The following is a 144,179-nucleotide window of genomic DNA, read 5'->3' on the forward strand; positions in this document are numbered from 1 at the left end:
ACAAGAAATGGTGATTCATTGCATCTAGATTTGTTTTACATTCATTTTAATTCTTCTAATTATCAACATTGCAATAAAGTCTCATATACAGAAGACTATTTGTCTTGATTCTTATGGAGAATTAAGGGATGGGCGCATAAAGGAAGGTGTGTCTGTCCCTATATCATTTTCCATTGCAGCTGCAGAAGATTAGAGCATCCTGAAGTATCAGGTGGTATCCAGCCATAGAGTTAATGATGACTAGAGCTGAGAGCAGAGGGGGTCATATCTCATACAACAGCAACACCAAAGGGATAACTCAGGATCAGATATAAGACATACTCACTTTCCCCCAAATATACCAGAGAAAGGGAGGCTAACATTCTGTGTTTACAATGTGAAAGTGCCTGTCATATTTGGGTAAAACTTAATATTTCATTGTAGCTATAGCACAGGATCTATGGGATGGTAGACCAAAAACACATACATAAACCAGGAAAGGGACCTAAATCATAAGGCAGTTCATATTGAGAAGAGATAGTGGGTTCAGTGTTAGTCCCACAGGATAGCAGAAAATTATTGAGAGCTTTAGTCAAGGAAAACTGTAATAAGATTTGTGTTTTGTAAAAAAAATTCTTCAGGAAATCTATGCAAGACGGATGAAAATAAAAGGCACATGCTAAGTTGCTTTGGTCTTGTACAATTCTTTGCGACCCTATGGACTGTAGCCCCCTATACTCCTCTGTCCATGGGATTTTCTGGGCAAGAATACTTTATGCTCTTTATGCTGTCCTTTAAAAAAATCACTAAGTGTACATCTGCATTTTGATCCTGATTTTCTTTCTATCTACTATTGGTTAACTTTGAATCTCCTACCTGCTCTTAAGATAGTAACAATCCTACTTGGCTTGGAATTATCTGAAAATGCAGTGGTTTTACTCACAAATATATTCTTGAACTCATTTATAGAGATAAATGCTTATCAATTCCATAATAACAGTAAACAGTCAGAGAATAAAATACTAATAATTTAAAATTCCATTCACAGTAACAAATAATATAAAACATGTAGAAATAGCTTTAATAAGAAATGAATGAAAGCATGCTTGAATAAACGAGTATACCATATTTCTGGATGATAAGTCTGAATGCTGTTAAGATATTAGCTTGTCTAAACTTATATTGTAAGTTTAATATAATTAAAATAAAGCTCAAATTAGAATCTTTTTACCTTGATAAAAATATTTTAAAATTCTTGGAAAACAGTGCTCAGAAATAAATAACACAAAAGAAAAAGTGGAACTTATAATGCTTTTATAGATTATATTACATTTAAATTTATTATAAAATAATGAGTGTATTTCCATGTGCTGTACACTGTATGTGCTTATGTATTTTATGCATAATAGTTTATGTCTGGGAGGATACTCTGGAGAAGGGAATCCACTCCAGTATTCTTGCCTGGAAAATTCCATGGACAGAGGAGCCTGGCAGGCTACAGTCTTTGGGGTCACAAAGAGTTGGACATGACTGAATGACTAAACCACCGCCATTTTGCCCCTTGCCATCCCCTCTCCCTCTGGTAACCACTAGTTTGTCCTCTACGTTTGCAGGTCTGTTTCTATCTTGTTATATAGACTCATTTGTTTTATTTTTAGTTTACACATATAAATGAAAACATAGAGCATTTTTTTAGTCTGACTTATTTCATTAAATATAATACCCTCTATCTAAGCTTATTGCAAATGGTAGAATTTCATTATTTTTATGGCTGAATAATATTCCATTATATATGTCTATCACGTCTTCTTTATTCATTTGTTGGTGGATACTTGGGTTGCTTCCACATCTTGGGTATTGTAAAAACTACCACTATGAATATTGGGGGGATGGTACATGTATCCTTTCAAATGAGTGTTTTCATTTTCTTCAGGTATATGCCCAGCAGGGGAATTTATGGATCGTATGGAAGTTCTATTTTCAGGTGTTTGAGAAACCTCCATACTGTTTTCCACAGTGGCTGAACCAATTTACATCCCCACCAATAGTGTTCACTTTTCTCCACATCCACATCAACATTTGTTATTTGTAGACTTTTTGATGTTAGCCATTCTGACAGGTGTGAGATTATATCTCGTGGTTTTGATTTTCATTTATCTGATAATTAGTGATATTGAGCATTTTTTCATGTACTTGTTGGTCATCAGTATATCTTCTTTGGAAAAATGTCTATTTGGGTCTTTTACCCATTTTTAAATTGGGTTGGCTTTTTAAAATATTAAATATTTTAATGGTAAATTGTATGAGCTGTTTATTTATTTTGGGTATTAATTTCTTCTTAGTCATATCGCTTGCAAATATGTCTTCCCCTTTATTAAGCTGCCCTTCTGTTTTGTTGATGGCTTCTTTTGCCATGCAGAAGCCTTTAAATTTAACTAGGTCCCATTTCTTTATTTTTGCTGTTATTTATTTTGCCTTAGGTGACAGAGCACCAAAAATATTATTTATATCAAAGAGTGCTGTGCCTATATTTTCCTCCAGGAGTTTTATATTTTCAGGTCTTACATTTAGGTATTTAATTCATTTCTAGTTTATTTTTGTATATAGTGTGAGGAAATGTTCTAATCTTATTCTTTTATATGTAGTTGTCCATTGAGTTCTGCCTTTTTCCTATTCAAGTGTCAGTGTATCGTATCTTGCCATCAAAATAACCTTTAAACCTAAGAAAAAAATATAAGAAACTAGAGGAAAGGGGATCCTTTTTTATACATGGCAGAAAGATGACTTGAATTGTGTTCTCTATTTATAAGTGATGAACTTGGATATTTAACTGAGATTTCCAAGCAAAGTATTGAAGATGAGGCTTGGTTTCTTCTTCTTGCTTCTAGTAATAAGTGAGAGGAAGCAGTAAATTGAGGAAACAACTATTAATCAAAAAAGAATCAGATTTTGATGGTTTTGAAAAGTTTCAGCCTATCTAATTGTAAAAAATTAGGAGGTTCACAGACAGAAAAGTGTACTCTGAAGAAAAGCCAAGGATCTGATTGGACAAGCTTTTGTTAGTACCCCAGAAAGAACAAAAAGTTAGTATACAGTCACACATAGGACTCTTTAAGGAGACTAGATTCGTGACTCATGAATTCCCTTTGCCAACTTGTTATTGCTGTTCAGTTGCTAAGTTATGTCCAACTCTTTGTGACCCCATGGATTGCAGCACATCAAGTTTCCCTGTTCTTCACTGTCTCTCAGAGTTTGATCAAATTCATGTCCATTGAGTCAGTGATGCTATCTAACCAACTCATCCTCTGCCAGCCTCTTCTCCTTTTGCCTTCAATCTTCCCAGCATCAGGGTTTTTTCCAATGAGTCAACTCTTTGCATCAGGTAGCCAAATTGCATCAATTGGAATTTCAGCTTTAGCATCAGTTCTTCCAATGAATATTCTGAGTTGACTTCCTTCAGGATTGACTGGTTTGATCTCCTTTGGACTCTCAAGAGTCTTCTCCAGCACCACAATTCGAAAGCATCAATTTTTCGGTGCTCAGCCATCTTTATGATGGTCCAGTTCTCACATCCATACAGGACTACTGGAAAAACCATAGCTTTGACAATATGGACCTTTGTCAATAAAGTGATGTCTCTTCTTTTTAATATGCTGTCTAAGTTTGTCATAACTTTCCTTCCAAGGAGCAAGTGTCTTTTAATTTCTTGGCTGAAGTCACCACCACAAGGCTGTGATCCAAGAAGGGGTTTGTCAACTTAGGAAGAGTCAAAAATATAGATGGAATTATCTAGGAAAACCTGTGAAAAAGCTTCTTGTTTAATGGAATGAAACCCATAAAGTTTTGAGACTATTGCAGCAGCAAAATATTACCAGCTTTATCCTAAATGGATAGAGGATGAAAGAAGGCTGTTGGGCTTTCCAAAGTCTAAAAGAAAACAGGAAATAGGCTGACTGAACTACTCAGCTACAAACACATTCTAACCATCATGAAAAAGAAAGAATGACTCAGAGTGGCACTACTGGCCCAGAGTGGTGAGACTCAAGTCGCAGAGGATTATTCCTAGTCCCTAAAATGCAATGAAATTGGATTTTGAAATTACTTAAGAGCAGTGACTTTTTCTCTTTCATTTTCTTTCCTTTTGAGTGGGGTTGTCTAAAACCTGTATGCTATGACTCTCTTAGCATTTTATTTGGGATGCAGTTAATCTGTTTTCTAGGACTATGTAAGAAGTCAGCTTGGATATTTAGCTGAAAATTTTTACAGGAAAAGTATTGAAGATGTGGCCTGGTTTCTTCTTGCTGCTTGTAGTAAAATGCAAGAAGAGAGGAGATGATAGAAAATAGATTTGAAGATGCCACACTTCGATGATTGAGGAAGTAGCCACAAACCAAGGAATAAGGAATAGAAGCTGAAAAAGGCAAGGAAATAGACTTTCTCCCTAAGACTCAGCAGAAGGAAAATTAATTGACCATAACTGCCTGGGTTTATTTCTGGGCTCTGTGTTCTGTTCCACTGATCCATGTGTCTGTTTTTGTGCCAGTGCCATGATCTTTTGATTACTGTAGATTTGTAGTACTCAAGTTAGGCAGCATGATACCTCCAGCTGTTTCCATTTTTCTTAAAATTGCTTTGCAATTTGGGGTCTTTTGTGGTTTTATATAAATTTTGAGTATTATTTGTTCTAGTTCTGTGAAAAATGTGGATGGACCCAGAGAGTATTATGCTCAGTGAAATAAATCAGACAAATACACTATATTATCACTTATATGTAAATCTAAAACATCAAATGAATATGTATAATAAAACAGAAACAGAGTCAGATAGAACAAACTAGTGGTTGCAAGTAGGAGAGAGGGGAGGAGAGGGGCAATATAGGTGCAAGGGATTAAGAGACGCAAACTACTTTGTATAAAATAAATAAGAAAAACAGTTATATTGTTTATCTCAGGGAAATATAGCCACTATTTTATCATAGATTTAAATTGAATATAATCTGTAAAAATAGTGAATCACTTATATTGTATCTGAAATTAATATTCAAAATACAAATCAACTATACTTCAATTAAAAAACAAAAAGGAAAAAGTTCACTTTTTATGTGAATGAAGGAACTGGTTAGTAATGTCTTTTTAGAATCACAGAAGATTAGAAGCTGATATCTGAGATTTTTCTAATCAGATTACAAAGGATGATACACCAGCAGGATATGTCAACACCTGGGTCCACAGAGATTTTGATGAAGGAAAAATATTTTTTCTTCCTGACTCAGAATCTTACTGTATTGATTTGAAACAAGTTATGGAGTATGGTATGCAGAATTCTGTGATGGCCCCCAAGGGTTCCACCAACTGGCATAAGATCTTCCTGTAATCCTCTCCTCTTGAGTGTGATCAGGACCTGAGGACATGGGGCAGTTATTCTCCTGGTTAGATTTTGTGATGCACGAGTGCTTACTTTGAGGAATTGAGGATCAAGGTTGTGGCAGCTTAGCTAGGACCTGGCAGGGGCCTCCAGTAGCTGAGAATGATCCACAGCCACTAGACATCAAGAAATGGAAGTCTCAGTCCTAAAACAATTCTTCCAACAATTTGGAAGAGGACCACAAGCTGCAGAAGAGAATACAGCTTTATCTGACCCCTTTCTTATAGCCTGATAAGACCTGGAGCTGAGTACCCAGTCAAGCCACACTCTGACATATGACACAGGGAGAAAATAAATTTGTGTTGTTTTAAACCACTAAATTTGCCTTTATTTGTTATACAATATAAGAAAACTAATACATGGGGTAAACTTTAGTATAATATCCTCCTTTAAGAAAGAGTACTATTACCCTAAGTAGCTTGGCCTGGTGCACTGTTCTGCTATTTACTAGTAAAGGCTGGGAATACACTTGTACCCAGGGGATATTCCACTTTCTAAATCTTGTCCTTTTCAGAGTGTCCCCTACAGAAACTGGAGGAAGTAAGAGAAAACCATTGTAGGGTGCCAGCTAGGTTTCAAGGACTATACTTTCTACCTTTTCCTCATTTTACCCTCAAAAATTCATGAAGAGGCAGGTACTAGAAGCCCCATGTCTTAGAAGAAATGGACTCAGAATTATTTGGTCGCTTGCAAAATGTGATGTGGTTAGCGAAAGTCCTATCCCCCAGATCCTGCTGACTTTTACTGTCTCCTCTTTGTTCATTAATATTATTTATTCCTTTTCTAGACATTCTACTTTAACTCCTCAGCCAGCCCTAGAACAAATAACAAATATCTATCTGTGGCTGATAAACTGGCAACCCAGTCTATCCATAATTATTTCATGTTTCTTGAGAATAGAATAAAAAAAAAACTAGCACCTTTATTAATGTATAGAAATAACTTGCATAATTATACAATTAATATAATTTTTACAAGGTAGGGATTATACTGTTAGTCATATCATTAGTTGATTCAAAAGTATTTTCAAATGTCGAGGTGAAACCTAATATGAACCTATTCAGCAAGATATAAGGCAATTTCCAAGCCAACATCTGCACTTACAGTTACTTTGGGATTTTGTACTCTTTAAATTGTCTTAGATTGCACTCTTTCCAGTTACATGTTTTATGAGGTTTTATCTTTTTTTAATACAAATAATGCCTAAAAATCATCAGTAACATTTCAGGGAAGCTCAGAGCTGTAGAAGCAATTAGAGTCAAGAGGGAAGTTATCAGCCAGAATGAAAAGAGCTAAAAGATCACAGACATTGGCTGCATTCTCTCCTTAGAGAGGGCTTCATCAGTACAATACTCACACTGATGTCAAGATTAATGAAAATGCTAAATCTGGGGCATGACAAAGACTTTGAATGCCAGTTAATGAAGAATATGTAGAAAAATAGAGTTATTGGCTATACAAAAGTGCTATCTATTGCTTGATTGATCTTTGTTAATAAATTTATTTTATGAATACTTATTTTTAGATACTCAATTTTTAAAATTAATTATTTACTCACTCTTCACATTGATGTTGTATGTAATATTGACATGCCTGATATATTCTTTTATTTATTAGAAAATAACTTTTGCTTTTTCTTTATTATGATACATTTTATTTTGTGCTAGAATTATTCACCACTTTTAAGGAATTTGAGAATCCACCTTCTATTGCAGGAGATGCAAGAGACATGGGTTTGATCCTTGAGTTGGGAAGATCCTCTAGAATAGGAAATGGTACCCTATTCCAGTGTTCTTGCCTGGAAAATTCCGTATGCAGAGAAGGCTGGCAGGCTACAGACCATGGGGCCACAAAGAGCTATATACAACTGTGACTAACACACACAAATAATAAAACTTATCTTTTACTCCCACACTTTTTATCTAAAGAGACTTGAGGTATTACACAAGCCAACCTCACCCAACTGAGTCCCTCACCCTTATTACTCCTAATTCAAACCAAGCCTTTTTAGACTCCAACTAGGCCTGCCATCTCTCCTGTCAGAGATGCTTACAGAACTTTTGGAGAACACAAGAGGAGGATACTGGAGGAGAGAACAGAAGATGTTAGACCTACCAAGTGGGAAAGAACTTAAAGTAATCAGTTCCATGTGTAGTGGTGGTGTTCAGAACTAAACACATATGTGAATAAGGAGAGAAAAGATGACAACAAAAAGACCTGGACTGGGAATCAAGCAGTCTGGATCTTAATCTTGATTCTAAAACACATTTGCTATGACCAGTGTGTTCTCTTGGCAAAACTCTATTAGCCTCTGACCTACTTCATTTTGCACTCCAAAGCCAAATTTGCCTGTTATTCCAGGTATCTCTTGACTTCCTACTTTTGCATTACAGTACCCTATAATGAAAAGGACATATTTTTTAGGTGTTAGCACTAGAAGGTTTTGTAGGTATTCATAGAACCGTTCAACATCAGCTTCCTCAGCATTACTAGTCGGGGCATAGACTTGGATTACTGTGACATTGAATGGTTTGCCTTGGAAACAATTAGAGATCATTGTGTCATCTTTGAGACTGCATCCAAGTACTGTATTTTGGACTCTTTTGTTGACTAAGGTGGCTACTCCATTTCTTCTAAGGGATTCTTGCCCACAGTAGTATATATAATGATCATCTAAGTCAAATTCACCCATTCCAGTCCACGTTAGTTCACTGATTCCTAAAATGTTGATGTTCACTCTTGCCATCTCCTGTTTGACCACTTCCAGTTTGCCTTGATTCATGGACCTAACATTCCAGGTTCCTATGGAATACTGCTCTTCACAGCATTGGACTTTACTTCCATCATCAGTCACATCAACAACTGGGTATTGTTTTTGCTTTGGCTTTGTCTCTTCATTTTTTTCTGGAGCTATTTCTCCACTAGTCTCCAGTAGTATATTGGGCACCTACCAACCTGTTGAGTTCATCTTTTAGTGTCCTATCTTTTTGCCTTTTCATACTGTACAGGGAGTTCTCAAAGCAAGAATAATGAAGTGGTTTGCCATTCCCTTCTTCAGTGGGCCACATTTTGTCAGAACTCTCCACCATGACCCGTCCAGCTTGGGTGGTCCTATAGGACATGGCTCAAGAGAATGCACTGGTCATAGCAAACACCCTCTTCCAACAACACAAGAGAAGACTCTACACATGGACATCACCAGATGGTCAATACTGAAATCATATTGATTATATTCTTTGCAGCCAAAGATGGAGAAGCTCTATACAGTCAGCAAAAACAAGACTGGGAGCTGACTGTGGCTCAGATCATGAATTCCTTATTGCCAAACTTAGACTTAAATTGAAGAAAGTAGGGAAAACCACTAGACCATTCAGGTATGGGCTAAATCAAATCCCTTACAATAATACAGTGGAAGTGACAAATAGATTCAAGGGAATAGACCTGATAGACAGAGTGCCTGAAGAACTAGGGATGAAGGTTCCTGACATTGTACAGGAGGCAGTGATCAAGACCATCTCCAAGAAAAATAAAGGCAAAAGACAAAATGTTTACCTGAGCAGGCCTTAAAACAGCCAAGAAAAGAAAAGACATGAAAAGAAAAGGAGAAAAGGAAAGATACACCCATTTGAATGCAGAGTTCCAAAGAATAGCAAGGAGAGAGAAGAAAGCATTTCTAAGTGATCAATGCAAAAAAAAAAAAAAAAAAAATAGAGGAAAACAATAGAATGAGAAAGACTAGAGATCTTTTCAAGAAAATTAGAGGTTCCAAGGGAACATTTCATGCAAAGATGGGCACAATAAAGGACAGAAATGGTATGGACCTAACAGAAGCAGAAGATATTAAAAGAGGTGGCAAGAATACACAGAAGAACTATGCAAAAAGATCTTCATGACTCAGATAACCATGATGGTGTGATCACTCACCTAGAGCCAGACATCCTGGAATGTGAAGTCAAGTGGGCCTTAGGAAGTATCACTATGAACAAAGTTAGTGGAGGTATGAAATTCCAGTTGAGCTATTTCAAATCCTAAAAGATATGCTGTGAAAGTGCTGCATTCAATATGCCAGCAAATTTGGAAAACTCAGCAGTGGTCACAGGACTGGAAAAGGTCAGTTTTCATTCCAATCCCAAAGAAAGGCAATGCCAAAGAATGTTCAAACTTCTGCACAATTGCACTCATCTCACATGCTAGTAAATGAATGCTCAAAATTCTCCAAGCCAGGCTTCAACAGTATGTGAACATGAACTTCCATATTTTCAAGCTGTATTTAGAAAAGACAGAAGAAACAGAGATCAAATTGTCAACACCAACGCCTTTGACTGTGTGGATCACAACAAAGTGTGGAAAATTCTGAAAGAGATGGGAATACCAGACCACCTGACCTGCCTCTTGAGAAACCTGTATGCAGGTCAGGAAGCAACAGTTAGAACTGGACATGGAACAACAGGCTGGTTCCAAATAGGAAAAGGAGTACGTCAAGGCTGTATATTGTCACCCTGCTTATTTAACTTATATGTAGAGTACATCATGAGAAATGCTGGGCTGGAGGAAGCACAAGCTGGAATCAAGCTTGCTAGGGGAAATATCAATAGCTTCAAATATGCAGATGACACTACCCTTATGGCAGAAAGTGAAGAAGAACTAAAGTGTCTCTTGATGAAAGTAAGAGGAGAGTTAAAAAGTTGGCTTAAAACTTAGCATTCCAAAACGAAGATCATGGCATCTGATCCCATCACTTCATGACAAATAGATGGGGAAACAATGGAAACAGTTTCAGAATTTATTTTTTTTCGGCTCCAAAATCAGTGCAGATGTTAACTGCAGCCATGAAATTAAAATACATTTGCTCTTTGGGAGAAAAGTTAGGCTCAAACTAGACAGCATATTGAAAAGCATATTACTTTGCCACCAAAGATCCATGTAGTCAAAGCTATGGTTTTTCCAGTAGACATGTATGGATGTTAGAGTTGGGATTTAAAGAAAGATGAGTGCCAAAAAATGGTTGCTTTTGAACTGTGGTGTTGGAGAAGACTCTTGTGAGTCCCTTGGACTGCAAGGAGATCCAACCAGTCCATCCTAAAGGAAATCAGTCCTGAATATTCATTGGAAGGACTATGCTTAAGCTGAAACTCCAATACTTTGGCCACCTGATGTGAAGAACTGACTCAATGGAAAAGACTCTGATTCTGGGAAAGATTGAGGGAAGAAGGAGAAGGAGTCGACAGAGGATGAGATGGTGGGATGTCACTACTGATGCGATGGGCATGAGTTTGAGTAAGATCCAGAAGTTGGTGATTGACAGGGAAGCCTGACCTGCTGCATTCCTTTGGGTTGTGAAGAGTCAGACACCACAGAGCAACTGAACTGAACTGAACTGAACAACACAGTGAGCAAGATAAACCTCCATAATAAAGAAACCATAACATACAAGACAATTTTTTCCTTTTTTTTTCTTTCTTAATAAAATGGCTTATGTTACTGTCATTTTCAGGTTAGCAGAAAAAGCAAAGAAAAACTGGGCAAGACACTTTATGTTAAAATAGTGTAAAGTCATGCACATTATTTCCATTTCCATCCCATTGGCTAAACCGAATTATATGGTATGCTTTTCCCACGTTGTATACATCCAAGGGCATCATTGGCACTGGATTTTGTGATCATGAGGCCCCCTTGGTTGTGTGCAGAGAGGCAGCTCTGGCTTGGTGGCTTCTACTGTAAGAGAGCTGTCGTAGGCAGAATTGTGTTATCCATAACCTTTGCCCGCTAATGTTTCTCTAAAGATTATATTTAATTTTATGTCAAAAGGGGTGTAATTATGATTACTAATCAGCTGAATTTAAGGTAAATAGATTATCCTAAAATATACAGTTGGGTCTAATATAAGCAATGGAACTATTAAAAGCAGAGATATTTCTGTGGTTGAAACAGAAGGGAAATCAGAGATTCAGAGCAAGAGAATTCAGTATGCCATTGTTGATTTGAAGATGAAGGACTATGTATTAAGAAAACAGAGACCTCTCAGTTTTAGAAATGGTAAGGGACTCAATTCTGCCTACAATCTAACTGAAATTAGGAGCAGATTCTTCCTCAGAGTCTTCTGGTAAGAGCTTAGCCCAGCCACCATCCTGATTTTGGCTTTGAGAGGCCCTGGGTCAATAATGTAGCTGAATCTACATGGACTTCTTGCCTACAGAACTGTGACAGATAATAAATGGGAGCTGTTTTAAGCTGATAAATTTTGATAGTTTGTTATGACAGCAATAGAAATCTGATCCAGGAAGTTATAAATACATTCTCTAGCTATGAAGTCAAATGTGAAGCCAAAATTTATTACTAAAAGGCAAGAGGAGAGAACATGTATTGCGGTGAATCAGTGGACTCTACAACAGCCATTTTTTGCAAGATTGTGGCCTCAGGTTATTCATCTGTGAAGATTTGACCTAACCAGAGGATCTCTGTGGTTCCTTTGCTATGATACAATATGATGGCAACATTAGGGGTAGAGTAAGTTCTGTCTTTCTATGTAGGCTGCCCTGCATAGATTAAGAACTTGATGCTTTCATTGACTGCAAGGAGCATGGGTTTGATCCCCACCTGGGAACTAAGATCCCTCAGGCTGTACAGGATGGGCAAAAAAAAAAAAAAAAAGGAGTGGCAGAATATAGTAAATTTTCTGTTAGAACTGAACCAGTTAATATTTGATTCCAAGACATATAAGTCATTGCTTATTTTCAGACTCAGGTGAGTCTGCTCTCAAAAACTGCACTGTGAAGTCTAATGAATTCCCTGCATATGGTAACAAATGATTAAACGATTGTATCTGAGGTTATGACCTTCCTCACCACTAGCTTTTGATTTTGCTTTTGTTCCATTTAAGGTCTTGTAAGATCTTAATTTCTTCCAATAAAGGTTTACTTAAGAACTGAAACTCATTAAACTCTGAAAGGACTTATAAAAATTCAGGTCTACTTTCCCTGTGAAATGCTAACTAAATTTCAAGTAATGCAGTAAAATAAAATGAAGCTTTTTTTTTTTTTTTTTTTGGTCCCTACCACATGTCTTGTTAGTTGACAAGTTTGGAGTTTAGTTTGTATAATGTTTCTTCCCAAGAATATGATGAGTCAGACATTTCTGTAAGAAAACATGCTCCTCTATAGTCTCAAGCTGAACTCATCATTAATGATTGTGAAGAGTCTCAGGCTTAAAAAAGTTTTTTAAAAATTATTTTTAACATCTTTCCATAAAAAAAATCACTTGTCACTTAGTTATAAGGTAGTAGAGTTAAAAAAATAATTAAAAAAAATAACTCTCCATATTTTTACTGGAGTTGGAACCAGATATCTGTTTAAAAACCACTGCAGAGGCCTTTTGTATACACTCAAAATGATGTTGTACCCTTGATACCTGTGAATGTGACCATATTGAAGAACAGATGATCAAGTTAAAATGAGGTCTAAAGTGGGTTCTATCCTATATGGCCATGTCCTTACAAGGGGAAATTTGGACTCAGAGATAGATGGACATACAGGGAAGACGATATAAAGACAGGCAAAACATCATCTATAAACCAAAGCCTGAGGCCACTAGAAGCTAGGAGAGAAGCATGGAACAGATGTATCCTCACGGCCCTGAGAAGAAACCAACCCTGCTGACACAATGACTTTGGACTTTTAGCTTCCAGAATTATGAAACGATAAATATCCACTGCTTAAGCCACCTAGTATGTGGTACTTTGTTATAGGCAGCCCTGAGAAATAACCATGAGTCCCAAGTTTAATTGTTTGCTAGAAAGAAATCTGGGCTTCCCCAATGGCTCAGCAGGTAAAGAATATACCTGCAATGCAGGAGACAAAGGAGACATGGGTTTGAGCCCTGGGTTGGGACGATCCCCCTGGAGGAGGAAATGGCAAACCACTCCAATATTCTTGCCTGAAAAATCCCATGGACAGAGGAGCCTGGTGAGCTACTGTCCAAAGGGTGGCAAAGAGTTGGACATGACTAAGCACAAGCCCAGAAAGAAATCTATGCTAAACAGAGGAGAGGGCAAGTTATCTTCATGGATACTTTCCTCTGGATATTTCCTGAATGGATACTCTTTTTAAATCAATAAAAGTAGACATAAAGATGGAATTAATTAACATGCTCTTAAAATAGAGATGCTTAAAACATGCTTAAAATATCAATTGTCCCTAAGTCAATTTAAAAATACCATAGTTTTAGTTTTCTAGAACTATAAAAACTTTAAAAAGTTTATATATATAAAAAAATTAACCAAGCAAGATCAGCCTGAGGAACTCTAATAAAGTGGAGTCATATAACAAATTATCACAGACTTAAAAGACTTAAAACAACAAAATGTACCATTTCATAGTTTCTGTAGGTCAGAAGTCAAGCTGTGATATAACTAGCTTCTCTGTTCAGGGTGTTACAGAGTTAAGTCAAGATGCTGGCTGGGCTATTTTATCATTTGGAGCTCAGAACCCTCTTCCAATTTCCTTTGGGTCCTTGGCAGGATTCAATTTCTTGGTGCTGTACCAGTGAGGTCTCCATTTTCTTGCTGGCTGGGGGTGGTAGTTTGCTATCATTTTAAGAAGTTGCTTATGATCTTTGACATGCGTCCCCCTGCTTTTTCAAAACTAGCTGTGGAATATTGTTTACTTTGCTTTGAACTTCTTCCTTCAGAGCCTACCTAGATTAGGCCTGTTGTTGTTCAGTCGCTAAGTTGTGTCTGACTCTTGTGTGACCCTATGGACTGTAGCCCACCAGGTTCCTCTGTTCATGGGATTTCCCAGGCAAGAATACCAAAGTGAGTTGCATTTCCTTCTCCAGGGGATCTTCTGGACCCAGGGATTGAACCTGGGTCTCCTGCACTGGCAGACAGATTCTTTATCACTGAGCTACCAAGGAAGCACCAGATCAGGCCTATCTGGGATAATTTCTTTCTCCAGTCAGCTGCGCCATAGAACATGTTAATCAAGAGAGTGATAGTCCATCATATATATACACAAGTGTCTTCCTCACTCAAGGGCTGGAGAATTATGTAAGGGTGTGGATCATTGGGTGGTCATCTTAGAATTCTGCCTACTGCAAAACAAAGGTTACTCATTACAATACAGTTTAGGATGGTAGAAATGTAGCTTCACAACATAGTATTACACAATAAAAAGCGTAAAGACATTTGGTTACAGAAAGACACATTATTAAATTAGAAAAATGTCAAAAGCAGAGCAGTATAGAGCTATGTTTATCTTTGTGTAAGAGTTGGAGAAAATAAGGGTTTAAAGTTATTTATTTATATTTGTGTACATTCACATAAACACTGAAAAATTAAAGGGAGTTGTTATATTTTGCGTATAGTGGGGGAATGGTCAAAGGTGGATAGAGATGTGAGTAAAAGCTCTCAATGAATAATTTTTTATACTATTTTGATTGTTGAACAATTAAAATATATTATCTATTAAAACTAGAATTTAAAATTATAGGAAGCAAACAATTATTCTACCTACTACGTGCAAATCCTCGCTGGGTAAGGAGTAAAATAATGATTAAAGTACAGTTCTTGTTGTAAAGTAGCAGACCATGTGCTAGTGGTCAAAAGTCAAATCCAGAATTGACTATAATTCAGATAAAGGAAATGTCATAACAGAAAGATTAGCAAACTATTCACTGGTTTTAAAGGAGAAAGTGATTGCACCAAGTGCCTGCATAATCTAGTTTTTTAGTTGGATATACCCTTTTGTCTGCAAGAAAGGGCAATTTAGATCATTGTCTATTGATCCACATAATTCAAACTTTCACATTTAAAGAACAAGAGGAAGCATTGCATCCCTCAAATCTCATTAGGTATCATTACTTCATTGATTTCCACATATTGATTAGAAGGCAATATACAGTTTGCATGATTTAAAAAGTAGGTTCTTTTAAAGTATTAGTGTGTGTGAAAGATAGAAAAATTGGATATATTTCCTTTATTTTTGTTAAGATTGCTACACAAAGAAATGTTGCTGGTAAATTGTAAACAAGACATGCTTATTAGATAATTAGACTACCCAAACTCTCCTTGTCTACTTTAGAACATCATTGTTTAAACCTGAATTTCTTCTTTAGTTATTTTAAAGTTCCCGTATTCATTCATATTTTAAGGAATAGCAAAATAAGTTCACTGGATTTTCATGTGTCTTGCTTCCTCACTTCCCTCACATCTCTGCTCAAATGTCAACTTTACAATGAGAACTTCTCTAGAATAACCTCACCTCCCTACCCAAGTGCCTGTACTCTTACCCTGCTTTTTCATAGCACTTTCCTTTGAAACTATTACATACATTGTTACATATATGTGCTTACTCTTACTCCATTACAACATGTGGCCTATGGACAGAGCAGGGGCTTTGTTCTGCTTACAGTTGTGTTCAACACAACTAGAACAGTATTTGGCTCCGTGCTTGAAAAAAAAAAATCCATATTGAATGAATAAATAATCAATTTAAAAAAGAATCAACTCTGCTTTATATGCTCAAATGATCTAGGTTAATTCTTGCCTTTCCTTTTTTTTTTTTTTTAAAGGAAGTTTCCAGCAAATATTGAAAGAACTAAAGCTCAGTGCATCCTCTCTGCTTTGCTAGAAGCTGTCTCTTTGTGGAAGCAGCCTGAGGACAGTTATCAGGTCACTGCAAATATCCAAGGGGGATAACCTGCTAGGTTGCCTTTCTTGCAGTGCAATACAATGAAAAATAAATATCTGGTTTTGTCCCCAGTTCCCAGCATAGAGCTTTTTGCAGTTTAATGTTGCATATGCTAAAAAAAAGGGGGGGGGCTTTCCAGGTGGCTCAGTGGTAAAGAATCCACCTGCAGTACAAGAGCCAAAGGAGAAACGAGTTCAATCCCTGAGTCAGGAATATCCCCTGGAGGTGGGCATGGCAACTTACTCCAGTATTCTTGCCCAGAGATCCCATGGACAGAGGAACCTGGCAGACTACAGTCTATAGGGTTGCAAAGAGTCAGATATGACTGAGCAACTTGCCATGCACACAGGCCTGCTAATAAACTTACTCTTAGTGGGCTTCTAGATAGCTTTAGGATAGGGTCTTGTTACCCCAAAAGTTGAATTGCATAATTAGAGTGTTAGAACTTTCAGCCTCTCCCCACCCCGGTTTTGGGGATGAGAAAGGGGTTAGAAAATGAGTTGAGTAATTAATTGCCAATGACTTAGATGCCCACTAACTAATAAATGGAGAAAACTCCATTTATTAGTTACAACAGGAGTCAGGGAGCTTTCCAGGTTGGTGAGTCCATCACTGTGCTGGCAGGCTGGTGTGCCCAAAGAGGGCATGAGCTCTGTACCCCCTCCCCCTATACTCTATCCTGTGCATCTCTACCATTTGGCTGTTTCTGAGTTATCTTTTATAATGAACTGGTTTTTGTAAGTAAAGTACTTTTCTGAAATCTGTGAATCATTCTACTGAATTATCAAACCTGAAGATGAAGTTGTAATGACCCTTGAATTTGTAGTTATCTGGGCAAAAGTGTGGGTAGCCTGGACACCCCATTTTCAGCTGGCATCTGAAATGAGGGCAGTTTTGTGGGGTGGGGTCTGTGTCAACTGGGTAGTTGGTGTAAGATTTGAATTGCTGAGCACCCAGTTGGTGTCAGATAATTAGAGAACTGGTTGATGTTAAAAAAGACATATGTGGTTTTTTTAGAAAACGCCAGCAACTGCAGTCTCTCGGAGTGGTTTCTCTTAAGCATCTCTTCAATTGTCTGTGGAAACACCCTCTTTCAGTTGCATTCTTTCTCTTAGTGCATAACTGCTACTTGGAGAAATTCCTTAAACTCCTTAGACTTTTACTTGAATAGGTAGACAGAGGGTTGCATAGGGATGATGGTTCGGTAAGTCCTGGAGGCATGTTTTTGGTGAGTTTCTTTTGAGGTTTTAGATGCAATTCCAAAGAAACACAAAAAGTCTTGATCTCCACCCTTAAATGAACAAATTAATAGTTAAATTTCTTATTATACATATTTGCTTGACTTTAATTTTGTGAGGAATTTGTAAAGGACTTTTACTTAAGAGAATACCAAAATTAATTCTAGGGCTAACTAGACTTATGGCTGATGTTTGAAAGATAGATCTTAGATTCTCTAATTATTATCTTTGGAATTCTTAAAACTGGCCATAAATTATAATTAATTCAATTAAGGACAGATATACTTTGACACACATATATATGTGTCATATATGTATATATGCTTAAATAATTACAAAAATAAAATCTATTAACAAGGTAGAGATACAACCAAAATTTGAGATTATGTAGTAATTCTAACTGAATGTTAAATTGACCACTTATCATTTTAGAAGCAAATATAAAGTGGGTATCATACTGTTACTTAAGTCTTCTTTGTCTTAATAATGAGAGACATGCTCTCTTTCACCAGAATTGATAGATACGTTAATGGAATTTTAAGTTTGATGGCTTTTGTAAGAGATGCTAAAGACAGAGAGGAAAATATGCTTTAACAGCAGTTTCACAGAAGAAAAAGAGGAAAATAATAAAAGCAACATTACCATAAGAGTTCTTGACACAATCCTTAAATTACACAAAGAACTTTATACATATATATATATATATATAAAATCAAAATTGAATTTATAGAAACTCTATGAGGTACAGATAAGAGATCTCATTTTGTAGAGATTTATAAAAATTATGCAGTTTTCCCAAGGTCACACCAGTTGATAGTAGTAAGAACTAAATTGAGGAACAGATCTTTTATATTCTATTTATTTTGATGTCATGTCCCACTTCAACTATATCCTCATTTTGTTTTCATTTTTAATAGCAAAATTTATTGAATTATCCATTTGTATACTCTGTATTCCTCCACTTTCATCATTCCTTCAACTCTTGTTAATCTGACTTCCACAACTACCATTCTACTAAAATTGTTCATCATATTTTGTATCTGATAATAATTCACTATTTTCCTAAAGTCAGTGTCTGATTTTCTCTCTTCACTTTACTAGATTTCAACAGCATTTGACAAAGTAGATAACACCTTCCTCCTTGGAACTTTTTTTTCTTCTGGATTCTATGGTAGTAAATTTTGTTGGCTTTTGTTTTCCCTTGTGACTCTGCTTCTCTTTTATCAATGACTTATGCTTCTCTTCAATGTCTTTGAACAACTTTTAAACAATGATATGCCATACATCTTGTTTGTGGGTACCATTTTTCTTGTTTACTGTATGTTCTGCTGTTAGGCAATTTCCTCCAATTTTATGGCTTTAAATTCAATCTCTTTCCTGGTGAATCCTAAGGCTTATTTTTACCTCAATCTCTTCTCTAAGCCTCAACTTTCTATGAGTTATCTATTTGGATACTTAATAAATATCTCAGTTATTAAGCACTCAAAGCAGAGGTCTTGGTCCTCCATCCCAACTTAATTGTTTCCCAGTCTTCCTGTCCAAGTGAATGCCATTAATATTTAGTATCTCAACCCCGAAACAGAGGAGTCAATCTTTGTTCCTCTCTTTCCCTCATTTCTGACAAACATCTCAAAGTTCTATAGACTCTTCCTTTAAAATGTCCCCAAATTGTCTGCTCTTTTATTTCTCCAGTGCTACCATTTAGTGTCATGTTGATAAATGAAATAGCCTCTTAACTGATTTCACTGTTTCCATTTGTTTCCATTTCCATTCCTCCCTAAACTGTGCCTTTGCTAAACCAGTCTTTACAGAGTATGTGTAGGCCATTTGGAATTATATTCTCTCATCTCCTCAAAATCTCCAATTACACACAATTGCACTTACAATTGATTGGAGTCAAAAGGAGAAGAGGGTGGCAGAGGATGAGATTAATGGGCACGAATTTGAGTAAACTCCCAGAGATAGCAGACAGGAAAACCTGGTGTGTTGCAGTCCATGGGGTCGTGAAGAGTCAGATACAACTTAGCAACTGAACAACAACAACACATTTATAACAAAACTCAAATTCTTAGCTTACATAGCTCTCTGTGATCCTCTCCCGGCTTATTTCTCTGCCCTTATTCTATGTTCCTTTGCCTGGAATGCTTTCACCAGATTTTTGAATGGTTGGCTCCTTGTGACTACATAGTCTTGGTTTAAATATCTCTTCCTCAGAAAAATGTTTTCTGATTATTCAATTTGAAATAACTCTATATCACATCACACATTTATTTTCATCATAGGGCACTTGTCACTTCTTCATCTTGCTGTTTATTTTCCCTGCGTCTCCAGTGGAATATAAGACAGGTCATATCTGTTTATTCTTTGCTATATTCACAGTGCCTAGCAAAGGATTTGGAAAAATAGTAGGCTTTTAAGAAATGCTCATTGAATATATGAGTACATATTTGGAAAACAGTAGGCTCTTAATAAATGCTCGTTGAGTATATGAATGATGAGATAAATGATTATCCTTCTTGTGTATTGCAGAAAAAAGATTGGGATTGAAATATACACACTGTTGTATATAAAATAGATAACTGATAAGAACCTACTGTATAACACACAGAACTCGACTTAATACTTTGTAATGGCCTATATGGGAAAAGAATCTTAAGAGAGAGTGGATATAAGTATATGTATAGTTGATTTCCTTGCTATACACCTGAAAATAACACAGTATTGTAAATTAATTACATCCCAACAAAAATTAAAAAGAGAAAAGATTGAGAACTGCCTGGAATAGATAGAAGGACATTTTTAATTGATTAAAACTTAAAATTATACTTTTAAAATGAATTTTATTACTTTTAGGTAACCTAATCTAGATTAAGAAAGAACTGCATGGAAACCTGCTAAGGAACCAGCTTTAAAGAACAGAAGACAATGAATTTCATTTATACTATTGATTACTTTTATGCAGATAGATGCTTCGAATGAGCTTTAAGGAATTATTTTAAATCAGATAAATATTTTCCCTATAATTCTTTTTCATATTATTCTTTGGCTTTGAAAGTTGCCTTTTTTTAATCCTTGAATTTACAAGTATACAATTCACTAGTCTATGCCTGAATAATTACACATTTTAAATAGCAGAGTCTGAAATAATGTGATTCCTGTAATGACAATGAAATTTTAAAATACTCAGTATATAAAAGTTATTTTCTGAATATCTTACGTCATTTTTCAGCATGTATTTTTAAAAATTTTAAATGTATTGAACAAAAAATGATAAAAATAGATTTTAAAAAGGTAAATATCAACTGATCCTGAAAGATCAAAATTAGTTAAGATCAGGTTGGCTATCTACCACTACATTTTGTGACCAGCATGTTATTTGTTCTTGTAGTTCATAATCTTTTGGTGACATTTTAATTTTCTTATAAAAGATTAATTAAAATTCTCTCAGTGAATCTCCCTTCCTGATTTCCATCCACAAATATATATTGATCACCAATTATATGTCAGGCACTGGGTTTGGTACTATATAAACAGTATATACATTATGTAACCCCATAAAGTTATACAAAGGGCTATATAAAGTTCATAAGCTTAAATACATTTGCTTGTGCTCTGTTTGGGACAGAAGGACAAGCAACAGGCGATAACTAATATCTTGACCGTGGTTTTTTTCACAACTCGCATAACAAGCTGACTCATTTACATCATGCCTAATGTTAATAATATGGTAGAAACTCTCTTAAAAAGGTAAAGTGAGCAATCACAAAAAGTGATGTATGCAAACTGAAGGTTTTGATTATAACTTAAACACATACTCATTTGCCAATAGCTGAATGATTTCTTTTAGTACAGGTCTGTTGATTGGGCTTCCATGAGGTCTTACATAAACCATTCCCATTATGTTTCATCTATGATTTTCAGCCTTAGTTTCTTTCAAAGGAGCAAGAACTTAGACACTTGGGAAGCAGTCTGTCTGAAATCTTTCTTTATTTTTATTTATTTTTGATGCTAAAGTGGTTGCACAAGCAAATAATTCAAGAGAATTTCTTTCTATTGTGCCATCTTTATTCAACTCCCAAAAGTGGATTTTATAGAAAATAAAATCCACTTAATTTATAGAAAACAACTATTTTTCTTAAGTTTTTTTTTTTTTTTGGTTTACAAGTTATTAAAATAGCATAATTTCAAAATAATGACAACTGACCTTAAAAGTTTCAGGCTCCAACTCAACTGATTCTTGGTAGCAAAAAACCCAAACTCTAGATGAAGAATACTTTTCAGTACTCTTTAGTATTAAAGAATGGCCTGGTGGTTACAAATATTCAGTGTGTGATAAACATTGTTCAGTATGTTTTCCTGAGGGGATGGAGAATGTCACTATATGGAAGATGTTTAAGAAGGTATTTTGTAATGGCATCTACCTTATAAAGTTTATGGAAAAGTTTAATAGATTACAAGAAAGCAACTAACAGAATGCCAGGTGCATGGTAAATGCTTAAGACATTATAATATTTCTACTTTGTATTTAGTATTATTTATCCCTTAATAGGGCTTCCCCAGTGGCTCATTGGTAAAGAATCCACCTGTGATGTCAGAGTCACAAGAGATGCAGGTTGGATCCCTAGGTCGGGGAAATCCCCTGGAGGAGGGCATGACAACCCACTCCACTACTCTTGCCTGGAGAATCCCATGGACAGAGGAGCCTGGCAGGCTCATAGTGTCACAAAGAGTTGGACATGACTGAAGCGACTTAGCATGCATGCACACATCCCTTAATAAGAGACTAAAGGCTTTACTTTGGTATTTGTCTCTAGGACAATACTTGCCCATACATACCATGCCTCTGTGGGAATTAGAAGCACTCCATCGGAGAAAGCCAAGTCCTTCAGGTCCATGGTTTCTGAGAGGAGAATACTTCTGTGTGAATTAGAAAAACATGTTACTTCTTCTGGAAGCATGTCTTGGCCTGTGAACTGGCCTGTTACCCTCTTAGCTAGATGTCTTTGTGTGGTTAAAAATGACAGAATCCTCCATTGCAGGTCACAATTACAGCCCTAGTCTTACTGAAATTTCAGCAAGTATTCATTTTCCAAGGCAGTTCAGGGTTTGTAAACTGGTCTGCTGAGGTCAGTTGACCCAGCCTCTCCTCGTGCCAGAAAGAGAAATCCTTGTTCCCTTTAGGTGATCACATCCATTCTTCTCTTTTCATATCTGTGCAACTAGTCTGTGTGTTTCCATCAGTGTTTTCATTGGAAGTTCACGTTGGTGAGGGAGTCTCTTTTAGATATCTGCCTTGGATGGAAAGGATGCAGTTTGAGTGTTGATGAGGGATGACTCTCCAGCTAACAAAAAAGTGCATCCATAATGCATGATGTTTCACCTCTAAACAGGATGACAGAAGAGAATAAAAATGTGGATTAAATACCAGCTTCCCATGTTTTTCTTCCTTGAATGGAGAACTGAATAACTTCCTCCTACCTAGTCTAAAGAATAAGTTTACGCATAAACCAACCAGAATTTGCTTCTGCTTGGAAAGAACTACCCATCCTTTTGGTCCCTGAAGTGCTGCAGATTTCAGGAGGCAAAGACATTTAATTTCACGTAACTTAAACGTGGGAATACAGTCATCCTCTTAGATTTCTTGCTAGTACTCAAGTCAGACTTATAAAATATCAAGTGGGATTTTTTTTTTATCACTTGGAAACAACAGGCACATGAAATGACAGTTTAGTCAAATTCTTTCTTGAGCTGAAATGATTTTCTCCCCAGTACTCTGGGTATAAACAATGTCTTTCAATGGGAAACATACTTTTCTACATTGAGATCTTCTTTTGCTGAATACTGATTCATAGTGGGATTCTACTCATTGGGGCTTATTCATGAGTAGGACAGACATTGAAAGACATGGCAGACATGAAGGATGGACAGTTATTTGCTCTGAAAATTTCCAGGGAATTGGAAGGCTTAGCAACAGGTTCTACAAACTGTGGTAAAGGGATGAAATGGTAGCTCAGTGGTAAAGAGTCTGCCTGCCAAAGCAGAAACTGCAGGAGACTCAGTTCGATCCCTGCATTAGGAAGATCCCCTGGAGGAGGAAATGGCAACTCATGCAAATATTCTTGCCTGGGAAATCCCATGAACAGAGTAGCTTGGCAGGCTATAGTCCATGGGATAGTGCAGAGGTGAACATGACTAAGCATGCATGCACAGGGAAAACTAAAACATACATGTTGACTCTGAAGGGCTGGCTGGCCTTTTGACTATGGGAAGACTTATGATTACCTTCTTGTTGTTTAGTCGCTCAGTCATGTCTGACTCTTTGAGACCTCATGGACTATAGCCTGCCAGGCTCCTTTGTCCATGGGATTTCTCAGGCAGGAATACTGGAGTGGGTTGCAATTTCCTTCACTGGGGAATCTTCCAGACCCAGGAATTGAACCCATGTCTCCTGCTTGGCAAGCAGATTCTTTACCACTGAACCACCTGGGAAGCCCTATGATTATCTTAGGGAAGGTCAAAAGCAAAGGTGAAAATAACATGGGGTTTGCTGATAAATGCAGGACTGCTAAAAGAACAAGCCATCAGTAAAAACAAGAGGGACATATATTTTAGCTGTATTTAAAAGAAAATATGCCTTTTTAATTTTAAAAATGCCAAGAAAATGAATAGTTTGTGCAACATTTTTCTGTTTTTACCTTTCCTGTGTTTTCAATGTTATCTTTTCTAAATTTCTCATATTTCCAATTTTATTCTTTTACAAAATATTTCCTAATTTATTCATCCAGAATTAATGCTATCTTGGTCTCTTAATGCTCTCTCTTAAGATACGTATGGTTTTCTAACTAAATTAGATTAATATGTGTATGTATTTTAGCTTTCCTACTATTAGATTCTTGAAGGCAGGAACAGTGCCTCACAAAAACATACCTTTGGTGAATGTTCCCCAAAATTTGGAATATAAATGAAAGAATGAATACCTCTGTTGTAGAACACATCACAGCATTTTAGATGTGAGCCCCTGAGGGCTGTAAAGATAAAAATGTTCCAGGGTAAGTATATCATATCTGACATAAAATATTAGGAAACCTTAAAAACATTATTAAAAAGGAAGGTAATGATAAAAAGAACATAAGGTTTGTGTTTTGAGAAAACATGATGTCAGCTGAAACTCATTAAGTTTAAAGTCAACGTGAAATGACAACTTGGGTGAAACTGTTAAACCTTTGTTTAGTGGAACTTAAACAATGTTAAATGGGACTTAATGTAAAAAGGTTTTTAAGGTATTCTAGCCTTAAAGTGTAGAGAAGGCAATGGCACCCCACTCCAGTACTCTTGCCTGGAAAATCCCATGGACGGAGGAACCTGGTAGGCTGCAGTCCATTGGGTCGCAAAGAGTCGGACACAACTTCACTTTCACTTTTCACTTTCATGCATTGGAGAAGGAAATGGCAACCCACTCCAGTGTTCTTGCCTGGAGAATCCCAGGGACGGGGGAGCCTGGTGGGCTTCAGTCTATGGGGTCGCACAGAGTCGGACATGATTGAAGCGACTTAGCAGCAGCAGCAGCAGCCTTAAAGTGGAACTTCCCTGGTGGCTCAGATGGTAAAGCATCTGCCTACAACATGGGAGAAAGTTGGCTTAAAGCTCAACATTCAGAAAACTAAGATCATGGCATCCGGTCCCATCACTTCATGGCAAATAGATGGAGAAATAGTGGAAACAGTGGCAGACTTTATTTTTCTGGGCTCCAAAATCACTGCAGATGGTGATTGCAGCAATGAAATTAAAAGATGCTTACTCCTTGGAAGGAAAGTTATGACCAATTTAGACAGCATATTAAAAAGCAGAGACATTACTTTGCCAACAAAGGTCTGTCTAGTCAAGGCTATGGTTTTTCCAGTAGTCATGTATGGATGTGAGAGTTGGACTATAAAGAAAGCTGAGCACCAAAGAATTGATGCTTTGGAACTGTGATGTTGGAGAAGTCCTTTGGACTGCAAGGAGATCCAACCAGTCTATCCTAAAGGAGATCAGTCCTGAGTGTTCATTGGTAGGACTGATGTTGAAGCTGAAACTCCAATATTTTGGCCACCTCATGCAAAGAACTGACTCATTGGAAAAGACCCTGATATTGGGAAAGATTGAAGGCAGGAGGAGAAGGGGACAACAGAGGATGAGATGGTCAGATGGCATCACTGACTCAATGGACGTGAGTCTGAGTGAACTCTGGGAGTTGGTGATGGACAGGGAGACCTGGTGTGCTGCAGCCCATGGGGTCACAAAGAGTCGGACACGACTGAGTGACTGAACTGAAATGAGCCTCTGCCAGAGATAGGAACAAGTTGGTAGCCTGTAGGAAAAATAAAAAAGCAGTATAGAAATAGGTTGTAGGTACATAGAAATCAGTTTTACCTGCAGTGTACTAAACTGAAGTGAAAGTCGCTCAGTCGTTTCCAACTCTTTGTAACCCCATGGACTATAGAGTCCATGGAATTCTCCAGGCCAGAATACTGGAGTGGGTAGCCTTTCCCTTTTCCAGGCGATCTTCCCAACCCAGGGATTGAAACCAGGTCTCCCACACTGCAGGTGAATTCTTTACCCACTGAGCCACAACTGAAGGGTTGACCATAAATTTTTTAATGTTATTTTATAAGAAGTGCATATTTCATTAAAAGTGGGTAGGAGACAAAGTACCCATGTCAGTTTGATCATGTGGGTCGGGAATCATTGTCTCATATGATTAAAATATTGCAGTTGAATCATTTACATATCACCATTGCTGGGAAGATAAGTTTTATGGGAGATTAAAGAAATTCTCTCCTTTTAGAACCATGTTAGTAGCTCAACTGTCTTATCCAGGAGACTGACAAATGATGGAAAGGTCTAACTGAGTTTCATTTTAATGAAGACTACTTATTTGCAAAAACAGAAATAAATCAAACTAGTGTAAAGGAGGAGGAAATGCTTGTGCACAGGTGTTGACACAGGTGTGTCCCATGGAGCATTGTGGCAAAAAGTATACTTGAGACTCCAATAGGATTGAAATAAAATTGTCAGGCTCTGAGGTAAAAACTGTCTTTGATCTTTCTTTTTATGGAACTCTTTGTTTCTCATTGTGGCTTCTCCTTTCAAGTCCATTTGATTTTTCTCTTTCTGCTTCTCTGGGCATATAATGGAGGATCATTTTCTTACAGCTGCCAAGTTTAGCTGTTGTCAATTCAACTAGCAGGAACCAGCATCTCTCTTTCATTAAATAAACTTCTGGCAGAGGTAATGTTAGTGATCTAGCTTAGTGTATACCTTGTCCAATCAAATCAAGGAGTGTCAGATACTGCAAATTTAGCTGCCACGGCTTGACCCTTTGGAGAGAAGTGAGTTCTTAGTGAAGGGGGTTGATCATTGTGTTTGAGAGAGAATTTAACAAATATTTCCCACTCTTTTCTTTCTTCCTTTCTTTTTTACCATTCAAACTTTTTATTTTGTATTGGAGTGTAGCTGATTAACATGCTTTGCAACCCCATGACCTGTAACCCATCACAACCCTCTGTCTGTGGGTTTTTCCAGACAAGAACACTGTAGTGGGTTGCCATTTCCTCCTTCAGGGGATCTTCGTGACCCAGGGATAGAACCTGAGTCTCCTGCGTTGCAAGCAGATTCTTTACAGCTGAGCCATTGGGGAAGCCACCTTCAGATGAGGGCACCGATAAGTGGTGAAATAATCCTTAAATGGGGCAACAGAGCGGAAAGTTAGCTGTCGTTGTAAACTGTTCCCAAGTGCGTAACTCTTTAGTGCATGGAAATGTATAATGCCTCCTGACTGCCTATACTCACACATGTCAGAAATTTGATAGAATATTCCCCAGGTTGCAAGATCTACCAGTCTCATTGGCCTCCCTTCACCCAGATGAAGAAAACTTGTCAGAGATGCAGGGACACATGTGGGGAGAAAGCCAGTTGATGATGGAGGAAGAGGTTAAAGTGCTGAAGCTGCAAGCCAGGGAGTCACAAGGCTGGCTGGAAAACCGCCAGAAGCTAGGAAGATGCAAGGACAGATCTTCTCCAGCAGGTTTCAGAGGGAACACAGCCCTGCCATCACCTTGATTATGGACTTTCAGCCTCCAGAATTGTAAGACAAAAAATTTATGCTGGTCTAAGCCACCCCATGTGTGTTATTGTGCTATGGCAACGTTAGAAAACTAAGGCAGTATGTAACAGGAAAGGCTGTAATCTTAGAGTTATGGCTGATTTTGTGTAATCATTTGTTAGATACACCTCTTGAAGGATTGCCTTGGATATACCACTTCTCATAGCAGAATGACAAGAATTTATACCAGAGGTGTAGTCTAGGAGAATTGGATGAGAAAATAAGATGGGAAATTGAAGGGAGTTGAAATAAACCAGCAAGATGGTAAGAGGGTGAGGCAATGAGGAGTGGAGAAAAAGCCTGCAAGAGAGAGCTGGTGGCAGTTTTAGTAAGGGAGTGTCTAATATAGTTGATGTTCAGTATCTGTGGATTCTCTGTTTTCAAATTTGCCTATGTGCTAAAATTAATTTGTAATCTCTCAAATAACTCCCAGTGCTTTTGTAACTAATGGCAGATTAGCAAAAAATTCGAATCTTTGGACAAACTCATTCCCAACTGAGGTCAGTGAACAAGGAGCTATGCTGCTGCAAATGTATATATTTTTTTTTTTGCAATATATTTAGTGCCACTTTTGGGGTATTTTTGGGGTAATTTCTCTATTCAAAATGGCCCCCAAGAATAGTGCCAAAGTGTTGTCTGGTGTTCCTAAGTGCAAAAAGGCTGATATGCTTTGCAGAGAAAATAACATGTGTTAGCTAAGCTTCAATAAGGTAGGCATCCTGTCAGTCATATACAAGGAAGGATAAGAAGAGAGACTGCAACATCAACTCTACTAGAATGTCATGGTTAGTTTAGGATTCCTGTGGTTGCAAGATTTGGCTGAATTGAGCTACAGTCCAAGCATCATTTTTTTCATTCATCTGTTTAAGAAACTTTTTTTTTTAAACAGTGCCTGCTTTGTATCAACCAGTGTTTATGCCCTGAAAATACATCAGTAAATAAGTTGACCAGGTTTCTGCAATCATGGAGCTTACATGTCAATTGAATATTCTCACAATAAACATATAAAAATGTTTAAGGTAAGAGCAATGGCAGAAATAGGTGTAGTGATGATCAGAGAAGCCAAACCTAAGGAAATGAGTTTTAAACTTGAACTTGAAAGATGAATAGAAGGCAGTCATAAGGATCCCTGCAGATAAAAATAATCCAAGCAGAGAGATGAACAAGGGCTAATGCCTTGGAGGAGAATAAACTTAACTCTAGGGACAAAGTAAATACCAATGAGGCTAGAAGATAGCAAGTAATGGCTTCCCTGGTGGCTCAGACAGTAAAGAATCTGCCTGAGATGCGGGAAAACTAGGTTCAATCCCTGGATCAGGAAGATCCACCTGGAGAAGGGAGTGGCTACTCATTCCAGTATTCTTGCCTAGAGAATTCCAAGGACAGAGGAACCTGGTGGGCTACATCCCATGGGGTTGCAAAGAGTCGGACACAACTGAGCAACTAACATGAACATGGAGTGGGGACACTGCAGGGGTTTAACTAAGTGAAATGGGCAGAACCTGGGATACCCTAGGCTTTGAAAATGCTTTTTATTTTACTCTAATTGCAATAGGAAGTCATAGGAGGAAAGGGAAGAGATAGGGGTTGACATAAAACTCTGATTTGTTTAGAGAATGACCTTGGAAGTTAATGGGAGACCTGGGCAATTAGGATCCTTATTCCCTCTCTTCTGTTGGAAGTACACTCAGCCCACCATTTCCACAGCTGCAACCGCTTTTGAGGATACAACCTTAAGAGAGTAATTTGTTATTAAGATCACCTGGATGGTATAGTGATTAAATCCAGTTAAGTCCTTGCTATAAACTTGTCAGGTGATTCAGAGGGTAAAGTGTCTGCCTGCAATGTGGGAGACCTGGGTTCGATCCCTGGGTCAGGAAGATCCCCTGGAGAAGGAAATGGCAACCCACTCCAGTACTCTTGCCTGGAAATTCCATGGACGGACAAGCCTGGTAGGTTCCAGTCCATGGGGTCACAAAGAGTTGGACATGACTGAGTGATTTCACTTTCACTAGTGCTGAGATCTACTCATCTTGCCAACCACCCAGGAAAAGACTGTAAGTAAATACTCTTTTGCTCATGAAACCTGCCACCTACCAATCTGGAGGAAATGCTTCTTTCTTCAGTCTCTCCTCACTCTCTATGTATGGAGGCCATCAACAAATTAACCTTGGGAATAAGAGTGGTGAGAAAACAGGGAATGAGAGAAATCATGGAGCTCATTGCAGATGTCCAAGAGACAGATGGTGGTGACTCAGACTAGAATTATAGCAATGGGGATGGTAGGTTTCCCAGTGAATTTGAGGTTCTTCTAGAAAGAATTTGGAGACAAAGCAGAAGGGTGAAGAAGTAAAGTAAAAACTTATTTAAGCAAAGGTATGCTCTCAGAGGGAGAACGGGCAGAGAAGTGAGAAGCTGCTGCCCCGTGTTTCTTTGGCAAGCTGGTTACGAGAGGCATAAGGGGAAGGGGCACAATGTTCACACACAGTTTGGGGGTTGTTTTCTCTGATTTTCATCCCAGCTTCACTTTCCTGAGTGGACTTGGGATTTTTGTTCTCATAGGTAAAGAATCCACCTGCAATGCGAGAGACCTGGGTTGGATTCCTGGGTTGGGAAGATGCCTGGAGAAGGGAAAGGCTACCCATTCCAGTATTCTGGCCTGGAGAATTCCATGGACTACAGTTGGGGAGGGGGGAGGGTGACAAAGAGTCGGATACAACTGAGAGACTTTCACTTACTTACTTATAGAAGTGTCATGGCGTCCGTGCACGAGGGTACTTCTTACCTGCAAGGCTAGTTTTATTGTGATAAGAGTATAATGAGCAACAGATTACATTTGGAGCAGGAGATTCTTGCCTTTCTCCACCCTTCTTTGTCTGCTAAGAAGATGCTTGTCATCTAAAATGTGTGATTTCCTGTCAGTCCGGTGGTTCCTGTTTCCTGTGTCTGCCCATGGACCCTGCTGTTTACAAGATACATGATTTCCTGCCACCTGGCCCCTGCCCCATTTCTCTGCTCATACCTAGCTACCTGCCTGCTGTAACAGTAGGAAGCAGTTGAGTAAACAATATATTTTAAAGATAAAGCCAATAGAAATGGCTGACGGATCAGAAATTGAGAGGAATCATGGGCATAAAAGGGCATTTAGGAAAAAGATGGCCTTGTAGATACTGTCATAGTGAGCGTGTATTGATCTCAGCCCTGAAGGCCTTGTGTCTGGGGACCTCCCACAGAATCAGCCCCACTGCCTAGAGTCAAGATCCAGAGCCCTGAATGAAAGGAGTACAAGGTAAGTCAATACTTAAATCACTTCTCAGATTGTATGCTCCAAAAATACCCATTTTTACCCCTGATAACCACATGGCATATGGGCTGAGTGGGCAGGATTCTATTTAGAATCCTGTGAAATGTACTGTACCCCACAGCAGGAGCCCATCCAGCATATTAGCAAGCATCATTTAGAACAAAGGAGGAGGGGGCATCTATTGTGTAATGATACATAGTGTACATCTATTGTGTAATGTTTTGGTGTAACTCAGTTGCATATTGGACATAACTCTGCAGATAGGCAACCCATAAAAGCTGTACTGAGCTCACTGGAAATGGGTGACTCTCACTGAAAGCCTACTCCCAGCTAGCCTTGTGAGTCTGATCCGCTTCTGTAAATTAACCTTATTGGCTCATTATCTCTATAGGATAGAAGTGCTCCCTTCAGCCTCAGTAGTGTTCCAAGCCTTGGTAGGGTGGATGAATTTTAGGACTGAGATCTCCCGAGGTGAAAGGACCTATAGTTCTCTCAATGCCGGGAAATTAAACCTCTCTTTCTCTTTTCATGTCCCAAATGTTCAATTGCCAAAACATCTACTTTTCAAGTTCAAGCTATAAAAGCTGTCTCAGTGGGCTTCTTTGAATGGTCTTTTATTTTTCTCCTCAACTTCCTTTCTATCTTGTCCTCACTCCATTCTCCTTTTCTTCCTTTCCCCCTTCTTCCTCTTACTTTTTTCTAAATGATGCTTGCTAATATGCTAGATGGGCTCCAATTGTGGGGTATAGTACTTAAATTGATCACACATACTGTTGGTCTGTTTTGCTTTCCCCAGAAGCAAATCAGACGTTTCTTTTCTCAAATGGGGTTGTTTTCTCCTTGTACAGTTTACATCTCTCAGCCTTGGAGACATGCTGTTGAAACTGTTTAGCTTCACTATAGATACACCTAATCCATTTGGGATTTTGCTGGGCTCTGAGTCGTGATAGCAGGCCTGATGGGGTGGGGATCGAAAAAGTCACACCAGATCCTAGTTCTAAAAGGTAACTCAAAAATTATCAGGCTCTCAATGCCTTCAAGCAGAGCACCAGCTTATGCTCTCCAGAAAGAACTCTCAGTCCTTCACAGGAGCACTTTCCAAAGCATCCAACACATTCCTCTGGATGTGTTCTGTAAGAAGCAATCCGAAGGTCAGTGCATTTGGAAAATGCTGGATTCAATGAATTATCAATGCTTTTAATAGAACTTCAATTTCTAAGTTTTTAGAATTCCCTTATTATAAAGAAGCAGATCATAAAATCCCTTTAAGAAATACCTCATGGGGAAAGTACTCTATTCCCTGCTGTTGCTCAATTATCTAGTCACCTATGCCTTTTGGGAGAGTTAACTTTGAAGGCACTCAAAAGAGCAGTAGTGAGGACAATAGAAGCAATTTAGCCAATTGATTACTGTCTTCCCTGTGGGTAGGCACCATGTGTTCCAAATGAAAAGCATCTCTCCCTAGGGGAACTTAACTCATTTTCATTTTCTGAAAGTAGTTTAACAAGAAAGGGTTCCCCAAATGGAAACATTTTGACCTTGAGTGAGAACAAGGTTCATGGGTATTTGGTAATTGCCCAGACTTTGAGCTCTGACCACAGCTCCCTTTGATTTTTGGCATTGTTGTTCTCTCATAGCAGAGAAAATGGTTTAATTTCTTTAGCTTCTTTGTATCCCTAATAAATATGCCCTGAGAACAGTGAGAGTTGTTCTCTTTCTGGGGTATGTTGAGAATTAAACTGTGGCATTGCAAGAGGTTGTTCAGAAGCAAAAATGCAATGTTCATTAACTATATTGGTTATACCCTATAGCCCTCGCTTATTCTGGTCACTATTTATTGTGTTTTGCTGCAAGAGTTCTTGTGCCTAAGGGCCAGCTGCTGATGAAGTACAGAAACAAAGTCAAATATGTGGTACAGTCACGTAAGGGATGTGAATAGAACTAATAATCTTATTGGATTTTCAAAAAGAATGCGTCTAGAATAAAGCTCTAGGCAATTTGAAATATAATAATAAAGGATAAAACTGTCATGCAATTGATTTTTACCCTGATTGCTTGCTCTACAGAGCAGTGTCTTAGCCTCTGACTCAGGGGTTCCTTTGGATCCTAGAAGATATCCTGACTTCTTACCTGATACACTTTCTCATATACTTTCTTATCCAGAAATACTCAGACCTCTATAGACAATCACGAGTTTTATTTGATTATGTACTAACCGTTGTAAGGTAGTCTGGAGACACTTGTATTCACTGCCTATAATGTCCAATCAAAAGACTGTTTTTATTCTAGAAATTGGAAGTTAGAAGTTACCAGAGAAAACATGTCCTCATTGTTTAAAATTATCCAACAAATATTAAGTGTCTCTGTCTGCAGACAATGTTCTTGGTACTCGGAATCCAGAAAAGCCAGGTATATCTCAGCGCCCTTTTATGACTTCATAATGCTACTACACAAAGACTGACTTTATTTAGAGAATCATTACAGCAAACACCTCAAAAAAGCAGAAGGACAGGGCAATCTACTTGTTTAACTTCATCTATCTGAGAGGTGCTGTGCTATACAATAAGACTCCTATATAACAAAATGTTACTTTCACATCTGTATTTAAACACTATAAGAAAATATAGTGGCCATCCCTTGGGGTAATTTAGCCCACACTGATTGCCCTTCTGGATTACATGACTCTGACCTACTGGCCATAATTTAGTGATCTAGGAAAAGAAGCTTGACCCTTGAAGCTGTGTCAAGGTAATGGTAGTACTCTAGACTCTAGAATAAAGATCCATGAATCCTAGCTATTATGGTGTTGGGACCTGCCTGCTGCCTCTTTATACTGAATCTTAGTTACTTAGCTCTTCCTTTGATTATAATATTATTAGATACGTTATATTGTTAATATTAGCAACTTTAGTATTTTTAAGTCAATTATTTGACTTTATATACCAGAGATATTTAGATGTTTTCCCCTTGAGACAAAAATTCTTACTAGATCAATAAATGTTATAGAAGTTTGTCCAATCAATCTCTCACTTTAAACCAGTTCAGTATATTTTTTAACAATAAGCACAATTTTGATGGCATTTCAGTTCCATTCAAGACAGTCCGGAACTCCCATTACGTTGCTTCTAACCTTTCTTCTTTCTCATTACGACTGACAACTTACTATTGTCTTAATATACTGTCTTTGACCCTGAGCCAAAGTCTTCCCTTAGAGTTTCTGACCAATTCTGGGTGTCCTGGCTTGGCCTTCATGATCTGTGAGCGCATTAGTTCAGACTCCCTACTATGACTGTCACCACCGTTTACCATCCCCTATAGGGTCAATTACTCCAACTTGAACCCTTTAAACTCTGGCTTTGGTTGGCTTGGTCAGCTCAGTGAATGGACCCACCCTGATTCTCTACAGGAGGATGTAGGGGAATATTTCAGTTGGTAATAAAGGATAGACTACTAAATATTATGATTTATGATTTGAAATCTTGATCACCTTTTTGGTTTCTTTTCAATATACTTAAACCAGTTCAAATTTTGAATCAGACTTCTAAGTGTGTCTTTTTGAACACAACAAAGTGTTCAGACTTGAAATCACCTCTGATATTGTTTATTAATATGTCTGCTATTCATCCCACTTTAGGAAGCAGGGGCCATGTCTGGTGTGTTTCTCTATCCTGAAGTTCTGATACAAAACTTCTATATTTCAAAAATTAAACTTTTAAGTATGTTTGTTAGAAGACCAGTCCAAAAAATTTTTTTTGAACTGACCTTTTACTATTTATCAGTTTACACCCTAGTTGACTTAAAAAAGAAATTTTTGGTTTTACCATTTTTCTTTCATTCCTATCTGTTCTGTAACTAGACTACTTTGGGTCTGATAATATATTGAATCTATATTAAATCTTAGTTATATAATCTATGAAAAGCAAGTTTTAGGTGTATACATTTAGTATTTTGGAAAATTCTGCTATTTTAATATATCACAAGGAAGAAAGTTCTGCAACTTAGAACTCAGGTTAAAAGTGGTTGTAAATATAGTCATATAGTTTTCACAAATACCATTTGGGGAAGAAATGATTTGGAAAAGAAATAATTTCATACCAGTCTATTTAAAAAATTGAGAATTTTTATCAATGTAAAATGGTACTAAGACTGATAAAATATCTAATATGACCTTAAGCTTGACTTTCATGATGAAAAATGGTTTCAACTCAGGACCAAGCATTTGATTGCCAAGAGAGACTCTCAGTATTTTTCTTTTTGCCTTCTACAATGATAGGTCATGTTCCAAACAGTGGTTGGAGCATTAACTTCTCAGAGTGAGGACAATATGCACATATAGTATTGGGACTGTTACTGCATCATAGTCTGTCCTGACTGATACTACAAGAATGTGGCAGAGGCCGGAGTTGCAGTGAAGATGAAGAGTTTTGTTTTGAATAAGTCAAGTTATTTACGTATAAAGGACAGGTAAAATCACAATTCTTTAATAGAAGTGGCACCAGTTGTAAATGTAATGGGATTCATCCCTTTTTTTTCACGTTTTAGAGACATAGACTAAACCAGGGTTACCAGAAAGGATCAGATCTGAAGTCCATGTAAATATAAGGTGGGAAGACTCTGAGAAACCGTTTGATATTGATAATGACTATCTCAGGTTTACATTTCAGCTGCATGTCTCAATTGTATAATTTCACTATGCACATGAATTCAATCACTTGTGTACAGACACACCACCTGCTCAGAAAATTTCCAAGGAATCCTTCACTGCCTTCAGGCAATAGGCTTTTGGAAATGGTTTTCAAGTTCCATTCTTTAATATTCTCTTCACAAGTAATTTTTTGGTTGATCCTTATCTGTTTTGTTGGATGACAGAGCATGAAGGAACCTTTTATTGAGCTCAATGGCAGTTTGATCAAAGTAATATCTAATTTGGATGCATTGGTTCTGAACATTTTCTAGGAAGTGGAGAGGTGCCAGACATCCCCAGGGCTGCTCAGATGTAAAGTCTGATCAACAGCATCTACTGTGGAAAGACTAGACTTTGCAATTCAAATATCTGAACCAAAGGGTTGGTATTTTGCTGGGTGGATTAGTAGGTGCACACAACAAAGTGTTTAGGAGCCTCTAATCTCACCTGATGTACTGAATTCCTCATGGCATTTCCTGCTTGCATCCAAGGTGTCAGCATTTCTTCCATCATCATTCTTGTTGTTATACACTCACATATCTATTCCTGTTCTTTTGCTTTTACTTTATTGTGTGTGATTGTTTCTTCTGTTCTTTCTCCATTTCCCAAACTCTTATTCATCCTTCAGATTCTGCTCAAAAACTGCCTTTCATTATGCTTATGTTAAAGTGTCAGTGAATTTATTAATATTTGCACCTTTCTAGTTTCACAGTGTTTTTTCCATTTAGTAAGCTCATCTGAATATGGAAGGGACACCTAACCACCTTTATATTGTTTGTTCTCTGTAAGAGCCATCATAATGTTATATACACACATGAGTGCATGCTCAGCCTCTAAGTTATATCCAACTCTTTGCAAACCCCATAGACTGTAGCCTGCCAGACTCCCCTGTGCATGGGATTTCCCAGGCAAGAATACTGGAGTGGTTACCATTTCCTTCTCTAGGGGATCTTCTTGACCCAGGGATTGAACCAGTGTCTCCTGCATTACAGGCAGATTCTTTAACACTGAGCCACCTGGGAAGCTCTATATACTAATATAGAGCTCAATAAATGTTTATTAAGTTTAAATGGAATCAAACAATTTACAATCTCTTCTCTCTAAAAAAAAACTTTTATCTAAAGAACCAGTAGCTCAACTTCTCTTGTATATCCTTTGTCCTTAATGTCATTCACTAATTCATGAGAGAGACCAAAGCAGAACATTCTTTCATATCTATATAGTGTTTATATTTTTCAACATACTCTCATGTGTATGATTGCTTTCAGGGGATCAGAGCAGCCCTTGAAATGGAAAGGGCAAGTTTTATTACTTCCAGGCATGAGATTAAAAAACTGAGAAAAATGGATTGATCATGTTCTCAACACTGGTCACCAGCTATGTCAGGACTCAAATTCTGGTCTCCTGACTGGTGGAGAACTGTCTCTTGCTTTTTCCTTTATCTAATTTCCTTCTGCTACAAGAATTCCTTGCAGCTCCAGCATGTTCTCAGTTTAGGAATGGACTCTCTAGCCCACATAAATTTATTGGTCAGAGTAAGCTGTCCTGTATCTCACCTGTGGCTGCAGTGGGAGACTGTCACTTCTGTGCTTGGGGAACATATTTATTCCTTTGAAAAGTGTGAATGGTTTTGCATACCAATACACAGGGCTACTAGGTAGATGGTTTAACCTGATCAACAGCTTCTCCATCTTATCCTAGAGTCATTAGAATCTTTTCAAATAACCACTTGTTTGATTGAATCAACTGGCCCAAGTAAATCAAGAATTTGTTAAACTTGGCAAGCTTGGAGTAGAATGTATAATAATTTGGCGAAAATCATAGATAGGAAAATCATCAAATCATAGAATATTTAGTAATTTCAAACATGACATGTTTAAAAGAGAAAGTTAGTACAAATAGGTTGAAAGCAGAGCTATAATTAACAAAATACCAAACCCTTGGACTATCCTGATAATTAGTACACATTAGTAAAATCTACAATAACTTTAGATAAATTTATTATAAATTTATTGTAGAGGAAAACAATAGAATGGGAAAGACTAGAGATCTCTTCAAGAAAATTAGAGATACCAAGGGAACATTTTATGCAAAGATGGGCACAACAAAGGATAGAAATGGTATGGACCTAACAGAAGCAGAAGATATTAATAAGAGATGGCAAGAATACACAGAAGAAATGTACAAAAAAGATCTTCATGACCCAGATAACCACAATGGTGTAATCACTCACCTAGAGCCAGATATCCTGGAATGTGAAGTCAAGTGGGTGTTAGGAAGCATCACTATGAACAAACCTTAGTGGAGGTGATGGAATTCCAGCTAAGTTATTTCAAATCCTAAAAGATAAGGCTGACAAAGTGCTTCACTTTATATGCCAACAAATTTGGAAAACTCAGCAGTGGCCACGGGACTGGAAAACGTCAATTTTTATTCCAATCCCTAAGAAACGCAATGCCAAAGAATGTTCAAACTACCACACAATTACACTCATCTCACATGCTAGCAAAGTAATGCTTAAAATTCCCCAAGTCAGCCTTCAACAGTTCGTGAATCATGAACTTGAGATGTTCAAGCTGGGTTTAGAAAAGGCAGAGAAACCAGACATCAAATTGCCAATATCCATTGGATCATTGAAAAAGCAAGAGAGGTCCAGAAAAACATCTACTTCCGCTTTATTTACTATGCCAAAGCCTTTCACTGTGTGGATCACAACAAACTGTGGAAAATTCTTAAAGAGATGGGAATACCAGACAACATTAACTGCCTCCTGAAAAATCTGTATGAAGGACAAAAGCAACAGTTAGAACTGGACATGGAACATCAGATGGGTTCCAAATCGGGAATGGAGTACATCAAGGCTGTATATTGTTACACTTCTTATTCAACCTGTATGCAGAGTTCAGTTCAGTTTCTCAATCATGTCTGATTATTTGTGACCCCATGGACTACAGCATGCCAGGCTTCCCTGTCCATCACCAACTCCTGGAGCTTACTCAAACTCATGTCCATCGAGTCAGTGATGCCATCAAATCATCTCATCCTCTGATCTCATCCTCTGACATCCCCTTCTCCTCACGCCTTCAATTTTTTCCAGCATCAGGGTCTTTTCAAATGAGTCAGTTCTTCACATCAGGTGGCCAAAATATTGGAGTTTCAGCTTCAGCATCAGTCCTTCCAATGAATATCCAGGACTGATTTCCTTTAGGGTAGACTGGTTGATCTCCTTGCAGTCCAAGGGACTCTCAAGGGTCTTCTCCAACACCACAGTTCAAAAGCATTAATTCTTCAGCTTTCTTTATAGTCCAACTCTCACATCCATACATGCCTACTGGAAAACCCATAGCCTTGACTAGATGGACCTTTGTTGCCAAAGTAATGTCTCTGTTTTTTAATATGCTGTCTAGGTTGATCATAGCTTTTCTTTCAAGGAGTAAGCGTCTTTTAATTTCATGTCTGCAGTCACCATCTGCAGTGATTTTGGAGCCCAAGAAAAAGTCTGTCACTGTTTCCATTGTTTCCCCATCTATTTGCCATGAAGTGATGGGACCAGATGCCATATCTTAGTTTTCTGAATGTTGAGTTTTAAGCCATCTTTTTAACTTTCACCAAGAGGCTCTTTAGTCTTCTTCGCTTTCTGCCATAAGGATGGTGTTAACTACATATCTAAGGATATTGATATTTCCCTGGCAATCTTGATTCCAACTTGTGCTTTATCCATCCCAGCATTTTGTATAATGTACTCTGCATATAGGTTAAATAAGCAGCGTGACAATATGCAGACTTTAGGTAGTCCTTTCCCCAAATGCCAGGCTGGAGAATAACAAAAAGGCACTAGATTTCAAGCCTTTCAGAAAGTCTTAGGATGTTCTTAACTATTTTGCTATATTTAAATGATTATTGAAGGAATGGTTCAACTCAGGCTCAGGAAGAATTTAGACCCATAGACAATAAATCTTGTTCCCAAAGAGTAAACCTAAGTTTATTATTTCCCAAGAGTGTATTAAAGTTGTACATTTAATAGGGAAAGTTGGGAGAGTTCTTAGTTATTAAAGAGTCTCTCTTTTACTCTGTAACCTGGAATCTGGAATGGAGGAAGATTCTTAGTAAAGTTACCTAATCTGAAGTATTTAGAAGAAAAATCTGTTCTCTCATTTGGAATGAAGTTATAAGTTCCAAAGCAAGAAAGGAACAAAAAATTACATCTACTTGAGCTTAAACTTCAGCTTCTAAACTATACTTGAATAAAAAAGAATGAAAGATAAAGCTATATCTCATGTTTTCAAGTCTTATGTTTAATAAAAATCAAATGTAACTCTGCCAAATGGGCAAGTGGGAGTCAGATGTATAATTAAACTTCCTTCTGGAATATATGCCACTCAGAGATCAAATGGCTAGCATCTAATTGGTCTTTCCAAATGTGATCTATTGCCTCACAGAAGGCTGTTAATAGTTTTTCACCATGGAAATTTAAAGGAGTAGATTTTTTTCAAGTAGATGTTCTAACTCAGTTAAGAATCTAAGCACACATTTAGAGGAAGAGAAAAATGAATAGTATATTGTAAATTGTGCTTAATACAAGTAGTATCTCTGACTTTAAGCAGATTGCATGTTGAGTTTCTTTTAGATGTAATGTCACATATGAGTTATTCCCCAGGCTTTTCTTCTTAGACCTCTCTCAATAATAATTTACAATAAATGGATGGGTATAGCCATGTGATAAATGACATTTTATATGAAAACACTGGATATTTGAGTTTGCCCTTTTGTGACATCTAAGGAAAGAAAAAGAGTTGAGGGGAGGAGTTGTCAGGAGATATTCAGAGCCAGAATAGAGCAGATGAAAATCCAGCATTACCTTTAAATACCATTCCACATAGACAAGCTCACTCTGTAAGAAGAGGTAAATAACATTTCAATTATAGGAAAAAAATTGTTTGTACAAGCACTCCTTTCTACTCCAAGCCCAAAATGGATGCTTTTTTATAAGATTATTTCTACAATAATGATTGCGATTCATTAGATATCATTAAATAGCTATTCTCAAAACCAATGTACTAAAAATAAATACATTATTTTAAATGTCATACATGTTTCTGGCATTTCCTATTCAGATTTTTTTTTAAAAGGAGAAGTCTTGCTTGAATGCAACGAACAGTTATTTCTTCTATTAAAGTGACAGGTTGCAATTGATCTTTTCCAGGTGGTTAATGAGCAAAAGCAGTTCCTATGGCACCAGAAGGGAATAAGTTCTATTGTTTGAAATCATATTTGGGTCTTGGAATTTTCAGTTTTTCTTCATATTGAACAAAGCACATAGACGTCATTCTGAATCTGATTACTGATTTTTGTTTTTCACTCTTCTTCTAGGTAAAACCTAACGGTAAGCTTGTACTCAGGGTTAATATAGCTTGCCACAATAGGTGGTACTAATCTAAAGAAATAGTAAATTAAACACTTCTCTACTAAAGGTAACCAGTCTTAAGAAGTTTATTGTTTCTTAGCAGTGAGAATAAACCTAGAAACCTTCCTGTTTCTAGGAAGCTGTCTCCCCTTTTCAATGAGTGATGTTATACACTATACTCGTATTCTTGCTGTACTAATGTAACATGATCTTGGCTTCCCTTTGAGTTTTCAACTAGGAAAAGGGTTATTTCTCTTGTTTCATGACTAACACAGGATTACTGCATGCTGAGCACATTGGCTGTAGTTATCTCCCTTGAGGTCAATAGTAGTTGAATGTATCTTAGGGAAGATCTTAAAACTCAATGTAGGCATAGAAGTTTCTGGGTGTCTTCAGTTTGTTGGGTTTGTAAAGAGAAAAGTTGTACTCTCTGTTAAGCAAGTCATTAGTGTTGTCATAGGAGAAGGTAATGGCACCCCACTCCAGTACTCTTGCCTGGAAAATCCCATGGACAGAGGAGCCTGGTGGGCTACAGTCCATGGGGTCGCTAAGGGTCGGACACGACTGAGCGACTTCACTTTCACTTTTCATTTTCATGCATTGGAGAAGGAAATGGCAACCCACTCCAGTGTTCTTGCCTGGAGAATCCCAGGGATGGGGGAGCCCGGTGGGCTGCCGTCTATGGGGTCGCAGAGAGTCAGACATGACTGAAGTGACTTAACAGTGTTGTCATGGGAGAGTTCATGTAACTCTGCTCCCTGAATCTTGCCTCTGGATAAAGGAAAGATACAGAGGACAGTTAAATGACTGGAACATGGAATTGGGGATTCATATACTTTATTTCTGTCATTAATGTGCTTAGGCTAGCCACTAAATTTTGCTTAATTTGTTTGTAAATGTTCAAAGTTCCCTATGAAAGAAAATATGTATTGTTTAAACAGTTATTCTGATAAAACCTCTATGGTCACAACCTTCTTATTTTCTTCTGGAGTGTTAATATACATATGGAAGTAGTGTAGGATAGTATTAAAGAAGTTCCTGTTGCAGCATTAGATTTTTTTCTAAAGATACAAGAGTAATTTTGGAGATGCAGATCACCTTTTGCAGGCAAAGGGGCATATATTTGATTCACATCTAATAAGAACAACAGCAGCAATAATAAAAAAAAAACAGCAATGATTAGCTGGAAGTTCAATAGAAGTATTAACTACAAATGAACTATTCTATCCAGTCAATTTTGAAAAACTGGGATGTTTGGCACAATGTTTAGAGTTGTGACACAGTTTCAAAAAAGTTAATTCCTTTTGACTCCTGCCAGTTAGTATTAAACTTATGAGGCATGAAATCATCTAATTCTCAATAATAGGTTTTCTATAGAGTTCCCAATAGAAAACATTTATGCCTGAAACATATGTGCCTAGATATCACAAACCACAGGAACATTTATTTACAAAAATGCAGACTGTCTTTCCCTTTCAATGCTCAGAAACGAAATAATTTTTTAGAAAGATGGAGGGAAATGGTCCATAAATTTGCCCATATCTTTTGTGAAGCCTCAACAAATCAACCGAGTTAAAGCCGGGGATATATTACATTTGCATATTTATATATCCAAACTTTTGGCAATTGCCACTTTCCCATCTTCTCCATTTTACTCCAGTTTTCTTCATTATTTTTTCTATTGGAGTGGTTATGTTTTATTTTTGTCATCAAGTGAAGAGGTACAGGATGCCTGATAAAATCAAACTGAGATGAAAAATTATCCCATTTTATAGTATGAAAAGATCAATTTTAACACATCAAGTTTCATGAAAGGCAGGAGAGATAAATGTGTATTGGACACTGAACTGTCACTAACTTATTCTCAATCCTATTTTTGCCTAATATTTCAGAGTATAGTCAGACCCTTATGACAGAATTCTGGATTGAAATCTTGAAATCGTTTAGATTCAAAGGAAAGTATATCACTGCAGTTTAGTGCATCTCATGATCTTTTTGAACATGCTGACCACTTATAGAAAATAGTTAGCTCTCAGTTTCTTCTTTTCCTTCAGGTTTCAAAACATTCCCCAGAAGATTATTCTGTTTTCATGAATCTCTAATATCTTGAAGTTTTCACTCTGGGCATCTATTTTAGTATGAATTTCCATTTAGTGAAGTTGATATGTTGAATTGGGTTTAGATATAGTACATTTTACTGCAGAAAACATAGAAAATAAAAGTACAAAGAGTAAAATGAAAAACATTTACAATATGCAAGTCTAGAGATGATCATGATATTTGTGTCCATCTCTCTCTTTTTGTGTACAACACACACACACACACACTACCATACACACATGCATACACATAAAACAAACTATTATAAAGTGACATTGAAGTTATACATATTTTCTTTACCATCCTCTTAAAAGTGAGGACTCTTTTCTGTAAACCCTGCCTGTACATTATAATCACCTTCAGGAGCTATGAAAAAAATTTTAAAATGTCTGTCTTAGCCAAAGATATTTTGGTTCAATTGTATTGTTATACTGCATAGATAATTATTTAAAAAACAAAAAAACAAAACCTCCCCTGATATTTTCTACTTCTCTACAAAGTAGAGAATAAATGCTATAGGAAATTCTTATTTTCTCTAAATCATTGTCCTTGGGAATGGGTCTACGACTTCATATTACAATAAACTCCTCCCTATTTGATGTCTGAGGGTTGATCACACCCTTTGATTGTAGATTGGATTGAATTATACTTTTAAATTTTGACTTTGTTTGTATATTTTTGCTGTTGCTCAGTCATTAAGTTGTGTACAACTCTTTGTGATCCCACAGACTGCAGCAAGCCAGCCTTCCCTATCCTTCACTATCTCCCAGACTCATTGAACTGGTGATGCTATTTAACCATCTCAACCTCTGCCACTCCCTTCTTTTGCCTTTAATCTTTCCCAGCATCTGGATCTTCTCCAGTGAATTGGCTCTTTGCATCAAGTGGCCAAATTATTGGAGCTCTAGCTTCAGAATCAGCCCTTCCAATGAGTATTCAGGGTTGATTTCCTTTAGGATTAACTGGTTTGATTTCTCTACAGTCCAAAGAATTCTCTCAAGAGTCTTCTCCAGCACCCCAATTCCAAAGCATTAAGTCTTCGGTGCTCAGCCTTCTTTTATGGTCCAACTCTCACACCTGTACATGGACTACTGGAAAAGCCATAGTTTTGACTATACAGACCTTTGTTGGCAAAGCGATGCCTGCTTTTTAATATGCTGTCTAGGTTTGTCATAGCTCTCCTTCCAAAGAGCAAGCGTCTTTTAATTTCATGCCTGCAGTCACCATCCACAGTGATTTTGGAAAGAAAATCTGCCACTGCTTTCACTTTTCCCCTTTCTATTTGCCATAAAGTAATGGAACCAGATGCTGTGATATTAGTTTTTTTTAAATGTTGAGTTTTAAACCAGCTTTCTCACTCTTTCACTCTCATCATAGTATACACTTATAAATTCATGACACCCTTTTGAAATAACTTTGCAAACTTCTATTGTTAGAGTCAGTGGAGTATATATCTCTGATCCTTTGATATATGTCTTTCTTTGGCCAACAGAATGTTGATGAACATGAGATGAGAAAGGAGTTTAAAGATATTTCCCATATGCAGGGAGGAAAACACGCCCACTTAGTAGTAGTCTGGTCAGCAAAATGTACCATTAGGTCACACAGGGGGCACCTAAACTCAACCTGTAGCTGAAGTCAAGGCTGGCTTGCTCAAAGCATGAAGCAGAAATTTTCTGCTAACACATATGTCAATAACAAGGAAAGACAGATGTTTGGTTTTAAGCACTAATATGTTGAGGATTTTTATATAGCATCAGTACAGAAAACAAAACTGACAGGTTTAACCCTTGTTCTGATGTTGTTGTTGTTATTTGTTTCTATGACACTATCTACTGCTTCTTACTATACCTGTGACCTTTCTTTAGATATTTTGGCCTCTCTCATCACCACTTAAATAATGTTGCCCCAAGACTCCATCCTCAACCCTTATCTATTCTTACTCAAATTCTTCCTGGCTATTCCTTTTGTTAATAATTCCCATTACTTCAACTATATTGCATCTTGATAAGTAATGCCAGAATTTGAATAGAAAGTTCTTGTATTTTATACATGAAATTGCCATCGAGCCTTATATTCAGTCATGAATCACCCATACTGGTTAAGAATACCACCTACATTGTTAGTTCAATTAAAAAAAAAGACAAGAAAGAGGAAGGGAAAGAAAGATTCTTTTAGGCTTCTATCTTCTTGAACTCCCACAGCCAATAAATTGGTAACCTGGCAAACTTCTTGAACTATATCCTCAAAACCCATTTTATGATGAGTTTCCTGGCTACTATTAATCTCCAGAAAATTTAATAATTCTGAACTGCTTGTTATCACTTTGCTTTAAAGCTTGCATTTATATTTTTTCCTGACTTCTTTCTCCAAACTCATTTATGTCAGGGCCTATATCGTCTTCATGTTTGATTTTATAGTGGCCGACAAAGTGCTGACACATGGTAGGTATCCAGAAAATATTTTGTCAAGTGAATTGTGTCATAAGGTTTCCAAAGCTGAATTAATAATAATGCCTTCTCAGATACTGGCAGTATGACCAAGAATACATTGCTTCATGTTGATTATTTTCAGTTTTCATGTATATCAATTGGGAATGTGCTGTATTATTTATCTTCAGCAAAGAGATGTTGAATGATTAACAAATAGAGTCATTTAAAACAAAAATGAAGTGCTAGAGAAATGATAATGAATTAGATTAGATTATGGAACTTGGCTCATTGTGTTATTAGTATTCTGTCTATTGAAATCACATTGCCAAATGATGACCTAATTATATCCCATTTGCCAGATGGTTAATTGTGTCAAGCAAAGAAGATTTGGAGTTATTGTAAATATTATCTTTTGATAGTAAAACATTTTCCAGAATTACTAATTTATCTTTTAAAATGATAATTTCTACCTTGCAACTTCAGAAACCTACTTCTGACTAATAAAATTATTCTGAATACATAAAGAGAAGATAATGATTCTAAAAGGACTAGACTCTAATCAAAATAGCCAATTCAAATTTAAAACAATTTGATTTTATTTACAGTGTTGGACAAATTTTGTTTCAAGGAGCAGGATAATATAACATGACCCATTACATATCTTCCAACTGTTTCTCCTGTTTTTTATTCCTAAGAAAGCCTCAGGCTCTGAGATGCAAGCTGTGCATGTCCAAATTTCAATAAACACTCCTATCAACATTGTGAAATTAGAATTCATACTCATAATATCCCATAATATACAGAATTCATGTTCATAATATATGAAATTAGAATTCATATGCATAATATATAGTATAAAAGTCATTCTAATGTATATGTAATATGAACATACAATAGTTATTCTAATGTGTAACAATCATTCTAACATGCATATATGTCATTCTCATGACTCCAATGTATATAATATATAAAAATCATTCTAATAAAGTGAACATATAGCAATCATTCATATTATATGATATATAATAATATGAACTTGTAACAATCATTCTAATGTATAGAGCTTAATTTATTCTTCAGTGTCCAAGGTAGCACTTTACCTTCCCCAAAATACAGGGCCTACTGAAACTTTTAAAGCATCTGTGCTACTTCTAGGCCCCACTCAATCTGGTGTATTTCAAAGCAAAACCAATACAACAACATCAAATAAAGTATGAATGTCCAACAGTTTTACTATTTCTTGTCATAAGTAGTTCTATACCTTTTTATAAAATATAAAATTATTCCAAAAATTGGTGCTCTGCTTTGCTCATTCCTCTATTTCTGGTATGCCTATTAGGTCATCTAGATGTAATACAAAGGTTCTCTGATTTGTTATTATCCATTTATTTAATTCTTATATCCACTATTGATAGTCACCTTGCCACTCTTGAATCAAATATGAAAACAAAAGACTTTAGACTGGCAAAATGTATTTTAAAGGTATTATTCATGTGTCAAACTATTTCTTGCTATAAGGAAAGTTAAACACTAACAAAAGAAGAAACAAAAACAACTTAATAAAATTAACATATATTCACTGAATCCATGCCATCTGCAATATACTGGGCCTTATATGACTTTACTTTCTGAAAAGTTTGGCTCTACTTCATGTTATTATTTGCTGAACCCAGGCAAATGGATTGCAATAAAGTCACAGCTTACAAATACTAATGTTCCATGACATTCATTTCTTATCTTTATCACAGTTCAATATATTTAAAAAATAAAAAGTATTTACTATGTTACACTCATTAAGGTCCAACATTGATCTAATCTGTACCATATTACAGTATTTGCAGCCAATCACCTTAATTGTAAAGTGAATTGCTTAGTCACATTTAATAATGAGTAGAATTGGCCTTCATAACTACTTCTCTATTGTTATCAATCAGCTATTTACATAGTCATGGGGGAAACCATATCATTATTCACTGTGAGACAGAGTAACAAACATCAAATTTAATTGTCCTACTAGGCACTGGAGTCATAATCTTTACGCAGCACTTAATGTTTTCATTACTTATCAATTCACTCATAATTATGCTGCACTCACAAAAGTTAAGCATCGAGCAAACAGTAGCTCTTTACTGCTGTTTATGCAGAGATGAACAAATAGATACAAATGTGTTTGAGTGAATCTATTAACTTGAATGATTACATAGAATGTCAGTTGTTCCAGTTTAGCTTTACTGATATTGTTGAAACAGATATCAGATGTGCTTGCTTTGTATGGGTGAAGGTTTCATACCCTTTTATTGATGTTAATTTTTAAAATGGCTTTTCCTAAGACATTTTTAATGTTGTTGCTATCCACTAACGCCATTTTTCTAAAGGAGTTATTCTGAGAGACATGAGATGACTAAAATATACAATGTTATTCATTCATTCATTCCTAGTGCGTTTTTAAAACCATGCTAGGATCTCAGAATATAAAAAATGATTTAAGAGAGCAGAAGTTATATCCTATAGCATATCTTATTTTATATTATTGAAAACTTTCCTTTTGAATTTGAAACAAAATGTTGATATTCATTATTATCTAGGAGACATTATATTGGATGCCCCATCCAGAACAATAAATCAGGAAGTTTTTTTTTTTAAGTTATGAGAACAGGTAGGAAGAAATAAATGTTAATATCCACAAGCAGCATACTGTGCATGTATAATATCCAAAGATTCTACAGAAAAACTTAAAACCTTAATAATTAAACTATTAATGATCCTGGGTACAAGTAAATGAACAAAATTAATTGGCTTTCTATATTCTAGTCCCAAATGAATAAGAAATGAAATTCTAAATTGGTACAATTTACAATAACATAGAAAACTACCTAGAAATAAATCTAACAAATATGTACAAATCCTTTAAACTGAAAATTATAAAACATCGGTGAGATGAAGAGCTAAATAAATGGAGAAATATATCTTTACATGGATTGGGAAACCCAGTATCTGTCATGATAACAGTTACCCCCAAATTGAGCAATAGATTTAACAAAATTCCAGCAAAGTATTTTGGTGTTTTTTTTTTTTTTTTTTTGTGGAAATTGAAAATCTGATTCAAAATTTATCTTGAAATGCACACTACCAAAAATTGTGAAGGCAATTTTCAGTAAAAATAAAGAATAAAGTAAAGCTGAAAGACCTATATTAATAATTATCAAGACATAAAGAATAATTACTAAATGATTCCATTTCCAGAATGCCAAGAAAGCAAGCAGATTTATGCTTTGTATTTAGGAATGCATGCTTAGATAGTAAAACTCTCCACAGCTTTTATTATATAAGTTGTATCAGTACTTTACTTAGGAGGAGTAGTAAAAGCATGCAGCGACAAGATAAAGGTATGAGTTTATGCACATAAAATTCTACCTCTTGACTTATCTAGAGGTTATTTGATGTCTTTATGATAAGTCATTGAGATGTCCGGTTTTGCTTTGTGTACTTTTCTGTGTTATTTTATATTTCATAACAAAAGCCTTAAAAAAGATATACTGAAACACATAAATATACAGTTGCCCCTCAAACAACATGGGTTTGAACTGTGAAGATCCCTTTATACATGAATTTTTAAAAATAAATACATAACAGTGCTCCATGAATCATGTTTAATTAAATCCACAGATGCAGAATTTCAGATATGAGGTACTGATCAATTTGTACTTAATTTTTGGCTGCATGCACAGGATTTGTGTACCTAACCTCTGCCTAGTTCTTGTGTCAACTGAGCTCTGAGATTGGTGCTTTGGAAGAAGATAATCCCAGACTATGAGAGACTATAACAACCAGAGGAGGAAAAGCTTGAACTGAGCACAAGTATGCCAGTGGAGAGTGGAGACAAGGGAAAGAGCATTCCAGAGAGAGGCAGAGTCTGTGTTGAAGTCCAGTAGTGGAAGAGCACAAGGGCACTTAGGAAATGAATAAAGCCTATTATGCCTGGGATAGGGAGAAGTATAAGAGCTGCTCAGTTTGAGGTTTGAATGGTTGACCTGGCTACAGAGAGGTTTGTAGGACAGGTTATTCTTGTGAGCAGTGGGGAGCTATTGCAAGTTTTTTTGTTGCTGTTCAGTCACTAAATCATGTCTGACTCTGTGACCCCGTGGACTGTAGCCTGTCAAGCTCCTCATCCATGGGATTTCCCAGGAAATTGCTAGGTTTAGAGTGGGGTTTACTGGAGGAATGTAGTCAAATTTGCATCTGAAAGAGGTAGCTCTCTTCAGTGGAAGAGTTTGAAGAATGGGTCAAAAGGCCAGAGAACATAATGTGGGGCTCAGTCAGTAGGCTATGAAAATAGCCTAGATGAGCACTGACAAGATGCTGGCAGTGGAGATGGTGAGAAATGGATCGACATGTAGGAGTTCTAAGTTTGGAGACAAACTATTGAAACGTGATCACTTTCTTGGCAAAATAATGCCTGGTATACTACTAGCTGCTGAATCCATTTTCTTTTAGAGGAGCAGGAGCTTCAGTAAAGGAGACAATAACAATCCTGCTAATAATCAGTTGCATTTCTTTAAGAAAAACTAGTACCGTATGCATTTATCTGGGATTCTCCAGTGGCACAGGAGGTAAAGAATCTGCCTGCAATGCAGGAGACCCAAGTTCAATCCCTGGGTAGGGAAGTTTCCCCTGGGGAAAGGAATGGCAACCTAGTCTAGAATTCTTGCCTGGAGAGTTCCATGGACAGAGGAGCCTGGTGGGCTACAATCTATGGGGTCACAAAGAGTTGGACATGACTGAGTGACTAAACACACACACACACACACACACACACACATGCACTTATTTCTCCTGCCTGGCTCAAATTAGAACATAGAAATTCTACTTCTTAGGCTGTATCTATCAACCCATTTCCTGCCTGTAGATGCAGTGACAGAGAAGGCAATGGCACCCCACTCCAGTACTCTTGCCTGGAAAATCCCAAGGACGGAGGAGCCTGGTAGGCTGCAGTCCATGGGTTGCTGAGAGTCAGGCACGACTGAGTGACTTCACTTTCACTTTTCACTTTCATGCATTGGAGAAGGAAATGGCAACCCACTCCAGTGTTCTTGCGTGGAGAATCCCAGGGATGGAGGAGCCTGGTGGGCTGCCATCTATGGGGTTGCACAGAGTGGACATGACTGAAGTGACTTAGTAGCAGGAGCAGCAGCAGATGAAGTGAGGTCCCTATTTCCCCAGTATGATTGTACAATGATAGACCTCCTTTTTGCTACATGACTTAAAAAAGTTAAAATGCAGATAACCTTATGCATTGTTTTGTCTCTTACCTCCTTTTGCATTTCCCTCTTAAGTCCCTGTCTCCCCACTACTTTATAAGTTGCCTATTGTATTGCACAGTGAAGGATCCCACCTACTCCTTAGTTACTGAAATTTCATTTGAAAAATTATTGCCTTTGAATCAGAATTGGCTTAGCAATTGTCTGTGAGTCAAACTTCATAGTCTACTTCCAGCAACATGTTCCCCTAGTCCTTAGAGTTGGGGTGATTCATTTTACTCCCCTTTGACTTAGTTTTTATTTTTTTCAGTTGCATTGTACAGTGATAAACGTCTCAGAAAGGATTTTAAAATATGAGATTTATATTTATTATGCTATGAAAATGCTCCCTGGTCATAATACTTGATTACTATAAATCCCAGATATTTAGGGCAACAGTCCTGGTTCAAGTGGAGAAAGTGATGTGTGGCAATTTCAACTGATTGATCAGTCCTGTCGAATCTCGGAGGTCAATGTTTTACTAGGTTTTAACTCTAATTGCAGACTTTTCATCATAGCCTTGTCCCAATCATTTGCATAAAAGGCAAGTGTTTGTTGCTTGTGGTAAAAGTAAGCAGGTTAAAGTGGCTAGATTAAAGTAATCTATCACTGAAAATGTCCTCAAATGAGAACAAAATCCTGCCATTATTATACCCGCATCTTATACCATTTTTGAAACTGAAGTTAGCTATTTTTTTTATCATATATACATTGATACATGCAGGACTGAAAAATTTTTGAACTTTAGCTCTTCCTTTTAAGTTATCACCTAATCATTATTCACTATATGACCACATAAGGAAAAGTTAAATAATTCATAAGTAATGCTTTGAGAGATACGTTGTTCAAAAAGAGCAGAATTACTTTTCTCATTTCAAGTAAGAGTTTTCTGAAGTATATTTCTTAAAGAAAATAAAATATTAACAAGTAGTATAGTGGGTTACTGAAAACTTTTATTCTAAGTTCTCTGATATTCTCTTCAGAGCTATTTAAAGGTTACCTTTACCACTTTGATATCTTTTTTCTTTAGTTTTCTTAACCATTCTTTCTGGGCAATAGGTTTTTTTCTGGTCAAATTGAAAAATGCCCTCCTTACCTGCCATTTCTCCTAGTACAGCTAATTCATATAGACTCTTGGAATTTTCCTCCTTTTCCTCTATATTGGAGTTATATGGATTTTGAAAAAATGTCTGAGTAGTTTGAGTAAAGCTGCTTTGGTTGATTGACTGCATACAATATAACTGATCAAGGCAAAGGCTCACTTCTGGCAAGAGACATGGTGCTTAGCCCACTTCTTCCATTCCAATACTACATGCTATCATAGAAATTCATGTCAGTAAATTGTCCATTCGTGGCTGCATAGGGCTATGTAATCTGCTGTGATCTGAGTACTTCTTCCCACAAGATAGGGTGAAATCCACAATACGTTATGGAGATGATTCAAATCTACATTCCCGTGTAAGACATTTTACTATTTTTGTTGCACTTTTACTGATCTAATGGCTTATCTGTTGGCTCAGACAGTAAATCTGCTTGCAATGTGGGAGACCTGGGTTTGATGCCTGGGTTGGGAGGATCCCCTGAAGGAGAGCAAGGCAACCCACTCTAGTATTCTTATCTGTAGAATCCCCATGGACAGAGGAGCCTGGCGGGCTACAGTCCATGGGGTCGCAAAGAGCCAGACATGACTGAGCAGCTAAGCACACAAGCGCACACACTCTGTATCTCTTTAGGAAAAGCCTTCTTCAAAGCTGATTATTACATAGAAGTTTGTTTCAACTCTTGTTTTGCCTGCAATATATCTACATAATTTTAATACAGAGTATAATATCAAACTGTAAGTATGTTTATGATGCTATAATACTATAGCAAATTATCAATCTCATTTGCTTTGTGGTGCTTTTTCTTTTGTAATTATAAAATGATGGTAGAGGGTAACTTTTGAGTAACCCATTTTCATCTTAGGGATTTTAATTACCACTCACTTAAAATTTAAAATTCACTCACTCATAACAAATGTGAAATGTGGTTTTGTTTTGTTTCAACTGTTTATTGGGTATTAAAATGGTTATATTGCTGTCTTTTCATCTCTCTTTGGTTATAATTGACCTGATATTTAAAATATAACAATTTATATCAAGTGTGTAACTCTCCCACTCCCATGTTTGTGTTTCATATTTAAAGGTTGACTATGCAGTCTTATAAAGGTAGCTAAAGATCACCTAATTTGCAAATAATGTATAGTGTGTTGGGCTGGAATGTGTGAAAATCTACAATATAATAAAGCTCTAGATTTTCCAGAAAATGTTTTCTTTAAAATTTCAGCCTAGAATTTAGACGGAGTTTTGGGTTATGAGGTTCACACTTTAGTTAAAAAGAACAGAGACATAAAAGATGAAAAGTCATCACTATTATTACCACTATAATAACTATGATTTAGACAGTTCATTTTTTTAATAAGAGTAATACTGAATATTTTGAGTTACTCCAATTCAAAAGTTAGTCTTTTGGGCTTCTGTTTTAATGGGACAAATACAGTTGTCAGTGACCATTTTATTCATTTATTTAAAATCCCTCTTATTCAATATTTGAATGTAAATAGCAAAAACAATGACTCTTTTCCTGACTAGCACAGAGGTGAAAGACATATGGGACTGGAGCAAGGAATGATTTCAGGCAGGTAGTGACAAGACATGCACTTCCTTCAAAGATGAATTTCAGCCAGGGAGTTAGATTTCTGCTTATGTGCTCCAATTTCTCTCTTATTGGAGTCAGTGACTGCCTCGTGGTCTCAACATTACTACATTTTTGCCTTCTTTAAATGGAAGGTTCATGGACAAAGATGGCATATATGGATGATTTATTATGGTCTGGAAAAGGTCACATTGGGAATAAATTACTAATTTTTTTTTTTAATTTCTGAGCATGCACAATTTAAGCAGTTTCAACTATTGTTCAGATAACCATTTAAGAATCTAATTTTGGAAACCTTTTAAAGAGAACTTATTTCAAAGAGAAAATGCTTTCATTTCTGTTTATTTGCATACAAACTTGAAATTTAAAACTTCTGATTTTCTTTCTGTTTTTAATTCCATTTTCTTTCAATTTGCCAATACTTTTTTTTTTTAATTGGACTTGAACTTATTACAGCAAGTTCCATGCTTCTGCTAGCTACTCTGATTTTATTTTACATCCACCCTCCCATTTTGTTCTGCCAGATACTTCCAAAACCAGGCATGGCCATTCATAGAATTTCTCTGATAGACTTGTTCCCATTTTCCTTCAAGAGGAGATGCTATTTTGAATAAATCCTTTTGTTTATTGCTGTCCCCATTTGAGAGACTATTACTTATATGAATAACTTGCAGAGATGTAACAGTTCCTCTCAATTCACAGTTACTATTTCCATAGCTGATACAGTTGTACTTCCTCCTTCAAGTTGACTTGAACTATTCCCTTTATTAACTAGTTTTTATCTTCCTTTTGCAATGCTGTAATAGCCATAACACAAATTAAATTTATCCTGAGACTTCTTCTTTTAAATATCATTTTGATTAAACATGCATCATTATAAATTACACGAGGCACAAGCACAGAACTCTTAAGATAATAATTGTAAGGGAAAACGTGTAGTCAATAGTAAGTTAATACTCGCTTTGCCTTTGTGTTATCTAAGAATCTATGTGTATACTCAAACGTCAGAATTTTATGATCTTGAAATAGCATTTTTGAAGTTGACTTTACTTTTATGGGTTAAAGAATTACACATTCTAGATGTTAAAAGTACTTTTGAGCCCTGTACATTAGGTAGTTGTTCAAATGATTTGTCTTACTCCTCAGATTTAGACTTCAGAACCAGGGATAGTAGAGGTCATCTCTCACTTGTATTAGACTCATCCAACTGTTACTGTTTTGATTTTTGATCACAAATCATCATTCTTGGCAGTGTCTATTTGGTGCTTGCGTAAGGCTGACCTAATAAGAGAAAAAGGCTCCCCACACCTCCCAGATAGTAGGCCCTAAATTTGGTTCCAGGTGACGGGAAAAAACACTGAACACATTTCTCCTGCATTTCAAATAACAATTTGTGGCTACTGTGCTCTAATGTGTTGGAGAAGAGAGCCCATTATCCAGACCTAAACCACAGGCAGAATGGTCTTGTGCCCCTGCAGTCAAATAAAAGTGTCATCTCTGTCAACAAGAATCAGACTCACTTCTCAGCAATGCAGCAGCCAGGAGTCCTTGCTAACAGTTCCTCTGAAGCTGCTTAGGGGCACCCATGCAGAAAAAGCAAAATCCCACCGTCAGTCAGGGAGTTTGTGAATGTAACAAGTCAACCTGTGTGGATTCATATGGATGAAATAAACCAGGAGATAGTGCTTGCTGTTGATGGGCATTCTTTTTTAGAGACCTTAATTTTACTGTGCTGATAATTTTTGCAGAGCATGAAGCCAGGCTTCCTTTGGATGCAAATGATTTATGAAGGTTATTTCTTTGTAGGAGGGCTGATTCCACCGTGTGTTTTGTGCGAGGTCACACACCATCCTTTGAATTCTGTGTGTGTGTTAATTGCAGCAATTTGAATTATTTTATTTAAATTGCCAATGAAATTGTAGTAATTAGAACAGCATGAACTGTTTCTGTTTGCTTTTTTTCTCTGCTGCATATGCCATTTTGGACTCTACCAGGTTAACTTTATTAGTGCTCTAATTTACTCCTCAACTTTTATATCTGCAGGTTTTACAGAGGATTGGTATCAGCAACTTGAGACTGACTTTTTTCATATATAATTTAGATGATGCCACGTAAACCGTGGCTCTCTTCAAATGAACAGATAGTTTTCTTTCAAAGATCATGTGTTAAAATTTCTATATTTTAAATGTTAATGCCTGCCATGGAGCTAAAGTGATAAATCTATAGATTCCAAGTCTCAGTCTTCATCATGGACAGGTGCTCTTGCCCTAAGTCCCATATACAAAGATACATAGGAAGGTTCTTAATGAGTTTTTGCATCTCTGATAGAGAAATGTTATAGACAATTCTGATCTATAGCTTTTTCCTAATAACACACACTTGCAAATTTGTTGTTTAATCACTAAGTCATTTTTGACTCTTGCTATCCCATGGAGTAGCCTGCTAGGCTTCTTATGTCCATGGGATTTTCAAGCCAAGAATACTGGAATTGGTTGCCGTTTTCCTCTAAGAGGATCTTCTGACCCAGGGATCAAACCTGTGTCTCCTGCATTAGCAACTGGATTCTTTACCATCAAGTCACCAGGGGCGCCTCACATTTGCAAACAGAAATTAGTTACACTACTACATCCTTCCCTTGCCTTTCCTATACACATTAAAGCCCATTTCCTAACCATACACTTGAGAGTAAACTCCTTAGTCCCATAATTGTAGATAGCTGTTTGAGGAAAGGCTACATGAAGGACTAATTTTTCCCTCTGAATGTAAAGTTTTTTTTTCTGGTTTGATGAACAAAGTTGATGTGTAAAAGACGACCCAGTACAAGAGTCCATCTCCAATAGCTTGTTTGTCATACCAGCTGAGTCAAATCTAAATATCCTTACAAAGTCTCGTTTGAAAAGATGCCTTTAACCCAATGTTCATAGAACTACTATTTACAATAGTCAAGACATGTTAGCAACATAAATGTCCACTGACAGAAGAATAGATAAAAAAAGATGTGGCTCATTTGTGTATGAATCCCAGGGATGGGGGAGCCTGGTGGGCTGCCGTCTCTAGGGTCGCACGGAGTTGGACACGACTGAAGAGACTTAGCAGCAGCAGCATGTATACTTACCACAATGGAATATTACTCAACCATAAAAAGAATGAAATCATATCATTTTCAACAATATGGATGGACCTAGATATTATCATACTAAGTGAAGTACATCAAAGAAAAACATATATCATAAGAAACCACTTATATGTGAAATCTAAAAATATGATAGAAATAAACTTATTTACAAAAGAGAAACAGACTCACAAGCATAGAAAATTTATGGTTACAAAAAAGAAAAGAGTTGGGGGGGATAAATTATGGGTCTTGGATTAGCAGGTGATGGACAGGGAGGCCTGGTGTGCTGTGATTCATGGGGTCGCAAAGAGTCGGACACGACTGAGCAACTGAACTGAACTATGTATAAAATAGATAAACAGCAAGGTCTGACTTTATAGTACAGGGAATCATATTTAATATCTTGTAATAAACTATAATGGAAAAAAAGGCAAATATCCTTCTAATAAGTTGCAGGAAGATTCTATGAATACACTGTCATACACACAAACCATGAACATTTTAAGAGTTGCAAAGGGATTTATAATGTCATTTGCCTTGGTTCACTCATGTATCTTTCATGGCATCTTAAATTGTCTTTTAAATTCTTCCTCACAATCTTTTTTCTATAATACTTTTTTGGTAAAGAATATTCTAAGAAAATATGTTGCATTTTTTAAGACTAAGAACATTTTAAGAATATTCAGAGCAATTAATATTTAAAACTAATAGTCCAAAAACCTTTTTTTAGATTGTGACCTTTCAAATACTACTGTAGACTGAAAATGTGATTAACTCACAAACATACAGATGTTTCTCTGAAATCTTAAACAAAATTCATCTCCCAACCCTCACAAACCTATAGGTTCCATCTATTATCTACTTAATGATATAGGTTATTCAGAAGCATTCAGCCATTATGGATGTGAAATTTTGGTCAAATTTTATTTTGTAAGGAGACATATTTAATTTGGGGCCGGTTTTCCAAGTGGCAAGATTATTATCACCAAGATCTCTACCAAACTTTCTATAGTGACAGGGTAGGCACAGCTCTGAGGACCCGGTCTGTCAAATGTGTCTGTTACTAATCACAGTCCGACACTGTAAAGATTAGTTTATGATGACAATGAACCTCAGGAGACTAAATCAGACAGGGAATGATTCATGGTTGCAAAATGAAATACCACATTGTTTCAGGTATTTCAGAATATTTAACTTCTTCATGGTACCAATCAGCTACAGCGTGTGAGGTCACAGGGTCAGTAGTTAGATCCTTGATTTAGTTGATTGTAGTGAGAGTAGCAGAGTCTCTCTGGACCCCATGTGGGATTAGTCCAGGATAACTTGTGAACGTGAAAATCTGGAATTAGCTTTCTAAAAGAACAGTTTTTCTGGATGCAAGGCTTGGGGTCATGGAAGTAACTACCTTTGTTGCTTAGTAGTGACTTTTGTTTACAACTTTGCTCATTTGGAAATGAGCTAAGGAAAACCTGGTTTCCTTACCCAATCATGGGGTAGAAATAAAATGGACCCATGTGAAATACTACAGATCTCCAAGTAATTAAGGAATGTAATTAAGTATGCTGTGGCTATTTATCGTATGGTACCTCTTGCTGGATCCAGTGTGAGCACAAGGGACCAGCGGAGATAATGCTTCTTCCCCGCCTTGATTCTAATAAAGGAAACTGCTGGCCTCTGTACTTCAATTTATGGCTTTTGATTTATTTTAGCTGAGTCATCCCAATGATATTCTTTTTATTAAAGTTTCTCCATGCTTAAAGTTTTGCTTTCCTAAAAATGAGAAATTCTAGTGCACCCTTAACATAGTACATGAATTCAGAAATCTTAAGAGATGCTCTACTTCCTTACCTGTGTAAATTTCATTCATCAGTCTCTCCTCTAAATTCCTAAAGATTTTGCAGTTCAAACCAGACATCCCACCACTTGATTATACACTGTATGCGGTAGTTATTTGTGTAGTGATTCTTAAAACAGGGACAGGCCCAGAGGATGATTTCCAATGACCCAGAGCACCTGGACTTCTTCCTCAAGTGGACCTTTGATGATATACAACTCAAACTCTGTTCATTACTTTTGTGGTTGATGCATTAATCTGGAAAATAATAATGATATTTATTCTTTTAGCTATATCTCTAATTGTTCATATAATAATAAAGATGAATAGAAACACTTTTATTTTCTATATGTACTTATAGAATAATACATATAAATATATGATAACTTTATATCAAATAAATTACACAGCCAATTAAAAGAGGAAGGGAAAGAATGATGCCATTTTTCATTTGGAAGAGGCTTTTGACAGCAGAGTCCTTATTTCTGCCATGAAGAGATACAGTTTTCACCTGAAAAATCAGTCAACCAAAGGCAAATCCTTAAGTAATAGGTTCTGAAGTAGGCAGAACTGGGTTTAAGTCCCTGTTCAACTGCTTACTATCTTTGTGACCTTGTAAATGCTGTTTGTTTATTCTCTGGGTGAGAAAAGAATCAAATACACTTTCTTGGGATTGCTGGGTGGGTTCAGCACATAAATATATGTGAAAATGTCTCACATAATACCTGGCATCTGACAGGGTTTCAGTTGCATCCTCACTGACTGGAGAAATCTCAGGGACACAGAGAAAGAGGATATTTTATACATCATGAGGAGATTCCCCAGTGTTAACACTGTCAGATTTTTAAAATTTTCATTGTGATATTTTGTTTCTTAATTTCTTCAACCTATACAAGTGGTAGAAAGCTGAGACTAAGTATGAGATTTTGCATAAAGGAATTCCAAAGACATTTTTTAAGTAAGCAGAAGATAGCAATTTTGAGAAGTGCCCTTTTGGATTAAAAAAAAAAAAAAAGAAAAAGAGAGTAACATGAATGACTCCCTTTGCCATATTTTAATTTTGAATTTATATGAATTTATTGTATTAAAGCTTCAATGTTTAATTTTTAAAAAATTATATACATTACTGGCATTTCAAATAATAAATATTTTTAATGTTTAGTCACACAGTTTTTACTCCATAAGTGATGGCATTTTAATTGTATTTTCTTTTAAAACACATTGGAAAATTATTTCCCATTAAAAGCTCCTTGACTGTGGTCTTGTCTTAGTGTACATATTTGTTGTCTACTGGGAGATAGTGGAGGGATGCCATATCAGTGTCCATAGACATATGTTTTGTAGGAAGACATGGTAAGTATGTGATTTAACAACAATCATTCATTCTCACTCCTATGACTCAAAAAATATAGAACAGAGCAATATAGTAGAGATATGATTTAGTTATGTAGTTTGTTTCACTAAAAAGGTCTTAAGTATCTTCCACTTCTTTATTTTTCCCAGAAATTCTCACTACCATCATCTCTGAGATGATCTAGCCTCATGATATACCCCTGAGAACTATAAGAAAATTGTAATTGATATTAAAAAATTAGCCAAATATATAATTTCTATATAGAGAGCCAGATAATAATAAACATAGCCTTTTTAAAATTTATTTTTAATTGGGGGATAATTGCCTTACAATATTGTGTTGATTTCTGCTGTTCAACAGTGTGAATCAGTCACAAATCAGTCATAAACATACATACATCCCCACCCTCTGAACTTCCCTCTCACCTCTCCATCCTACCACTCTAGATCATCACAGCGACTTCCCACAAGCTATCTATTTTACACATGGTAGCATACACAATCGGAGAAGGCGATGGCACCCCACTCTAGTACTCTTGCCTGGAAAATCCCATGGATGGAGGAGCCTGGTAGGCTGCGGTCCATGCTAAGGGTTGGACACGACTGAGCGACTTCACTCTCACTTTTCACTTTCATGCATTGGAGAAGGAAATGGCAACCCACTCCAGTGTTTTTGCCTGGAGAATCTCAGGGATGGGGGAGCCTGGTGGGCTGCCGTCTATGGGGTCGCACAGAGTCAGACACGACTGAAGCGACTTAGCAACATCAGCAGCAGCATACACAATAAATGGATTTAAATAATTATTTTATTGTTTAATTTACCTGTGCATTTTATGAATATATTTGTAGGTGTCTCATTGAACTAGTCATTGACATCTGCTAAAACTGAGAAGAGGTTCTGAAGGTTCCTATTCCTTTACCAAAATGTGTTTGGTTTTGAAGAGAAAATCAAACCTGTAAACAAGTAAATTCTGGTAGTAAAATTTTGGTAAATTGAATTGAATAATTTGTTTCTTTACTTTTGAATTTTGTGTATACTTTATACTGCATAATTCATATATTCTCTAAATGAATAGGTCAATAATTACCAAAAGTTTTAGCTAACCTGCGCCTTTCCCCCGTTGGGCTTCCTTGGTGGCTCAGACGGTAAAGCATCTGTCTACAATGTAGGAGACCCGGGTGCGATCCCTGGGTCAGGAAGAACCCCTGGAGAAGGAAACAGCAACCCACTCCAGTACTCTTGCCTAGAAAATCCCATGGATGGAGAAGCCTGGTAGGCTACAGTCTATGTGGTCGCAAAGAGCCGGACATGACTGAGCAACTTCACTTTCCCCCATTAATTGATTTAGCATTGTTTCCTATGAAAGAAAATGTAATAATTACTAAAACACTTTTATGTACTTTCTAGCATCTCTATGTAAATATATAAATGAATAAGTAATTAAAACACTTTTAGTATACTAACAACTCTATGTAAATAGATCAGATTAGATCAGATCAGATCAGTAGCTCAGCTGTGTCCGACTCTTTGCGACCCATGAATTGCAGCACACCAGGCCTCCCTGTCCATCACCAACTCCCGGAGTTTACTCAGACTCACGTCCATCGAGTCAGTGATGCCATCCAGCCATCTCATCCTCTGTCGTCCCCTTCTCCTCCTGCCCCCAATCCCTTCCAGCATCAGAGTCTTTTCCAATGAGTCAACTCTTCGCATGAGGTGGCCAAAGTACTGGAGTTTCAGCTTTAGTATCATTCCTTCCAAAGAAATCCCAGGGCTGATCTCCTTCAGAATGGACTGGTTGGATCTCCTTGCAGTCCAAGGGACTCTCAAGAGTCTTCTCCAATACCACAGTTCAAAAGCATCAATTCTTCGGTGCTCAGCCTTCTTCACAGTCCAACTCTCACATCCATACATGACCACAGGAAAAACCATAGCCTTGACTAGACGGACCTTTGTTGGCAAAGCAATGTCTCTGCTTTTGAATATGCTAAATAGGTTGGTCATAACTTTCCTTCCAAGGAGTAAGCGTCTTTTAATTTCATGGCTGCAGTCACCATCTGCAGTGATTTTGGAGCCCAGAAAAATAAAGTCTGACACTGTTTCCCCATCTATTTCCCATGATATAATGAATAAGTAATTAAGGAATAAAGAGGAGAAGAAAAGGAAAAGAGATACCGAAACTGTATTTTAGGAACCACTAACTGTTGTTTGTTGAATTCCATGAGAATATACTTATATCTCTGAAAATTTTCGATTTCAAATTTTGAAAATTCAAGATAGTGTCAAATGTATTATTGCTGCTACAAGGGGTCTTTCAACACATCGAGTTTCTGTGTGTGTATTTACATATTTTCCCTAGTCTTTCACTAAAGAAAATTTATTGACTACTGCACTAAAGATTGATATGGATTAATACATTTCTAACAAAATGTAGAAATCCTATGAAGACTATCTCTGACTTTTAAGTGTTTGCAGCCAGAAAGAGAAACATATGTGGCAACAAAGACACTAAAAATCTTTGATATCAAGCGACCACAGCCCAACTAAATAGGCCTAATAATCAGAGGAACTGAGTTGGCTCAAATAACTGATAATCATTTTCAGGGAGGACAGATGTATCAATTATGCAGTCAGAGATCTATATTTCTCCAGATTTTTGGCTTCAAAGCCTCTGATCTGACTTATGTGATTTAGGTAGATTCCAACCTTACACATGCAGAGTAACCAGCAGAAGTAACAAACTCATCAGGAGAAAGAGACCCCCTCTTTCTGAGTAACTCTAAGAAAATACTGTCCTAGAAAACACTCCACTGTCGCAGGGTGTGAGATGCTATCAATAGGACACCTAGGGTCACATTCTGAGGCCTAGAACCTGAGTCATTTACCCCCCAAAATATAGGCAGAGGAGGTTTCTTCAGAGGAAAATCAGGGTGCTATTTCCACAAAACAGCAGGAGTGTTGAGTGCCAGGCAGGACAAAGATCATAGTTTCAAGTACTTAGAATGACGGCCATGTGCACTGTTGTTACTGTCTTTGTAACTAGGGAAATGGTCCTAATTCTTGGTCAAAAACTATTAGTGTGTTGTCTTAGCTGCAGATAACACAGCAAGTAGGTATTTTTTCCTGCCATGTACTCTGCTCTAACACTTACTTACCAGACAAACTGATGTTGCAGTTTCTAGCAACTAAGCTCAGAGTTGTCCTGCTGTCTGAAGACCAGCCAGTCTCCTGCAGACAATTCATAAAAGGATCGCAGCAGGTGTGACTAGATATCCAGGGATTAGTAAGGGTTACAGTCATAGCATTTCCCTTCCTATCAACCTGGCTAACTCATACTCATCTCTGTAAATGTGACTCATAGGATATCTGCAACAAGACTCAGTTCCTGACCCTTATTCATGTAGGAAGAATAGACTACTATTCTTTCCCTTGGGGGTTTGTGTGGAGAGAGAGATGAGGGGATACTGAGAGCACTTGCCCTTTTGTTCTAGAGGACTTGAAAAGGAATTATGAGGATGATGGGAGCAGATAGAGGCAGAGAGCAGTGAACAGAGGAAGACATGAACAAAATTATGGATGGCTTTGAAACATTGTGCTATCATTTCATAGTGGCATTAATATTCTCTGTATGAAGTTCTTAATTTTATACTGTGTTGTCATATGATAGGTTTACTGTATGTAAGAGAGTTGTCAAAAATATGTATGTGGGTAGTATAAGATTGATTGCTGGCTATGGGAATACTGGAGATGGAATCTCTCTATGAACTGAATAAAATAGCAGTGACAGAAGTACCAAAGAAATGGTTATTAAGTTCAGTTGAGTAAATAAAAGTATCTCTTTTCCTAATATTAGTAGTAGAATTGGTTTATGTGACTTTAATCACCAAAGGGTATATTTGACATTTTCTTAATGGAACCTTCTCTAAATCAGCATTATGATACTTTTTATATTCTTAAATACACTAAACATTTACAAACCTTTTTTCTTTTCTCCAGAACCATTGATAATTTTCTGTGATTAAACAAAAGCAATCAAAATGTACAGCTCATTTCTCAGCTCTCTGGACTTTCTGAATTCTTGTGGCTGATGACTATAACTTGTTTCTTCCTTTGCTCTTAGGTTTTCTATCAGCTGTTCCCTTCCCATCATTGACCCTGTGTTTACATAAAATAATGTTGCATTTGAAGTTCATAATAGTGATTATGAATGTTATGGAAAAATCAAGAAGTTCTTCCTTTTGCCAATTTCCTACTTTAAACTGCTAAACACTTCGAAGTCAGAATAGTAAGTTTGTGATTGGATGGCATGTGTGCTTGCTGCTGCTGCTCCTGCTAAGTCACTTCACTTGTGTCTGACCCTGTGTGACCCCATAGACGGCAGCCCACCAGGCTCCCCCGTCACTGGATTTCTCCAGGCAAGAACACTGGAGTGGGTTGCCATTTCCTTCTCCAAGTCGTGTCCAATTCTTTGCGACCTCATGGACTGTGCATGTCAGGCTCCTCTGTCCATGGAAATTTCTAGGCAAGAATACTGGAGTGAGTTGCCATTTTCTCCTCCAGGGGATCTTCCCCACCCAGGGATTGAACCGGAATCTCTGGCATCTCCTGCCCTGGCCGGCAGATTCTTTACCACTGGTGCCACCTTGGAAAGTTTGCTATAATTGTTTGTAAATTAAAATTAATAGTCTCTGTGTAAGACCCACAGAGTTCTGCATAAGTAATGTTCTTAGGGGTATGGTACATAGATTTTAAAAATAGGTTATCTTTTATTAAAATTACTATTCTCCTGATAATTTTAAGGTAGTAGTCATTATGCAGGGTTGAGATAGAGCCTCCACCCAAAATTTGCTTTGGGCGTTGAGAATGATGTTGTCATACATTCAACAGGATCTAAAATGGTTTAGTATGCAAATTAGGCTTTCTGGGGAGAGCAGGAAAGCCCGCTAAATAGGTCCAAAAATGACTCTGGAGATCAGGAGTAACAACAAGGTTGGAATTTTATGGTGGATAGAGGGTAGACAGGGATGAAGGTTCCCCTACATGGGTTAGGGCTTGTATGGTTTTAAATTCCCATCAGTTCCCCCCTCCACCGCCCCCCCCCCCAAAAAAAAAAGGACACCTGGCTCTTTATTAGCTTGCCCAGATATGGGGCAGAAGGGAGGAGAGTAGGGCTTAAAAGCTGTCAGCAATCAAATATTAAAAAAAAAAAAAAAAAACAAATGAAGTCAGACCCTACTATACCTAATAAATATTGGATTGGCCAAAAAGTTCATTTGGGTCTTTGTAAGATGGCTTGGAATAACCCGAATGAACTTTTTGACCAACCCGATAATTAAGCAGTTGATTTAAAGAAACACTTGCTCTAGTCATCAAGCTTTGTTTGTAAATCCTATCTTGTCAGGCTTACTTCTTTAAAGATGAGTGATTCAGGCTTCTAGGATGCTTGTGATCCTCAAATGGAGATAGTTCCTTTCCCTAACTTTCTTTATGAACAAAAACTAACCAACCAGCAAAACAAATGATAGAGCAGACATGAGCCTACTTCCCGCGAAGGGTTTCTCTACCACAGATCTCTTCACAAAGGCTCTGAGTGCTCAAGGGTCTCTGTACCTACACGATGTGCTGTCAGTGCTCTGTGAAAATGAGACAATGGTGGTAAATTGGAGATCTACGGGGAAGCACACAGCAGAGCAAACTGGCTGCTTCTGAATGGCCATCAACAGGATTTGCTTCCTTTTATCTCATTCGTCTGTGCAACAGAGGGCTTGAAGTGCCTCAGGAAGTTCCTTTATCCTGTGCAGAAGGGGTTTGTGAGTCTTGATTTCAATGCCCTTTTATACTGTCACTGTCAAAGGAGATGCCGTGCAAAGAGTGAATCTGTAACAGAAATGGTTGTCATGGCAGCCTTAAAGAGCCAGCATCAAAAATATTAGCAGACAATTTAGTAGGTCAAGCACATGAATAGTCTGGGCCTGTTGCCATATAACATCCATCTGGGTGGGAAAATACTGCAGCTGGATCAGAGGACAGAGGTGGAGGGGACAATGGCATGCTTCCTGGTGTCAGTGGGACCTTTTCAGTTTGCTCAAAAAACTGATAATCACCATACCTAATACAAAGTCATTTTTATCTAAGGACCTGTTAGGAGCTTCATAGGAAGTCCAGAAGGATTATATTTCTGGGTCCCGTTACAGTTTTGACCACAAGTTGTACCAAAGCGTTCCCTGTTGAACGTGTACACATCTCACTTGACGTGTAATTTCAGCCCATTTTAGTTCTGAAAGTCCATTCTAATCTCCCTTGTTGATAGTAGCTTGTTTATGTAGAATAATTCTTGATCCCAGTTTTTATTATTGTCCTAGTGGGATAATAGTTATAAAATGTTTTATACTATAAAAGCTGAATTCTGTTTTCTAGCTTCTGTGTCTCTTTCAAAATTAGACCAGTTTTTTTTTGCTGGGGGTGGTGGGAGATAAAAAGTACATTCTTGCTTTTGCTTTCCAGCGTAGCCCTTTGAAAAACAGCATAAACTATATAGCATGTTTATATCACTGTTCTCTGCACCTTTCCAGGTGTGTGTATGTGTGTGTATCATTTTCTCTCATTTAGATATTGCTATTCTGTAACTCTTGGATGATGAATGAATTGGATTGCTGGAAACATTGCATCAGGTTCATGGGTAGACTATAAACTTAAAGAGAGCTCAGGCTCATTCTGTCTTGTTACCAGGCCTCAGGGCTTAGTGTACTACTCAGTTTAACATAGTGCTCAGAAAATATTTGTTGAAAGAATAAATAAGCTAATGTTATAGAACTGCTTTTCCTTGCAATCATTTACCAGAATTCTATATGTTGGTTGTTATTCTTTTGCTTTTTAAACCTTTCTTTTACCCCTATTTTTATTTTATTTTTGTACTTACAAATAACAGGCAATGCAGATGTGTTTAAGGAGACATGGCAGGCTCTTATTATTTCTTCAGCTGCTAATCTTACCTCCATTCCTGCTCTCTGTGTGCTGTGCTTATGTCACAAAACATCGATCAATATTCACATCTGATTTGTACAGTCATTTGGCAATGTCAGTTTAGTGTCCCTCTGTTTTCATAGGAATGACTGGAGAGCTGTACTTTTTTCTCACTTATCTTAATTTATAATGTGCCCTGGGACAAACAGTTGCAAGTTATTTTACACAGGATAACCATTATTTCAGTTCAGTTGCTCAGTCATGTCCAACTCTTTGTGACCCCATGGACTGCAGCACACCAGGCTTCCCTGTCCATCGCCAGCTCCTGGAGCCTACTCAAACTCATGTCCATAGAGTTAGTGATGTCATCCAGCCATCTCATCCTCTGCCATCCCCTTCTCCACCTGCCTTAGATCTTTCCCAGCATCAGGGTCCTTTCCAGTGAGTCATTTCTTTGCATCAGGTGGCCAGAGTATTGGAGCTTCAGCTTCTTCAGAATCAGTCCTTCCAAAGAATATTCAGGACTGATTTTCTTTAGGAATGACTTGGTTGGATCTCCTTGTAGTTCAAGGGACTCACAAGAGTCTTCTCCAACACCACAGTTCAAAAGCATCTATTCTTCGGTGCTCAGTTTTCTTTATAGTCCAAATCTTTGTGAGATGTTGTCACAGCATCCATATGTGACTACTGGAAAAATCATAGCTTTGTCTAGATGGACCTTTGTCAGCAAAGTAATGTCTCTGCTTTTTAATATGCTGTCTAGGTTGGTCATAGCTTTTCTTTCAAGGGGCAAGTGTCTTTTAATTTCAGGGCTGCAGCCACCATCTGCAGTGATTTTGGAGCCCAAGAAAATAAAGTCTGTCACTGTTTCCATCATCCCCATCTATTTGCCATGAACTGATGGGACCAGATGCCATGATCTTAGTTTTTTCAATGTTGAGCTTTAAGCCAACTTTTTCACTCTCCTCTTTTACTTTCTTCAGGAGGCTCTTTAGTTCTTCTTCGCTTTCTGCCATAAGGGTAGTGTCATCTCCTTATCTGAGGTTATTGGTATTTTACCTAGCAATCTTAATTTGAGCTTGTGCTTTATCCAGCCTGGCATTTTGTATGATGTATTCTGCATATAAGTTAAATAAGCAGGGTGACAATATACAGCCTTGACTTACACCTTTCCCTATTTGGAACCAGTCTTGATCTGCATACAGATTTCTCAGGAGGCAGCTAAGATGGTCTGGTATTCCCACCTCTAAGAATTTTCCACAGTTTGTTTTGATCCACACAGTCAAAGGCTTTGGCATAGTCAATAAAGCAGAAATAGATGCAGTTCTGGAACTCTCGTGTTTTTGCAATGATCCAGTGAATGTTGGCAATTTGATCTCTGGTTCCTCTCCTTTTCTAAATCTGGCTTGAACATATGGAAGTTCACAGTTCACATACTGTTGAAGCCTCACATGGAGAATTTTGAGCATTACTTTGCTAGCATGTGAGATGAGTGCAATTTTGTGGTAGTTTTAACATTCTTTGACATTGCCTTTCTTTGGGATTGGACTGAAAACTGCCCTTTTCCAATCCTGTGGCCACTGCTGAGTTTTCCAAATTTGCTGGCATATTGAGTGCAGCCCTTTCACAGCATCATCTTTAGGATTTGAAATAGCTCAACTGGAATTCCATCTCCTCTACTAGCTTTGTTCGTAGTGATGCCTCCTAATGCCCACTTGACTTCACATTCCAGGATGTCTGGCTCTAGGTGAGTGATCACACCATCGTGGTTATCTGGGTCAAGAAGATTTTTTTTTGTATAGTTCTTCTGTGTATTCTTGCCACCTCTTCTTATATCTTCTGCTTCTGTTAGGTCAGGTCCATACCATTTATTTCCTTTATTGTGCCCATCTTTGCATGAAAATTTCCCTTGGTATCTCTAATTTTCATAAATAAATCTTTAGTCTTTCCCATTGCATTGTTTTCCTCTATTTCTTTGCAGTGATCACTGAGGAAGGCTTTCTTATCTCTTCTTGCTATTCTTTGGAACTCTGCATTCAAATGGGTATATCTTTCCTTTTCTGCTTTGCCTGTAGCTTCTCTTCTTTTCTCAGCTATTGTATGGTCTTCTCAGAGAACCATTTTCCTTTTTGCATTTCTTTTTTGCGGCATGGTCTTGATCCTTGCCTCCTGTACAATGCCATGAACCTCCATCCATAGTTCATCAGGCCCTCTTGTCTATCAGATCTAATCCCTTGAATCTATTTCTCACTTATACTGTATAATCATAAGGGATTTGATTTAGGTCATACCTGAATGGTCTAGTGGTTTTCCCTACTTTCTTCAATTTAAGTCTGAATTTTGCAATGAAGAGTTCATGGTCTGAGTAACAGTCAGCTCCCAGTCTTGTTTTTGCTGACTGTATAGAGCTTCTCCATTTTTGGCTGCAAAGAATATAATCAATCTGACTTCAGTGTTGACCATCTGGTGATGTCCATGTGTAGAGTCTTCTCTTGTGTTGTTGGAAGAGGGTGTGTGCTATGACCAGTACATTCTCTTGGCAAAACTTTACTAGCCTTTGCCCTGCTTCATTCTATACTCCAAGGCCAAATTTGCCTGTTACTCCAGGTATCTCTTAACTTCCTACATTTACATTCCAGTCCCCTATGATAAAAAGGACATCTTTTTTTTATAGGGGTGTTAGTTCTATAAGGTCTTGTAGGTCTTCATAGTACCATTCAACTTCAGCTTCTTCAGCATTACTCTTTGGGGCATAGACTTGGATTACTGTGATATTGCATGGTTTGCCTTGGAAATGAACAGAGATCATTCTGTTATTTTTGAGATTCCAAGTACTGCATTTTAGACTCTTGCTAACAAAGATGGCTACTCCATTTTTTTTAATTCTTCCCAACAGTAGTAGATATAATGGTCTACTGAATATAGTTGCCCATTTCCGTCCATTTTAGTTCCCTGATTACTAAAATTTTGATGTTTACTCTTGCCATCATCTTTGTGACCTCTTCTAATCTACCTTGATTCATGGACCTAACATTCCAGGTTCCTATGCAATATTGTCCTTTACAGCATCGGAATTTGCTTCCATCACCCAATCACATCCACAGCTGGGTGGTGTTTTTGCTTTAACTCTGTCTCTCTATTCTTTCTGGAGTTGTTTCTTCACTTTTCTCTAGTAGCATAATGGGCACCTACTGACCTGGGTAGTTCATCTTTCAGTGTCATATCTTTTTGCCTTTTCATACTGTTCATGGGGTTCTCAAGGCAAGAATACTGAAGTGGTTTACCATCCCCTTCTCCAGTGGACCACATTTTGTCAGAACTCTCCTCATGACCTGTCTGTCTTGGGTGGCCCTACATGACATGGCTCATGGTTTCATTGAGTTAGACAAGGCTGTGGTCCATGTGATCAGTTTGATTATTTTTCTGTGATTGTGGTTTTCATACTGTCTGTCCTCTGATGGGTAATGATAAGAGGCTTATGGAAGCTTCCTAATGAGAGACACTGATTTTGGAGAAACTGGGTCTTGTTTCTCAGAGAAACTGGCGCTGATGGTCAGGGACATGTTCAGTAAATCTTTAATCCAATTTTTTGTGGATGGGTGGGGCTGTGTTTCCTCCCTGTTTGACCTGAGACCAAACTATGGTGGAAGTAATGAAGATAATGGAAACCTCTGTCAAAAAGTCCCATGCATGCACTGCTGCACTCAGTGCCCTTGATCCTGCAGCAGGCCACCACTATCCCATGCCTCCACTGGAGACTCCTGGACACTCACAGACAAGTCTGGGTCAGTCTCTTGTGGGGTCACTGCTCCTTTCTCCTAGGTCCTAGTGCACACAGGGTTTTGTTTGTGCCCTCTGAGAGTCTGTTTCCCCAGTCCTGTGTAAGTTCTGTAATCAAATACCACTGGCCTCCAAAGTCAAATTCCCTGGGGATTCTCAGTCTCTTTGCCAGATCCCCAGGTTGGGAAATCTGTTGTGGGTCCTAGAACTTTCTTAACAGTGTGAGAACTTATTTGGTATAATTGTTCTGCAGTTTGTGGGTCTTCTGCTCAGTGGCTCTATGGTGAGGTTAATGGCAACCTAATTCTCGAGGGCTTATGCCAGATGCTGTGTGACCCAGGTCTGCTGCATCCAGTCCCTCAGCCCCTGTGGCAGGCCACTGCTGATCCTTACCTCCACAGGAGATACTCAAACACTCAAAAGCAGGTCTGGCTCAGTCTCTGTGAGGCCTCTGGGTCCTGGTGAACACAAGGTTTTATCTGAGCCCTCTGAGCATCTCTGGCAGGTTTGGGGCTTGATTCTAAATATCAGTTTGCCCCTCCTACCATCTTGCTGGGGCTTCTCTTTTGCCCTTGAATGTGCAGTATCTTTTTTTGGTGGGATCCAACATTCTCCTGTCAATGGTTCTTCAGCAATGAGTTGTAATTTTGGAGTTCTCACAGGAGAAGATCAGAATAACCATACTTTTGCCTTTTAAAGCTAGAAGTCTAATGTCTAACTACACAATGATTAAGCTTCTTGCTTATTTAGTTTCTGATTGTCTACTAGCTTAGAGATTTCACATTAATTGATGTCTAATTTGCCTTAAATTGAGAGTGCTATTTGATCTTAGTTTCATTTCTCACTAACACAGTTATTCTGATCATTCTATCACTACACACAAGCTTTGTGGGCCACCCAAGGCCATTTTTGGATTTTTCTGGAGAACTAAGAATGAATTGGAGAAGGCAATGGCACCCCTACTCCAGTACTCTTGCCTGGAAAATCCCATGGACAGAGAAGCCTGGTGGGCTGCAGTCCATGGGGTCACTAGGAGTTGGACACGACTGAGCGACTTCACTTTCACTTTTCACTGTCATGCATTGGAGAAGGAAATGGCAGCCCACTCCAGTGTTCTTGCCTGGAGAATTCCAGGGACGGGGGAGCCTGGTGGGCTGTCATCTCTGGGGTCGCACAGAGTCGGACATGACTGAAGCGACTTAGCAGCAAGAATGAATGCAAACAGAAAAATTTCCTTTTTTTTTCCCCTGGAAAAAAATCTGAGGCAGATGTTCAATACTCAGTACCACTGATGGAAAGTATGTAACATGTGTATGGGAATTTTTATGTCAGCTATAACAAAATAGGAAGTGGTCAGTAGTATGGTTAAGGAAAGAAAAAAAAAAAAAACCACCAAACTGTATGCCCTGACTGTGTGTGTTAGTTACTCAGTCGTGTCCAAATCTTTACAACTCCAATGAACTGTAGTCTACCAGGCTCCTCTGTCCATGGAATTCTCCAGGCAAGAATACTAGAGTGGGTTGCCATTTCCTTCTCCAGGTGATCTTCCCGACCTAGGGATTGAACCTGGGTCTTCTACATTTCATGCAGATTCTTTACCATCTGAGACACCAGTGAAGCCCAAAGGTTATCAAATTTTGTCTTTGTAAAAACTGTACCAACAAAGTAAAATGCATTTTTGATTCATATTTGGATTATAGGCTACGTTTTCATTAACTAATCTCAAGACTCCTTGTTGACTTCTTTAGCCCTTGCAGTACCTTTTGTTTGATATTGGCATTAAGAAAGATGCATGGGGGGAGGAGCCAAGATGGCGGAGGAGTAGGACGGGGAGAACACTTTCTCCCCCACAAATTCATCAAAAGAGCATTTAAACGTCGAATAAATTCCACAAAACAACTTCTGAATGCCGGCAGAGGACATCAGGCACCTAGAAAAGCAACCCAACTCTTCGAAAGGAGGTAGGAAAAAATATAATAGACAAAAAAAGAGACAAAAGAGGGAGGGACGGAGTTCCATCCTGGGAAGGGAGTCTTAAAAAGAGAGAAGTTTCCAAACACCAGGAAACCTTCTCACTGCCGAATCTGTGCCGAGCTTTGGAAGCACAGAGGGCAACATAAAAGGGAGAAAAAAAAAAAAAAAAAAAAAACAATTAAAAATCGCAGATTGTGAGCCCTATGGTAACTCCCCCAGCAGAGAAGCAGCGCAGATGCCTGCACACGCCATTAGCAAGCAGGGGCTGGGCAGGGAAGCGCGGCGCGGGCTGTGTCCCTTAGAGTAAGAATCGGCCCAAATGTCCTGAGCGCTATCTGAGCGAAATAATTTGGGCTAGCAAACCAGACTGTGGGATGTCTACCACGCGAAAAGCCAGCCCTAACCTAAGACACTGCCAGGCCCGCGCACAATCTTTCTTTCTTTTTTTTTTCTTTTTTTTTTAATTAAAAAAAAAATTAAGTCCTCTATTGTCCTTTAATTTTCACTTTTATAACTATTACTTTGCAAAAAAAAAAAAAGACCCTATTTTTTTTTTCTTCTTCAGCAAGCTTCATATATATATTTTATAATTTTTTGACCGTGTTTTGTTTTGTTTTCTTTTCTTTTCTTTTTCTTCTTTTCTTTAACATTGTATTTTTGAAATTCCAAACTCTACTCTAGATTTTTAATTTTAGCCTTTTGGTATATGTTATCAATTTTGTACCTATAGTTTTTTTCATAATTTCTGTGACTTTTTTTCCCCTCTGTTTCTTTGTCTTCTTTTGTATAACATCGTATATCTGCAATTCCAAACTCTACTCAAGATTTTTAACTTGTGCTTTTTGGTATTTGATATCAATTTTGTACCTGTATTTTCTTTATAATTTTTGCGACATTGTTTTTGTTGGTTTGTTTGTTTTCTCTCTTTATTTTTCTTCTTCTTTTTTTTAACATTGTATTTTTGAAATTCCAAACTCTACTCTAGATTTTTAACTTTTGCTTTTTGGTATTAGTTATCAATTTTGTACCTGTAGTTTCTTTATAATTTTCACAACCTTGTTTGTTTTTCTTTGTTCGTTTTTTCTCTCTTTCTTTTCCTTCCTCTTTTCTTTAACATCGTATTTTTGAAATTCCAAACTCTACTCTAGATTTTTAATTTTAGCCTTTTGGTATATGTTATCAATTTTGTACATATAGTTTTTTTTTATAATTTCTGGGATTTTTTTTTCTTTCTTTTTTTTCCCCTCTGTTTCTTTCTCTTCTTATTTTATATAACATCATACATCTGCAATTCCAAACTCTACTCAAGATTTTTAATTTATGCTTTTTGGTATTTGATATCAATTTTGTACATGTATTTTCTTTATAATTTTTGCAACATTGTTTTTGTTGGTTTGTTTGTTTTCTCTCTTTATTTTTCTTCTTCTTTTTTTTTAACATTGTATTTTTGAAATTCCAAACTCTACTCTAGATTTTTAATTTTTGCTTTTTGGTATTAGTTATCAATTTTGTACCTGTAGTTTCTTTATAATTTTCACGACCTTGTTTGTTTTTCTTTGTTCGTTTTTTCTCTCTTTCTTTTCCTTCTTCTTTTCAATAACATCGCATTTTTGAAATTCCAAACTCTACTCTAGATTTTTAATTTTTGCTTTTATGTATTTGTTACCAATTTTGTACCTTTAAGAACCCAATCTTCAGGACCCATTTTTCACTAGAGAACGAGATTACTGGCTTGACTGCTCTCTCTCCCTTTGGACTCTCCGTTTTCTCCACCAGGTCGCCTGTATCTCCTCCCTAACCCCTCTCTACTCTACCCAACTCTGAATTTCTGTGTGTTCCAGATGGTGGAGAACACTTAGGGAACTGATTACTGGCTGGATCTGTCTCCCTCCTTTTCATTTCCCCCTTTTATCCTTCTGGCCACCTCTGTCTCCTGCCTCCTTCTTCTCTTCTCTGTATAACTCCGTGAACATCTCTGAGCGGTCCAGTTGTGGAGTGCACATAAGGAAGTGACTACTGGCTAGCCCACTCTCTCCACTATTGATTCCACCTCATCTCATATGGGTCACCTCTAACTCCCTCCTCCCACTTCTCTTCTCCATGTAACGCTGTGAACCTCTCTGAGTGACCCTCACAGTAGAGAAACTTTTCATCTTTAACGTAGATGTTTTATCAGTGGTGCAGTATAGAAGGAGAAGTTTTGAAACTACTGTAAAAATAAGACCGATAACTGGAAGTAGGAGGCTTAAGTCCAAACCCTGACTCCAGGGAACTCCTGACTCCAAGGAACATTAATTGACAGGAGCTCATCAAACGCCTCCATACCGACACTGAAACCAAGCACCACACAAGGGCCAACAAGTTCCAGGGCAAGACATACCAAGCAAATTCTCCAGCAACAAAGGAACACAGCCCTGAGCTTCAAGATACAGGCTGCCCAAAGTCACCCCAAAACCAAAGACATCTCATAACTCATTACTGGACATTTCATTACACTCCAGAGAGAAGAAATACAGCTCCATCCACCAGAACATCAACACAAGCTTCCCTAACCAGGAAACCGTGACAAGCCACCTGTGCAAACCCACACACAGTGAGGAAACGCCACAATAAAGAGAACTCCACAAACTGCCAGAATACAGAAAGGACACCCCAAACTCAGCAATTTAAACAAGATGAAGAGACAGAGGAATACCCAGCAGATAAAGGAACAGGATAAATGCCCACCAAACCAAACAAAAGAGGAAGAGATAGGGAATCTACCTGATAAAGAATTCCGAATAATGATAGTGAAATTGATCCAAAATCTTGAAATTAAAATGGAATCACAGATAAATAGCCTGGAGGCAAGGATTGAGAAGATGCAAGAAAGGTTTAACAAGGACTTAGAAGAAATAAAAAAGAGTCAATATATAATGAATAATGCAATAAGTGAAATTAAAAACACTCTGGAGGCAACAAATAGTAGAATAACAGAGGCAGAAGATAGGATTAGTGAATTAGAAGATAGAATGGTAGAAATAAATGAATCAGAGAGGATAAAAGAAAAACGAATTAAAAGAAATGAGGACAATCTCAGAGACCTCCAGGACAATATTAAACGCTACAACATTCGAATCATAGGGGTCCCAGAAGAAGAAGACAAAAAGAAAGACCATGAGAAAATACTTGAGGAGATAATAGTTGAAAACTTCCCTAAAATGGGGAAGGAAATAATCACCCAAGTCCAAGAAAGCCAGAGAGTCCCAAACAGGATAAACCCAAGGCGAAACCCCCCAAGACACATATTAATCAAATTAACAAAGATCAAACACAAAGAACAAATATTAAAAGTAGCAAGGGAAAAACAACAAATAACACACAAGGGAATACCCATAAGGATAACAGCTGACCTTTCAATAGAAACTCTTCAAGCCAGGAGGGAATGGCAAGACATACTTAAAATGATGAAAGAAAATAACCTACAGCCCAGATTATTGTACCCAGCAAGGATCTCATTCAAGTATGAAGGAGAAATCAAAAGCTTTTCAGACAAGCAAAAGCTGAGAGAATTCTGCACCACCAAACCAGCTCTCCAACAAATACTAAAGGATATTCTCTAGACAGGAAACACAAAAACGGTGTATAAATTTGAACCCAAAACAATAAAGTAAATGGCAACGGGATCATACTTATCAGTAATTACCTTAAACGTAAATGGGTTGAATGCCCCAACCAAAAGACAAAGACTGGCTGAATGGATACAAAAACAAGACCCATACATATGTTGTTTACAAGAGACCCACCTCAAAACAGGGGACACATACAGACTGAAAGTGAAGGGCTGGAAAAAGATTTTCCATGCAAATAGGGACCAAAAGAAAGCAGGAGTAGCAATACTCATATCAGATAAAATAGCCTTTAAAACAAAGACTGTGAAAAGAGACAAAGATGGTCACTACATAATGATCAAAGGATCAATCCAAGAAGAAGATATAACAATTATAAATATATATGCACCCAACACGGGAGCACCGCAGTATGTAAGACAAATGCTAACAAGTATGAAAGGAGAAATTAACAACAACACAATAATAGTGGGAGACTTTAATACCCCACTCACACCTATGGCTAGATCAACTAAACAGAAAATTAACAAGGAAACACAAACTTTAAATGATACAATAGACGAGTTAGACCTAATTGATATCTATAGGACATTTCATCCCAAAACAATGAATTTCACCTTTTGCTCAAGCGCACATGGAACCTTCTCCAGGATAGATCACATCCTGGGCCATAAAGCTAGCCTTGGTAAATTCAAAAAACTAGAAATCATTCCAAGTATATTTTCTGACCACAATGCAGTAAGATTAGATCTCAACTACAAGAGAAAAACTATTAAAAATTCCAACATATGGAGGCTGAACAACACGCTGCTGAATAACCAACAAATCACAGAAGAAATCAAAAAAGAAATCAAAATTTGCATAGAAACGAATGAAAATGAAAACACAGCAACCCAAAACCTGTGGGACACGGTAAAAGCAGTCCTAAGGGGAAAGTTCATAGCAATACAGGCACACCTCAAGAAACAAGAAAAAAGTCAAATAAATAACCTAACTCTACACCTAAAGCAACTAGAAAAGGAAGAAATGAAGAACCCCAGGGTTAGTAGAAGGAAAGAAATCTTAAAACTTAGAGCAGAAATAAATGCAAAAGAAACAAAAGAGATCATAGCAAAAATCAACAAAACCAAAAGCTGGTTTTTTGAAAGGATAAATAAAATTGACAAACCATTAGCCAGACTCATCAAGAAACAAAGGGAGAAAAATCAAATCAATAAAATTAGAAATGAAAATGGAGAGATCACAACAGACAACACAGAAATACAAAGGATCATAAGAGAGTACTATCAACAATTATATGCCAATAAAATGGACAACGTGGAAGAAATGGACAAATTCTTAGAAAAGTACAACTTTCCAAAACTCGACCAGGAAGAAATAGAAAATCTCAACAGACCCATCACAAGCACGGAAATTGAAACTGTAATCAAAAATCTTCCAGCAAACAAAAGCCCAGGTCCAGACGGTTTCACAGCTGAATTCTACCAAAAATTTAGAGAAGAGCTAACACCTATCCTGCTCAAACTCTTCCAGAAAATTGCAGAGGATGGTAAACTTCCAAACTCATTCTATGAGGCCACCATCACCCTAATACCAAAACCTGACAAAGATCCCACAAAAAAAGAAAACTACAGGCCAATATCACTGATGAACATAGATGCAAAAATCCTTAACAAAATTCTAGCAATCAGAATCCAACAACACATTAAAAAGATCATACACCATGACCAAGTGGGCTTTATCCCAGGGATGCAAGGATTCTTCAATATCCACAAATCAATCAATGTAATACACCACATTAACAAATTGAAAAATAAAAACCATATGATTATCTCCATAGATGCAGAGAAAGCCTTTGACAAAATTCAACATCCATTTATGATAAAAACTCTCCAGAAAGCAGGAATAGAAGGAACATACCTCAACATAATCAAAGCTATATATGACAAGCCCATAGCAAACATTATCCTCAATGGTGAAAAATTGAAAGCATTTCCTCTAAAGTCAGGAACAAGACAAGGGTGCCCACTTTCACCATTACTATTCAACATAGTTTTGGAAGTTTTGGCCACAGCAATCAGAGCAGAAAAAGAAATAAAAGGAATCCAAATTGGAAAAGAAGAAGTAAAGCTCTCACTATTTGCAGATGACATGATCCTCTACATAGAAAGCCCTAAAGACTACACCAGAAAATTACTAGAACTAATCAATGACTATAGTAAAGTTGCAGGATATAAAATCAACACCCAGAAATCCCTTGCATTCCTATACACCAATAATGAGAAAACAGAAAGAGAAATTAAGGAAACAATTCCATTCACCATTGCAACGGAAAGAATAAAATACTTAGGAATATATCTACCTAAAGAAACTAAAGACCTATATATAGAAAACTATAAAACACTGGTGAAAGAAATCAAAGAGGACACTAACAGATGGAGAAATATACCATGTTCATGGATTGGAAGGATCAATATAGTGAAAATGAGTATACTACCCAAAGCAATCTATAGATTCAATGCAATCCCTATCAAGCTACCAACAGTATTCTTCACAGAGCTAGAACAAATAATTTCACAATTTGTATGGAAACAAAAAACCTCGAATAGCCAAAGCAATCTTGAGAAAGAAGAATGGAACTGGAGGAATCAACCTACCTGACTTCAGGCTCTACTACAAAGCCAGTTATCAAGACAGTATGGTACTGGCACAAAGACAGAAATATAGATCAATGGAACAAAATAGAAAGCCCAGAGATAAATCCACGCACATATGGACACCTTATCTTTGACAAAGGAGGCAAGAATATACAATGGATTAAAGACAATCTCTTTAACAAGTGGTGCTGGGAAAACTGGTCAACCATTTGTAAAAGAATGAAACTAGAACACTTTCTAACACCATACACAAAAATAAACTCAAAATGGATTAAAGATCTCAACGTAAGACCAGAAACTATAAAACTCCTAGAGGAGAACATAGGCAAAACACTCTCTGACATACATCACAGCAGGATCCTCTATGACCCACCTCCCAGAATATTGGAAATCAAAGCAAAAATAAACAAATGGGACCTAATTAACCTTAAAAGCTTCTGCACATCAAAGGAAACTATTAGCAAGGTGAAAAGGCAGCCTTCAGAACGGGAGAAGATAATAGCAAATGAAGCAACTGACAAACAACTAATCTCGAGAATATACAAGCAACTCCTACAGCTCAACTCCAGAAAAATAAATGACCCAATCAAAAAATGGGCCAAAGAACTAAATAGACATTTCTCCAAAGAAGACATACAGATGGCTAACAAACACATGAAAAGATTCTCAACATCACTCATTATCAGAGAAATGCAAATCAAAACCACTATGAGGTACCATTTCACACCAGTCAGAATGGCTGCGATCCAAAAGTCTACAAGTAATAAATGCTGGACAGGGTGTGGAGAAAAGGGAACCCTCTTCCACTGTTGGTGGGAATGCAAACTAGTACAGCCACTATGGAGAACAGTGTGGAGATTCCTTAAAAAACTGGAAATAGAACTGCCTTATGATCCAGCAATCCCACTGCTGGGCATACACACTGAGGAAACCAGAAGGGAAAGAGACACGTGTACCCCAATGTTCATCGCAGCACTGTTTATACTAGCCAGGACATGGAAGCAACCTAGATGTCCATCAGCAGATGAATGGATAAGAAAGCTGTGGTATATATATACAATGCAGTATTACTCAGCCATTAAAAAGAATACATTTGAATCAGTTCTAATGAGGTGGATGAAACTTGAGCCTATTATACAGAGTGAAGTAAGCCAGAAAGAAAAACACCAATACGGTATACTAACACATATATATGGAATTTAGAAAGATGGTAACAATAACCCTGTGTACGAGACAGCAAAAGAGACACTGATGTATAGAACAGTCTTATGGACTCTGAAAGAGAGGGAGAGGGTGGGAAGATTTGAGAGAATGGCATTGAAACATGTAAAATATCATGTATGAAACGAGTTGCCAGTCCAGGTTCGATGCATGATACTGGATGCTTGGGGCTGGTGCACTGGGACGACCCAGAGGGATGGAATGGGGAGGGAGGAGGGAGGAGAGTTCAGGATGGGGAACACATGTATACCTGTGGTGGATTCATTTTGATATTTGGCAAAACTAATACAATTATGTAAAGTTTAAAAAATAAATTTAAAAAAAAAAAAAGAAAGATGCATGGATGGCCACTCTACCTTTATAGTCATTTTACTTCAAAGTTAGGGACTTGGTTGTCTTTGTTAACTATGAACTTGAACTATCGTTCCCACATAGCCGTGAAGCCCATGGCATTTGATTCTTCTGCAGTCTACTTACTGCTTCATTATCATATACCAACTATCTGATCATCCCTCTTCACTCATGGAAGACTTTGATACCCAATTCATATGTTTACTCCCTGCCCTAAAGACCTGTGGACTTTGCATGTCTTCAACAAACATACTGGCTTTAAAAAAAAATATTCTGGTCTCTCAGGCTCCTGAGTTCTTCATCTTTAGGCATCGTTACTTCCATGTATTTTATCCACTCATTCCCATGGTGATACTCTGAGCTTTCTCATTATTTGGAAATAGTACCCACCCCTTTAAAGTACTAAATTCAAAGAGTCTACGGTCTGACACAGTTTCCTAACCTTCAGATAGTCTAAAAAAGTTACTGCTGATCCTCCTCATTTAGCTATTCAATCCTTTGGTCCATCTATGTTTTCTCTAACAGCCTCCTCTCCTCACCCCTACTTTATTTCTTCTTCAGATTGAACTTCAAGTTACCATTACCTTCATGACTCTCTTAGCAATATTTTCAACTCTATTACCTGTTCTGCTATTGACCTTGTGCAGGAAAGACATCTTGATTAATCTAATAATCTTGTCTTTACATTTGAAGTGCTTAATGTAGCTGAAGAATTTATAAAATGGTATAGTTTTGTTCAACATAAATGTATGTCTTCAGCTTCCACTGTGCATTTAAAACTGCTTCTCAGTCCTTCCATTTTTTTTTTTAACCGTCTCTCTTTTATATGTAAATATCTCTCAGAAGACCTAATTTACTAATTTTTCTCTCCCACATAGCCTCACCTCTGCTTCCTGCTGATTCCTTTCTATAAGCAATTGAACATGCTCTTGTTACTATGCAAATAAATAAAACATAGTGGAAAAAACAAACACAAAAACAAAATAGAACTCTGTATCACAGTCTCTTTAGATAGTATAGTTCCTTCTTTCATTCACAAAGTTCCTTCTTTCATTCACTACTGTACTTTTTTCTACTTCTGTGTCCTCCAATCTTCTCTCAGCACTTTGTTCTTACTACAATTGCCAAGGTTATCATTGTTGATAAGTATCAAACGTTTTGAGTCCATATCTTCCTGAACCTTTTACCCACGTTTGACACAGTTGACTCTCTGTTCTTAAAGAATATTTCTTTTGCTTTGTTGACACCAGTTCTCTTGAGTTTTCTCTTACTATCGTGGCTGCTAACCTTTATGCTAGCTTTAGTATTACACTCTATATGGCCTTATTTCTCTACAACTGTATTGAATCTGTATTTTACACATTTGCTCTATACTTTCTATGGCACTGTGAGCTAGACATCTCTGTTTGGAAGTCCCCGAGGTACTGAAATCTGAATATTCCCCAAACTGAACTCATTACCTCTCTTCTCCTTAATTCTGTTCTTGTCCTACTTTTCCCTTTCCCTGTGAATGGCACATCCTTCGTCCAGTTTCCCAATCTATAAACTTCATGTTTCCCTCTATCATTCCTCACACAGAGAAGAATCCCACCAATTTTACTACTCAGCATTCATGATTAAATTGATTCACAGTTTTGTAAAAAAGTTTACCAAAGAGACAGGGGCAATAAAAGTATGTTATGGGAAAATTTAACTTATATTTTACTTCAAAGGAAACTGACATTAAGTTGATAGAGTGTCTGACAGTCATCCAGTTGTGGACAGTGAGTGGTGATGGGGTGAAGAAGCACGTAGGGGGGAAGGAACATTAAAAAAAAGAAATCTTGGAGTCTAGTAGGGGTAAGGCACATTAAAAAAACAGAAAAATAAGTATATATAAATTATCAGGGTAAAGGAGAGAGTGGAATAAGAAATGAAGCTGATATGGAAAGTCAAGGCTAGTTTGTGGGAGCTTCGTATCTTCTATTAAGAATTTTGAACTTTAAGAACAAAGGAAAGTTGAGTTCTAAGCAGGAGGGTAACATGACACACACGCACACACATATATATGAATTGTTCAGTCACTAAATCGTGTCCAACTCTGTGACCCCATGGACTGCAGCATTCCAGGCTTCTCTATCTTTCACTATCTCCTGGAGTTTGCTCAAATTCCTATCCATTGAGTTGCTAATGCCATTCAGCCATCTCATTCTCTGTTGCCCCCTTCTCCACCTGCCCTCAATCTTTCCCAGCATCAGGGTCTTTTCCAATAAGTTGCCTCTTTGTATCAGGTAGCCAAAGTATTGGAACTTCAGCATCTGTTCTTCCAATGAATATTCAGGGTTGATTTCTTTTGGATTGATTGGTTTGATGTTCTTGTGGTCCATATGTATCTGTACATATATCATATATGTATTTATTTAGAGATAATCTTCCTGTATATTCTGCTAACTTGTCCTGAATAGCTTGTTTGCCTCACCAAAGAAAAGACCCTTGATGGAAAACATGCTTCTAATAACCCAAGCAGTTCTTTCTGGAAAAGATAATTTTGATTTATGCTATAAGACACATTCTGAAAGTTATTATCTATGCCTATATTTTTCACATAGATTTGGTAGATTTCTTTCCACAGGACCATTTTTTTTTTTTTTTTCCAACTTACACAATGTGGTGCAAGTAGGTGGCTATTTTAAGGTCTGTTTACCTCTAATTGAGAGATGATAAGAAAAATACTGTTCGTGGTTTGGGGATTTTATTCTGATTTGACAAATAATGAGTAGTTTTCTTTGATAGCACTTTTTAAGATGCAGCTGGATCAAAAATCAACCACAAAGGGAGCTCAATTTTATTTATCGTTAATTTTGACATGTTTCCACAGATGTTTTCTGGAAATCATTGTAACCTGCTTAATTTGTCTCTGTATAATAGGAAGCAGATAGCCTCAATTAACGTACTGATTAGCAAGTTTTTTTAATGAGTTTCAGTAGTTTTACTCATTATTGTGGTACAGTACACTGAATCCTAGAAGTTGGGATTTAAGCATTATTAGAACATAAAACCTGAACCATTACAGAATTGCTTTTCTATGGCATATTTGTTGTTTGCTAGTAACTTCTGTCTGTGCGTATGTGTAAGCAGGGAAGACATTGAAACCACATGGAAATGAATCCATAGAATTGTGAAGTTCGCAGACTTGCTGATAAGTCCATGCAAGCCACAGATAAATGGGGAACCAGTTGTGGTAACCCATTGGTGACTACATAATTATAATTCATTTTGAAGATGTGGCTGATACCAAGAACCAAAGCAGACTCTAGCCTAACTTCATGATGAATATATGGATATTTTATACAAAGACTTCTTTTGCATACTCTTTACTATGAGGAAGAGATAAAATACTTCTTCCTTGGAACCTGGAATTACTCCTTTAGGAGGTAGTTTAAGTATAGCAGTAGGGTTTTTGGAAAGATATTAGCAAGTTTCTTTTGTCCTGAACAGGGAGCAGTAAAAACATCCACTGTCTATACATTACCAAGAAAATAGTATATTCTCTGGCTTGGTATCTGAGTCTTCTAAACAAGAAGATTTAAGACCTGTGGGATCTTCTAAATATCATAGGTACTTTGATAGTAATAGCCTTTTTTTGTTGGAACAGGAATATAGAAACCATGGTCAAAGCATCAGCCCTTCTCCTTTGAAAATTTACAGCCAATTTTTTTTCTGTTTCTATTAGGGGCATTTATTGCTATAGCTGTAATGTGCCAGATGAAGCAAAGACCAGAGTATCTTGCAACTGACTGTTAGAGAACTTCTCTTCCACAGAAAGGTGCTTCCTTGTTGCCAATTTTATGGTAACATAAAGTTTCATGACATTTATGGAAGTGTGTGTCATGAAGCAGATGGCTTGTTAGCCTGTTTTAGTAATCTCATTCATATCCATACAATATTAAAACTTTTCCAAGTTCATGAATTATAAAAGAACACTAGATGCTACATGGTCCAAAGAGTCCTTTAATTATTAAAATTAGATATGCCAAAGGATTCAAACCTGAGTGGAAATTAAAGATGAGCTTTGAATCAAGATAAGGATCCTGAATTTGATTCATGCAAAATTACTTCTCTTCAGGAGGTACTGAATTTCTACTAGTATTACAAGTACTAATTCAACTTTATCTCTTATTATTTCCTGACTGAAAACTTTTGTGAGAGCTAAACTCATATTACAAGGACTGTTCACTTTCCTAGGAGCATGAAATGCACTCTATTAATTTAGTGCTTTTGCATATGCTGCCTTTATGTCTGAAAATTTTTTCCTTAGCTTTCTCACATGCAACTTTGAAACATCTACCTAAATGTCAAGGCCCATTTCAAACAAAACTTCCTCTAAGAATATTTCCACGGGGACTTCCTTAATAGTCCAGAGGCTCTGTGTTTCCGCTGCAGGGCACATGGGTTCCATTAATGGTTGGGAAACTAAGATCCCACATGCTGCAGGATGCGACCAAAAAATGAATGAATAAAGAATGTTTCCATGATCCCTGCAGTCATGTGTGATTCCGCTGTCCTCTGAATCCCATTATATTCCTCTGTATTATTTTATATCTTGTCCAATATTATGTTCATGCATTGTTTGTCCTGTGTCATCCTTTAGACAACCCTTCTAAATCTGATGACTAAAAGAACATCTTAGAAGTAGTAGGTGCTTACTGGATATTTATTGAATTTTATTTTTTAAATATTCTCATAAAATATTATAAAATATTCTTTTAATAGATATTTTTCTTATTTAAGTGTGAAAATCATATGATCTTTTTATGTTGACTCTCAGGAAGTTCTGAGCTGACTTCTGTTCATTTACAATACCTTCTCTTAGGCTTTGCTGATAAAATTTTTCTCTTTCTTCTCCATTAGCACCTGGCTCTATCTTTGTACTCTTATTTCTGTAGTTATAAATTTTATTACAACTTCTAGCTATATCAGATTCTCAGTCATTCACTTACTAGACATTTATTGTCTTTTACATAGTAGACATTTAGGCTAGACACTAAAGATATGAAAATTAATAAGACAGTTTATGTAGTCCACAGCCTAATAGAAGTGTAATTGAAGTACTGAAACAATTACAATAAAGTAAATAAAAACAAAAGCATAGCTTTCAGTTCTTTATTCTTTCCCAATGGTGGTAAGAGAAAACCATATTTGCCTTACGAAAAACTAATGCTTTTTCTTGCTTGTTCATAAGAGTTCTCTGCAGTACTAGAAAGCTCCATTCCCCTCTTCCTCAATAATCTTTTTTTGAAGCAAATATTAGTAGTTATAGGCTTCTCTTCATCCAGAGAGGGTGCTAAAGAAAATCCAGATCACTGAAAGCCTATTAATCTCTTTGGTATTGTGAAATGTTTTACTTCCTTTAGTAGAAGTGAATAAATTATGTAAATCTACTTCCAGTGCGATCTTGGAATAAGGTAATATGGCAATAATCAAATTGCCAGAAAATGTTGCTTTAGTGTCAACCTCAAAAAACAAGCCAATTAGACTTAAAAATGAGCACTCCAATCTTGAATTTTTCTTCCTTGAAGCATATCTACAGTAGACTCACAGGGTGATGTTTACAGGTACATAATCAGAAGATGTAATTTTTCACTGTTTCTTATTACAAACACTTGCTTTTCAAATTTTGTTAAACTATTTCGCAAATAGTTTAAAACTATGTGTTAAACATAGTTTTATATCCCCGATTAGTGTTGTGGAAAGAACACTAACTTAACAAATGAGACATTTGAGTTCAAATTCTAACACAGGGTACTTAGTGTCACCAAATTGTTGCTGGCATGGGACCTCTCTCAACCCTTATCTACAAAATGCAAAGATTGGACTTGTATAGTCTCTAAGATCTTTTTCAGCTCCCCAATTTTATATTATTGCAGGTTTGATTTAAGAGATCCTGTGAAAATTAATTAAAATAAAGATTATTTTATTTAGATAATTTATTTTGCATTCTTTTCCCCATTTCAGTTAAAATGGAATCTTAACTTCATTAATTTGCTACATTAAAAAAAAGTATTCTGAGTGTAAATTCATAAGTGTTCTGTTTCTACAAACATTAGGACTCTAAAAAAGAAAAAAGCTATGTTTGATCTCTGCATCTTGGCAGATAGTAATTGGACTGATCACTTTGAAAATTCACTGTTGGCCAATTAGCAAGAGCCAATGCATTTAAAATATGCATTCTGGGTGACTAATCTTATGTAAAATTATGTACAAAAAGTCACATAATTATAATCAGATCCCCATTTGTTTGTAAAAAGGTGATTTTTTCCAATTAAAAGCAATAAAGATGAAGTATAGGTTTTTTTCTTCTAACTTAAGCCTTTACTAAAACCAGTATCTAATGATATATGAGAAACATATGTAGTTTAAAAGCAAACAGACAACAAAAGCAGTGTTGTACATACCTATAGAGTACTTAGTGGTTCATCATGAGTCCTTCTCCTGTCCATCACGATCAAACCTCCTTCTCTACATGTCAGAATTGAGGCCATCTCCTAGATAGTGTTTCTTAATTAGAAGTTTTGAAGATTATTGTGGTATATTTATGAAATGTTTTAAAAAATATTCTCTCTGAAATGTGCCTGGGATAAGCACATCATTTTTTACTATAAAATCCAGAGGTTGTGCAGTTTCCTTCACATCCTGACCTCTCTGTGTCAAACCAATTACCAGCCAATTTTCAATAATGAACAATCATAATCACAAGATTGGAAGAGACCTTGAGAAGGCATATGTTTCACCCTCCCATCCCAATTTGCACAGAAATCATTTTGGAAAGTGATTCTCTACCCTTTTCTTTCACATTTAAAAGTGAAGGATCCACAGTTTCTGAGCTCTAGTTAACCACTATAGTAACCAGCTTGATGGTACACATTTTATTGCCTTCCTTTTCTTCCCTATCTCATTCTTCACTCCTCCGATGACATTTCCTGGGATCAGCTCCCAAATGAATTGCTTGTACTCAAATCCTAATCTCAGAGTCCACTTTAGGGGAACTCAATTAAGACACTCTAATTATAGGCCTTAATAAAAAAGAAGCCATCAATTACATAAAGCATTAGATTGATTACATAAATGTTAACTTAAACTGTATCTTCTGATGTGTATATTGTTACTAAAAACCAGGTGCCAAAATGTCCTTCACATAAAATAGCTTTTTTGTATTAGTCATTATGCTGTTTCTAAATCCTGGTCTGCTTAGCTTTAACTTTCATCATGATAATAGAGGTATCCAAATCAATAATCATACATTTTGATCCACAATGCAGGCATTTCATTCAGGAATAGCTAGAAACAAATCCTTATAATATTGAGGGGATGTGGAAAAGCTTTTTAGGGAATACTTCAGCATATCTGTCAAAAAGAGTTGGGAGTCTCATCCTATTCTTATATTTCACAGATGTAGATAAATATGGGTTGGAAAAAGTCATCTTGGCTAAATCTGTTAGAGCTGTATTTTAAGTAATGTGTAAAAATCAGATTTTAGCTTAAGTTGATTAGAATTAATATAAATCAAGCACTGCTGATAGCTCAAAATGTCAATTAGAACAATTTGAATATGTAGCCTGGCTGGGGGCCACACAAACTAGAATTTTACTCACTCTTCACCCTGTACTTCAAGAGTTATAAAGAAAATGTTAAAAGGCTACATGGAGGTGATCCAGTGGGTCATCATAAATTACATTCTGTCCCCAACTCCTGAGAATAGGAGGGTGAATCTTAGGGACAAGCATATAAAAACACTACATCTATAAATTTTCCTTTCAGTCTCTTTTTCTGTTTCATCATTTATGGAGATAATAGATGGGTAAACAAGTTTAAGTTTCCTCATTTTTTTCCTCCTTTTCGAATGGTATTATATATTAAGGTATACCACTAGTTTGAGTGGTAGCCTTTAACTCTGGCAGCTCAATTTTCACCTGGGTAAAGACAAAGCAAGCCTTTGAAGGCTATTCTCCATAATCCATTTGTAGGCATACAGGCTCACTCAGTCATGTCCAACTCGGTGATCCATGGACTGCAGCCCTTCAGGCTTCTCTGTCCATGGGATTTTCCAGGCAAGAATACTAGATGGGTTGCCATGTCCTCCTCCAGGGATCTCCCTGGCCTGGGGATCAAACTCACATCTCCTGCATCCATAGGCAGATTCTTTACCAGCGAGCCACCTGGGAAGCTCTTGTTGGCAGGAAATCAGGAAGCTTATGGTAACTAGAGGCTTATGATATCCTGTACCTGCCATTCCCCTTCTTGATCTTCGTATCTTAAACCTAGTATATAATGCAGCCTTCCTTTCATATCCTCACTGTGAACACCAGTCAGTTGGACTTAGTTTTCTGAGTATGTTCTTCTCCACCAGGAAAAGCTATCTGTTCTTTATTCAATTGATCTGATTATAGTAGATATTTTATCCATCTCTTCACTACCCCATTGGCAAAGGGTAATTCTCATCCTAAGGCTATGGAGATGACCAAATGCATAATAATCTAATCCTGGAAAGGAAACTTCAACAGAAGTGTACTGATTACACGTACTCACAGCTTGGGGGAGGAAGACACTGAATGCAGTCAAGGTCCACCTAGGTTATACTTGGGAGCAGGGTGAACAAGCAGAGGGTTGGGACATAGGAACAGAGGGTGTGGTAACCCCTGGTTCTTGTGAGAGGATACTATTGATGCGTTTGAATCATTTCAAGGACTAGCAGAGACGTGAAACCCAGTAGGCTGAGCACTAGAAGAAGTAGAGCTGGCCTGGCTGAGAGGGAAGCTAGCCTGGTGAGATTCTTTCTTCCCTCATCCATGAGGGCATATCTGGTGAGAGTAGGGGAACTCACAGTTAGATCTTCAGGGCCCTGTGAGTTTTAAAGATGTCAAGACAGCACAGGACATATTTGGTCTTGTAATAAATTAACTTTATTTTGAGTTTTGGGACCAGTTGGGTGTTTTCCGTAATATCCTGGTCATAGTCTGATCTCTGAATAGGATTATCCTTCTTATATGAAGAACTGTCTGTTTCAAGTCTACCGGTTTGGACTAAACTTGGAATATCAGTCTATTTGATGTTGATGATGATTACAAATAACAGTTTGGACTAGAATTGGATTCACCACATTTCTTGTAACATTGTGGGTTTCATAAATCATGTACAGGCAGGTTGAGCCATCAAATCTAACTTTCTCCAACCTTACCCCTGCACTTATCTCTCCTTCTGAACTCTCTCCACACATTACAACTGTTTCGAAATCTCCTATGCTAGGTATAAGGGCTTCCCTGGTGGCTCAGCAGTAAAGAATTCAGTTTCAATGCAGGAAACATGGGTTCAGTCCCTGGGTTGGGAAGATCCCCTGGAGAAAGAAATGGCAACCCACTCCAGTATTAATGCCTAAGAGATCCCATTAACAGACGAGATGCTAGAGTCCATGGGGTCTCAAGAGTCAGACATGACTTAGCAACTAAACAATAACAACAATGCCAAGTATATCAATGATCCCTAAGAATAATTTTCAAATCACATTCTTTACACAAGTTCTGTTCAAGTTTCAGTAAAAATGAAAATGTTAATGATGATAGAATACACTATGGTGTGTGTGTGTATGTACTAAGTCGCTGCAGTCGGATATGAGTCTTTGCAACTTCAGGGACTATATAGCCTGCCAGGCTCCACTGTCCATGGGGATTCTCCAGGTAAGAATTATTACATATTCATTATTATGTACCAGTTGATTTGCTGAGTTCTTTGTATACATGTTCTCAATTAATTCTCACAATCATGATTTCAGAAGTAAGGAAAGTTAGTCTTAGCTGTCTTAGGCAACTGTTCCATCATCAGACAGTTAATGGCAAAGTCAAAATTTGAATATGAATCTATCTTGGACTCCAAGGATTTGATGCACGTCTTAAAAATCTCATAAAAAGTTAAACAATGTAATTAAACATCTCTGAAGTTCCAAATGAAGACTATGAGTTCCTGGAGTTTTGGAAAACCTTGACACTTATTTAGAGAGCCCTGGGCCTGACTAGGACAAGTGCCCAGCACAATGGTCTCGATGTCCAGCCAGCATTAGACCTATGTTGCCAGCCATTATCTCATCAGATAATACCCACAGTGCAAGGCAAAATGCAGAGATCCTTTGGGAGACAGATTTTAGTATGGGAAAGAGGCTTTTAATGCAAGAATAACATCTTTGAGCAGGGCAGCAGACCTTAAAATGAAGCTATTAGACTTATACATTATGGGGAATAATGCCATGGGTTAGAGAGTAGAAGGGGATGTTCTTACAGTAGCAATGAAATCTTGTAAGTCTTTTGGGAGACTATACCAGTGATTTATAGGGTATAATGATTGTATCTTCTTCCTTCCCTGCTTAGTTTTGTGGCTAGTGCAATTAAGAGCAGTTTAATACTCCTAATAATTGCAATTTGTATCTCACCTTCTTGCTGTATGACAATTCCAAGGGAAGAAAAGAAGACAGACTGCCACTCTGAAGGATTTATAGCTTTGGCATCCCCATCTGGGAGGGACCTTGGTACCCCATAGGAACAGAGTAATGGAAATTTTCCATGCTCAGGGTTGATTTGAGTTTGCCTATCTGGTCAGTGCCAGCTTATTCTGTGGGAAGCATGTGTGAATCCCAAGATATTTTAGTTTTGTTAATCTGATCAGTGCCAGTCCATTTCTGGCTTTCCTGTCCACCTGCTGACTCCCTGGTGTTGGCTTCCTGCTGCTCTGTCCATCTGTTAAGAATTTATTTACAAAATACACTAAAATGCAAACTGCACCAGAGTGGGACTCAGCATCCCCCTGCTCAGGAAATGGCATTGTGCCAGAGCATAATTTCCAATTGTTACTAAGCTTGAGTACAAGAAATTGGAAGATGCAAGGGACTCTGACTTCCTCTTGAAATCCCTCAGGCAACATGGCAATGAAAATAATCTTTATTTCCATCCAGGGTAGGCAATGCTTATAGAGAAGTAGAATCTAATTTCAGAGTGGTTTGTAGAGATAACACTGGACTGGTAAACAGGAACTTGTGCTTATAAGCCTAGGTCTCTCATTACCTGTTTATGTAACTTTAGTTAGAGCTTTACTTTTGGAAAAAATTGCATGTTAATATCTGAAGTTCACTTTAGTACACAGTCAGGGTTTTTCTTACTTTCATGTAGATACATAAGTGCATGTACATGAAACATATAGTTGTAACATATATGGAAGCAAATTAAAACAACTGGAGATGTTGACTGTCATACACACTGAGGGTAGGATATTTTTATGAGATACAGGTTGCCTTGGAGGTGTGGGGGGGTTGGAACTCTTAGACTGATGAGGTAGGAAGTCTTCCAAAAGGACAAAAACTATAAACAAATCCAAATAGCTCAAAAACTATCAAGAGAAAGAGAAAGATATCTTTGGAAGTGCAAAGAAAGTAACTGAGAAAAAAGAATCTGCAGTTTTTCTATTTCTCTTGGTTTAAGGCTATGTGTGAAAGCAAGAGTTGGGATATTATTCATCAATGGCACCCACTCCAGTACTCTTGCCTGGAAAATCCCATGGATGGAGGAGCCTGGTAGGCTGCAGTCCATGGGGTCGCTAGGAGTTGGACATGACTGAGAGACTTCACTTTCATTTTTCACTTTCATGCATTGGAGAAGGAAATGGCAACCCACTCCAGTGTTCTTGCCTGGAGAATCCCAGGGATGGGAGAGCCTGGTGGGCTGCCGTCTCTGGGGTTGCACAGATTCGGACACGACTGAAGCGACTTAGCAGCAGCAGCAGCAGAGCATAGAACAGGTGATTGGATTAATACCTCAACATACAAATGATTTTATGAAACAAAGATTTAGAGGAAATGTTTCTGTTATAGTTCTAGTCAGTGAGAGAACCATGGTAGAAGTGTCTTAGCAGAGCCCAGCAGGGAAGGTGGATTAAAAAGGCCCTCCATTATTTTAGCCATCATAAATAATATGAACAAAATTGGGGCTCAGTAATATATAGGATTTTCACTTTCCATGTGTCTTACACTGGCTTAATGATCATCACATATAATTTTCTATTAAATGTCTTTACTGATTATTGATGTAAAACTTAGCAATTAGTTTGGCAAGATTATATCTGTATGTCAAGATATTTCCAAGAAGACTCAGAAATGGTAAGGGTGTGGATACCAATTAGGGTAATATTGTGCAAACTCTTAATCAGTATTTCCTAGATAGGATAAATAATATTAATATATTTTGGGTTTTTATTAATTTATTCACCAACCATTGTGCTCTGATCCTTATGGAGCATATAGTCTAGAAGTAGAGGAGACATTAAATAATTTTGAAGTATAAATTTAATATAATTTTTAAATAGCTTTTTACTTTTAGTTTTAGGCTTCCAGAAATATTGTACCTCAAGTACAGAGTTCTTATGTATTAGAGTTCTTCCTTACCAGCATTTTCCCTATTAACATTTTGCTTTAGTGTGGTTCATTTGTTACAATAAAGAAACAGTACCGATACATTGTTATTAAATAAAAGTCATCATTTATAGTTTACTCTTTGTACAATTTCAGTGTTTTTTGACAAATTTATGTCATGTTTCCCACATTATAGTATCATATATAATTATTTCAGTTATAAAAATGCCCTCTGCTTCCTATTTACTACTTCCTCCCCATCCTTAAACCCCTGAAAGCCACCAATCTTATTTTCTCTGTAATTTTTCCTTTCTCAGAATGTCTTATAGTTAGAATTCTACAGTATGTAGATTGTTCCAACGGGCTTTTTCACTTAGCAATATGTTTTTAAGTCCCCTCTGTGTCATTTTGTGATTTGATAGTCAACTTTTTACCACTTAATATTCCATTATATTTATATTTATTCACTCATCTATTGAAGGACATCTTGGTTGCTTTTAACATTTGGAAATTATGACTAAAGCCAATATAAATGTTCATGTGCAGATTTTTGTGTGGTCATAAATTTTCAACTTATTTTGATATATACCTAGAGACACTATTGCTAGATCATATACTAAGCATATATTTAGCTTTGTAAGAAACTTATAAAATGTCTTCCAAAGAGGCTGTGTTATTCTATATTCTTGCCAGCAATGAAACAGAATTTCTGTTGCTCTACACCCTTGCTAGCATTTGTTATTGTCAGGGCTCTGAATTTTGGCCATTATAATGGGTATGTAGTACTAACTGGCTATATTAATCTGCAATTCTTAATGACTTTTGAGGTTGAACATCTTTTTATATCCTTGTCATTTGTTACCTTCTTTGGTGAGATATATGTTCATATCTTTTGTCCATTTTTTATTAAATTATTTTGTCATTGTTGAGTTTTAAGGGTACTTTGTATAGTGTGGATACAAGTCTTTTATCAGATATGTGTTTGCAAAGTGAGTTTCTTATAGGCAACTTATAGTTGGGTCATGCTTTGTTAAAGAAAAAAAATGGTTAGATTTAATCACTCATAGTCTCTGGCTATGATTTGTATATTTTAACCATTCACATTTAAATCCATTATTTGTATAACAACTTTTTAATTTGTAGTCCTTTTCATTTTTTTTGGTCTTTCACTTTTTCTGCCTGCTTTAGTTTGAACTGAAGGGCATCTTATGATTCCATTTTCTCTCCTCTCTTAATATACCTATTATACTTCTTTAAAATATATTTTAATGTTTTTCTTAAAGTTTGGCATATATATTTACTACTAATCTAAGTCTACTTTAAATAACAGTATACTGCTTCATGGATAGTACAGGTACTTTATATTTATTTAATTATGACTTTAAGTGGTAAGTTACAATATAGTTTATACTTGGGCTCTAAAATTAGCATGGCATAGAATCCTTCATACATGTTTATATTATGGCAGAACATAGAATATTGAATTATCAGCCTCTATTCTTTTTTTTTTTAATATTTCCAACATGCCTCATTCTTTTATTTAGGTGTACATTCCCCCCGGTACTTTTTTCCTTCTTTTTTTTAATATAAATTAATTTATTTTAATTGGAGGCTAATTACTTTACAATATTGTATTGGTTTTGCCATACATCAACATGAATCCACCATGGGTGTACATGTGTTTTCCATCCTGACCCCCCCTCCCACCTCCCTTCCCATACCATCCCTCTGTGTCATCCCAGTGCACCAGCCCCGAGCATCCTGTATCATGCATCGAACCTGGACTGGTGATTTGTTTCACATATGATATTATACATGTTTCAATGCCATTCTCCCATATCATCCCACCCTCGCCCTCTCCCACAGAGTCCAAAAGACTGTTCTATACATCTGTGTCTCTTTTGCTGTCTCGCATACAGTGTTATTGTTACCATCTTTCTAAATTCCATATATATGTGTTAGTATACTGTATTGGTGTTTTTCTTTCTGGCTTACTTCCCTCTGTGTAATAGGCTCCAGTTTCCTCCGCCTCATTAGAACTGATTCAAATGTATTATTTTTAATGGCTGAGTAATACTCCATTGTGTATAACAGCCTCTATTCTTTAGTGTCCTGTAATGGGGCTTTCCAGGTGGCAATAGTGGTTTAAAAAAAAAAAGAAAAAACCCGCCTGCCAATGAAGGAAATGCAAGAGACTCCAGTTTGATTCCTGGGTCAAGAATATCTCATGGAGTAGGAAACCCACTCTAGTATTCTTGCCTAGGAAATCCTATGAACAGAGGAGCCTGGTGGGCTACAGTCCATGGGGTTTCAAAAAGTCAGACATGGCTGAGTGACTGAGCACCACAGTGGTATTATCACACTGCATGTCTTTATGGTGGAGGGTGTTGAGAGAAAATTCTCCATGGATTGCTCATGTTTCTTCACAGCTTGGACTTTCTGATCTGTTTGAATAGCAAGCAGCCCTGGAACCTAGAAATAGTATATTCCTCTAGGGAGCTTTAGAAGTATATTTCCCCAGAGCTATCCCAGGGTTCTAAAAATAAGGCCTGGATGCAGCATGCATGAATGACTTAAGAGTTAATAAATTTAAATACATATCCATTTTGAAGAAAATATATTAAATAAAATTAATATAGTTTGTGGAATTTTAGGCTGTATGGAAATGAAAAACATTCAGGCAAATCAGGTCTCTGCTAGCATCTAAAGCACCTCTGAACATCAAAAACACCCATTCCTCAAGACACTTTACTTCCATCTGCTGGACGATTGTTGTGATATACTGATTTTGCAGGAACAAAACACTGCCATCTGCCAGTAAATCGTTGTCATAAATAAACAAATGGATAAGGTCTGTCCTGTGAATGGGTCTGCAGGGCACAAACTGTACAACCATATGGGGTAGCCTTGAATAGAAGAAAACTTTTCTCAGAAAATTCACCCTATAGTATGGGATCCTAACCTGGAAGTCTGCACAAAACTTCTGATCTCTTAGAACCTTCCAGCTTTGTACAGACTGTTCAAACCTCAAGTGATTTTCATGAAAGGGAAATGAGGCAAGGAAAAGGAATTTGGACATACTGAATGCCCACTTACTACCTACTAGAGATAGCACTCGACACAGATGCTTCATAATGTCTAATTTAATCCTCCCACTAACATTTTGACTTGGACTAAGTTAAATGTGTTACAAGATGAGAAAACTAAGGCTTGAGAGTACAAATTATGTTCCCAGCTAATAAGAGGTAGATTCAGGAGATATAAACACCAAACTGTCTATTCCAAAGCTTGAGACTTTCAGTGATAAAATTTTGCCACCACACTGAAATTTTTATCATGGTATTTGTGCAGGAAGTTTGAGAGGAAATAGTTCTTTACAAGTTCATATGCCTATTCATATGTATAGAACTGTTTCTATACATATGTATAGAAATATACATATGTGGGGGTGATGGAATTCCAGTGGAGCTATTTCAAATCCTAAAAGATGATGCTGTGAAAGTGCTGCACTCAATATGCCAGTAAATTTGGAAAACTCAGCAGTGGCCACAGGACTGGAAAAGGTCAGTTTTCATTCCAATCACAAAGAAAGGCAATGCCAAAGAATGCTCAAAATACCACACAATTGCACTCATCTCACATGCTAGAAAGTAATGCTCAAAATTCTCCAAGCCAGGCTTAAGCAATATGTGAACCATGAACTTCCAGATTTTCAAGCTAGTTTTAGAAAAGGCAGAGGAACCAGAGATCAAATTGCCAACATCCGCTGGATCATCAAAAAAGCAAGAGAGTTCCAGAACTGCATCTATTTCTGCTTTATTGACTACACCAAAGCCTTTGACTGTGTGGATCACAATAAACTGTGGGAAATTCTTCAAGAGATGGGAATACCAGACCCCCTGACCTGCCTCTTGAGAAACCTGTATGCAGGTCAGGAAGCAACAGTTAGAACTGGACATGGAACAACAGACTGGTTCCAAATAGGAAAAGGAGTATGTCAAGGCTGTATATTGTCACCATGCTTATTTAACTTATATGCAGAGTACATCATGAGAAATACTGGGCTGGAAGAAGCACAAGCTGGAATCAAGATTGCCAGGAGAAATATCAATAACCTCAGATATGCAGATGACACCACCCTTATGGCAGAAAGTGAAGAGGAACTAAAAGCCTCTTAATGAAAGTGAAGTGAAGAGTGAAAAAGTTGGCATAAAGCTCAACATTCAGAAAACGAAGATCATGGTATCTGGTCCCATCACTTCATGGGAAATAGATGGGGAAACAATGGAAACAGTGTCAGACTTTATTTTTTGGGGCTCCAAAATCACTTCAGATGGTGACTGCAGCCATGAAATTAAAAAAAGCTTACTCCTTGGAAGGAAAGTTATGACCAATCTAGTTAGCATATTGAAAAGCAGAGACATTACTTTGCCAACAAAGGTCTGTCTAGTCAAGGCTATGGTTTTTCCAGTGGTCATGTATGGATGTGAGAGTTGGACTGTGAAGAAAGCTCAGTGCTAAAGAATTGATGCTTTTGAACTGTGGTGTTGGAGAAGACTCTTGAGAGTCCCTTGGACTGCAAGGAGATCCAACCAGTCCATTCTGAAGGAGATCAGCCCTGGGATTTCTTTGGAAGGAATGATGCTAAAGCTGAAACTCCAGTACTTTTGCCACCTCATGTGAAGAGTTGACTCATTGGAAAAGACTCTGATGCTGGGAAGGATTAGGGGCAGGGGGAGAAAGGGACGACAGAGGATGAGATGGCTGGATGGCATCACTGACTCGATGGACATGAATCTGAGTGAACTCTGGGAGTTGGTGATGGACAGGGAGGCCTGGCATGCTGCAATTCATGGGGTTGCCAAGAGTCAGACACGACTGAGTGACTGAACTGAACTAAACTGATGTTTATATATATTTGTCATATATACAATTATACATATGTATAGAAATAATTCTATACATATTAATCATATGCCCATGCTTCACCATCTAGAAAAAAGTACAAATTATCACCTTTTCAGTGTTGCCCAAATCTTGCATTGTCTAATACACCAATATTTTGCTTCCTTTACTCAACACCAGTGCATCCCTAGGTAGGACTTCTTAGAAGAAAGTATGCTTAGTACGGATTCACAAAGTAATGAGTTACATCCCACGTACAGAGACTAGCAATTTGCAGGGTGTAGGAAATTGTCTGAAATTGTGGTAGAAATCAGAATGGTACTTTCTTTCACAATGTTGGACATGTAGCCTTAACATTGTTTCCCATTTTGCTTCCTGATTGTTTAAGAAGTTTGTAGAGCCTGGTGGGCTGTCGTCTGTGGGGTCGCACAGGGTCGGACATGAGTGAAGCGACTTAGCAGCAGCAGCAGGCTGTTTTGCAGAAATTAAGGCTGTTGTTCTGTTGCTAAGTCGTGTCTACCTCTTTGTGACCGCATGAACTACAGCATGAGAGGTTTTCCTGTCCTTGATGTTAAATCATGGTTCTGCCGTGGGATCTTCAGAAAGATATTCTTGGATTTTCTCAAATAAGTTAAGGTAATAAACATGGCAGGAGTAAGGGAAGATTAAATATATTTATCAGGGAATGTTATAGTCCTCATCTTTGTTGTCCTAAAAACAGCAGCAGAGTAATATTTTCCGTGAATGAAATAATGCCATTTGCAGCAACATGGATGGACCTAGAGATTGTCACACTGATTGAAATAAGTCAGAGAAGAAGAACTATCATATGACATCCTTTATATGTGGAATCTAAAAAGAAATGATACAAATAAACTTACAAAACAGAAAGACTAACAGACTTAGATAATGAACTTAATGGTTGCTGTGGGGAGGGGATAGTTAGGAACTTTGGGAAGGTCCTGTACTCACTGCTATGTTTAAGATGGATAGCCAAGAGAGACCTATTGTGTAGTGCATGGAACTTGGATCAACATTATGTGGCAGCCTGAATGGGAAGGGAGCTTGGGGAAAATGAATCCATGTATATGTATGACTGAGTCCCTTTGCTGTTCACCTGAAACTATCACAACATTGTTAATCAGCTATACCCCAAGACAAAATAAAAAGTTTAAAATAAAAATAAAGTTATCAGACATGACCATTAATAAATTATTGTCACAAAATTAACAGTAAAATAAATAAATAAAAGCCACAACAGCAGAACCTTTATATTAGCAATGTCTTTCTTAAGCTGAACTGATTTACTGGCATTTCTGAACCTCATAAGAAGATTTCACTTGTAAGTAAGTCTCCGTCTTCTTCCAGCCATTCTCTGCTGATGTCACTGATGCTTTCTACCTGTATATTGAGCTTCACTCAGTTTCTGACCAGCATTGATCTTGGAAAGATACCTGTTGAGATCATTGACATCTCAACCTCTGGGATATGAAACAAACGTGATTGCCTTTCATCTGATTTTTATCTCAGGCGTCTGTGGGCTCTGTAGATTGCAGCTTGCCCTTTACATTCTCTACACCTGGGAAAAGTTCACTTTGCCAAAGTCATTTAGCCTCATACCTGTTTTCTTATGGATCAATTTGCTTAATGAACAATTGATTTAAAATTTAACTCATTTTACTAGTTGTTTCTTGCCCTTTCGTGTTTTGTACCTTTTCTTTATTGAAGCACCATTATCGGGAATCTAACTTGGTTCTGGAATGTGGTATCTAAGTTTTCAACTGGTACTGAAGCTCTTTTTCACCTTCTGTCCACATCCTGGGGTTGGACATCCTCCATAGCTTTTGCTAACTGGATCCTATCCAATGTGATCTCTCCAGCTCTTGGCTGGTGATCTGCTCTAAATAGACTGATAACTTCAAGTCTGGCTGGGGATGCACATCTGTGTTAATATTACCCATTAATACTACTCACTACTTGGACTTTCCCTGACCCAGCTCACCTACTACAATGAATCTTCTGAAATGGATTTTGCAAACTAAGACTGCATTCACAGCCTCTCTTATGACTGTACCCAATACCTTGGGCTTCTAGTTAGCCTCCAGAGATGGGCTTATAGGCAGATCCCTTCTTGAGAATGTTCCCCTCGTTCCTAAGATGCTGGAGTTTTATTATAACTCTCATTCAAACCCACATCTAGAGCTTAGACTATGAGTTTTGTCCCAGAAAACCCTGTTTATCTTTTGTTTGCTCACACCTTATATCCTGTTTATCAGTGTTTTGGTTTCTCAGAACAAAACAGGTTGAGTAGAGACTCTTTAAAATCAGGTTTGAGTAGGAAGCCAAGAACCTATGACTCCTGGAAGACAGTTTTCCTCCCCCAGCATAGACTGTGCTGGGCAGCCATGCGTTTCTGCCAGAGTTTAATGAAATAATTTTTCAGAAATCCCTGTCAGTAAAAGAGGTGAGCAAGTACACAAACAAAAATGGACTTAAGGCAAAGCAGTGCCCGTTGTAAAGAAGAAAGTGGTACATGTAACTATGGGCATTCTCACTCAATATGTACAGCTATATCCGCAAAAAAAAAGTCTCTAAGCATGTTCCACTGAAGTATTATTAAACATTGTATATGGAATTACCTCTGACTGAATCAATTTAAGGGTTTGTTCAATGCAATCTGTGGAGGCACATTATTAAAGTGGCCTGTTCCAAAATAAAAAGTCAGATCCTCATTAACTGGGACAAAGAACGTTAGCATCCGAGCTCAAGAACGGAAGGAAAATCCCTATCTCCAAGTGACAGATGTGGGTGTTAGTAGCAATGTCCCATAACCCTGGGATTTCATTAAAAGTGTCAGGCTGTGTCACAGGGGCACTCTGCATTGACAGGCCCAGTGGAAAAAAACTGTGATAATTGCTTTCATTCCTTGTTTACCTTTCACCTTAGCAAGAAATACGATTGTAAATAAATAACCTGATGCTGACACATCACGAGTTTTGCACAGAAAACTGCTTTGTGAAATGTACATTTCAAGGACTGCAGGGCACTTTTCATAAGAGGACTAATAGAATTTATCCTGCTGGTTTTACTTATGTGACTACTGAATTCCCTTATTCTTAACTGAAACCAGGTTATTTAGTAACTCTTGATTTCTTGAGACAAACGATGAAGTAGCCAATAGCAAAAGAGAAAAAAAAAATAGTAAAAACAGGGAAAAAAAAAAGGGAAGAAAGAAATAAGCTAGGTAAAGAGAAAGAAAGAATGGGGAAGGAGAGAGAGGTAAAGAAAAAGATAGAAAAAGAAGGAAGAAATAAAAGAAAATGAATGAATGAATCATGTTTTAGAGGGAAGCATGCTGTTGTTGTCACTCAGTCATATCTGACTTTGTGACCCCACGACTGCAGCACACAAGGCTTCTTTGTCCTTCACCATCTCACAGAGCTTGCTCAAACTCCTGTCCATTGAGTTTGTGATGCCATCCAACCATCTTGTCCTCTTGTCATCCCCTTCTTCTCCTGCCTTCTATCTTTCCCAGCATCAGAGTTTTTTCCAATGAGTTAGCATTTTAAAACAGAGACATCACTTTGCTGACAGAGGTCCATATAGTCAAAGCTATGGTTTTTCCAGTAGTCATGTATGGATGTGAGAGCTGGACAATAAAAAAATGCTGAGCACCAAATAATTGATGCTTTTGAACTGTGGTGGTGGAGAAGATTGTTGAGTCCCTTGGACTGCAAGGAGATAAACCAGTCAATCCTACAGAAATCAACCCTGAATATTCATTGGAAGGACTGATGCTGAAGCTCCAATACTTTGGCCACCTGAAGTGAAAAGCCAACTCATTGGAAAAGAGGCAGGTATGCACGGACTGAAAATCTCCTACTAATACTCTTACTGGTGGAAAGGCGTAATTATACTATTTACTATTAAACATTTATATTGTTAGCTGGTAATGCACCACAAACAATCCAGAAAAAATGTACAGAACAATCCTTTCTCTGGTTTGGGAATGCGTCTTTCTATTCATAAGGAATCCTCAGGGAACTTCTAAGTGACTTTTCTCTTCTATTCAAGTTTTCATCTCAGTTCCTAATGAGTCCTTCAGTCTCCATACTCAACATAACCCCTTTGCCTCCATAAAAGCTAAATGTCCTTGACCTCCTTTTGCTCTCACCTTTAATTCCTCAGCTCTGCTATTCTAGGGTACCTCTGTTATTTGCCTCAACCTCTAGCTCCAGTTCATTTCCAGCTACTTCTAGTCTATTTGGGCCCTAAATTGAGGATACAGATGAGACTATTTAGAACATGTTTTTTCTTTTAGTTTTTGCGGATACCTCATTTGTAGGATAATTTGGCTTTAAATCCTGCCAGGACACATCCTCTTTTAGCCTGTGGTCTGTGCGCCATTATGCTAAGAAGTCTTTTGTTATTATATAGAAAGTGACTTGGTCTCTTCTCCTATCTTGAATCTTAGTGTCACCTGCCTCCTTGTTGAGGAGGCTTTGTTATAAACAAGAACTTAGTAAGAGGGTTTTGAAAAGGGTGGGAACAAGAAAAAACCTTGGCTCTTTCAGTTTTATAAAAAGTATATATTCATGCTTGTTTTTAAAATGAAGCTAAAGTAGAATATACTCTAAAAATGTCTGGAATTTAGTGCACATTTAATAAATGGTAGCTGCTTGTATTATGGACTACATTGCTGAAGAGGATCTGATAATTAGTCTGTTGTATTGGACAAATGGACACTCCTTTGTCTATCAAATTTTATACTTGAAGAATAAGACATATTACAGTAGGATTATATGACAAGTGAGTTCTAGAACAAAACAACTCATTTGAGGTGACATTTTTATTTCTGGTACCTGATGGGACCTCAGGATCATGTTAATAGCACACAGAACCAGATATAGACTTTGTCCTTCTGACCCAGAATCATAAACAATGAACTAAAGAATTAAGGAGATGCTTTTATTCAGGCTGCCAAAATAGGCACAGTGCTCTTTAATAAGGAACATCTCAGAGAAAAGGATTGGGAACTGAGAAACTTTGTGTCTTCAAAGGAATTTTGAAGAAAGGAGGAGACAGGTCTTACCTGAGTTAATGAGGAAGAATGCAGGTGGATCTTATTTGGAAATAGTCTAAGGAGGGGTAATTCTTGAAGATAACTGGTTAGCTGATGATCCTATTAATGTCCAGAACACAAAAATACGCCTGGGGAAGGGTGGGAGTATTCTCAGTAGTCCTAGTTTCTTAGAGTCCTGAGCCCCCATAAAGTTCAAATGTCAGTCTTCTCTTCTACTCGAAGCAAATATCATGTTATTGATCAATTTAGAGATGATCAGAAACCTCTTGAATGGGTCAAAACTGGGTGAGAATAATAGTGTCTGGAAGATTCTTGTTCTTATAAAACCAGTTGAATCATTTGTTAGAGCTGGTAGCAAAGATCAGCTATACTAAGAGAAATATTAAATACATTAAAATGAAGAGCCAGAAATTGAATTATGGGGATTATTATTCCAGAGAATTCCAAGATAATGGTGGAGGAAAATCTTTTGGTTATGCAGCCTGGGTTATTGAGTTTCTTCAAATTCTCAAGCTAGAATGTCAATGCTTTTGTTGAGCCTGTCTACAGCCTTTGCTATTTTTTAACATAAGGACATCCATGATCTGAGTATTTCATCAAACTTTTTCATTTTCTGAATGAAGTATAGACAATTTATAACATCATGTTAGTTTCATATGTACAGCAGTGATTCAGTTATCCATATATATATATAAAATTTTCAAAAATTTTCCATTATAGGTTATTACATATTATTGAGTATCATTCCCTGTGCTATGCAGTAGGTCCTTATTTTCCTGTTTTATATACACCAGTGTGTAGATGTTAATCACAAACTCCTAATTTATCCCCCTGCCCCCACCCCTGCCACTATCTCCTTTGGTAAACATAAGTTTGTTTCCTATGTCTGTAAGTCTATTTCTGTTTTGTAAATAAGTTAATTTGTTGCATTTGTTTTTTTAGATTCCTCATGAAAGTGATATCATATGAAATTTGTCTTTGCCTGACTTCACTTATTATGATAATGTCTAGGTCCAACCATGTTGATGCAAATGGCATTATTTCATTATTTTTCTGATTGAGTAATACTCCATTGTGTGCATATACAACATATTATTTATCCATTTATCTGTCATTGGACATATAGACTGCTTCCATGTCATGGGTTTTGTAAATAGTGCTACTATGAATATTGGGGTGTATGTATAATATCAAGTTAGAGTTTTTTCCAGATATGTACCCAGGATTTAGATTGGAGGATAATAGGAAAGCATTATTTTTAGTTTTTAAAGGGACCTCCATACTATACTCCATGGTGGCCACACCAATTTATGTTGCCACCAACAGCACAGTAACATTTCTTTTTCTTTACACCTTCTCAGCAGTTATTATTTGTAGACCTTTTAGAAAAGGCAGAGGAACCAGAGATCAAATTGCCAATATCTGTTGGATCATAGATAAAGCAAGAGAATTCCAGTAAAACATCTATTTTTGCTTCATTGACTATGATAAAGTTTTTGACTGTGCAGATCAAAACAAACTGTGGAAAATACTTAAAGAGATGGAAATACCTGACCACATTACCTGCCCCTTGAGAAACCTGTATGCAAGTCAAGAAGCAACAGTTAGAGCCAGACATGGAACAAGGGATGGGTTCCAAATTGGGAAAGGAGTACGTCAAGGCTGTGTATTGTCACCATGCTATTTAACTTATAGACAGAGTACATTATGTGAAATGCCGGGCTGGATGAAGCACAGGCTGGAATCAGGATTGTCAGGAAAAATATCAATAACCTCAGATATGCAGATGACACCAACCTTATGGCAGAAAGCAAACAGGAACTAAAGATTCTTTTGATGAAAGTAAAAGAGGAGAGTGAAAAAACTGACTTAAAACTTAACATTCAAAAAACTAAGATCATGGCATCTGGATCCATCACTTCATGGCAAATAGATGGGGAAACAATGGAAACAGTGACAGAATTTATTTTCTTGGGCTCAAAAATCACTGTGGATGATGACTGCAACAATGAAATTAAAAGATGCTTACTCCTTGGAAGAAAAGCTATGACAAACCTAGACAGTATGTTAAAAAGCAGAGACATAACTTTGCTGACAAAGTCCGTATAATCAAAGTTATGTTTTTTTCCAGGAGTCATGTACAGATGTGAGTAAAAGTCGCTAAGTTGTGCCAACTCTTTGTGACTAATGGACTAGTACAGTCCATGGAATTCTTCCAGAATACTGGAGTGGGTAGCCATTCCCTTCTCCAAGGGATATTCCCAACCCTAGGATTGAACCAGGTTTCCTGCATTGCAGGAAATGCAGTACTTGGATGCAATCTCAAAAACGACAGAATGATCTCTGTTCGTTTCCAAGGCAAACCATTCAATATCGCAGTAATCCAAGTCTATGCCCCAACCAGTAATGCTGAAGAAGCTGAAGTTGAATGGTTCTATGAAGACCTACAAGATCTTTTAGAACTAACACCCCCCAAAATATGTCTTTTTCATTATAGGGGACTGGAATGCAAAAGTAGGAAGTCAAGAAACATCTGGAGTAACAGGCAAATTTGGCCTTGGAATATGGAATGAAGCAGGACAAAGTCTTATAGAGTTTTGCCAAGAGAATGCACCGGTCATAGCAAACACCCTCTTCCAACAACACAAGAGAAGACTCTACACATGGACATCACCAGATGGTCAACACCAAAATCAGATTGATTATATTTTTTGCAGCCAAAGATGGAGAAGCTCTATACAGTCACCAAAAACAAGACTGGGAGCTGGCCTTGTGGCTCAGACCATGAACTCCTTATTGTCAAATTCAGACTTAAACTGAAGAAAGTAGGGAAAACCACTAGACCATTCAGGTATGACCTAAATCAAATCCCTTATGATTATACAGTGGAAGTGAGAAATAGATTTAAGGGGCTAGATCTGATAGAGTGCCTGATGAACTCGGACAGAGGTTCGTGACATTGTACAGGAGACAGGGATCGAGACCATCCCCATGAAAAAGTAATGCAAAAAAGCAAAATGGCTGTCTGGGGAGGCCTTACAAATAGCTGTGAAAAGAAGAGAAGTGAAAAGCAAAGGAGAAAAGGAAAGATATTCCCATTTGAATGCTGAGTTCCAAAGAATAACAAGAGGAGATAAGAAAGACTTCCTCAGTGATCAATGCAAAGAAATAGAGGAAAACAACAGAATGGGGAAGTCTAGAGATCTCTTCATGAAAATTAAGAGATACCAAGGGAACATTTCATGCAAAGATGGGTTAGATAAAGGACAGAAATGGTATGGATCTAACAGAAGCAGAACATATTAAGAGGTGGCAAGAATACATAGAAGAACTGTACAAAAAGATCTTCACAACCCAGATAATCATGATAGTGTGATCACTCAGCTAGAGCCAGACATCCTGAATGTGAAGTCAAGTGGGCCTTAGAAAGCATCACTATGAATAAAGCTAGTGGAGGAGATGGAATTCCAGTGGAGCTATTTCAAATCCTGAAAGATGATGCTGTGAATATGCTGCACTCAATATGCCAGCAAATTTGGAAAACTTAGCAGTGGCCACAGGACTGGAAAAGGTCAGTTTTCATTCCAATCACAAAGAAAGGCAATGCCAAAGAATGCTCAAAGTACTGCACAATTGCACTCATCTCACACACTAGTAAAATAATGCTCAAAATTCTCTAAGCCAGGCTTCAGCAATATGTGAACCGTGAACTTCCTGATGTTCAAACTGGTTTTAGAAAAAGCAGAGGAACCAGTGATGAAATTGCCAACATCCGCTGGATCATGGAAAAAGCAAGAGAGTTCCAGAAAAACATCTATTTCTGCTTTATTGACTATGCCAAAGCCTTTGACTGTGTGGATCACAATAAACTGTGGAAAATTCTGAAAGAGATGGGAATACCAGACCGCCTGATCTGCCTCTTGAGAAATTTGTATGCAGGTCAGGAAGCAACAGTTAGAACTGGACATGGAACAACAGACTGGTTCCAAATAGGAAAAGGAGTTCGTCAAGGCTGTATATTGTCACCTTGTTTATTTAACTTCTATGTAGAGTACATCATGAGAAACGCTGGACTGAAAGAAACACAAGCTGGAATCAAGATTGCCGGGAGAAGTATCAATCACCTCAGATATGCAGATGACACCACTCTTATGGCAGAAAGTGAAGAGGAACTCAAAAGCCTCTTGATGAAAGTGAAAGTGGAGAGTGGAAAACTTGGCTTAAAGCTCAACATTCAGAAAACTAAGATCATGGCATCTGGTCCCATCACTTCATGGGAAATAGATGGGGAAGCAGTGGAAACAGTGTCAGATTTTTTTTTTGTGGGCTCCAAAATCACTGCAGATGGTGACTGCAGCCATGAAATTAAAATATGCTTACTCCTTGGAAGGAAAGTTATGACCAACCTAGATAGCATATTGAAAAGCAAAGACATTACTTTGCCAACAAATGTCCGTCTATTCAAGGCTATGGTTTTTCCTGTGGTCATGTATGGATGTGAGAGTTGGACTGTGAAGAAGGCTGAGCACTGAAGAATTGATGCTTTTGAACTGTGGTGTTGGAGAAGACTCTTGAGAGTCCCTTGGACTGCAAGGAGATCCAACCAGTCCATTCTGAAGGAGATCAGCCCTGGAATTTCTTTGGAGGGAATGATGCTAAAGCTGAAACTCCAGTACTTTGGCCACCTCATGAGGAGAGTTGACTCATTGGAAAAGACTCTTATGCTAGGAGAGGTTGGGGGCAGGAGGAGAAGGGGATGACAGAGGATGAGATGGCTGGATGGCATCACTGACTCGATGGACGTGAGTCTGGGTGAACTCCGAGTGGGTGATGGACAGGGTGGCCTGGCGTGCTGTGATTCATGGGGTTGCAAAGAGTCAGACATGACTGAGCGACTGAACTGAACTGAACTGAAATGTATGGTACTCTTGCGTGGAAACTCCCATGGATGGAGGAGCCTAGTAGGCTGCAGTCAATGGGGTCACTAAGGGTCTGACACGACTAAGCAACTTCACTTTCACTTTTATGCATTGGAGAAGGAAATGGCAACCCACTCCAGTGTTCTTGCATGGAGAATCCCAGGGAATGGGGAGCCTGGTGGGTTGCCATCTATGTCGCACAGAGTCGGACACAAGTGAAGCGACTTAGCAGCAGCAGCAGCAGCAAATGTATGGTAGAATTTGTCTGTGAAGCCAACTAGTCCTAGACATTTGCTTGTTGTTAGGTTTTAATTACAGATTCAATTTTAGTTCAAGTAATTGATCTGTTCATATTTTCTATTTCTTCTTGGTTCAGTCTCAGCAGATTTTACCTTTTTAAGAATTTGTCCATTTCTTCTAGGTTGTCCATTTTAATGGACAACTATTAAAGCGCTTGGTTGCTTATAGTAGTCTCTTATGAACGTTTGTATTTCTGTGATGTCCATTGTAACTTCTTTTTCAATTCTGATTTTGTTGATTTGGGCCCTATCTCTTTTTTCATAATAAGCTTTATTAAAGGTTTATCACTTTTGTTCATCTTTTTCCACTCCTTTTTTAGTCTGTATGTTTCTAGATCTGAAGTGAATCTCTTGTAGGCAGCAAATATATGTGTCTTAGATAGCAACTAGTCCAGAGAGAACTCCAGTCCATATAAGGTCTGCTACCATGGTAAGGTCTTCAAAAACATCAAGCTTCAGCTCACAAGGCTTCTCAAAATCCTGAGAAAATGGCCAGCCAGAAGGCTATATATAGTCCCAATGGGATTTAGGTAGATTGGATTTAGATCTTAGTGACAGTGAATAAGGTGGGAAGGAGAAAAAATGGAAAAGCTAGGTTGAGTGGTATGCATTAGATATTGAAGGAAACCAAAAAAAAAAAATGAAAATTTGGTAAAGGTTAATAATTTAGAGGTCTTGTCTGGGGATGTTTTTCCAAGGACAGGGGAGGAAGAGGAAATGAGAAAGTTAATAAAATCTCTACCAAATAAGACAAGCCAATGCATTGAAATACAGACTTTCTCAATAACCTTTCCTTGAAAATAAAGTTAAATATCTGGAAACATCTAATATCTTTGTATTTTTGGAAATATTTTAAGGATTTCATCATAAGCGCCAAATAATATTATAGAAGCATCAAAGTGTGACTAATTTTCACACTGAAGTTTGTAGAAATGAAATTTTTAAGAGTCAAGAAAATAAGAGCATGTAGAGTTCGATCTCACTTGCCATGTACACATATCTATGTATTAATGTACATTTATGAAGATATATCTACATATATATTACACATTTATACACATACCATATATGGAATACATTTATATGGTTTTAATTGACAATGGGCTTTTGCTGGATGTTAGTATTATCAATGATTTATATATTTTTTATCTTTGTACTATCATATTTTCTATGAAAAACTACTTAATAATTATGTAAGAAAAGAATTAAGGAATATTTAAATACATAGGGCAGCAGAGGATAAGTTGGTTCAATAGTATCACTGACTCAGTGGACATGAACTTGGGCAAACTCTGGGAGATAGTGAGGGACAGGGAGGCATGGTGTACAGCAGTCCACGGTGTTGCAAAGAGTTGGGCACGACTTTGTGACTGAAAAACAAAGTGAGCGAATAACAATAACATACATAGAGCAAAATATGTCCACAAGTAATAGCAATTATCTAAACCCAAGAAGTCACATGATGATTACACTGACAGAAATAGATTGAATCTTAAAAAATAAGATACCAATGCATGTTAAGTCCTTTGGACTGACATTTAGTTAATAATGGCTAAGAATGGCATTTAGTTAATTTTCAGAAACAGCTGTGGCAAACTTCCTAAAAAAGAGATATTTAAATACATAGGGTAATTTAAAATTCTTACATTAAAAATGGATACAAATAATTTATACAATTTACTTACTAGTTTTAAAATAATCCTTATGCTAATCTAATGGCAAATTAACATAGACTTAGATATTGACTTCTGATTTGCTGAAATCAATGATAATTTTTTGCTCTTTGGATTAAATTCCCGTCTCTGTATTGTTTTAAAGATTACATGTGAAAGACATTATTTTAAATTTATTTTATTTTATTAGTAAGCATCTTGCTCTTATAAAGTCAAATTTATCAGGGGAGAATAAAGCCTCTTTTAATAAAAGGAGACTAGTAGAAATTCTGTAGAATTGAAATAAACTGTTCCAGAAACAACACTGTTACTCGTAGACTGTATCTTTAATATTGAAATGTCAGGGTGAAGAAAAATTAGATTGTGTATGAGAATTACCTTAAAAACCATCAGAAACATTTAAAAACACAGCCAGTATGACACATGACACAAAACATTCAGCTTAAAATAGGAAAATATATTCAGATGGGTTATTTGTCTTTGGGAAGTGTTTTTGAGCGAAGATTCAAAATACAGCTCTATCTCTAGAATGGGGTCTAAAAGGTAAATCCAATTCAATGCATGGAATATTTTGATATCTTGAAAATCACTATTGTAAACAGATGATATAGTTAGAGGGCTGAGAATGGTGGCAAGTAGAATCCCACTGCAGGTCTCACCCAAGATCACAGTGGCTTTTTCTGTCTCTTGTCAGTTTCCATTTTTTCCACCCTCCATTTTGGGATACTTAGGGATATTTTGCTTCCCCAGTGGCTCAGTTGGTAAAGAATCTGCCTGCAATGCAGAAGACCCAGGTTCAACCCTGGGTCAGGAAGATCCCCTGGAGAAAAGAATGACAATCCACTCCAGTATTCTTGCCTGGAGAATTCCATGGACAGAGGAGTCTGTTGGATTACAGCCCATGGGCTTGCAGAGTCGGGCAGGACTGAGCAACTAACACTAATGTGCTGGGCAGTATTTGCACGGGGCTATATTTGTTAGTTTGAGCATCTCAGATATTGTCAGTGTCATCTCTCCTGGCTGATTCATAGACAACACCAGAAAGATGCTGATGGCTGCACTTCTAGACAAGAGGCAGAAGAGAACTTTGATTACATATAATGGTGGTGTTAGTCACCTAGTCATGTCTGACTCTGTGACCCCCATGGACTGTAGCCTGCCAGGCTCCTCTGTCCATGGAATTCTCCAGGCAAGAATATTGAAGTGGGTTACCATTTCCTTCTCCAATAATAGTTGTATGAAGGTGAAAATTTGGAAAATTTGAGTGGAGAATTAAGGTTGATTCTGAATCTAATCTATTGTTTTACTATGACCAAAGAATCCATTCTTGACTGCCCACTAGCTTATGTCTTTTGATTCCCCTTAGCTTCATTTGAAAGCTTAAAAAAAAAAGAATGTTGACTCATTGGCCTTTTTTTTTTTTTTTTTTTTTCATTTCTTCTATAACAATGCTAATTCTCCCCTAAGTAATATAAATGGATTCCTTTCTAGTAGGGTCACAGTTAATGAAAGGAAACAAAGTTAAAGATTTCTGTTTCAAGATGTTATTAAGGACTGGCCCTACTATAGATTATTAACAAGGATCTCTGATCTTTAGTCCTCAAAGAAAACCATCTTTACCAAACAACAGTGGGAAGATAGAATGATGCTTAACTAAATATAGTTTTTCCTCCATTCTGACAGTAGATTCATTTTTAACTTCAACTTATTCTTATGCTCTCATGTCTTTTCTTCAGGTTTAGTAGAGAACATCAACCCCAAATTTTATGTGTGTTTTTCTTTTCAGTGAAATTCAATTTACCAGAATCATCTGAAAAATAGATGTAAGGACAGATATTATGTAGATATACATCTATCCATTTTTACTCTCTTTTACTATAGAAAATGTGGTGTCTTTGATAACTTCAGTTAAAAAAAACAAGAATACTTTCTGGGCTTCCTCCAATGGCAAACATATCACTCTCATATTCATGATGAGAGCTTATATCTTATACAAACTGATGTAGAATGGTGAATTAAAGAAGAAAGTAAATTGTGAACATTTAATTGTGCTCTACTTTACTGGTAGCATATGTAAAAGTATGCAAAATATAATGGTGCTATCAAAATATGGGTTCTTTAAAGCTTTGAGTATATGTAGTTCATCTGTGAAGTCATCCAGGAAATACAGGTTAGGGAGTTATGGAACTAAGATTGAAAAGGGAAGAAATTTCATTGTGTTATCAAGTAGGTCAATAGTGTGGACAAAATCTGCTCAATTCTGCTGGAGAACTCTGGGAGACAACATAGACTACTCTTCAGTAATGTCGCATTCAGTGGGTAGAGGAGTTGATGCTCATATTTCATTGCCTTACTCCTGCTCCGAGGGACTTGAACTTCCAGCCTGCCCTCTTAATGGGTTAGAGTAGCAGGTTAATAGGTACTCCTGATGTGTATCCATAGCATTTACTACTGGGTGTGTGTGCACGTGTGTGTGTGCGCACATGTGCTTAGTCACTCAGTTGTGTCTGACTCTCTGCTGCTTAGTTGCTCAGTTGTGTCTGACTCTGCAGCCCCATGGACTGTAGCCCTCCAGGTTCCTCTGTCCATGAAATTTTCCAGGCAAGAATACTGGAGCCGGTTTCCATTTCCTACTCAAGGTGATCTTCCCCACCCAAGAATCAAACCCATATCTCTGACTTTTCCTGTATTGGCAGGCACATTCTTGACCACTGAGCCACCTGGGAAGCCCCAGCATTTACTATTACTGATGGTTTTAAAAAGTAAGTTGAATTTAAATACAGGAACAAATTTATTGGAGGATTTTCCTTATTGGCTCAGATGGTAAAGAATCTGCTTGCAATGTAGGAGACCCAGGATCATTTCCCACATTCTTTTTTTTACTTTATTTTTTAATGTATGAATATCACTCTTCTAGTCTGTTGAATACTGCCTCCATGGAATTGAAGTCTGCATGATTACTTGGGCTTGGGTGGTTATTTTCACTCCAAAATAAATTACTTACCAGTTGGTATTACTATTAAAAATTAATACCAAAAGATACCTAAAAGAAAAATATTAAAATATAAACTGTGCTTCATGTATTGTTATTTACAAATGTATAGAAATTAAAGAAAAGTGCCTATGTGATATTCTTTGAAATGAAGTATGAAGTATGACATATTTTTGTTAATGACTTTACCATTTTATGTGATTATATCAGGTGAAAGGTTGCCACTTGAGCTTGGATGACAATAAATTAATGAAAATAAAATATCAGGTAAATAACCTTTTTCTCACCTGAATTATACATTTGTCTCAGAATTATATAAACTTTTAATTCTTTTTATGATCTTTTTTCTAAAAATAGGATCTTGATCATTTCTGCAATATAGTAGTAGAATGGAATCTTAGAAATAAGGTTCAATAGATTATTTTCACATGTATATTTATACTCTCTGGTAGAGAAGTATTACATTCTTTACTAAAATTGGAGAAATATTGCTCGTTATAGATTGAGGTCATACACTTATACTTCCATGTTAATTGTTTTTATACTTTCTCTTTTCAAAATGAAGTTGAGGCTGGTCTCATATTTATCTTAGTACAGTAATAATGATAGAATCTTAAAATAGCTGTTGATTAATTGATAGGTTCATAGATATTGTAATAGGATATTAAAATTAAAAGGTTTTTATTTCATTTTTTGGCTGAGACCTTAAAAGTTTAAGGACAAGACAATAGTGGCAAGTATTTTTACACTGAGATGCAAGGCTATTTTTTTCAGATTTGCATTAGGAGATGGCCAAAACTCCTAAGATGCCACAGATTATACTTGAATGGAAGTAGGGTTAAGAATATGCTTTTTTTGGTGACATCTTACAAGTCTCACTCATTCCACCTTGTAATTACAGATTACAATATGAAATCTCTTTTCTATTAGTTGCATGCTATTACTTTCATTTGACAGATATGGAAACTAAGGGTTTAAAAGGTTAAATAACTTGTAAATTTCTAAAACAATAATCATAAATATAATAGAAATGTTTTCTATATATATATTACTATTCAGAGACTTAATGCCATTCTTATAATCTTGTATTTTTTTCTTTCTTATAATACACTTGTTAAAAAATAGGTAAATGTTTTTAATAATGTTAAGTAACTGAATGATGCTACTGTAACCAAAGAGCTGAGGCTAAATGGATTATGTTGTAGTATATCCACTGAATCTGAATATAAATACCCTCAGACATAGGTAAAAACAGGTTTAAATTTCATATAATAGATAACATACATAGGACACATGTACTGCTTACAATAAATTTGTGGAATTTATCATGGGATACCCAAGACTGTTAAAACCTACTAAATATAACTTTAAAGTAATGCTAATTCTGAGTGGGGGAGGGGAGTATGCATCATCTGTCGACAATTTGATAGCCTGTGATATGTGTAACCAATTGTTCTTATTTACATTAATTTGCATTGTGAAAAGCAATTTTACAGTTTCAGTCAGACTTAATAGGCAATTTGCAGCTGAGTGCCTAATGGCATAGTTACTTAAGCCTGCCCCAGGGGGGCTTTCTAGAACTGATCTGAGACTAAACCTTTTAAATGTTCAATTGAACATCTTAAAAAGTCAAAAAGTCTTTAGCTATTAGACCCAGTTTGCATTTGCTGTGTCTTATTGAATGCTTCTGAAGACTACCTTTTTGTATTTAAAGACTATTTCTCTCTCTAGGCAAGAGATTAGATTCTATAAAATATTGTAGCATAAACCAGATGAGTTTTTCTTCAAGGCAGTAATTGAAACAATACAGATACCAGGTAGTTCGCAAGTGTAATAAACATGTCTTTGATTCAAGACTTGAAACTTTTTTCCTTGAACAAGGTATATATTAATATGCCTTAAATTATATTTCCTTTCAGGCTTAAGAAAATAAAACTTTCACAAAATTAACTTAAGTTTCTAGACCTATCTCATTTACAAAGAATTTTTTTTAAAAAGCATTTTTATTACTCTCATTTAATCATTTCTATGTCTTCTCATGGTTTTATTGCCTCCTTTGTTCTTATTGAGTCTAGCAGATTCCTGCATACACAGTAGGCATTCAATAAATATTTACTGGAGTTTAGAATTACTGGGAGTTGTGTGTTAGTTGCTCAGTTGTGTCCGACTCTATGTGACCCCATAGACTGTAGCCCACCAGACTTTTTTGTCCATGGGATTCTCCAGGCAAGAATACTGGAGTGGATTACCACACCCTCCTCCAGGCAATCTTCCTGACCCAGGGATTGAACGCCTGTCTCTTGCATTGTAGGCAGACTCTTTACCATTGGAGCCACAAAGGAAGCCTAAATATTTATTGTTTAGAATTACTGAGAGAACAGGTATTATACCTAGGTAATATCTTAAAGAATAAGCAAATTTAGTTAAAGATTAACTGTGTTTGCACACCATGATATTATCTATATAAGTGGTGATTTATACCCCCTGGAGAAGGTCATCTTTACTTGGAGAAAGTACATTTCTCCCCTTGTACAGCTGACTGAGCCAAGATGATGCACACAACATCTCTGGGTTTGGGTGTAGACAGATCTTTCTGTGCTCAGCTTTTCTGTGGAGGCAAAAGAAAGAGAACTTGATGAATAAAGCTAGTATAATATTTTTTAAAGGTATACAAATGATCCCTCCAAAAATTACATCATATTTTTAAAGTATTTTCAAAATAGGCTAGGCAACTTATATTGGTTTTCTCTACTCTGCATTGTTTAATACATAACACTCAAGGGGGACAGGAGAGATTCACAGGCTTGAGTAGGATTCACTAGAAAAAATGTTGATCTACTCCAAAGAGTAGATGCTGTTTATGTGAAAAGTATTCCTATATATTTCATATAGAATGGAGAGAAAACATCTCTCTCTTTTTTTAAACATTTCCTTAGTTCTTTTTTCTTATTTTCATTGTTCTTTTTGTTGTTGTTCCAAACTTTAAACTTTTTATTTTGTATTGGAGTGTAGCCCATTAACAATGATGTGGTAGTTTCAGGTGAACAGCTAAGGAACTCAGTCATATGTACACGTGTGTCCATTCTCCCCCAAACCCCTCTCCCATCGAGACTGGCACAAAACATTAAGCAGAGTTCCATGTGCTATGCAATAGGTCCTTATTTATTATTCATTTCAAATATAGCAGTGTTGATTACTAATTTTAAATATAGCAACATTTAGAACCGGACAAGGAACAATGGACTGGTTCCAAATTGGAAAAGGAGAAAGTCAAGGCTATATATGGTCACCCTGCTTATTTAACTTACATGCAGAGAGCATCATGCGAAATGCCAGGCTGGATGAAGCACAAGCTGGAATCAAGATTGTCAGGAGAAATATCAATAATCTCAGATATGCAGATGACATCACCTTTATGGCAGAAAGCAAGAGGAACTAAAGAGCCTCTTGATGAAAGTGAAAGAAGAGAGCGAAAAAGCTGGCTTAAAACTCAGCATTCAAAAACGAAAATCATGGCATCCAGTCCCATCAATTCATGGCAAATAGATGGGGAAACAGTGGAAACAGTGACAGACTTTATTTACTTGGGCTCCAAAATCACTGCAGATGGTGACTGCAGCCATGAAATTAAAAGACACTTGCTCCTTCAAAGAAAAGTTATGAGCAACCTGGACGGCATATTAAAAAGCAGAGACATTACTTTGTCAACAAAGGTCCGTCTAGTCAAAGCTATGGTTTTTCCAGTAGTCATGTATGGATGTGAGACTTGGACCATAAAGAGAACTGAGCACTGAAAAACTGATGCTTTTGAACTGTGGTATTGGAGAAGACTCTTGAGAGTCCCTTGGACTGCAAGGAGATCACACCAGTCAATCCTAAAGGAAATTACTCCTGAATATTCATTGGAAGACCTGATGCTGAAGCTGAAACTCCAATATTTTGGCCACCTGCTGTGAAGAACTGACTCATTAGAAAAGACACTGATGCTGGAAAAGATGGAAGGCAGGAGGAGAGAAGGATGACAGAGGATGAGATGGTTGGATGGCATCACTGAATGGATGGACATGAGTTTGAGAAAGGCCCAGGAGTTGGTGATGGACAGGGAAGCCTGGTGTGCTGCAGTTTATGGGGTTGCAAAGAGTTGAACACAACTGAGCGACTGAATTGATTGAACCTTTGAATGTTTACATGACCTTCTCAAAGTCCCTAACCATCCCTTCCCCTCAGCCACCCTAAGTTCGTTTTCTGAGTCTGTGAGTCTCTTTCTATTTTGTAAGTAAGCTCATTTCTATAATTTCTTTTTAGATTCCACATATAATTTTTATTGTAGTATAATTGCTTTACAATTTCATATTACTTTTTGCTGTACAACTAAGTGAATCAGCTCTATGTAAACATATATTTCTTCCCTCTTGAACCTTTCTCCCACCCCACCTCTTCCCACCCATCTAGGTCATCACAGAGCACTCAGCTGAGCTCCCTGTGCTATGGACTTACCTTTTTATACACAGCCCCAAGAAAAATAGGCTGCTTTAGACTGCTAGTAATACATGCTGCTTGGGCTTCTCAGACACTTTCTTGTGTACTGCTAGATGTTACAGTAAAAACAAGTTTTTGCAAAAGTTGACACGAATGCTATAATTCTAAGTTAAGAAACTGAGTGTGTAAAGTAGAAAGAATCTGAGGTTTAAGAGCAAAGTTCTGCTTTATAAGATATAGGTAAGAGTTCACATTCTACTGCTATGAAAAAAGTCACTTTCCTGGAGAAACCTGTACCTCCTCTGCCAAATCAGGTTATTATACATTCCATGAGGGCAACTGAGATTAAATGAGATTCATGTCAAGAACTTGGTGAAAAATGAAAATCAAGACATAAACTTTTTCTAGCACCTATTACATTGCCTGATGTAAAATTAGGGTTTTTATATATTTGATAAGTGAATGAATAAATGGAAAGGCAGAAATAGGAGTTTCCTCATCTTGTGCTTTACATAAATACACCCAGATCTTTGTGGCCTCAGAAGGTTTGTGAGATGTCAGTTTAGGGAGTAAATCTGATTATAATAGGGATGGGATTTTTATGTAGTTAGAATAGGAAAAAGGAGTCCAAAATGGTGGTGGCTAAAAGACAAAGAAGGGAAAAGCCTATGAAAATAGATCAAAGGAAGGTCTTAGGACCAAGAGTGAGGACCTCAGGTAAAACAAACAGCCCTTCTGGTTACCCCAATTTACATAGGGCAGGCTCAGATGGGGGAGAAAAAAACATATAAAAAGAGGAGCTAAATTTGAGCTGGGGGTTTCTCTTCTCTTCTCATCTTTTGGGTTGCCTACTCTCACACCTCGAGGATATATTTTCCTTTGCTTGCCAATAAAACTGAGCTGTAACACTGGATCTGTCCGTCACTACAGATTTTTGCTGTGGCAAGACAGAACCAAGGAAATTACACATTCCCCCAACAGAATAAGAAGTGAAAAAGTCAGGTCAGTTCAGTTCAGTCACTCAGTCGTGTCCGAATCTTTTTGACCCCGTGGACAGCAGCACCACGGGCCTCCCTGTCCATCACCAACTCCTGGAGTTTATTCAAACTCATGTCCATTAAGTGATACCATCCAACCATCTCATCATCTGTTGACCCCTTCTTCTCCTACCTTCAATCTTTCCCATCATCAGGATCTTTTCCAATGAGTCAGTTCTTTGCATCAGGTGGCCAACGTATTGGAGTTTCAGATTCAGCATCAGTCCTTCCAATGAATATTCAGGACTGATTTCCTTTAGGATGGACTCATTGGATCTCCTTGCAGTCCAAGGGACTCTCAAGAGTCTTCTCCAACACCACAGTTTAAAAGCATCAATTCTTTGGCACTCAGCTTTTTTTATGGTCCAAGTTTCACATCTATACATGACTACTGGAAAAACCATAGCTTTGACTAGATGGCTCTTTGTTGGCAAAGTAATATCTCTGCTTTTTAATATGTCGTCCAGATTGGTCATAACTTTTCTTCCTAGGAGCAAGTGTCTTTTAGTTTCATGGTTTCAGTCACCATCTGCAGTGATTTTGGAGCCCCAAAAGATCTCTCACTGTTTCGTCATCTATTAGCCATGAAGTGTTGGGACTGGAAGCCATGATCTTAGTTTTCTGGATGTTGAGTTATAAGCCAGGCTTTTCACTATCCTCTTTCAATTTCATCAAGAGAGTCTTTAGTTCTTCTTTGCTTTCTGTCATAAGGGTGGTGTCATTTGCATATCTGAGGTTATTGATAGTTCTCCGGGCAATCTTGATTCCAGCTTGTGCTAGAAATGAAAAAGTAAGTAGGAGTTACTCTAGGAATAGTATAAGGATAGTTCTGGAGTTATAGGTAGGATGGCAGTTTTACTACTGAAACAGAGTTTTATAAATAATCCACTACATTCTTTTACAGTTGTACCTTATTTTTTGCTAAAAGGAACTTAAGAATCATTATAATATATAGACTTTTAATTTGAGTCTGTTAATTTACTAAGTGAACTATGAATAAAGAGTTCTATATTTTTTTCCCAAATAATACTTTTGGAAATAAGTTTTTGATGACACACAGAAAAAGTGGTTGTGTGGTCATTTAAAATGGATCAGAGCTAAACATGCAAGTGCAATGGAAACTTGGCCTTGAATCTGCTCCTAGAATGAAAATCTACTATGCAAAAGAGACTGGGAGTGATCTTGAGCGGCCTTGGTCTGCAAAGGCTTAGAGCAGGGCTTGGGTTTCCAGCTGGAGATTGAGGCTGGGTAGTGGCAGTGAAAGCATCAGATCCTAGGCTCTAGACCAGTGGTCAGTGACAAGGGCCTTGGCCCTTTGGCTTTGCAGAAATGAATTCCTACAAAAATGGAAAGTAGTGAAACAAATATTTATTATGAAGAAAAAGAGTCTAGTACATGTGGATACACACAAGGGCGGACTCAGAGGGAGAGTGCCTGGTCACGCCCTCATGGCAGTTTGAATCACTTTGATAGGGCATTTCTTCTGGGTTTCCTTTGGCCAATCACTGATTTGCCTGGTTCACAGTCCATATTTGATATATCTCAGAATCTTCCCATGTGTATACATGCATCGTTAACCAAAGTGGGTATTACTAAAAAGGCATATGAGTAGGGAACATCCCTTGACATAACTCCCCTGTGGCCTCCAAAGAGCCTTTTATGTGCATGTGTTGTTAGGGAGGTCTCTTGACTTCAGGAATGAGAGGTATGTGGTCTGGCCAGGGCCCAGCCTCCTGCCTTAATTGTCCTGCTAATCTCATCTTGGAGTTTCAGTCCATAGGGAATGAATCTCCAATTGCTTTACCTTGGCAAGTAGGGGGAGGTCCTCCTGCCTCAGGAGGTGTCCTGGATAGGCCTGCATCTTTAATCACCAGCATTAGTCTTGGAAAGGGCATTTCTAAGTCCTAAATGTGTATAGCCTACTAGAGCATTTCAGTTTCCCTAAGTTTTCTTTAAGATATGTTTTTAAACCCTTTGTTTCTAGATAAGATGGTTAGTCTAGTTCTTCAGAGCATAGCAATGATACAACTGGAGTTTCAATGAAAGCAGCTTTGTTGGAGTTCCCTAGTTCATTGTTTTTGTCAGAGGTCCTAAGAAATATCACTGTTAGAAGACGGGTTTGACTCAAGTTTTGTCATGTGATTACTCTATCAGTTTAATTGTTCACAGGACATAGTAGGAGTCAACACATGGCACATGCTATTCAATACACATTATTTTTATTCTATTTTGAGGGCAAAGGACTATTAAGGAGAGAAAAAGGAATAACTTTCAACTAACTTCAATTAAGTATCACCTAAAAACACAGTAAATGAAAAACAATTTCAATATAAATATTGAAAGAAGTTTTCATTTATTTATGTTACTTTACAATTAGGTGGTCTAATGAAGTCAAAGAATTTTTGTGATTCTCTCCCTAACTCTTCAAATGTAGTTCCTAGATCAACAAAATTAGCATCACCCCAGATTGCTAGCAATTCGGAATCTTGGACCCCATCTCAGATCAACTGAATCAGGAACTGCATTTTAATAAGATCACTAGGAGAATTAACACACATTAAAGTTTTCTGACTTTGTCCTTTTTTGACGTGTACCACAGACTAACTTCTTTTACTTTACAGGTAAGGAAATTGAGATTTTGAGAAGCCAAACAACAGCCTTAAAGGTCATGGCCAGTTAATGCCAGAAGTAGAACTAGCTGGGGCCCAGATGTTCTTTCCTTTACACCCATTAACAATCCAGTGGATGTACGCTTTATTCTGTTGTGTTCCATGGGCCTGTTTTAGAAGTCTTTCTATGGGGCAGTGACTGGGATAACAATATGGAGATGACTTACTTCTTTGAAACAAGACAGAGGATTTTGCTATTCCAATCAGCCAAGACACACTGCTCCAGGGGGAATGAATAGCAAGTGCAAACAGTATGCAACAGAAAGATTTAAGGCAAGTAAGGGTTGTAGCCAGGTAAAACCACCACAGACATGGAGTTCAATACAGAGTTCCCTTCGTTGCATGAAGAAATAGCAAGTCTTTCAAAGAGATTTGCAGTGGTTGGCAATCCTTGGCCTGCCCAACATTTCTCTTTGCAGTGCCATTCATTCTTTGAAAGAAACAAGGGATTTCAGCCTGTGACTGCATAACTAAACCCTCTTCTTTGCCAAGCGATTAGAGAGCAGTGTGGGACTGCTTACTTTAAACGCCTTAATAGAATGAAATCAGGGATGTCATTCCTCTTTGTAAAATGCTGATATCCATAGAGAGATGTAAATCTAATATTTTGACATATTGAAATTAACAGCTACAATGGTTATTCACTGGTTATTTGCATATGACTATTTCATGTCCTGGGACCTTTTTAAAAGCTTAAAGTATCTCCTGGGGAAAATTGGAAACTCAAGGATGTGGAATTCAGGAAATAGATGAGTTCTCCCCTGTATTTCAGTGATTTTTACTATAGAATGAGATAATTTACTTATAGAAAATGTTTTTGGATTTACTATTAATTAATTTGTGCCTTCATTTATTTTCACTTCACAGTTTTTCTCCAAAGGAATTTAAGCAGCTTCCAGGATCAAATTCATTAGAAGATAACAAATAAAATAGTTGAGGAATTGGGGTCTAAAGAAAAATGAAGCTGACAAAATAAAATAAAGCATGCCTGGGGGCAAAGGGGCTTCCATGGTGGTTCAGACAGTAAGGAATCTCCTGCAATATAGGAGACCTGGGTTCAATTCCTGGGTTAGGAAGATCCCCTGGAGAAGCGAATGGCTACCCACTCCAGTATTCTTGCCTGAAGAATGCAAGCCCGGTGGTTACAGTCCATAGGGCTGCAAAGAGTTGGACACGACTGAGTGACTAACACATGGGGCAATCCCCCAAATGCTTACTATTATACATTAAATCAAATTGAAATGCAAATGTTTTTCAGCTCCTTATAATCATGACAAAATAATATATAGTCAGTAAGAGGATTTAAGTTAGCTGTAGCGAAAAAGATGCTCCAAACTCAAAACAACATTTCATGATTCTTGGCTAGAAAGTTCTGTAATTTTTTCTATTAAAAAAAATAAAAACACTTTAACATCCAGGTGTTTTGTCCCACATCATACAACTCCCTGAACAGGCAGGTTTCATATGATTAATCTTCACTTTAAAATTTGCCAAAAGATAAAATTTAGACATGAAATTGATATATAAAATGAAAAATATAACGTTTTTTGAAGTGCTAGAAATTTTGATTGGTATTGTTAAGAAGTTTACTACTAAACATAGATAATATATGTTAATTTACTAATTAGCTATGAGGAGGTACTGATATGTGGCTCACAGTCTATATAAGGAGAAAAGATATATTGAAGATACACATGGCAATGAGAAAAACAAGTGTAAAGCAATGCATCAGACTAGCTACCTAAGCAATGTGAACACATTCTTTAGGGCACTTAGGTGACTTGCAGCCATTAATTGGCTAGTTGGCTTTCACATGGTGTCAATTAATCTTTAAAACCATTAAAGCCTAGCATGGCACTAGAGGAAAGCAATCACAGAAATCTTTCAAACTGGGAAACAAAGATTATTCTACTAATTAGTATCTTCTCTTTGCTGAAAGCAACTGAAATCTATGTTAGCATAAGTGTGCAATTTTTAGCAATCCTGCAAGGGCCTTCTTTCAATTGTTTCTATATTTTCTTATAACATTTTCCTCTCATTTGATCTCTTCTTGAACATGTTTTGCTTTGTTTAGTTTTGTTTCTAGTACAATATATGGCATTTTTTTTTTGTCTGCTAATAAGAAATGTAATGATTGCTGGGGGTCTTATTGAAAAGTATATAGATACTAGAAATGCAAGATCAATCCAGTCAATCCTAAAGGAAATCAATTCTGAATATTCAAATGGAAGAACTGATGCTGAAGCTCCAATACTTTGGCCACCTGATGTGAAGAGCCAACTCATTGGAAAAGACCCTGATGCTGGAAAAAACTGAAGGCCAAAGGAGAAGGCAGAGGATGAGATGGTTAGATAGCATCACTAACTCAATGGACATGGATTTGACCAAACTCCAGGAGATGGTGAGGGACAAGAAAGCCTGGGATGTTACAGTCCATGAGGTCATGAAGAGTTGGATATGACTTAGTGACTGAACAGCAACAACAGCAAATACAAAGTGTAGTGAAGGTGAAGAAAGTGCTATGGGAATGTATAGCTAAGGGCAAGTAGGGAAACTTTTCTTTACGAAGTGCTTGTTGAGCTGGGATGTGATGGATGAGGAGGGTGTAACTATGAGAAAGGGAAGAGTGAGAGGGAAGAATCTGGAACTAGGTTGGGGAGATGATGCAGTATTTCTGAAGTCACTGAGAAGGAGCATTTCATGTTCAAGGGCCTGAAAGGAGACAAATAGACTGTAGGTACAGTGTCTCAGTAAAAAGAAAAGAAGGGCTTCCCTGTGGTTCAGTGGTAAAGAATCAGCCTGCCAATGCCGGAGACACAGGTTTGATCCCTGGTCTGGGAATATCTCACAAGCTGTACAGCAGCCAAGTCTGTGCACCACAACTATTGAGCCTGTGTTCTAGAACCAGGAGCCACAACTACTGAGCCCACATGAACTACAGTCTGTGCTCTAAAAAACAGAAAAAGCCTCCACAATGAGAAGCCTGTACACCACAACTACAGAGTAGCCCCCACTCAACACAACTAGAGTAAAACTCCTGCAGCAACGAAGAGCCAGTTCAGCCAAAAAGAAGTAAATAAAATTATTTTAAAATAAAGGAAAAGGAAAGAAATCAGCCCACTGATTGTGCCCAGTTCATTGTAGATTTTCCACTAAAGAAAGCAAAATGTAATGATAAGTACTTTCCTGGAGCTCACACAGCCGGACCCTGCTGACAAGGCCACGGGCCCAGATTTTCAGCTCCTATGCTATGTATGCTTGCCCTATCCTGTACAATCTACCCAGAACTGCTCCTTGAATTTACCCAAAGCTCTTTTATTTCCTCCCTTTCTCTATACACAGAACATCATTAGTCTAAAATTATAATTAGACAACTAGTACCACCTCAAGGAGTGTGAAACACACTTGGCTCAGTAAGAAGTGTGTAAAGAGGGCAGTGTCCCACTCACTGCAGCTTGCACTTCTGTAAGGACAGTAATTTGGAGGGAAGGACAAAAGCCTAAGAACTAAGGCTTTATCCTGCCTTCTATAATAATGGCCAATATACGATGGCCTCTAAAATTTCAATTAACAGGATGAGGCAGAGAGAAATGCTAATCAATTTCATCAAAAGGCCTGTTTGGTATCAAGATTAGCAAGACTAGCTCTCCAGTAGGAGAGAGCTAGGGTCCTGGGTATGCAGGCCACTAAGTCACACTGCCCACTGGCACATGGGATCATTTGGAAGTGGTCCTGAACTGGCATGAGGTTGGTGCAGCTTTTTAATGCTTGTCATTTCAGAAACAGCAGCTCATAGTTGTTTAATTATAAGTGCAGAGCTTACAAACTAGGCTTTCATAGAGTGGGCTGCATTAAAAAAATGATTCAACTCTTTAAGCCTGATACCACATTTCAGGTAGTAGAAATTGTTAAGTAACTTTTTTGTTGTTGTTAACAAAAGACAATCTAATATTGAAATCACCGAGTTGTAAAAATTGATGTTTTGCCTCTTTTTATTGCTGTTTTTGTAGTTTTTAATGAAAGAGAGACACAATGAAAAGCCTTCTCTCCAGCTGAGCTTTTATGGAGAGTCAGTCAGTCAGTATGCCCATATAACTGTTGAGAGAATCAGGTAATGTTTTGTTTAAAGACTTTATGCCAGGATATGCTTCACATTGAAATATTGAAGTTACCAAGGGTGACTTATAGGTCCTTAAAGATGATTTTGGGGGTAACATGTCAAAAAGCAAATATGAAAGTAAAATGAAGTTCCATATTTGAATATTATATAGCAGTTTGAAACAGTGGTATGCAACTATATGGATGAACATTAGCAACATGATAATAAATGAAAAAAGGTTCTGAAAGATTAAATACTGCATGCTAAAGTTAAAACTTAAAACATTAATTTTTTTAAATTTAAATTTATTTATTTTAATTGGAGGCTAATTACTTTACAATATTGTATTGGTTCGGCCACACATCAACATGAATCCACCACAGGTGTACATGTGTTCCCCATCCTGGACCCCCCTCCCACCTCCCTCCCTGTATACACATATAATAAAATATATAAAAATAGATGCCAGGTAAAGATGAATAATGGCTGCCCATTCCAGTATTCTTGCCTGGAGAAACACAACTGAGTGACTAACTTTCAAAGAGGAACATGGTATTCAGGATGATGGTTAATTTGGGTTAGAGAAAAAAGCACTACGGTGATGGGGAAACCAATGGTGTTGTATGGATGTGAGAGTTGGACTGTGAAGAAAGCTGAGTGCCGAAGAATTGATGCTTTTGAACTGTGGTGTTGGAGAAGACTCTTGAGAGCCCCTTGGACTGCAAGGAGATCCAACCAGTCCATTCTAAAGGGTATCAGTCCTGGGTGTTCTTTGGAAGGGCTGATGCTAAAGCTGAAACTCCAGTACTTTGGCCACCTCATGCCAAGAGTTGACTCATTGGAAAAGACTCTGATGCTGGGAGGGATTGGGGGCAGGAGGAGAAGGGGACGACAGAGGATGAGATGGCTGGATGGCATCACTGACTCGATGGACGTGAGTTTGAGTGAACTCCGGGAGTTGGTGATGGACAGGGAGGCCTGGCGTGCTGCGATTCATGGGGTCTCAAAGAGTCAGACTTGACTGAGCGACTGAACCGAACTGATGGGGAAACCATACTGTTAGACTTAAGTTGATGTCAAATACTAGTTGTTCCCTTGGATGGTGGATTCTCAGGTATTTATTTTCTTTTTAAACACAAATATAATAGATTGATTTTTTTTTTTAAGTCCTCAGTTTTTTCTCACTTTCTATTCCTGCCTCTTGCAGTGATTTTGTAACTGCACTCTGCAGAAGTGAGGGAGAAAGATTCCAGAAATAGCAGACATTCCTGACCCTGACTGGTCATTTTAATTGATCCTTTGAAGGGAGAAGAGATATACAAACATAGCCAATCTGTCATAAACAAATGGAAAGGCAACATATAGCATCGTGGGAAATCTACAGAGCCTCAGACCACCAGTAAACTTCCACTTGAGAAAAGCCTGTGCAGAAATAAAGCACAGACATTCCAAATTATGAAGTTTTCTCAGATTGTAGGCTTTACATTTCAAAACTGTGCGGCACTTTAAAGATTAGGATTTATTGGGTGAAAGTGGTGTAGAGCGTGGTAGAGGGAGTGAACCAGAATTGCATGGTATTGGGAGAGGCTTTTTAACAAATGCATACTTTTGATGTGTGTATTTGTATTATATCACAGGTCTTCAAATGGTCAATCCTGGTCTCCCAGCTCATAATGAATTCTTTTCTTTACAATTCCAACAGAGGGTCTTTTGTGGGGGAAAAATCATTTTGCCCATATTAAAAAACTTATCTAATTGGTATACAACATGGTGTGGTGCTCGGTTATTTGCAGTTTCGGAAATCTCTGTTCCCCATGGATTTCTGATTACAGCTAGTTCAATATCCATTTTTCACTGTACTAGTCAGTGATTTTACCATTAGTGCCTTCTTTCTTCAGCAGTAATCATATAATTTTTAGGCTCCGGGTTGCTATCTTAAAGTATTGTGCTTTCTAGGGATATGTGCATTTTACTAAGAAATCTTTGAACAATGGCCTTGGTCAACATACCTGTTGCTAATTAAATGTCAGAGAAATTGGTATCTATATGCTGCTTCTCTGAAGTTAGCCTATAAACTGACTTGGGATGTGATGTTCTAGTTGGGGTGCTTAAAAATCGTGTTGTTTCTATTTGTACTGAAATAGTATTAGTAGCATTGTTTCTGAAATAACATGTGGAATTTTTATTTCAGTATCCAAACTGGCCTCAGAGCTTCAGTGTTCAATAGGAAGACACATTGTTTTGGCAAGGATCCAAGAGAGAAAGATAATAACTCATTCTGTTAGATCCCTACTGCTGGTTCAACTAAACATGAATTCAGCTAAATTATCTATGCTGATGGAGGGGAAAAGTGACCTAAGTGATCAAGAACTAGAAAAGAAAAAAAGATTGGCTGGATAATACAGAGACAATCTTTTTAAAACAAATGTTTAAAATTAGTCTACTTAGTTCTTTCAGAATTCAATACTGATTTTCTTCTCTCTTGGAGCCAGTTAGATGGGGTGTTAAGCATTTTACACAATGAAAAATAATAGTATTAACAGAAAAAAAATATTAATAAGGTGGATCTGTGGTTAAGAATCTGTCTACAATGTAAGAGATGAGGGTTTGATCCCTGGGTCAGGGAGATCCCCCAGAGAAGGAAATGGCAAGCCACTCCAGTATTCTTGCCTAGGAAATCCCTTAGACAGAGGGGCCTGGTGGGCTACAATCCATGTGATCACAAAAGAGTTGGACATGATTTAGCAACTAAACAATAACAACAAAAATCTATTGGATACCTAATTTTGTCATATATATAGCTATAAATAAGATATTATTATGTCTACTTTTTTTTTAATGTGTGTCTGTGTGTGGATTTCTTACTAGAGTAAGAGCTAACAAAATTTATCCATATTAAATATTAAAAAAAATCATTGAACAGCTACATTTTCTTTATATATGAACATCTATATACTATTTTAACACATATTATTTATTTAAAAAAATTAAAATAATACTAAAAAGTTATAATGATGGTTGATAAAAAAGAATTCTAATAAAAAATTATAATCATCTGCCTTTCTCCTTTCACAAATCTAGAGTCCTTCTCCATAGATAAATCTACTTTGTAATCATTTAGATATTTCCTTGAATTTATTTATTTATTATTATTATTTTATTTTATTTTTTATCTTTACAATATTGTATTGGTTTTAAATAAAACTATTCTACTCTTTCTGTGTTTGTATTTTGAGAAGTTAAGATTTTGCATTGTTAGTTTTTTTATTAGGCATATGGTTAGGTAGCATAACTAACTCAATGGGCATGAATTTGACCAAACCCCAGGAGATAGTGGAGGACACAGGGGACTGGCATGTTAGAGTCCATGGGGTCACAAACAGTAGGACATGACTTCAGTTCAGTCACTCAGTTGTGTCTGACTCTTTGCGACCACATGGACTGCAGCATGCCAGGCTACCCTATCCATCACTAGTTCCTGGAGCTTGCTCCAACTCATGTCCACTTGAGTTGATGGTGCCTTCCAACCATCTCATCCTCTGTCATCCCCTTCTCTTCCTGCCTTCAATCTTGCACAGCATCAGGTTCTTTTCCAATGAGTAAGCTCTTCGCATCAGGTGGCCAAAGTATTGGAATTTCTGCTTTAGTATCAGGCCTTACAATGAATATTCAGGACTGGTTTCCTTTAGGATTGACTGGTTTGATCTCCTGTGGTCCAAGGGACTCTCAAGAGTCTGCTCCAACACCACAATTTAAAAGCATCAATTCTTTGGCACTCAGCATTCTTTATGGTCCAACTCTCACATCCATACATGACTACTGGAAAAACCAGAGCCTTGACTAGATGGACCTGTGTTGGCAAAGTAATGTCTCTGCTTTCTAATATGCTGTCTAGGTTTGTCACTGTTTTTCTTCCAAGAAGCAAGCATCTTTTAATTTCATGGCTGCAGTCACCATCTGCAATGATTTGGGAGCCCAAGAAAGTCTGCCACTGTTTCTCCATCTATTTGACATGAAGTGATGGGACCAGATGCTATGATCTTTGTTTTTTGAGTGTTGAGTTTAAGCCAGCTTTTTCACTTTACTGTTTAACTTTCATCAAGAGGCTCTTTAGTTCCTCTTCACTTTCTGCCACAAGGGTGGTGTTATCTGCATATCTAAGGTTATTGATATTTCTCCAGGCAGTTTTGATTCCAGCTTGTGTTTTGTCCAGCACGGCATTTCATATGAAGTTCTTTGCATAAACAGGCTTCAATATACTCCTTTCACAGTTTTGAACCAGTAGTTATTCCATGTCTGGTTTTAACTATTGCTCCTAGACCTGCATATAGATTTATCAGGAGGCAGGTAAGGGGTATCCCCATCTCTTGAAGAAGTTTCCATAGTTTGTTGCCATCCACACAGTTAAGAGCTTTGGCCTGTCAATAAAGCAGAAGTAGATGTTTTTCTGGAACTCTCTTGCCTTTTCTATGATCCAACAGATGTTGGCAATTTGATTTCTGGCTCCTCTGCCTTTTCTAAATCCAGCTTGAGCATCTGGAATTTCTCAGTTCGTGTACTGTTGAAGCCCAGTTTGGAGAATTTTGAGCATTACTTTGCTAGCATGTGAGATGAGTGCAATTGTGCAGTAGCTTGAACATTCTTTGACATTGCCTTTCTTTGGGATTGGAATGAAAACTGACCCTTTCCAGTCCTGTGGCCTCTGCTGAGTTTTCCAAATTTGCTGGCATATTGAGTGCAGCACTTTCACAGCATCATCATTTAGGATTTGAAATAGCTCCACCGGAATTCCATCACCTCCACTATCTTTGTTCATAGTGATGCTTCTTAAGCCCACTTGACTTTGCATTCCAGAATGTCTGGCTCTGGGTGAGTGATCACACAATCCTGTTTATCTGGGTCATTAAGATCTTTTTTGAATAGTTCTTCTGTGTATTCTTGCTAACTCTTGTTAATATCTTTTGCTTTTATTACATACATACCATTTTTGCCCTTTATTTTACCCATCTTTGCATGAAATGTTCCCTTGGTCTCTCTAATTTTCTTGAAGACATCTCTAGTCTTTCCATTGCATTATTTTCCTCTATATTTGCATTGTTCACTTAGAAAGGCTTTCTTATCTCTCCTTGCTATTCTTTGGAACTGCATTCAGATGGGCATATCTTTCCTTTTCTCCTTTACCTTTTGCTTCTCTTATCTTCTCAGCTATTTGTAAGGCCTCCTCAGACAACCATTTTCCCTTTTTGCATTTATTTTTCTTGCAGATGACTATAGCCCTCATATCGACAAGGGTCCAAAATGCAGTATTTGGGGAGTGCAATCTCAAAAATGACAGAATGATCTCTATTTGTTTCCAAAGAAAACCATTCAATATCACGGTAAGCCAAGTCCATGCCCCAACCACTAATGCTGAAGAAGCTGAAGTTGAATGGTTCTGTGATGACCTACAAGACCTATAACTAACACCAAAAAAAAAAAAAAAAAAGATGTCCTTTTCATCATAGGGGATTGGAATGCAAAAGTAGGAAGTCAAGAGATACCTGGAGTAACAGGCAAGTTTGGTCTTGGAATACAAAATGAAAGAGGGCAAAGGCTAACAGTTTTGCCAAGAGAATACACAGGTCATAGCAAACACCCTCTTCCAACAACAGAAGAGACAACTTTACACATGGACATCACTGAAAATACTGAAATTAGATTAATTGTATTCTTTGCAGCTGAAGACGGAGAAGCTTGTATAGTCAGAAAAACAGGAATGGGAGCTGACTGTGGCTCAGATCATGAGCTCCTTATTGCAAAATTCAGACTTAAATTGAAGTAAGTAGGGAAAAGCACTAGACCATTCAGATATGACCTAAATCAAGTCCATTATGATTATACATGACTTAGCAACTAACAATAACAACAAAGTAGTTCAAAATGAACTACCCTCAAATTTAGTAGCCTAAAACAACAAACATGTATTATCTCACAGTTTCTGGAAGTCAGACATCCAGGAGCCCATATAGCTGGTTGGTTTTGCTCAGCGTCTCTCATGAAGGTGCCACTGAGATGTAAAGTGAGGCTGCATCATTTGAAGCTTCATTTGGGATTGGACAATCAAATTCTTAGAAGCCTCATTCAGGCGGCTGTTGGAGAGAAGCTTCAGTTCTTTGTCACAAGGGACATTTCAAGGATGCTCAAAATTTTGTGTATCTTCAAGCATGGCAGCTGATTACCCCCAGGGCATACACATAGGCACAGATATTTTTGAGTTAAAAGGATACTGTAAACTTTTGTAACCTAATCTTGTGCATGACATACTATAATTTCTGTCCCATTCTATTGGTAATACAGACAGACATCGGTCTAGTGCAAAAGGGAGTTATCTGAGGGAATGGACACCAAGAGGCAAAGCCACTGGAGTTCCTCAAAAGGGCTGAATATCACAATTTGTAGCACTGTATCCCTTTGAGTCTTCTGCTGCTCCCAGTTTCTCTTGCTGCTGCTGTTGCTAAGTCGCTTCAGTCATGTCCAACTCTGTGCGATCCCATGGACAGCAGCCCACCAGGCTCCCCCATCCCTGGGATTCTCCAGGCAAGAACACTGGAGTGGGTTGCCATTTCCTTCTCCAATGCATGAAAGTGAAAAGTGAAAGTGAAGTCACTCAGTCGTTTCCGACTCTTCGCGACCCCATGGACTGCAGCCTACCAGGTCCTCCGTCCATGGGATTTTCCAGGCAAGAGTACTGGATTGGGGTGCCATTGCCTTCTCCACAGTTTCTCTTAGTTACTCAGATTACCCAATGTGGTAATAGTACAATTTTATTTAGATCAAAGCTCAGTTTATATCATATGGCTATTAGAGGTATATTTTGAGACTTCACATGTCTGAGAATTTATATCCTAACTCAGTTTGTCAGGGCATAAAATTCTAGGATGAAAATAATATTTCCCACAGAATTTCAAACACATGGCTCAATTTTTGTTTATCTCTGTGGTTGCTTTTAGAAAGTGAGACACCATTCCTATTCCCAGTTCTTATATATTTATTTCTGGAAAACTTTAAGGCCTTCTCTTTATTTGTGGTGTTTTGAAATTTTTCAGTGGTGTACCTCATAAGGTTGCAGTACAGAATGCCCCATTACATTTGAATTTCAGATAAATAATAAATACATTTCTTACAGAAGTGTGTCCCAAACATTGCATGTAACATATAATACTAAAAGTCATTGTTATACTTAAAATTTTATGGCCAATCTTGCGTTTTTATTTGCTGGATTTGCCAAACCTAGTATCTCAGAGTATCCTCCTTCCTTCCTTCTTTCCTTTTTTTCCTTCCCTCTCTACCTCCTTATCTACCCCACTCTCATATCTGTCTGTTAGTCTTTTTTCATCTTTCTATCTTCTTCTTCCAACTGTGTGGAAAACCTTGCTATTCAATTTGGGGAGATGAAATAAAGATTATTTCTAAAATATCTCCGCCTCCTTGTTCTCAGTTAAGTGCTTGACACACGTGCTCTTTTCTGGGGAGGCCGAGGAGCATTCTTCTGGTTGTATGTAGTGGAGATGGGACCTGGTTACAAATTTTCCTTATTTAGATTTTTTGGGTCTAAATGGTCTTGCTTCAGTTACATCACAACTACTATCTTCTCTGATACCTACCCCATGGCTCTAACTTAACACATATTTCAATGGATGTGTGTCCTGAATTAGCTTGTATGTTTTGTCATTTTATGCAGGATTTTAGCTTTTAGAACTTAAGGTTAAATTTGCTGAGTTAAGACTATATTCTTTTCTTTTTCTGAAGTTTTCTGCCCTTTCTTTCTTCTTATGTTAGTTTGAGGTCATCTCGGACACGACTGAAGCAACTTAGCAGCAGCAGCAGCAGCAAGAGGCAGACACCAAGATTGTTTAGATAAGTCAGAAATATTACTCCTCATAGGAAATGCATGTGAGGAAAAAACAAAAGAGAGACCTGATGGAGGCTGGCAGATCTGTCAGACCACTTTGCAGTTTTGATATTTTGAAGGAGTGAGGAAGAAAAATTGAGTGGAGGAGTTTTAGGTAGCAATACAATTCAAAGAATTCAGTAAAGTTGATGAAATTGATCAAGCTAAAGTCAAAGAAGTCCACATTTCCCAGGACCTGATCTGTGTTAGTATTTCTGCAAAGCTTACTCCTTGGCCAGGAGCAGCTTATGGGAAATGTGGCCTCAGTGTAAATGCAGTGGTATATTTCAGAGTAAAATAAATGAGCTGTTGCTCATTTATGCTCCCCACAGTAGAAGATCTGAGAGGTGCGTTTTCATGGCTACTATATTCGTCGTCTTCCATTCATTCTATCCTTATGGTTTATGATTATAATTAACACCCACCACACATATATGTTTTAGCACAGAATTTCACAGAAATATACACCACAAAAACATACATATACAGATACATGTATATGTTAGTATACATAGAGGCTAATCTGGAGAAGGAAATAGCAACCCACTCCAGTAATCTTGCCTAGAGAATCCTGTGGACAGAGGAGCCTGGCGGGCTGCTGTCCATAGGGTCACACAGAGTCAGACACGACAGAAGCAATTAGCATGCATGTATGTGTTGGAGAAGGAAGTGGCAACCCACTCCAGTATTCTTGCCTGGAGAATCCCTGGAACAGAGGAGCCTGGTGGGCTGCCGTCTATGGTGTTGCACAGAGTCGGACATGACTGAAGTGACTTAGCAGTAGCAGCAGAGGCTAATACATAGAAACACACACACACACACACACACACACACACATATATATGATCATCAACTCATTATTGCAAAATTCAGACTTAAATTGAAGAAAGTAGAGAAAACCACTAGGCCATTAAGGTATGACTTAAACTGAATCCCTTACCATTATATAGTGGCAGTGACAAACAGATTCAGAAGATTAGATCTGGTTGACAAAATGCCTGAAGAACTAAGGATGGCGGTTTGTAGTATTGCACAGGAGGCAATGATCAAAATCATCAACAAGAGAAAGAAATGCAAAAAGGCAAAACTGTTGTTTGAGGAGGCCTTACAAACAGCTGAGAAAAGAAGAGAAGCAAAAGGCAAAGGAGAAAAGATAAATTATACCCATCTGGATGCAGAGTTCCAAAGAAGAGCAAGGAGAGACAAGAAAGCCTTCCCAAGTGATTAATGCAAATAGGTAGAGGAAAACAATCAAATGAGAAAAAAATAGAGATCTCTTTAAGAAAATTAGAGATACTAAGGGAATATTTCATGCAAAGATGGGCACAATTAAAGAAAGAAAATGTATGGACCTAACAGAAACAGAAGATATTAAGAAGAGGTGGAAAAGATAAGCAGAATAACTATACACAAGAGATCTTAATGACCTGGATAACCATGATGGTGTGATCACTGACCTAGAGCCAGACATCCTGGAGTGTGAAGTCAAGCAGGCCTTAGGGAATATCACTATGAGCAAAGCTAGTAGAGGTGATGGAAATCCAGCTGAACTATTTCAAATCCAAAAAGATGATGCTGTGGAAGTGCTGCATGCAATATGCCAGTTTTCAAATTTGAAAAATTCAGCAGTGGAAAAGGTGTTTTCATTGCAATCCCCCCAAAAGTCAATGCCAAAGAATATTCAAGCTACCACACAATTGCACTCATCTCACACACTAGCAAAGTAATGCTCAAAATTCTTCAAACTTGGCTTCAATAGTATGTGAACTGAGAAATTCCAGATGCTCAAGCTGGATTTAGAAAAGGCAGAAGAACCAGGGATCAAATTGCCAACATCTATTGGATCATAGAAAAAACTACATAATTCCAGAAAAATATCTACTTCTACTTAATTGACTACACTAAAGCTTTTGACTGTGTTAAGTTCAGTTCAGTTGCTCAATTGTGTCTGACTTTGCAACCCCATGGACTGCAGCATGCCAGGTTTCCCCATCCATCACCAATTCCTAGAGCTTACTCAAACTCATGTCCATTGAGTAGGTGATGCCATCCAACCATCTCATCCTCTGTTGTCCCCTTCACCTCTCTCCCTCAACCTTTCCCAATATCAGGGTCTTTTCCAATGAGTCAGTTCTTCCCATCAGGTGGCCAAAGTCTTGGAGTTTCAGCTTCAGCATCAGTCCTTCCAATGAATATTCAGGACTGATTTCCTTTAGGATGGACTTGTTGGATCTCCTTGCAGTCCAAGGGACACTCAAAAGTCTTCTCCAAAACCACAGTTCAAAAGCATCAATTCTTTAGTGCTCAGCTTTCTTTATGGTCCAAGTCTCACATGCAAAAATGACAACTGGAAAAACCATAGCTTTGACTGAATGGACCTTTGTTGGCAAAGAAAAGTCTCTGTTTTTTAATATGCTGTCTAGGTCAGTCATAGCTTTTCTTCCAAGGAGTAACTGTCCTTTAATTTCATGGCTGCAGTCACCATCTACAGTGATTTTGGAGCCCCCCAAAATAAAGTCTGACACTGTTTCCACTGTTTCCCCATCTATTTGCCATGAAGTGATGGGACCCGATATCATGATCTTCGTTTTTTGAATGTTGAGCTTTAAGCCAGCTTTTTCGCTCTCCTCTTTCACCTTCATCAAGAGGCTTTTTAGTTCCTCTTCACTTTCTGCCATAAGAGTGATGTCATCTGTGTATCTGAGATAATTGATATTTCTCCTGGCAATCTTGATTCCAGCTTGTGATTCATCCAGCCCAGCATTTCTCATGATGTACTCTGCATATAAGTTAAATAAGCAGGGTGACAATATACAGCCTTGACATACTCCTTTCCCTATTTGGAACCAGTCTGTTGATCCATGTCCAGTTCTAACTGTTGCTTCTTGACCTGTGTATAGATTTCTCATGAGGGAGGTAAGGTTGTCTGATAGTCCCATTTCTTTGAAGAATTTTCCACAGTTTGTTGTGATCCACACAGTCAAAGGCTTTGATGTAGTTAACAAAGCAGAAGTAGATGTTATCCTGGAACTCTCTTGCTTTTTCGATGATTCAATGGATATTGGCAATTTTATCTCTGGTTCTTCTGTCTTTTCTAAATCCAGCTTGAATATCTGGAAGTTCACAGTTTGCGTGCTGTTTTGAGCAAGAATTTTGAGCATTACTTTGCTAGTGTGTGAGATAAGTGCAACTGTGCAGTAGTTTGAACATTCTTTGGCATTGTCTTTCTTTGGGATTGAAATGAAAACTGACCTTTTCCAGTTACTTTGACTGTGTTGATCACAATGAACTGTGAAAAATTCTTAAAGTGATGAGAATATCAGATCACCTTACCTGCCTCCTCAGAAACCTGTTTCAGGTCAAGAAGCAGCAGTTAGAATCAGACATGGAACAATAGACTGGTTCCAAATGGGGAAAGGAATACATCAAGGCTGTATATTGTCCCCCTGCTTATTTAACTTATTGTGGAGTACATCATGTGAAATGCTGGGCTGGATGAAGCACAAGCTGGAATCAATGTTGACAGAAAAATATCAATAACCTTAGATATGCAGAGGACATTACCCTTGTGGCAGAAATAGAAGAGCAACTAAAGAACCTTTTCATGAAATTCAAAGAGGAGAGTGAAAAACCTGGCTTAAAACTCAACATTCAAAAAATGAAGATCATTGCATCTGGTCCCGTCACTTCATGGCAAATACATGGGGAAACAATGAAACAGTAACAGACTTTATTTTCTTGGGCTCCAAAATCACTGCAGATGTGACTGTAGCCATGAAATTAAAGGATGCTTGCTTCATGGAAGAAAAGCTATGACCAACCTAGTCAAGATCCATCTAGTCACAGCTATGGTTTTTCTAGTAGTCATGTATGGATGTGAAAGTTGTATCATAAAGAAGAATTGATGCTTTTGAACTGTGGTGTTGGAAAAGACTCTTGAGAGTCTCTTGGACATCAAGAAGACCCAACAAGTCCATCCTAAAGGAGATCAGTCCTGAGTGTTCATTGGAAGGACTGATGTTGAAGTTGAAACTCCAATATTTTGGCCACCTGATATAAAGAACTGACTCATTTGAAAAGACCCTGATGGAGGAAAAGATTGAAGATGAGAGGACAAAGGGATAACAGAGAATGAGATGGTTGGATGGCATCACCGACTCAATGTGCATGAGTTTGAGCAAGCTCCAGTAGTTGGTGAAGGACAGGGAATCCTGTCATGCTGCACTCCATGGGGTCGCAAAGTTCAGACATGACTGAGTGACTGAAACGCAAATATATAGATATCATATATGGTGTGTGTCTTATATACAAAATCATTCCTACATTATTAAGTTTTCTCACATTAATTGTTTTACCCTCCAAAGCTGTGTGGCACTTTAAAAATAAGGATTTTTGAGATAGAAGTGATTTATGGCTGTGATAGAAGGATCAGTTGAGGGATTAAATATTGTTACTATTGTAATAATTATAGTTAATACTGTTATTCCCACTTTGATGGTGGTTTAGTGGTTTAGTCACTAAATTATGTCTTGTCTCTCATCTATGATATCTAGAGTATCAGTTGTAAGAATCAAAGGCTTGATACTGGATTCATCTGAAAGGACCTGCATCCTAGGTTTAATTGTTGATGTTGGCTGTTGGCTGGAAGCTTGGGTAAAAATGCTTCTTGACACACTTTGCATGGGACTTCTCCATATGGATTGGGTTCTTTTGATTATTTGTTTGTTGTGTGTGTGTGTGTGTGTGTGTTAATAATAGGTGGTTAGTTTCTAAGGCAAGCATTCTGTGAGAGTAAGAATGAGAACATATTGCCTTTTTTTATCTACCTTGGAGATTTCATAGATTTCTACCACAATGTATTAGTAGAGGCTGTTACAAAATTCTACACTTGAAGGTTTAAGAGAAGAAAAATAGACCTCAGCTCTTGAGAGAGATGTGTTAATATAACATGGTCAGAAGAGCAGGTTAGATGGGATAGCTCTATGTACTTACCTACCTACACTTGCACGGCTTCATTTGGAAAATAGAGTCTTCCACATATCCTTGAATGATAAACAATGGGAAAACTGGAAAAGATCTAATTTGTACTTGTTAGTGAGTATAATTGGAGAAGGCAATGGCACCCCACTCCAGTACTCTTGCTTGGAAAATCCCATGGATGGAGGAGCCTATTAGGCTGCAATCCATGGGGTCGCTAAGAGTCAGACACGACTAAGCGACTTCACTTTCACTTTTCACTTTCATGCATTGGAGAAGGAAATGGCAACCCACTCCAGTGTTCTTGCCTGGAGAATCCCAGGGACGGGGGAGCCTGGTGGGCTGCAGTCTATGGGGTCCCACAGTGTCGGACACGACTGAAGTGACTTAGCATAGCATAGCATAGCATAGTGAGTATAATGTAAATTTCTTAATATGCTCATCAATTTTGGTAATATTTTATAAATACTGTAAATATATTGCTGCTTTAAAGTAGAAAAGATATCAAGAAAAAGTAATCTTTGGTTAAGACTTGTCTACTAAGAAGCAGTTTCTCTTAAAGTAGCTTTGTTTTGTCTAACAAGCTGTCCTTTCTGTAGTCTCTGTTATGATGGTATAAGATCCAAAGATCCACACACAGTGTTTAAAGCTCAGTAGTCACATTTACTGCCTTTTTTACCTTGGGCAAGTTATTTAACTTCTGTAAGCCTCAGTACCCTTCTCTATGAAATGGAGAATGATAATAGCTCATTTATATTGATAGAAAAAAATGAATGGGTAAAAGAAATAATACATACATGGCACGGAATATATCATTGTTATGTTTTCCTCCACTTGGAAACAAGTCTTTGGAAGAGGATTCCTCTTTGGATCAGTTTGTAAAGTAAGAAAATCTTTTGAAGCTATAATTATCTTGTCATGTAGATTCCAAATAGGTTAGGCTAAAAAATTCACTTGAAAAACATAAAAATATATTGCTTTATTTTATTTATGTAACTTATGGTATAAAAATTTGAGAATAACCTAGAAATAGTGCCCAGAATTCTAGATTGTGTGATACAATTCATTAAAAAAATCTTTACTGGGGATCCCTTATACGCCAGAATCAGGTGAAGGACTGGGCAAATAAGTGAACAAAGTATGCATGTCCTAATATACAAAGAAAATGTTTGCATGTTTGCTGTATATATTTGTATATTATGCATGTCCTAATTTACAAACAAAATATTTATATGCTTATTGCGTATTTTTGTTGTATTACATGTTGCTCTTCTGCTCTTTTCCCGACATCTTGATGATAATTTATCTCCCATATTTTAATAACTTTACTGCTTCACATGTTCATTCCACATGACAGTTGTCTACGCCTTCCTTTTCCTTTATTTTAGAATTTTTGAAGGAGTCAGAGAACATCTTTCTTACTGGAAGTCACAGAAATTTTGAGTCATAGATTGAATAAAACGTAACAGCTTCCTGTTTAACCTCTATTACTTTTAAAACATACTGAATTCTAAGGGATTTATGGAGTAAGTTTAAAGTACACAGACTCAACACTCATTTATTTCTCACTTAACACTTTAAGCTAGCTTCCTGCTTTTTTGCATCAAGAGGTGTACAATAACCCCAGGTAAAACTCAGAAAACAATTTCATTTCTGGTGTGCCAAGCTGTGCCTGAAGGATGCTTAATACCACAATCTTAAATCCCAGTGCTTGGTGTGGTAAGGGAGAGTGTTGGTATTAGGGCTTTTTTGAGCTCTAACTGTGCATTATTTTCTCTAGCATAATGGATTTCCCATAGGTGCTGAGATTTTACTTGGCTTTTTCTCTGTACATATTCTTTGTACTTTCTTCATCTCAAATTTGTCTTTTAAAAATATTCTGTAATGATCAGCAGAGTATATAATGCTCTTCCATGCAGTAAATATTTCTGAAGGATTGACAGAGAGGAGTTACTAGAAACCATGCCACTTAGGAAAAGACAATGGACTAGGTGCTTCTCATTTTATGTTATTGTCACAGTACATGTCCTGTGTCACTTAGGTGTTTTGGGGAAAAGGAATAAATGTGCATTTTATAGTTCAGGCTGTAACATTTCAAAGTATACTTTGAAATTGCTTCTTTTGTGCTGATAAATTAGGTTATGATCAGTGTTTTATTACTTCCTCTCTGACTGTTCTTTACTTTGGTAAAATTTATTTTGATTGGGATAACAAAAGAAAAGATATTCATGGGCTAATATTAGATGAATCAACAATGGTTCCAGCAAAAATATTTGCCTTCCACATCTGTATATCTCCCAGTTATAAGTGCATTGTGTCAAAAGCAGTAGACATGAAAATGATGGTTCCATTTAATTAAAATAAAACTGAGATTTGAAGTGGAGAATAATCAACAATGTTCACTAATTTTTATCTTTTGGAGTGATTCCTAAATGATCCAATAATTTTCTTTATAGCACATTGATTCAAGTATCCACATCAACATTTTTGAAGGCAGGCCTTATGTTGAAGGAGAAAAAAGAGGAGACCAACAAATCATCAATCAACCCAAAACACATTGGTTTTGAATCACATAGACCTGGTTGTCATTTGCTGCCTTATGTCTTAATAGCTATGTGATTTGGGGTAGGTTATTAACCTCCCTTTTACATATTTTATCTGCAAAAACAGGGTATTCAGAGTAAAATGTAGAGTAATATGCCTGGCATACAGTAGATGCCCAAGTTAGTTTAATTGTTCTCCATCATTCTCCCTCATCTCTCAACATTTGGATCTACATTGATAGAATCAAGGCCATATGATAGTATATAAAACTAACTGGATTTGCTGTAACTAGTTTTTATCAAGTTGTCTGATAGGTTTGATATGCGAAGAGCTGACTTATTTGAAAAGACCCTGATGTTGGGAAAGACTGAGGGCAGGAGGAGAAGAGGATGACACAGGATGAGATGGTTGGATGGCATCACCCACTCAATGGACATGGGTTTGGGTGAACTCCAGGAGTTGGTGATGGACAGGGAGGCCTGGTGTGCTGTGATTCATGGGGTCACAAAGAGCTGAACACTACTGAGTGACTGAACTGAACTGATGAACTGAACCTGTCCAAAAAGTCACTCCAAAAAGAAAATCCAGCTTATTTATTTAAAAAACATTTATTGACTGATACAGCATTCAAAGCACTATGTAGAACCCCTAGAGGTTGCAGAAATAAATAAAACACAAAGAAATAAGGTCAAGTAGGGAGAACAAATCACCATAATGCAAATCAGGATGAATTAAGTGCTACCAGGGAGATTGACACGTGTGACACGTGGTTCAGAGAAAGGAGAGAGAATATCAAATCATTATATAAACCTTCAAGTTGCATTTTATTCAGGATTTAAAGATTTAAATGGCTAGAGATAGAGTGATATTCAAGGCAGAAAGCATAGCATGAACAGTACCCGGGAAGAAGCTTATAAGTGTTGGGCAGATTTAGACAGCAGTTGGTAGTTCTATGCATGAGACTTATGTAACATAAGCTTGCAAACAAGTGTTCCATCCAGTTTGCTTACATTGCATTCCAAGTAAACTGTAGGTTGTGAAGAGACAGTGAAGATTTCTGAGTAGGGGAGACTAGGAACGTCTTGAAGGCAAAAACTGATCTTTTCATCTTTAATCACTAGTACCATGGGCTTCCCTTGTGGCTCAGTTGGTAAAGAATCTGCCTGCAATGAGGGAGACCTGGGTTTGATCCCCGGGTTGGGAAGATCCCCTGGAGAAGGGAAAGGCTATCGACTCCAGTATTCTGGCCTGGAAAATTCCATGGACTAAGTCCATGGGGTCGCAAAGAGTAGGACACGACTGAGTGACTTTTACTTTCACTTTCACCATGGACAGTGCTAGAGCTTCAGTGGATGACATTGAATGACTTTTCAAATTTTGTATTAATTCGCTTATGACTATAAACTATTTGAAAACAGAGACTATTGTGTTCTGTTGTTCTTTTTTGTATTATGAAAATATCTAATGACTTTTATATACCTTACATGTGCCAAGCACTGTTCTGAGCAACGTGTAGGTATGACTCTATAAGGTAGAACTGTTATATCTCAGATATTTAATGCCTGAAATTTCATGTTTCAAAGTGATTTGGATGTATTAATGCAAAGAGTAAATATATTTTTTGGTTGTTTCTGATTGACATGGAGAGAAGAGAGTGAAGGAGTGAGAGAAGCAAAATACCTGCCAATATATATCATGCAATTCTTTAATTTCTCCATGTACTTAGTGCCTATTGCCTGCCAGGCAACTGTGTTACCTGCAAGCTGACTAAAACCTGGGTGCTATGCTGGAAACTAACATGTAGATATATACTCAGAGTACAATATGATAAATGCCCAGGGCTTTGTAGGTGCTTTTTAGAAATTTGTTAAATGAATGAACTATGGTGGTGGTGGGAAGATACCCTGGAGAAGGGAAAGGCTAGCCACTCCAGTATTGTGGCCTGGAGAACTCCATGGACTCTATAGTCTGTGGGATAGCAAAGAGTTTCACTTAGTTACTAAGTCATGTCTGACTCTTTTGGCCGCATGGGCTAAAGCTTGCCAGGCTGCTCTGTCCATGGAATTCTCCAGGAAAGAGTACTGGAATGAGTTGCCATTTTCTTCTCCAGGGGGTTCTCCTGACCCCAGGATTGAATCCAGGTCTCCTTCATTGCAGGTGGATTCTTTACCAACTGAGCCACCAGGGAAGACCCTGAATGAATAGTGAGAGGTTAAAATAGTGGACGATCGGAGAAGGTGATGGCACCCCACTCCAGTACTCTTGCTTGGAAAATCCCATGGATGGAGGAGCCTGGTATGCTGCAGTCCATGGGGTCGCTAGGAGTTGGACAGACTGAGCGACTTCACTTTCACTTTTCACCTTCATGCATTGGAGAAGGAAATGGCAACCCACTTCAGTGTTCTTGCCTGGAAAATCCCAGGGATGGGGGAGCCTGATGGGCTGCCGTCTATGGGGTCGCACAGAATCAGACATGACTAAAGTGACTTAGCAGCAGCATAATAGTGGACTAACTGTAGAGATAGGGAGGCAAGGTCATGACAGACATTCAGAATCATATTGTACACTATTTACATTCATAAATATCTATAAGGAGTTCTGGCTTTTCCAGAGAAGTTTATAAAAATAATTCAGACATGGATCTTGCAGTAACTAGATTAACTGGATCCAGGCAAGGATGGGAACTAAAAGATTAAGAACATAATTATGCTTGATTATTAGATAGTGTGTATATTTTTGTTCAGGGAGGTGAAATGTGAGACTACTCTGTTAAAGGGCATAATGGTTTAGTGAGACTAGAAGAGAGACCTACTTGTCTGATACTGAGATTAAAAAAAAAGTAGCTTGCATGTCTGCATCAATACAACAGATTCACATCTATGTTTAATATGCAGCTTTAGCTTGCTGAGAAGCAGACCCCAATCTTACTAGGAGAGGAAACCCCAAACTGCATTAGACAATAAGCCTAAATTTCTTGAAAACACAAAATTTTTGTGAATTATCATAATTAATCTTGGGAACATTTAACATTAAATTTTGGGAAGATTAAATCAAATCCATAGTATTCATAGTTTTATGTTAATTTGGAAATAATTTGTGCATGTTTGATATTTTGAGTACTTGTAACATTTAAGATAATTTGGTGTTTTAAATGTATAATTTGCCAACTTAAAGCTCACAACAAATTGAACTTGTGATTCCAATGAAAAATTTGTCACTCAATAATTGTGAAATTTTTGTAACAGGATAACATGATTTTCCTAAATTTGTAAAAAGTATTAGTAGTTAATGAAAATTAAGATTGACTATGTTATGTTTAAAATTTTATGTTTACAATAACTTCATAAGTACTTGGGAAAGTTTATCTATTAGACAATTTACTTAAAAGTAGGATACAGCATGTTAGATGTATAAGTGTAGGATAAAATCTTTAAGGACATTTAAATTAATAAAATCTCTTTTTCTTACTTAGATTAACTAAAATTTTGTCAATTTTGTTGATATTTTTTAAAACCCAATATTTGGATTTATTTCCTCTCTTGTTTTCATAATCTTGTTTATTCATTTCTACTGTTTCTATTATTGGATTGGCCAAAAATTTCATTGATTTTTTCCCCATAACATCATATATAAAAACCATAATGAACTTTTTGGCCATCCCATTATTTCTTCCTTCATCTTGCTCTAAGTTTAGTCTGCTCTTTCCACTTATTCCCCACACCAGAGTTTTAAGATGTAAGTCTTTGTTGTTGATTTGACTTATTTTTTCTTTTATAGCTATAATTTTCCCTTCTATGTAGGATTTTATTTGTATCTCATAATTTTTAGTTGTATTTTTTTATTCTCCTTAGAGTAGTTTATAATTTCTCTTATGATTTATTTTTTAATCTATTGTCTATTTAGAAAT

Source organism: Bubalus bubalis, chromosome 6 (assembly GCF_019923935.1).
Source record: "Bubalus bubalis isolate 160015118507 breed Murrah chromosome 6, NDDB_SH_1, whole genome shotgun sequence".
Lineage (NCBI taxonomy): Eukaryota > Metazoa > Chordata > Mammalia > Artiodactyla > Bovidae > Bubalus > Bubalus bubalis.